The sequence below is a fragment of the Danio rerio genome, chromosome 2 (assembly GCF_049306965.1).
Source record: "Danio rerio strain Tuebingen ecotype United States chromosome 2, GRCz12tu, whole genome shotgun sequence".
NCBI lineage: Eukaryota > Metazoa > Chordata > Actinopteri > Cypriniformes > Danionidae > Danio > Danio rerio.
The window spans coordinates 22,608,057-22,752,235 of NC_133177.1; the positions used below are offsets into that span (position 1 = coordinate 22,608,057).

The following is a 144,179-nucleotide window of genomic DNA, read 5'->3' on the forward strand; positions in this document are numbered from 1 at the left end:
ATCCAATACTGAAATTATATATTTTTAGCAAAATATTATATTAATAATAATAACAACAACAACAACAAAAATAATAATAATCATTATTATCATAGGTAAATAAATAAATATATAAATGTAAATAAATAAAAGCTGGCTCGTTAACTTCGTAAAATTCGGTTTCAGATATTCTTCTAAATCGCTTCAGTAAATGTACAAATGAGTATAAATGAGCGACGTTTTTAATTATCAAAGTAATTACGTCTTTTTCGCGTCAATTAGTTGACATTGTTGAGCCATATCTGGGATAGATTGAGCATGCATTGAGCAATTAGGTCCCACTTTTTAATAAATATTAATTAGGAATAAATAATATTCCTCAAAAGGAAAATCATTGTGTTTGGCTGGTTAAAGGATAATTCTAATAAATGTATAAAATGTCTGTTGATTATTTTATTCATTATTTAATTATTTAATTAATTATTGAATTTCCACATGCGTGATTTTTCAAATTTGAGTTGCTATAGTAACGCGTGTTATTATATGACTCGATATATAAACACTGAAAGCGCTGAAAATCTTGGTTGAGAGACGAGGCGAATTCAGAGACTTGCAGAGACTTTTGTGCTGAAACTGATTCTTCAAGAAGCCCTGAGGATTTCTGAGAGGAGACTTTCTTTCCAGGACGACATCGGAGGATTTTTTCTTTGAAAAGAATATATAATTATTTTAATCGTTCAGATTACTTGTTAAGACGCTTATTTTATTGCTCTTTTGTCATTTCTGTTTTAGTTTGTGCCTTTTTTTCTACTTGTTTGTTTGACATTTCAGTTGTCTTTTATTGATTTGTCATTATATTTTCTCTTGTTTGTATTTTCTCTTGTGGTGGAGTTTTGCAGGACGGTCTTCATGGCGCAAATGGCTGAAAGAGGAAGTGAGTGTTCTTCATTTGACATTTGTTTATTATTGCTATGTTTATGTTGTGTTTTACTGTGTTTTAATAAATGAATATGAAGAAGATTGTGTAAATCAAGCCATATAATCTTAAAATATCCCCCTCTAACTAATAAATGATGTTTTATTTAATAAAGAAACAAACAGACTTATTGAGAAAGTATTTTATTCCTTGAATCAGTTGTAATGATTGTAATAATGCAGTGTGACCACTGACAGTGAGTGATGTTTTATTAATAATCAATAATCAGTGTTTGCTGTCTGTGATATTTCATCCTCAGGCCGCTCCAGATCCAGGAGTGCAGCTTTCACCCAGACAGCAGTTCAGGACACAGAGACACGGGACGCTTCTGGTGGGCTTCCTGGTTATTTGGCTCCTCTGTCCTCCCTGTTGGCCGATTCAGTGTCCACAGATCAGAGGAAGAGGAAGCAGCAAACGGCGTCCACCTCGTCTAGGAGACCTGCCAAACGCTCTCGCAGAGGTCAGCACAGGCTTATAGTGGAGACTCAGTTGTGAAATGATTGGTCATTAAAGAGACTCAACTCATGTTTTCTCTTCAACACATTTCTGCTGCTCTTCTGTGTTGCAGACCAATATGCCAAGGGCCCGTTGCTGGGACGAGGCAGATTCGGCTCTGTGTTTGCTGGGATCCGCAGGTCTGATGGACTGCCAGTAAGACTTTTCCTTCACTCCTTCATTCAGACAGGCTTTAGAAATGTTGATGACAGTAAATGTCCCGTGTCCCGATCAGGCAGGGCTGATTTACTGTGCTTTATCTGTCTACAGGTGGCCATCAAGTACGTGTCTAAAGAGCCGACGGACACCAGACTGAAAGTTGTAAGTTGAGCGTGAATCTGTTGTGTTTGATTCAGTCCTGGATGTAACGAAGCATTTGTCCTGCAGGACGGTCAGGGTCGTCTGCCACTGGAGGTGGCGTTGATGACCCGCGTCTCTTCAGCTCCTGTCTGCCCCAGTGTCCTGCAGCTGCTGGACTGGTTTGACCATCGCAGACGCTACGTCCTGATCCTGGAGCGTCCGGCTCCTTGCCAAGATCTCCAGAGTTTCTGTGAGGAGAACGGCTGTCTGGACGAGCCTCTGGCCAAGAAAGTGCTGGTGCAGCTGATCGCGGCGCTGAAACACTGCGAGAGCCGCCGCGTCCTGCACCGAGACGTCAAGCCAGAGAACCTGCTGATCTCCACAGACTCACACGACATCAAGCTGCTGGACTTCGGCTGTGGAGATCTGATGAAGGACTCGGCCTACAGATACTTTGCAGGTTGGTTTGTGTGACTGAAGGAAACGCTCTGAGGATGTTTGTGAACTTGCTGTGATTCTCCAAAGGGAGTTTGTGTGTACTGGAGCCTTTAGAGTGTGTGTTTGTGCTCTTCTTGTGTCTCTCAGGCACTCCAGCTTTTGCTCCTCCTGAGTGGTTTCGGCATCATCGCTATCATGCCTCTCCACTGACAGTCTGGTCCATCGGCGTGACTCTCTACAACATCCTGTGCGACTGTTTCCCATTCAGAGGCGCACAGAGGGTCACGTCCAAAAGCAGACTGCACTTCCCGAGGAAGCTGTCGACAGGTAAGAGATGAAGATGATGTGGTGAGCGAGCAGAAGTTTGTGCTTTTGTGGTTCTGAAGGCTGTGTTGTGTGGAACAGAGTGCCGTCAGCTGATTCGCTGGTGTCTCAGTGCAGCGCCAGCAGATCGGCCCAGTTTAGATGACATTGAGCGCCACCCCTGGTTGCAGTGAACAGGTGGCCAGTGGCATTACACTTATTTGAATGCCAGCAGTCGTGGCTTTGCATTGTTAGAGTCAGTGTAGATAAATGCTTTCAATGATTTGTAGAAGGTGAGCAGATGTAGCAGAGGAACTGCAGAGAACAGCTTCCTGATCCTGAGCTTCCTCTGCTGCGTCTGTGAGACTCTGTGTGGATGCTGGAGGAGCTGAAAATGCAGCGCCAGCTGAAACCAGAGCATCGACGACACACATCAGCCAGTCTAAAGAAGACAGATGTGGAGGATTTAGACCAGTTAGACAACAGGTCTACTATTAATGACCAGCACATTGTATATTTGCATATAGCAAAGCAGAGATTGGTACATGAAGACAGTTAAACCTGTACAAAATGATCTATTTCTTATAAATATCATGTATTTCTAACATGTCATCAATGTACAGAACACAAATAAACATTCTTTACATATTTGATGTGGCTTTGTTAGTGATTGAATAATTCATCATAGACAGAGCAGGATCACAGTGAAGAGATTCATGTCTAAGTTATTTCTACAAAAAAAGGCAAATAAAGCACTTAATCAGTTTCCAGTAGAAAACAATCGTAAAGAAAATATTTAACATTTAGTTACACTAAGAACTGTGATCAGTGTATAAGCTGTTTAGAGGTATTTAGCTTATATTAAAGTACAGTCAGTGCTGACAGAGTATGATTTTCCTCAGCTCAATTAGCTTGCTTGGGTTTTCAGACTTGAATCTGGTGGAAATATTCTGTGCAGAACATTGGAGGAGATGAGAGAGTCAGATTATTAACTTTACTTCTGCTTTCTCAGTATTACACTGTACAGTATTATTTTCTATATGGTAGGACTCAAAAATCAGGAAAGATGTAATATCTACATTTATCTTTTATAAAAGTCCAATTCTAGCATTATGGATGAGACATTTGCTGTCAAAACTTAAAACTTAAATACACAGAAAAAATTTTAACATTACATTGAAACATTTGTTTATATTTACCAAAACAACTTAACACAGAGTTCTGGAAACAGAAAAATAATAATCTGTTAACATTTTTTACATTTTAAATGAGGAAAATAAACATGTTTTATGGATGTGGCCAAAAAATTTTAGCGAGTTTACAGTATACAACATACAGTTGAGGTCAGAACTATTAGCCCCCCTTTGAATTTTTTTTCTTTTTTAAATATTTTTCAAATGATGTTTAACAGTGCAAGAAAATTTTCACAGTATGTCTGATAATATTTTTCTTCTGGAGAAAGTATTATTTGTTTTATTTAGGCTACAATAAAAGCAGTTTTTAATTTTTTATGAACCATTTTAAGGACAGAGTTATTAGCCCCTTTAGGCTATATTTCTATTCGATAGTCTACTGAACAAACCATCGTTCTACAATAACTTGCCTAATTACCCTAACCTGGCTAGTTAACCTAATTAACCTAGTTAAGTCTTTAAATGTCACTTTAAGCTGTATAGAAGTGTCTTGAAAAATATCTAGTCAAAAATAATTTACTGCCATCATGGCAAAGATAAAATAAATAAGTTATTAGAAATGACTTATGTAGTGGCAATTTTCTTTAAAGAGGCGCTCTCTGTGGTCAAGAAACAAAGTCTTACTCGGAATGTCTTTTTAAAGTTTTATTCTTTGCAAAGAAGGTCACAGTCATACAGCAACAACAGTTTCTGCAGAGTGAGACACTGAAGTCAAGTGTGTTCACCCTTTTATCTGGTTTTTACTACTTACAAGGTCAAACCCTAATACTGCCCATTCTGACGACAGTTTCTACAGAATGAGACACTTAAGCAAAGTATGTTCACTGTTCTATCTAGTTTGTACTGCTTGCAAGGTCAAATCCTAATAAGGCCCATTCTGTACGTGCATCAGGTGCTCCGCTGTTTCTGCTGTAAGTTTCCACTACACATGTTTATCTAAAATGAATTTCCATTACAATTCCTCTCTTTTTATCATTCATTGATAACTCATTATTAAATTCATTTTTCAATTGATTTCTAAAATCACAATGGTTAATCATTTAACAGGTTTCTGCTCACATCAAATACACTAGAGATGTTTAAACACTCTTCTTAATATAGTTTCCCCATTAAGAGTTACCTTTCAAAACATCCCTCTTCCCTGGGAGCCGGGCTAAACGAATAATCACTGTTATTGCGCTCCTGACCGAAATCAGACCCTCAGTCACCCCTCAGAGGTTTAAATCACAGAAATTGCCTGTTATTTTCACATTATTGATTTGTTCACACAACACAACACTCTACATCATCAATTCATCAATAACACTCACAAACATAGAAACACATTGTTGTTTCTGTACTCTTAAACATCACATTTACACTCTTCTCTCGATTTTCAAGCAAATGATCACTCTTTTAAGACTTGTTACAGAACATACCAACTCATGCGTTTTGCTGTTTTTGTTTGGAAAGACCCAAAATACATATACGTAAGCAAGCAGATAGTTATCTTAAACTTCAAAAAGTTAAGTTCATAAATATTTTCTCAATTAAGTAACAGCCTTCACCTAAATTTTGTTCTCAATTTGTTTACAGTTTTTCTTTATCCATATCCATGTAGCTGCTGCTATCGTCAAAGTCACAATAAAAATCATGACCCATGTCAACATTCATACCCTCTTTGTTAACCGCCATCTTTACCATCTGATGGGATGTTGTAGATGTAATCAGTCTGCCCACTGACCATGATACAAATCTGAATATACATGGCAGACAACGTAATATCACTAGACCCACCCCAATACAGGTAACATCACAGTAAAGGCCCAGTAGATCCAGTTTCCCACTTAAATGACAGCCAATCTAGCCATCAGTTGTTAGCGTTCTTAGGCTCTTTTACGGCCATTCTCATGTCGGCTACAATGTCAGAAATGGTTTCCTGGAATCAGGTTAATGAAAACAACAGAACACTCAGTGATAATAATAGCAATGTTACTACCCTCGAGATGAAACAAAGGCTCAAGTCGTTCTTGATTTTAACTGACATTTATTTGGACAGGAGTCTGTAGTATGTCTTGTACATTCTAGCCTTGCACTCCTTTATGTCCCAATATTGCCGTCAGAACTACGAAAAGAAATACATAAACTTCAATTAACCCTTTAAAGGTGATGTTGCACGTAATGAACAACATACATACAACCAAAAGATAAAGTGCAAATTCAACATGTAAAGAAATACACTTAATTAGTTACAGGAGAAATATTCTCAACACCAATAACCTTGGTTAACATTTATGGACCAAATTTTGATAATCCGTGCTTCTTTCAAAATGTGTTTTCTCACATCACTGATATCTCATCCACAAATTTAATTATAGGGGGAGATTTCAATTGTGTTTTAGATCCATATTTAGACAGATCGTCAACTCAGCGTGCTCCCCCATCCAAATCTAGAGAACTGCTCAAAACATATATTAAAAATTATAATATCAATGATGTGTCCAGGTTAGCAAACCCAACTGGAAGAGATTACTCCTTCCACTCACAAGTTCATAATGTTTACACCCGAATAGACTATTTTTTGGTAGATTTAAAACTAATTCCGTTCACTTTTAAGGCCACCTATCATAATATTCTGATCTCAGAACATAGCCCAATTACAATTGCCCTGAAATTGTCAGAAATTGGTAATACTCAACCATTGTGGCGGGCAGACCCCTATCTACTAAAGGATGAAAAATTTTGTGAGTATTTACAAACACAACTTAAAATATTTTTTGAAACTAATAACCAACCAAACATCTCTCCTTCACTTCTGTGGGACACTTTTAAAGCATATCTAAGAGGCTGTTTTATATCATTTAAAGGGGCAAAGAATAAGAAAAACAAAGCTACCTTAATAGATTTGGAAAAACAAATTAAACAACCTGATGAGCAGAATGCTATTACGCCTTCTTTAGATCTATATAAAGAAATATTAAATCTGAGATATCACTATAACAAATTAATATCTGAAAAGCTTTCAAATTCTATAATGTTTATGAGACAAAAATTTTTTGAGTTTGGTGATAAGCCACATAAATTGTTATCTAGACAGCTACGAAAGCTTGAAAATGACCGTGCAATACATCGAATTAAATCAAAATCTGGGACTTACGCATTATCCCCCAAAGACATTAATAATCGTTTTAAACAATATTATGAATCTCTATATTCAAGTGATTACAAGGATCCCAAGGCTGTAGAAACATTCTTAAACAGCTGTAATTTACCAACGCTAGATCAAAAGGATAGAGAATTTCTAGAAGCAGATTTTACTTTAGATGAAATAAAGAATACAATAAAGTCACTTAAAGGAGGTAAAGCCCCCGGCCCTGATGGAATCCCTTGTGAGGTATATAAATTATTAAACAATTTGTTAACGCCTTATATGCTTGATATGTTTTCCTCAGCTCTGGAGGACGGACAACTACCCCAGTCATTTAATGAAGCAGTAATTACAGTTATACCTAAAAAAGGAAAAGATCCTGAAGAGGTTGAGGGGTATAGGCCAATATCCCTCATTAATGTGGATCAAAAAATATTAGCCAAAACAATAGCCATCAGAATGAACACATTGGTAGGAAAACTAGTGAAACCTGACCAGACTGGCTTTGTCCCAGGCCGTAACTCTTTTAACAATCTACGTCGATTGTTTAATATACTATACTCCTCCCAAACAGACCGGTCTGACCTAGTGATCTTGTCCTTAGATGCCGAAAAGGCCTTTGACCGGGTAGAATGGCCTTACCTATTTGCCCTTTTACATAAATTTCAACTGGGGGAAAGATTCATTTCTTGGCTAAAAACTTTATATAAAAACTCTAGGGCACGAATACTCACAAACAGAACTTTGTCGCATCCTTTTAATTTATTTAGGGGTACACGTCAAGGCTGTCCACTCTCCCCGCTTCTTTTTGCCCTGGCCATTGAACCCCTAGCGGAAACAATTCGAACGAACGAGAGAATTCATGGACTTAACACTAAAAACACAACGAACAAAATCTCATTGTACGCTGATGATGTTCTTTTATATGTAACAAAACCTGCAAATAGTATTCCAACTTTACTAAAAGTTATTGAAGAATTTGGCTCATTCTCAGGTTATAAAATTAATTTAAATAAAAGTGAACTCATGCCAGTCGGTCTTAAGGACCTCTCACAAATCTACCCACTTCGTTTTAAATTAGCCATCGATATAATTACTTATTTAGGAATAACTGTGACAAAGAAGTTTAGCTTTTTAAAAGAAGCTAACTTTACTCCTCTCTTAGAAAAATTAAAATCAAATATTCAGTTCTGGAGGACCCTCCCCCTCTCATTAATAGGTAAAATAAATGCCATTAAGATGATTTTCCTGCCACAACTACTATATTTGTTTCAAAACATACCAGTGTTTATCCCTAAATCTTTTTTTATACAACTTGACAAAATTACTTTGCCCTTTATTTGGAATTACAAAAATCACAGAATTAAACAAGTGCACCTTTCCAAAGCTAGAAATGTGGGGGGTCTGGCCTTCCCAAACTTCCGCTGTTATTACTGGGCAGCTAATCTCAGAGTTATATCAATAATACTACATGATAACTCTAGACAGCTGGATTGGCTCGGGATAGAACAGGATGAATGTACCCCTTACGATCTTGGTGCTGTCATTCTTTCACCAATAAGATCTAAAAAAGAAATTTATAGAAACAACCCTGTTATTAACAGTGTTATTCGCACCTGGAGACAAATCCAATCTCATTTTAAGGTGGAACCACTACCTTTATCAATGCCAATAGCCGGTAACCCCTCCTTTATACCTTCTACACTAGATAAAGGCTTTTCACAATGGAAAGATGCAGGAATTTACACAGTTAGTGATCTTTACCAGAATGGTGCTTTCGCCACCTTTCAAGAAATCCAAGAAAAATATAAGCTTCACAGAAGTAATTTTTTTAGGTTCTTGCAAGTCAGGAACTATGTACACTCTTACTTGAAATCCACAACAATCAATCCTTCCTGTCTTGACATTTGTCTGAAGGACCATTTTGGTATGGAGAAAATGATTTCCCGCATATATAACACCCTTCAAACCCACCAATCGCCCACAACATCCACGATCAAAAAACTTTGGGAAGACGCGCTAGGATCAGAGATTCCTAATAAAACATGGACAGAGTGTCTGGAAGAAATACATAACTGCTCCATAAACTCCAGACACCAACTTATCCAATTCAAAATTCTACATAGATTGCACTACTCAAAAACAAAGCTTTCTAAAATTTTTCAAATCGTCTCTCAAAATGTGACAAATGCAAAATATCTGACGCATCGCTGCTTCATAGTTATGCCTTATGTTCTAGCTTACAGGACTTTTGGTGCAAAATATTTAAAGTTTTTTCTGAAATCACAGGGCAAACTATTGATCCAGATGAATTTTTAATTGTGTTTGGGGTTTCAAAGCACGAGCTTGGATTGTCCAAGTCTCAGCAACAAATAATTTCTTATGGCCTTTTAACAGCCAAAAAACTTATTCTGACATTCTGGAAAAATAAACTTCCTCTCTCTTTCAAATTATGGCTCAGTGAACTCACAAACACACTCCATTTAGAAAGAATACGGTACCATTTACAGAATAAAAAGCCAAATTTTTTTTAAATATGGGAACCTTTCATAAGGTACTTGGAAGGGAGAAATGGAACAGTTGTTTGATGGGGATATTGTTAAATCATATGGCAGCTCCCATTTTCAGTAATCTTTCTTAAGGGTGTGCACTACAGACGGAAACTGACGGGGGGGGGGGGGTATTATAGGGTTTTATTTTCGTTTGCATACTGTGATCTATTTTGTTTGAGTGCGTATATATTTTGTTTGTTTTTTCCTTCTGTAATGATAAGTTTTTTCCTCTGTCAATTCAGATAATGGTTTACATATTCATATGTAGACTCTGTAAATTGTGTTAGTAGACCAAGGGGAAAATTTGTATGTACGTGTGTATGTGTGTGTGTATATATGTGTATGTGTGTGTATATATATATATATATACGGACATGAAGTTGTAATATAATCACTTGTACCTAATAATTATAGAAGGAAATTTTTGTTTTAATATCTTTTAAATGTATTTTTATTTATTTTTTGCATAAGTAAAATGTGGAGGATCTTTTTTATATATTTGCAAACATTCTGTAATTGTACATATTCTTCCAATAAAAAAAAAGAAATACACTTAATTGGCTAATTATACATTACATACGGACACATAATCATACATGTTCACATACGTTAACACCATACGACACATACCTCATTGGCCTCTAACTCAAGAGGAATAAACTTGAAGGGTTGCAGTTTCTCTTAAACAAACTTCTTTGCACTTCTTAAACCTTAAAAACTTGTTTTAGCACAGCACCTTGTGGCTGAACTACTTGTAGTGGATCGGAAGAATATCTTCATTGCAACAATGAAATAATTCCCAAGCTAAACAAAACAAGAAAAGGTTCCCCCCTCCCCCTTATAGTTTTAGTTAAATAACTTTAAATGAATTAACATGCATTAACAACAAATATACATTACTTATTTATTCTAATGATTAATTTGAACATTTTAACTATTTATTGACTTTTTTAATGTAAAGTTTATGTTTATAGAGTGTAATATATAAGCATTGCTTCTGACGGCAGCTACAAGCAACATCAGTGTGGTTTGTCTCAATCCACACACTCCATTGCCAGTTCCAGAGCAAGGAAGATGAAGTAACATAATGTCAATGATAGCAACGTCAGCCACAGCGTGTTTTTTTTCAGCCCACACATACCTGGCACTCGGAATGGATGCCAGCGAATCTTTTCGTTCATCTTCAGATCTTTAATGCGATGGTCAATCACAGCTTATTCACCTCTCTTTTGGTCGCTTTCTCCTCCGTCTGTTTGCTGCTTGGTGTTGTATTCAGAAGTTACTGTCTCACACACACACCTCTTGACCTTGTCGTTTCTCCCCAGCTGTGACCTTGCTTCACTCAGATAGCAGCCTGCTGTTTTCTTCAGGCAGCTTCAGAGTCCCTCTTTCTCTCCTATTCCCTAGTGGAATCCTTCTCAGGTGATGGAACTTTCCTGCAGTGCCCAGCATGCACCCACGTCGCCCGCTCTGCGACCTTCACTGCTGTCTCGGTGGTCAGTAGCACTTGAAATGGACCCAACCAGAGTTTCGCTCTACAGCTCTTTCTCCTTAGGTCCCTCAACACCACGAAATCGCCAGGCCTCAGACTGTGCAGTGGTCTCTCAGCAGCCTTCCCCTGTGCAGCCTTTACCTGCACACAAACATCGGACAACACATGAGACAATTCTTTACAGTAATTCAACATGTCATTCTCACACACATCTGTTGAGGGTAGCTGCTGTTTTCCCCCATTCACACCTACACGCGGTGGTTTACCAAAGAGAATTTCAAACGGGCTCAAATTCATTTTTGATCTTTTTCTCATTCTCATGTACATCAGGACAATGGGTAGAGCTTGAACCCATGTAAGCCCTGTGTCTTCACAACATTTTGCCAATTTGTTTTTCAGGGTGCCATTTTCTCTTTCCACAGCTACACCTGAAGCCAGATGGTAACTACAATACATGTATGTTCTCAAATCAATTTCCAAATATTGGCCCACTTGTTTGATTGCTTTATTAACAAAATGAGTACCATTATCTAAACTTATTTTTCGTGGTATTCCCCAGCACAATTTCAGTCAGTAACGCTTTTGCTACCGCAGCTGAATCTTGTTTTGAGGTTGGAAAAACTTCAACCCATTTTGACCACATGTCAACCATCACCAAACAGTACCTTTTCCCATTGCATGGGGACAATTCAATGAAATCCATCATCAAATATTCAAATGGCCCTGTTGAAGGTGGATGAGATTGTGGAACTTTTATCGCTCTGGCCACATTATGTGTGTTGCAATTTACACATCGTCTACAGAAATTGTCCGCAAATGTAGTGAACCCCTTTGTTAACCACAGTTCCCTCATTTGTGCAACCATTGCTGTTTTTGACACATGATCTTTACCGTGAAGTAATTTCGCATAATATTGAAAAAATGTTTTGGTAAACACGCCTTGCCCTCAGCACACTTCCACACATTATCTTTCATCACACAGCCAGACTGTCTCCACTTGTTCTACTCTAGCCATCATCGCGAAGGTCTGCATATCCTGCAAAGAAGAACACACGTCATTGTTATCACCAACAGATAGCAAAGAACATTCAGAGTTGTCCTTGTCTTGGGACGCCGCGACTTTTGCTGCTCCATCTGCCCTAGAGTTACCTACAGAAACAGAATCTTTATTGTTAGTGTGCGCTGCGCGCATTTACAAATGGCCAGTTTGTCAGGTAGTAAAATCGCATCCAGCAGCGCTGCCACTAAAGGAGCATGAAGTATTGGTCGACCATCAGACTTTAGAAATTTTCTGTTTCCACAGAGCCCCAAAATCATGAGCTACCCCAAATGCATATATTGAGTCAGTGTAAATGGTAGCCTCTTTTTCTGCCATCAATTTACACCTCTTTCAACGTCACAAGCTCTGCGGCCTGTGCAGAATAGTGCCCTGGCAATTTCCCAGAGGTCACCACATCAAATTCAGTTGTTACAGCGTAACCAACTTTATTCTGGCCTGTTTGTGGATCTTTAAATGGTGACCCATCCACAAAGAGTACATTGTCACAATTTTCAAGTGGTTCGTCAGAAAGGTCAGGTGGTGGTGTACACACCTGTTCAAGTGCTGTTAAACAACAATGCTCTTCCCCACTGAGAGAACATTTTGTCCTCTTTCAAGTGTGCTTGCATGAGAAGCAGAAGCTCCTGTGGTTTTGTGTGTGTATGTGTGTGCGTCGGAGGTCTAAGGTCAACGTCTGGTTTCAGTCTTGCAGGCTGCTCCCCCAGTGGAAAGTCCCGCGCTATACATTTCCTCTTTATGTTGCTTGTATAGTATGCCCATATTAAGAAGTGTCTTCCTTCCGTTGTGTAACTTTTAGAGGTCAGCCCACTATGTATATCTATCCCTGCTCATCCTGTGTGTGTTAGACTGCAGAATAAACCATTCTAACAACAGTTTGGTCTCTTCTCCTGTCTCCAAGTCGACTTGCTGAACCACGCTGAATCTGGTGCCTAATTTAGGGGAATCTTACAGAATTGGGGGCTCGTCCGGGATACATCTGATCAGGTAAGAGAATTTTTATTCACACTGCCTGTTCCGGTGTATCTCAGGGGATTGTGTAAGACTTGTGTTGTTGTACCCGATTAAATTTGGGTTCCACAAGCAGCTGACGTCTGTGTTACTGGCACAGAGTATCCTGTCACTTCCTTATGCGGTAGTAAGTTGCGCAGAAGGATTTGTGTTGTCGTACCCGATTAAATTTGGGTTCCACAAATCAGGGGAATTTATTGAATTGATAATTTTTGAAGTGCACCAGCTTCAGCATCATGGGTCAGGTATATCCAAAACCAGAACCTAGTGAAACTCCAAAAGAGTGGATGGATAGATGTGGCTGGGGATTTTATACTGAACCTTGGCTGTCCAACTTAGCTGGGTGGACAGAGGGGCAATCCCAGTGGAGAGACTTCCCCAGGGAAGGAACCTTTGATCCAGGTGCTCTCCAATCAGCCTATAAATTAACATATGAAGGATATGGGGATCCTGAGTGGGATGATCAGTATATGATAAATGGATATGACACATGGTATACAATGAGCTCTATATGGAGAGATAAAAAGGGCATTTTTACACCTAAAACCATTTTGAAATCTGTCCCCAAACCCAAAAGCAGAAGCAATACTGCCCGTGAGGCAGATAAGAGGGGCTCTCTCGCAGCTGCTAAGACAACTATGATATCACCACCCCCTTACACGGGGCCTCAGCCTGCAGTTTCATGCTCTGCTGCTAGCACTCCCCCTATAATATCTTCTGTTTATCCGCCCCTGACAGAAATTATAAAAAATAAACCAGACCGTTCTAACAGCACAGAAGACGCTACTCCAGCCTCTAATGTGGCTGCCGTGTGGGTTGCTAAACCACGAGGGATAGAGATAATTCCGCCCTCACCCTCTGTTCTGAAGGATCTCATATCTCTTCTGCCCGAAGTTGATAAACCACTGCAATTTGTAGACATGTTGCTGCGCAGTTCACGCCATTGTCAGTTGGTTGGCGCAGATTATCGATTTATCCTCTAAAGCAAAATGGGTTCGTCCTATGACGATGACGAAATGACAACAAAAATACCTGCTCTTGATCCCAAGCATGATATAGTACACACAGAGACAATTAAGGAAGAAACAGATGAGGGCAAAAAGACACGCACTCGTATAAAAACACGCCTCGCGTGGAAAGATGATCAGGAGGAGCTCCTGACACATCTAAAACAGCAGCTTACTAAATACTTAGTACCATAATTACTGGTCTGAATGTGACGCCACGACTGATCCTAATGGAATAATGCTAGATGGCAAGGGCCGTTTATGCCTGCCATCATCCTGTGCACCTTTTCTCGTCCGCGAGTTTCACGGTGTTACACACCGCGGCCGAAGAGGGGTAATAGACACAATGAGTTCCTTTTTGTGCATTAATAATTTATAATTTACAACATCATGTTAATAACACCTTAGATAGATGTCTGATATGCGCTCAAAATAATATCACTAAACCTCAAGCTAAACATCAACAATTGCCCCTTCCTGAAACACTTTTTCAGGAATGGCAGGTAGATTTCACACATCTGCCAAAGAGGGGTCCTAATAAATATTTACTGGTTTTTGTGGACAAATTTTCAAAATGGGTTGAAGCCTTCCCATGCAGTAAGGAAGATGCTAATACAGTTGTCAGATGTTTGACAAGAGAAATCATTCCAAGATATGGTATACCATGTGCCATAGACTCAGATAAGGGAACCTCATTTACTGCGAAAGTAATACAAAATCTAGCTAAAGAACTCCAAATTAATTGGCAGCTACATATTCCCTACCATCCACAATCATCTGGTATAGTAGAACGAACTAATAGGACTATTAAGGATAAATTAAGAAAGGCTATGCAACATGCAGGGCACTCAAATTGGCTCGCCTTGCTACCTCTCGTTTTAGCAGACATGAGGATGTTTCCTCACAAAAGTCTTCACGGTCTCTCTCCTTATGAGACTGTGATGGGACGACCCTTTCCCTCACCATGGAGGCAAAGGGGTACCACACTGGGTGACGGTTCTTTGGATATTCATATGAGTGAATGTGCACAACAGCTACTAACAACATTGCATGCATACTGGACTAACATACATTCTGGTTCAGCCCCGATGCCGGTAGACCCAACACACCCCTTTAAGGTTGGTGACAGAGTAATGATTAGACAGTTCAATAAAATGAGCACAGAACTGGGGGACCCCAAATATGGCCCCCCGACGGATGTCGTGGCTGTAACCAGAACCGCCGTTTTAACCTCCTCTTCTCCACAGTGGATCCATGCAACCAGGATAAAACGAGCACCTATTGAATAATAAAAATGTATAAGTTTTGTACTATGATAATCTGTCTGCAGACTCTCTTTGTTTTATGATCAGGTAAGAGAATTTTTATTCACACTGCCTGTTCCGGTGTATCTCAGGGGATTGTGTAAGACTTGTGTTGTTGTACCCGATTAAATTTGGGTTCCACAAGCAGCTGACGTCTGTGTTACTGGCACAGAGTATCCTGTCACTTCCTTATGCGGTAGTAAGTTGCGCAGAAGGATTTGTGTTGTCGTACCCGATTAAATTTGGGTTCCACAAATCAGGGGAATTTATTGAATTGATAATTTTTGAAGTGCACCAGCTTCAGCATCATGGGTCAGGTATATCCAAAACCAGAACCTAGTGAAACTCCAAAAGAGTGGATGGATAGATGTGGCTGGGGATTTTATACTGAACCTTGGCTGTCCAACTTAGCTGGGTGGACAGAGGGGCAATCCCAGTGGAGAGACTTCCCCAGGGAAGGAACCTTTGATCCAGGTGCTCTCCAATCAGCCTATAAATTAACATATGAAGGATATGGGGATCCTGAGTGGGATGATCAGTATATGATAAATGGATATGACACATGGTATACAATGAGCTCTATATGGAGAGATAAAAAGGGCATTTTTACACCTAAAACCATTTTGAAATCTGTCCCCAAACCCAAAAGCAGAAGCAATACTGCCCGTGAGGCAGATAAGAGGGGCTCTCTCGCAGCTGCTAAGACAACTATGATATCACCACCCCCTTACACGGGGCCTCAGCCTGCAGTTTCATGCTCTGCTGCTAGCACTCCCCCTATAATATCTTCTGTTTATCCGCCCCTGACAGAAATTATAAAAAATAAACCAGACCGTTCTAACAGCACAGAAGACGCTACTCCAGCCTCTAATGTGGCTGCCGTGTGGGTTGCTAAACCACGAGGGATAGAGATAATTCCGCCCTCACCCTCTGTTCTGAAGGATCTCATATCTCTTCTGCCCGAAGTTGATAAACCACTGCAATTTGTAGACATGTTGCTGCGCAGTTCACGCCATTGTCAGTTGGTTGGCGCAGATTATCGATTTATCCTCTAAAGCAAAATGGGTTCGTCCTATGACGATGACGAAATGACAACAAAAATACCTGCTCTTGATCCCAAGCATGATATAGTACACACAGAGACAATTAAGGAAGAAACAGATGAGGGCAAAAAGACACGCACTCGTATAAAAACACGCCTCGCGTGGAAAGATGATCAGGAGGAGCTCCTGACACATCTAAAACAGCAGCTTACTAAATACTTAGTACCATAATTACTGGTCTGAATGTGACGCCACGACTGATCCTAATGGAATAATGCTAGATGGCAAGGGCCGTTTATGCCTGCCATCATCCTGTGCACCTTTTCTCGTCCGCGAGTTTCACGGTGTTACACACCGCGGCCGAAGAGGGGTAATAGACACAATGAGTTCCTTTTTGTGCATTAATAATTTATAATTTACAACATCATGTTAATAACACCTTAGATAGATGTCTGATATGCGCTCAAAATAATATCACTAAACCTCAAGCTAAACATCAACAATTGCCCCTTCCTGAAACACTTTTTCAGGAATGGCAGGTAGATTTCACACATCTGCCAAAGAGGGGTCCTAATAAATATTTACTGGTTTTTGTGGACAAATTTTCAAAATGGGTTGAAGCCTTCCCATGCAGTAAGGAAGATGCTAATACAGTTGTCAGATGTTTGACAAGAGAAATCATTCCAAGATATGGTATACCATGTGCCATAGACTCAGATAAGGGAACCTCATTTACTGCGAAAGTAATACAAAATCTAGCTAAAGAACTCCAAATTAATTGGCAGCTACATATTCCCTACCATCCACAATCATCTGGTATAGTAGAACGAACTAATAGGACTATTAAGGATAAATTAAGAAAGGCTATGCAACATGCAGGGCACTCAAATTGGCTCGCCTTGCTACCTCTCGTTTTAGCAGACATGAGGATGTTTCCTCACAAAAGTCTTCACGGTCTCTCTCCTTATGAGACTGTGATGGGACGACCCTTTCCCTCACCATGGAGGCAAAGGGGTACCACACTGGGTGACGGTTCTTTGGATATTCATATGAGTGAATGTGCACAACAGCTACTAACAACATTGCATGCATACTGGACTAACATACATTCTGGTTCAGCCCCGATGCCGGTAGACCCAACACACCCCTTTAAGGTTGGTGACAGAGTAATGATTAGACAGTTCAATAAAATGAGCACAGAACTGGGGGACCCCAAATATGGCCCCCCGACGGATGTCGTGGCTGTAACCAGAACCGCCGTTTTAACCTCCTCTTCTCCACAGTGGATCCATGCAACCAGGATAAAACGAGCACCTATTGAATAATAAAAATGTATAAGTTTTGTACTATGATAATCTGTCTGCAGACTCTCTTTGTTTTACAGATTTTGGGGGCCCCCTCAGCACAGACAACACCTCTACAGCTGCAATTCACCTCTACAGCAGCACAATTGCGTTTGGGAGACAGATGGGAGCTAAACACGTAGCACTGTCTACCTTAAGGCAAGGGTCAGCATGACTTCCTTTTTGCTGCGGACAATTGGACTGTTTCTCTTTCTTGTTGCTCAAGCTAATGCAGCCAGGCTGAAACGCTGGACACATGATCATGAATTCGGATGGGCAGAGGATGGGGCTGACAATCCTATTGGAACTAATATGTGGTATCAATATGTGAAAGTTTTAGCTAGGTCATATAATGTATCTGGTTGTTATGTATGTTCTGTTATGCCTCATTCAGCCAAGCAAACCCCTCTTTATGCCAAACCCATGAATAAGACCTCTGCTAAATGTTTTGCCAGTTTTGCAGGATCAGGGTACCAGAATCCATATATAATTGTCGATGACTACGATCCATACCGGATTGGCATTAGAAATGGTACATGTGATGCTCTATTTTGGGTAAAATTTGGCCACGCTAAACCCTCACCTATTAGCCACAAGGTTTTTTATTAACCATTCTATTACACACCCTGTGTGTTATAACCAGACCATGGGCTCTCATTTCATGGGAAGCACTGTTAACTGTCAACAAATTGCCTCCTCGGGAGAGGGGGCCCCAGTCGACATCTCAGGACCCTCAAATGGCACTTATGTGGTCCAGGGTGGGTGGTGGTTGTGTGGGAAAAACGCCTACATGTCACTACCGGCCAACTGGACGGGGCAGTGTGCTCCTGTGCATGTGACTGGTCACACTTTTATTGTGACAGCCCAGGTCCTGTCAGTACAGCAAAGAGTTAAACGCAGTGTCCCTGAAATTAAGCCCCATGACTCTGTATGGGGTACTGATGTGCCCGAGGATTTCAAGGTATGGACCACTGGTAACAAAGTGGTATTGGCTCTATTTCCGCAAATAGGTGTGGGAAAAGCTCTACTAAGAATCGAGACCCTGGACTATCGCATGGGCCTATTTCTGAATGCCTCAAAAAAAAAAAAAAAAAAAAAAAAATTTAATGAGGCCCAGAATAAGGAGCTGGGTAATCTACGTACCATGGTATTGCAAAATAGAATGGCTCTAGATCTCTTAACAGCATCCCAGGGGGGGGTATGTAAATGAGTACTGCTATGTCTACTCTCCAAGGGTTAAAAATTGCCATGACTTCAGATTATGTTCCCGACACAACTTGGGGTTGGATGATGGGTCTGTTCGGCTGGGTGACTCCTTTCCTTACTATGATAATTCCTGTATGTATTATTTTCCTTCTTATTTGTTGTTGTGGTCCTTTTCTCTTGCAATGTTTAATCAATCGAATCTATGCCACAATGGACAGTATGATGGGTCAACGGTATGATAAGATTCCTCTGCGTTAGGCCTTTGGCCTAAAAGAGGGGACTGAGAGAACATTTTGTCCTCTTTCAAGTGTGCTTGCATGAGAAGCAGAAGCTCCTGTGGTTTTGTGTGTGTATGTGTGTGCGTCGGAGGTCTAAGGTCAACGTCTGGTTTCAGTCTTGCAGGCTGCTCCCCCAGTGGAAAGTCCCGCGCTATACATTTCCTCTTTATGTTGCTTGTATAGTATGCCCATATTAAGAAGTGTCTTCCTTCCGTTGTGTAACTTTTAGAGGTCAGCCCACTATGTATATCTATCCCTGCTCATCCTGTGTGTGTTAGATTGCAGAATAAACCATTCTAACTACAGTTTGGTCTCTTCTCCTGTCTCCAAGTCGACTTGCTGAACCACGCTGAATCTGGTGCCTAATTTAGGGGAATCTTACACCCACCTTCCTCAGTAGGAAGAAGAGTAGCTGCATTCAAACCAGTACATTGTTTAACAGTCTACCTTCATGGTTCTGTAGGAGCAATGACGTCATGAACCCACTCCTCTGATCTACCATCTGAACAAATGGTTTTGTTGGTACAGGTAAACCCAATGCAGGGGCTTCAGCCATTTGTAATTTCATGTTTACAAATGCCTGCTCTGCCTCTGTCGTCCACCCTAGTTTGTCAGTGGATTTCATCCCCTTCCCTAGTGTTAGGGCTCTCAGGGGTTGTTCCAAAATTGCATAATTTGGAATAAATGTGCGACAATATGAGCACATACCCAAAAAAGACAACATTTGGTTTTTTTTTTGTTTTTTTGTGGTTTTGGTACATTTTTTATACCACTCACCCTTTTTTCAGACAGAGATTTGCTGTGTGGTGTAATGACGTGCCCCAAAAAAGTTACCTTTTGTTTACCAAACTGCAATTTTGTCAAACTAACCTTGTGGCCCTCCTTAGCCAAATGCTTAAGGAGAGTCACAGTGTCTTTCACACACATCTCTTCATTCTAAGCACATATCAACAGGTCATCAACATACTGTAACAAAGCAGTTCCAGCTGTCAGGGTCAAAGGTTCCAAACCTCTTAACAACGCTTCATTTTATAAAGTGAAACAGACACCTGACACAGACATGTAAAGGTGTTGCCTTTGCCATTGAAATTAAATGCAAACCAAAACTGGCTGTCTTTGTCCACTGGCAGACTGAAAAATGCATTAGCCAGATCAACCACTGAATAGAATTGTGATTTTTCAGGAATTTGTGACAAAATCGTGTACGGATTTGGAACTAATGGAGCCCTTTGTTTGACAGCTGCATTTACTGCTTGTAAATCCTGTACGAAACGCCATTCTGTAGGCATCCCATTATCCCTTATCTTTTTTACAGAAAAAATAGGGGTGCGAACCTCAGAATTGTTGCATGGTACAATAACACCCTGTTTCAGTAAACCTCAAATACGGGGGTAATGCCCTCAATGGCTTCCCTTTTCAAAGGATATTGTTGTTGACAATGTCTGTGATCAGATTATGCAGTGATTGTCACTGGATCACAACCTTTGATTAAACCAACATCATACTTGCTTTTAGCCCATAATTCACTTGGTATTTCTGCTAAAGCTGGGTGTATGTCTGCAGCGTTAAAGTCAACCATGCAAGAGTTCTTTACGCAAAGTTTGTCAGTCACAGTCACAGTTCTTAAAACAGCTGTTTCAGTTTCACTGTCCACCCTAAAGGCCTGCGAGAGAGCGCTCAGTCTTCGGCTTCAACACACTGCTTCACAAACGGGCCTAAATCAGCCCAAGACTGATGTTTACCCTTGCAAACTGATATGTGAGGCACAGCCTGTGCTGACATGAGATAGAATGAAAGCTGCTTTTCTGACAGAGACACTGAAACTGCACACAGACTATCCTTCCAGTACATTTTCTCTAAAATCAAAGTTTCATTCACATTTGCCTCAAACCAAGCCTTTTCAAACTCTGCATCCCTATCAGTTACGACATGTGACGTACAATGCAGTTCACCAGGAGACATTATATCAATGTCAAAAGGTTTTACACGTTCTTTAGCCAATTTGGAAATTGAATTAGCCCACTCATTGTTTTCAACCAGCCATTCATAAGCCCACTTCGGTGCTTGTGATTCAATTTGTAAACAACAAAATTCCTCTCCTTCAATCACTCTCACACCAGTGGAATCTGCTGTTAAAAACAACTTTTGTTTACACAAAATGTCCCTTCCGAGGATAGGAACGGGGCATTTTGGTGAACAAACAAATTCATATGTTAAAATTTTACCCCCCTCTGTCTCACAGGTCAGCGGAGCTTTAAATCGCTCAACCACTGTATGACCAGATGCAGACAGAGACTCGTGAAATTTGTTTGTTAAAGGTATTTCACACTGCAGGTCACATAGTCGTATGCAAGATATGCTAGCTCCACTATCAGCTAGAAACTCAACCAATGTATTCTCAATCAACATAGAATATTTTGGCATATTAAAAAAAATGCTTGACTATTAAAACAATGCCATTTCATCAGAAAAATGATCAACATTACTGTGATCAAAATTACAGTGGGAAATGCAAGCTTTTCCTTCATTGCAGAGAGCCAGTATGTCAGTGTATGTGAATATGTGTGTATAAAAATGTGTCTGCATTTAACATGTTAGTAAAAAAATGTTCACTTCCCTTTACTGTAGCTGTTGGCTGTTTGCCCAGACCCCCCTCCTTTCTGCTTTTCCCTCTCCGCACATCAGCTCCTCGTTGTTGGTTTGCGCCTTTCAGGTCAATCCTTGACCAAAAGTCCATCTCGGTGGCAAGCGCAGACATTTGGTTCCGTTTCTCGTCACGTGCACCACAGGCTCTGCAGGTTTCATCGCCATACGTCACATTCCAGTTTCTCCATCTTCTGGTATCTTTCTCCCCCTTGATACCTTTGTCACCTTTGAACTTGTGGTATTTTTGGTTGTCAGGTCTTGGTTGGATCTTTGGTTGGCCACTTGTACCAGAGCCATGCACAGCTCCCTTTCTGCTTTCTTCTTGTCTTGCTCTTGCTTCACTGTCAGCTTGTCTTCCGCATGTTGAGCACACAGCAGAATGTTCGTTAAATGTCCATTTCTCCAGTTCAAACAGATGTCCTCCACTCGCTTGAGGTGGGAATTTCATTGGTGCGGTCGGAGGTCTTCTGGGATAGTAGCAGTTAAGGTTTGGGTCAGTTCTCAGGGCTCGCAGCTCAGCCACGGGATAGTGATGGTACGGCAGTACATGTATGGAAACAGATGTATAGAAAGGATTAGTAGTGCTAATTACTCTTTCATTCACACGTTCACATTTTTTCATTTGCTTTTTCCTTCACTTTATCTCCTTCATTCTTTTCCCTACATGCCAGCTGCCTCTGCAGCATTTTCCTCTTTGCCTCTTATCTGCCTCCCTGAGCCAACAATCAACAGTGTCTCCACACGACACACACATGCCTTTCGCAAAGTCAACCTGCTTTTCCTTTTGCCTTCTTATCTCCTTTTTTTTATTATGTTTAACCTAGTAACACTCAACATTCCTTTTCCCTTAGAAACTTGTGATACTTTATTGTTTTCCTATCTCTTGCATGCCTTTTTCTTTTTTTTTTCTTTTTCCGTATAAATTTCCCATATTCCAAAAAACCGGTGTATCATATTTTTTTATTCTGCTTTGAGACTTCCCCAAGCTGGCAACAATCTTTCCCCTGGACTTTTTCGGTACCTATTAATCTGTCGGACGTCTCCAACAGAATTCGATTTTTCACCTAAAATCGAAAAGTTAAGCTTTCCAGCTCTAATTTTGTGGCCCCCAATTTCAACCCCCTTTTAGAAGTAAATCGCTTGGCCCCTGATTTCGACCTTATTCCGGAAGTAAATCGCACAGCCCTTGCTTTCAACCTCTTTTTGGAAGTAAATCGCACAGCCCCCTGATTTCAACCCCCTTCCGGGAGTAAATCGCAGTTAGCTAGCCAAACGTGTTAAAAAGGTCTTGATCTTAGTCAGGCGCCAGATCTCACTTGTGTAAGGTCTTGATCTTAGCTAAATGCCAGATCTCACTTGTAAAAAGGTCTCGATCCTTGCCTGATGTCAGATCTCACTTGCATTAATCACGCTGCTATCCCACAGAGACAGATCTACCAGCATGGTGATGGCCCAAATTACAGTGAAAAACCCTTTTAATTGCCTAATCAAATGCCCAAAACTGTTCAATTTTCTTTTTCTGTTAATTTCTCTCTTACCAGAGAGTTAAGATGCCACTTGAGTTCTTTTTCCCAGATGTCAGTGGGTTTTCCTTCCGAGCCCTGCGGTCGGCCCCTCAACCCTCAATCGAGCGGGGCAGGGCTGTGACACGAAGTCCCAGGATGATCAGTCACCGTCCGCAGGGTCCGGAAAAGTTCCTCCAAGACATCCCACTTCTGACACCAAATTGTAGTGGCAATTTTCTTTAAAGAGGCGCTCTCTGTGGTCAAGAAACAAAGTCTTACTCGAAATGTCTTTTTAAAGTTTTATTCTTTGCAAAGAAGGTCACAGTCATACAGCAACAACAGTTTCTGCAGAGTGAGACACTGAAGTCAAGTGTGTTCACCCTTTTATCTGGTTTTTACTACTTACAAGGTCAAACCCTAATACTGCCCATTCTGACGACAGTTTCTACAGAATGAGACACTGAAGCAAAGTATGTTCACTGTTCTATCTAGTTTGTACTGCTTGCAAGGTCAAATCCTAATAAGACCCATTCTGTACGTGCATCAGGTGCTCCGCTGTTTCTGCTGTAAGTTTCCACTACACATGTTTATCTAAAATGAATTTCCATTACACTTATTAAAACTATTATGTTTAGAAATGTGTTAAAAACATCTCTCCGTTTAACAGAAATAGGGGAAAAAATAAACAAAGGAGCGAATAGTTCAGGGGGGCTAATAATTCTGACTTCAACTGTACTTTGCAATAATGCTAATTAAAAGAATAAGAGTTGGCTCTCTATAAAACAAACATGATAGTTTTTTATTTTATTTCACATTTTTGGATGTGACAGATGTGCAAAAAATAATTGCTTGAAAACATTGGCCGAGACATTTTTGAGTATTTTACAGCACTGTAAAACACAAGCCTACACACACACAAAAACCTACAAAGGGTTTCGCTATTTTGGAGAAAACTTTTCAGGGTTGACATTTGCATGAAATTGCTCAAAATTTGGTTGCTTGAGGTGATACTTTTCCTTTCATGTTTCTTGATTTGTATAGTTTTCTATGCTGTGATGAACGGCCTCTCACTGTTTGACGATCCAGGCTCAGATCATCAGTGTGTCTGAAATGAGAAAAACAGCCAAACACCAGTCTGAATAAAAGCACTTCTTATGCTTCATGTATCAAATTCAATTCAATTCAATTCAATTACTCAGTGGAGAGAATTCTTGAGTTCCTGTAGGAAAGAGATTTTGACTGTTGACGCTTGAAATACAGTCACATCTTTACTGTTTCTGTCTAAACTGGTTTTCTCATAACCGAGACTCATGAACTCAGGCTTAAAGTTACTGACCCTTTGGTTCTTGTTGTTATTTGTTATTTAGTGTGGTTTAGTTTATTAAAGACACCAGTTTAACTAGTCATAGCAAGTCTCAAACCACAAGTTTATTGCACAATACATATCACAGAATCTTGCACAATACGTATCACAGAATATCTGCAGACTCTTACTGGAGAAGCCCATCAGCTTGACCAAGTCTGTCTGTGTTGATCTGCAGGTTCTCCAGTTTTATGTCTCGATGAAACACCCCACAATGGCAGCACAGATTGAGGGACACTGTTTCCTGCATGATACACCTTGCTGAGTCTTCATTGATGGAGCCTCAGTAAGACACCTTAAAGTCAAATAAGTCTTGTCAAGGTGAGAGACGTTCCAGGATTATGATGTACAGGTCAGGCTGTAGTAGTATCTGGATCTCTGGACAGGATTAAGACAAACTGCTAATAGAACGGGACCAGGCTAGAAGAAAGATCAGCGTTGAACCGAGGTGCTTTCGCAATAAAACTTCAGTTTATTTGCCTGTTTAAAACACAATCAACAATCAAACATGTTACAATTATGTTCCCAATGTGTCAAGTGCAATTTATATATATTATAAATATATATTGATACTGTAGCGAAATTATAATTCCTCAAAGCCATCCTTGCCAAAAGTTTGCTCCATAGATGCAGCCATATGATCCCTCACCAAAAAATGCATCTAAAGAATTAACAACAGCAGTTGACATGAGATGTGTGTAATGGCAGTGTGTTTAATGTTGAGATTATGGCTGTAAATTTACCAAAACAGACTGTACTGTGGTGGACTAGGAGGACTTCAAGACTTCTAGTTTCCTAAAGACCATAATCATCTTTTATAGAGCATGGGTTTTCAAACTGTGGGTCGCGACCCAGTAGTGGGTCGCACAGTGAACAAAGGTGGGTCGCGCAACGTCACACAGCTGCAGCTATATTTACATTGCCGTGAATCAAAACCAGTACGATTTACGGCAATAACTCAAACACCTCTTACCCTAAAAATATCTAAAGTGTGCTTCCTACAAAAAGACAAAGCTGGTTGTTTCACAGCTGTCTTTTTTTCACTCAACATTACGAGCACTGCTCCGTTTGAAGCCTGGTTTAATTCGCCCTTAAGCCCTGGCAATCTGCGTTTAGCAGTAAGGGACTCTCAGTAAGGGACCGTCGCAAAAGTGCTTATTTTATTTTTCATTGTTTTTTTTTGGTTTTTTTTGCTCCGTCCTGCGTGTTTTATTTTAAACACAACAAATTTTCTCTTAAATGAGCACAAACAGTTACTTAAGTAGTCGAATGCTTCATTATAGATCTGTGCATTCTTACATTAACACCTCTGTTATCAAACAAAACACAATGAGAGATTCCTTTGCTGCTCTTCACTAAATAACTATAGTAACTTTAATCAAAATGCAAATACTATTAAAAGTGAAATACATTGTATAGCTTTATTTAATTTCTGTATAGGCCATTAATTTTAAAAGGCTAAACTTTTTATTTTATTGTAAATATTTTTTAATGTTTGCTCTGTATTCTATCATTTGAAGCTATTTGTTGTCCCATATTTTAAAATCCCAACATTGACAGATTGCTAATCAATAAATAGCTATAGTGCTATCTGTTAGTTTTAACGTCAGCTAATGTTATGGAAGGACAAAGATGTTATGGAAAATATAGTAATGTAACTACCGTCATCATTCCTTCCTCAAGCAAATGTGTAAATATTAGATCTATTCAGCAATGACGTTAATTGCATTGGCATATTTACCTGACGTTTTCCCAGCTTGTAGTAATCGATCAAAAAGCTATTCAGTTTCTTATGACAATATACACTAGTAGTTGAATTTACTGTGATGTGACGGGGCCTGCATAATCAAGGGGCTTGATCAAAGGTTGATCATATTCTCTTCTAAAAAAAAGAAGAGTATTTTTTTTTCAACTAAAAAATGATCACAGTTACAGCCAGCGTCCCACAAAAAGCACTTCGAGCCTCATTTTGTGCATTTTTAAATCGCAAAATCCAAAAAGCCACACACCATATATTTTTGACTGCTTTGAATGGATACCTTTTTTTTTTTTTTTTTTTTTACCCATTTTTCCATATTAAAATATTATGGTGGGTCTTGAGATTGAATTACTTGCCTTGGTGGGTCCTGGAATAAAAAAGTTCTAGAGCACATGAACTGTACTGGCGAGAATCAATGAAATGCATGTTTCAGTATGATGACTATTCACAATTATACATTGCACACTCTTATTATGTTGTTTGTTCAGTACTATAATATTTCTTTAAACCATGTCTCAAAACCATATCAGATTTTTATGGTAAATTATGGAATGAATAATTGATCAAATCTTTGTATTTTGTTTAAATACAGGGAGCACAAACCCCTGATGCTGAACACCCCTTTGCTTCCCAAATGGCTCCTGTTTCTGATGCTCAGACCACCCTGTTACAGCAGTTAATAAAGGAAGTTAAAAATCAGGGTAGATACATACAGCAGTCCATGCTTAAAACTAGTACCCTTCATCTTCAACCTCCACAACAGCTTGAATCTCCTCTAAGCCATGCACCTACTACCTCATCCAGGTTGCAGTCGTGGCAGCATACGCATCCTCCCGGTCATATTGAATTCTCTGCTGCACCCCATAACCCTCTCCCAGTGGTAACACAACAGGCCTGTCAGACTACAGGTACCCATAGTGCTCCTTCTTATCAAATACGACAGTATTCTTATCCACCACCTTCAAGCCGAGCCCTTACCCAATCTGTGTCACAGCCCTTGCAGCTCACACATCCTTTTAGCCCTGGTCAGTTTCCTGTTACATATCTAGGATCAGTCTTGTATAACTCGATGTACCCACCTCCTACACTGCCAAGTCAACCACTGCCTGATGTTACATTTTCCTCTCCTCAGCCAACAAGTAATGTGCAGCCTCACCATCTGGCATTTGCACCCCCTAAAAATCAGCTAGTTCCTCCAGCTGCACCCCTGTCAAACTAAAGGAGGGTAGAAGGTCATACTTTCCCTGATCTCACTAGAGAAGATGAAGGTCAGTATTTGATGTTAAAGATGGCCCTATCCAACTTGTTGGATCCAGGAGTCAGAGAAGTATAAATATCACATCTTATTGGATTATATGAAGATGGACCAGGCTAGAAGACTTGCATTGGCTTATGTTTATGCCCCAGATCCTTATACTCAAGTTATACGTGCCCTAGATCAGTGGTTCCCAACCTGGGGTCCGCGCCCCCCTAAGGGGGGCGCCAGAGTTCACAGGGGGGGCGCGGGAGAGGATAAGTATTGAGGTAGAAAAAGGCATAAAAATGCTCCACTATTATAAAGGGCTTTGCAATTAATCGAATATCCGATTTAGATTTCGGTTTTAAACGATTATAAAAAAGCATTAATCGAGATAAATGATTATTGCATCATATTTTGCCACGTTCCAGTTGTACAAGCTCTTAAAAATGGCTCTTAAAAGCGCGAAAAAGCTTATGTGTGTGTGCAGCACGATCACGCAGTCAGAAGCATGCGGCGGGTCAGCATTCACTCTCATTCACACACTGAGACGAGCAGAGGAGCGCAGACATCTAAAGTCATCTTAACGTGAGCGCTTTAATGGTCAAATAGGTGTCAAAACGCGGTGTTTAGTGATTATGTACATTAACCCTCATTTGTGTTATAAACAAACGAGTTGAGGATCAAAAGACGTGAAAGAGAAACCATTAAAGAGACAGTGCGCTATAATCCTTCTGCCGCCTGTTTTTATCATTATTAAACAAACACGACGAGAAAACCCTCGCTGCTCTTGACTGAAGGACTGCTGTAGCTAAAGTGTTTTTCTTACAGTGAAGATGCTTAAAGCACAGTTTGTTTTATATTTTTATTCTATTGTATTTATTTCTCTTTCCTTTGCAGGGTGGAAAATAACTGTATACAGTTGAAGTCAGAATTATTAGCCCTCTTGAATATTAGCAAACCTTTTCCTGCCCAATTTCTGTTTCATGGAAAGAATATTTTATTAACTTATTTCTGAACATAATAGTTTTGATATCTCATTTCTAATTACTGATTTCTTTTTGTCTTTGCTATAATGACAGCACACATAGTATTTTACTAGATATTTTTCAAAATACAAGCATTCAGATTAAAGTGCAGTTCAAAGGCTTAATTAGAGTAATAAGGCAAGTCATTATAACGGTAGTTTATTCTGCAGACAATCAAAAATATATATTGCTTAAGGGGGCTAATAATATTGACCTTAAATTGGTTTCAAAATATTTAAACCTTTCTTTATTCTAGCTAAAATAAAACAAATAGAAGAAAAAATATTATAGGAAATACTGTTAAAATTCCTTGCTCTGTTAAACATAATTTGGGAAATATTTATTACAAAAAAAAAAATCTCAGGAGCGCTAATAATTTTGACTTTAACTGGCAATGTTTTTGAATAATCGTGATTACAATTATGACCAAAATAATCGTGATTATGATTTTTCTCAAAATCGAGCAGCCCTACTATTATATATGTATTTTTAGGTACCAAAAAAATAAATAAAAATCTAAACGCATGCTTAAAATTCCAACATAATAGTAAAAATTATTAAAATAAATAACTTTAAATAATTATTTAAATTTTGCTCACTCGCGCAATCTGCTTGTAAACGTGTCGTAAAGGCAAAATCAAAACTAAAATGGCAGACAAACGTAAATGCAGTGATTCTTCAGAGGCGAAGAAAAAGATTAGACAGTATGACAAAGCCTACCTAAATTTTGGTTTTGTTGAAGGGCAAGACAAGTTAAAACTGATTAATTAATATTTTCTATACATATTACTATATATTAATATTACACAAACACACACACACACACACACACACACATATATACATATATATATATATATATATATATATATATATATATATATATATATATATATATATATATATATATATATATTTACACACACACACACACACACACACACACAGTACATATGTATGTGCGTGCGTGTGTATTTATATGGTGGGGGGGCTCCAATGTTTGTATATGTTCATGGGGGGGGCCCCAAAGAAAAAGGTTGGGAACCACTGCCCTAGATGAGCGTTATGGTCAAACTAGACAACTTGTTATGAAGGAGCTCAGAGCTATAATGAAGATGCCTGCTATTCGCATAGGAGATGCTAGCATAGGAGACCAATTTTCACTTCGAGTTCAGGCACTTCTGGGCCTCCTTCAGTACATGGGTTCAGTACATTAGAGTCAGTCAGTCTCCTCCTAACACTTCATTTGAACGCTGTTCAGTGTGTGCCTATTGTAATTCTGCTGAGCATCATGTTAGCAAATGTGATGATTTCCTTTACCTTACCAAAGACCAGAGAATTAACTGGAATAAGGAACAGTGACGTTGTTGGCGATGTGCACGAAAGCACTATGCAACCCAATGTGGCCTGAAGGGACGCTGCAGCCAGTGTATTGGGAAACACTAAGAGATCCTATGCACCATTAACCAGAGGCAAGTGCAGAATTTTTCTCTTGATCATCCTAGTGATTGCAATAAAGTCCTAATGAAGGTAGTTGAAGTGACCCTGCAAAATGGAAACAAGTCCTTAGACACTTATGCCTTATTGGATGATGGGTCTGAAAGAACAATCCTTTTGCACCCTGCTGCCCAAGCACTTCAGTTAAAAGGAAAACCTGATAGCCTGAAGCTGAGAACTGTGAGACAAGATGTTCAGACTCTTAATGGAGCTGAGGTATCCTTCACTCTCATTCCTAAAGCGCATCCAGATAAGTCCTATGTCATTAGTCAAGTTTTTACTGCCAACCAGTTATCTTTTTCTGATCATTCTCATCCTGTAAAAGCTCTCCAGCGATGCTACCCTCACCTTTGTCAGCTTCCTCTCAAACAGCTTAATAAAGTCAGACCCCCTTTTCCTCTTAGGAGCTGATCAAACACGCCTGATTACCCCTATGCAACCATTGAAATTAGGACCTCCTGGAGCCCCTGTAGCGATCAAGACCCGGCTTGGCTAGACACTGCAGGGTCCTAGGGCTTTCACTATATCTCTCTTAAATGCCCACCTGATGACATCTACCACAATGTACAAAAGCTGTGGCAGCTGGATGCACTACCTCAAAAAAGCACTAAACTGCTGACTCGGTCTAAGCAGGATTTAATGGCAATGCAATAACTTGACACCCAAACTATCCGCACAACTGTTGATGGTATACTACGATATGCAGCACCTCTTCTACGTGTAGAACCCTGGCCCCCTTTAAAGGCCCCCAAGGAGGCAGTTATGGTCCGTCTTCGTAGCTGTGAAAGTCGGTGAAATCAGTGTCTGAATTCACAGTTACTTCCTGGCCCCATCCTTAAGCCTTCCCTCCTTGGAGTTCTACCTCATTTCAGGCAGTATGAAACGGCAAGAAGTGGAGACATCAAATCAATGTTCTACCAGGTACCTCTTCTGCGATTCCTCTGGCGTGACCTGGACTGTAAAGCACCTCCAACTGTATATGAATGGCAAGTTCTGCCCTTGGACACGACCTCAAGGCCTTGCTGTGCTATTTCCATCCTCCAAAAGATCATCGAAGATGCACAGGCAGCTGAGTGCATTAGCCATTCCATACACAATTGCTTTTATGTGGATAACTGCCTGCAAAGTCTACCCACCCCAGAGGAAGCCAAAGATCTCCTTCAGAACCTAATCACTATCCTCTCCTCTGGTGGCTTTGAAATCAGAAAATAGGCCAGTAATGATCCTAAAGTCATCAGTGACCTACCTCCTGAAGCCAGGTCAGAACAAACGGAGCTCTGGTTATCACACCATCCATCTCTTGATCCCCCAGAATCCACATAAGGCCTACTCTGGAACTGCCACAAAGACATCCTAAGATAAAGGCACAGACCCATTGAACATACTACCCCAACCATGCATCACCTTTACTGAGTTCTTGCTAGCCAATATGATCCTCTTGGCTATATCCTTCCTTTTACAACAAGAGCCAAAATTATTGTACAGCAATAATGGAGAAAGACACGAGATTGGGATGATCCAAATCTTCCTCATAATCTCCTGGAAGCTTGGCTTTCAAGTGAAGGTGAATTACCTGCCCTTTCCACCATCACTTTACCTCGCTGCTTCACACGGTCTGTAGACCCCACGTCAGCCATCCACGATCTTCACATCTTCTGTGATACATCAGAACAGTCCTACGGTGCAGTTGCTTACATGCATACAGAAGATGATGAGCAGGTAAATGTGTCTTTCCTCGTTGCAAGGTCCCGCATTGCCCCCAAGAAACGGCTATCCATTCCAAGTCTTTAATTATGTGCTGCTCTGATAGGAGCTCAGCTAGCTAATCTCCTACAAACAGAACTCACGCTCCATATCAGGAAGACTACTTTGTGGACTGACTCTATGACCGTTCTCTGTTGGCTGCTCTCTGATTCTTGCCACTAAAAGATCTTTGTTAGAACCAGGGTAGCTGAGATTCAGGAACTCACTAAGGGCCAGAAGTGGCATTATGTGAATTCACTTAGTAACCCAACGGATGACCTAACTAAAGGAAAGCTACTGACTGATCTTGGCAGGCCCTGTAGGTGGAATCAAGGACCTGCCATTCTGTCTCAACCATTTGAACTATGGCCCATTAACCCCAATGTAGATCAGCCTGATGACCCTGTAGAGCTGCACAAGGCCAGTTTCTATGGTGCAGTATCTCTCAGTCCATACCCCTTTGTCCCTGACCGCAAGTCAATTTGCCACTTTTCAAGACCTCCTTGACTGCACAGCTACCTCCCTTCAGGGGGCAGCAAATCCTCCATCAGCAGAAAACTACCATGATGCAGAGACTGCCATCCTAAGACGAGCCCAGATAGAATCATTTAAGGACGATTTGGCCTGCCTTCAAAACCAAAAGCCCCTTTTGTCTTCAAGCAGTTTACTCTCCCTTGCCTCTGAATTAGGTAATACATTAGGACTCATTGAAGAAGGCGAAAGGCTTCGTCAGAGTAGTGATCTACTTCCTGATGCCATTCACCCAATTGTCCTGGATCCAGCACATCCTATAACAAAACTCATAATAAAGGATTATGATGACCACTTACACCATCCTGGGGCAGAAAGACTTTTTGCTGAGTTAAGGAGAAGGTTCTGGATCTTGAGGGGTCGTGAGATGGTCCGTAAACATCAACATAAGTGCCCTAAATGCCAGCAGTTTCGTGCTCATCCTATTATTCCCAGAATGGCTGATCTCCCACCAGCCCGCCTACACCTTTGCAAACCTCCATTCTACTCAACTGGGGTAGATTGCTTTGGGCCCTAAACGGGAAAAATTGGCAGACGAGCTGAGAAAAGATGGGGAACAATTTTCAAATGTCTGACTACTAGATGTATACACCTTGATCTACTTTGTCACATGAGCATGGGTTCCTTCCTGATGGCACTCAGGCGTTTCGTTGTACGTAGAGGGAAACCAGCCGAGCTGCTTTCAGACAGAGGAATCAACTTTATTGGAGGTAATAAAGAGTTATTGGAAGCCTATCATTTCCTAACCAATGACCTTCAGGAAACCCTGGCCAAACAGAGAATTACTTTCAAATTTAATCTTCCACATGTATCCCACATTGGAACTTGGGAACGTAAAATATGCTCAATAAAAAATTGCCTTGGAAACCACCCTAGGTGCTCAAATGGTCAGTGAAGAAGTACTACGCACAGTCATGATTGAAATCGAGGGAATTCTAAACCAAGCCCTTGGGATATGTGTCATCTGACGTTGCTGATCCTAATCCTGACCCTGTGACCCCTAATTTGCTTCTCATGGGGCAGCACGATGCTTCCCTTCCTCTCGTAACATACTCAGACTCTGAACTGTGCAGTCGCCATCAATGGCGTCATAGTCAAATCATTTTTGAGCTTTTTTCCTCAGAAATTACCTCCCCTCGCTTCAGTCCAGACAGAAGTGGCGCACTGACAAGCCTAACTTACAACCTAACACTGTTGTTCTTATTCTTGATTCCCAACTTCCCTGATCTCAGTGGCCAGTAGGAAAGGTAATCTCCCTCCATCCCAGCAAGGATGGCCATTATAGGATTGCTGATGTCCAGGTTAAGGACTGGATCTACACAAGGCCCACTGGTTCCTCACCCGGCCTTACCTGATCTCCCTTAAACTGTCAAATTTGGGGGCCGCTGTTGAGAAGTTTTGTTCCAAAATTGCAAACTCATATTGTCACACCCCTGTTTAGATTATGGTTCACTCCAATCTCCTCTCATTCAATCTCTGGCCAATCAGGACTGCCTCAAGGGCTTTATTAACTGCACCTGTACCCACAGTTTGATATTTTCTGGCAGAACATGGCTGAACTGTGCAGAGGACTGAATTTGATTTCCTTTTGTTTTCCTGTGTGTGCGTATTTGACCATGTAAGTGGCTTTTGTGTGATTTAAACTTACTTAAGTGCTCATATGTTCCATGTTTACCATATTTTCTGTTTAGTTTTGTAATTTTTTGTTGGTAGACTGAAGCGTTGTATTTGTTACTTCCTTACTGATTACTGACACATTGTATTTGTTATTTTCTTGTAAAAAGCCACACTCACCGACACCGACACACACACACACACACACACCGACACACACACACACACACACACACACACACACACACACACACACACACACACACACACACACACACACACACACACACACACACACACGCACACACACGCCTTTCCTCCTGAGCACAAAATCCTTGTTGATGCTAATAAACACAACTAACTGGAGTAACTAGACTGGACCCCTGTTCTTACCGACAGCACCACTGGCTTCAAGCTAGCTACCTAAACATTTCCCTCCTTTTCAACAAGAAAGAAATATTGTCTTGTTTTCACAAAAAATGTCAACATTAAGGCAGTTTTTAAATAAAACAAAATATGAAAGTGAAAAAGAAAAATAAGCTTGTTTTTATATTATTTGTTTGTTTTAGGGAGAAAATCACTTAATCTTAACTTTTTTTGTAGACTGTCATTGTTATGTATGTGATATTGCCATTGTCCCCAGTGCCATTAGGTGGCACCCACATGTTACTGCTTATGTTTGTGTGCTCTTGTAAATAAAATAGTGAAGAAGTTAAGTACTCCTGTTGTAGCTGTGTTATTTAGCCTAGTGCATTCAAGAGTGTATTTTAAATGTTATGATAGTGAGAACATAACATATTTGGCGACAGTGAATCGTGAGTAGATAGGCGCACCTGAAATTTATTTTCTCTGCGTAGCAAAAGTGAGCTAGATTAGCTAGAATGGCTGCTACTATAGGCCATATGGAAGCTTTTGAGTATAGCGTGGAACCATGGACCACCTATATTGAGCGATTTGAGCACTTTGTAGAAGCAAACAGCATTAATGCTGACAAAAAAGTGCCTGTGCTGCTCAGCGTGATCTGAGGGAAAACATACGAATTGCTCCGAAGTCTGATCGCGCCGGACAAGCCGGGAGAGAAAAGTTTTAAAGAGATCACAGACACGCTACAGCAGCATTTTTCTCCGAAGCCCCTGATCATCGCGGAGCGCTTTCGATTTCACCGGCGGAATCAGGAGGAGAGCGAGACGGTGACACAGTATGTTGCAGTGCTGAGAGGATTGTCTGAGCACTGTGAATTCTGGGGTCATCTGGATGATGCACTCCGTGACAGATTCGTGTGTGGTTTGAAGAGTGAAGCCACGCAAAAGCGCTTGTTGACTGAAACTACACTGACGTTTCATAGAGCGGTAGAACTGGCGGTGTCCATGGAAACAGCGTCACGCGAAGCGCATCAACTCAGTGGATCACTGACGGTAAACGCACTGTCTTTTACAAAGATTAAGACTGTAAACAAATGTAAACGATGTGGAAAGAATAACCATAGTGATGAAGATTGTTGGTTTAAGGACAAAACTTGTAACATGTGTGGAAAAAAAGGCCATACCAGTCACATTTGTAGAAAGAGTAGCGATGACAGAAAAACAAAGAATGGAAACAGAGTAAAAGCTGCACGGTCAACAAAAGAAGCTAAGCATAAAGGCTATAGTAAAAAAGGAAATGTACACCATCTTGATGCTGATGCAGTATCCAGCGGTGATGAAACAGACAATGATTTAGCTCTGTATAAACTGTCGCAGCCAGGAGAAAATTCCAGTATCATGGTGAAACCAGAAGTTGAAGGACTGCCACTTGAAATGGAACTGGACACAGGCGCAGCAGTCTCTTTAATTTCAACAGAGACTTATAATAAAATACTGAAACATCTGCCCTTATGCTCAACTGACATTGTTCTTCAAACATACACAGGACAAGCATTACGCCCTAAAGGTGTAATTGACGTTCATGTAAAAATGGGGAAACAGGCAGCTGTTCTTCCATTGTATGTGGTGCAGGGAGATTATCCACCACTTTATGGCAGAGAATGGCTGCGTCGGATTAAACTTAACTGGAAAGAAATAAGAACAGTCAAACTGAAGACACTAGATGGTGTTCTGCAAAAACATACCGCTGTTTTCTCTAAACAATTAGGGGAAATGAAGAAAATAAAAGCTAAAATATCGCTGAAACCTGAACATAAACCAAAGTTTTGTCAGCCCAGAGTAGTCCAATATGCCCTGCGTCCAAAAGTTGAAGAGGAGTTGAACCGTCTCACTGAAATGGGAGTTTTGACACCGGTGCAGTATAGTGAATGGGCTACTCCAATAGTTCCAGTGGTGAAGAAAAATGGAGCAGTGCGCATCTGTGGGGACTTTAAAGTGACAATGAACCCTGTACTTCACACTGAACACTATCCGTTACTACGCATCGAGGACCTTTTTGCTTCATTAGCAGGAGGAAAATGTTTCAGTAAACTAGACTTGTCCCATGCTTACCTCCAAATGAAGGTGGAGGAGGAGTCCTCAAAGTTCCTCACAATTTCCACACAGAAAGGGCTATTCCAATATTCTCGTCTTCCTTTTGGGATTGCCTCCGCGCCAGCAATATTCCAAAGAGCTATGGATCAAGTATTATTAGGCCTTCCTAATGTCCATTGTTATCTGGATGACATTCTTGTTACTGGGCGAACTGAAGCTGAACACTTGGAAAACTTGGATGGAGTTCTTAGACGCCTGGAGGAGTTTGGCTTGCATGTGGAAAAAGGAAAATGTGACTTTTTTAAGGACTCACTGGAATATTTGGGTCACATAATTGACCCTGAAGGTTTGCACAAGTCGCCTGAAAAAGTGAGCGCAATTGTCAGTGCCCCACCCCCATCAAACGTCACACAGCTGAGGTCATTCCTTGGTTTGTTAAATTATTATGGGAGGTTTATACCCAATTTGGCGACTATAGCGAATCCTTTGATTTCTCTGCTGTGCAAGGGAAAGCGCTGGCTGTGGTCGGCAGAGAGCAATGCTGCATTCAAAATGGCAAAGGAACAATTAGTATCACAAAATGTCTTGACACACTACGACCCACAGAACCCAATTCGACTTGCGTGTGATGCATCACCATATGGCATTGGTGCTGTCATCTCACACATGTTACCCAGAGGTGAGGAAAAGCCTATAGCTTTTGCATCGCGCACGCTTACCAAGGCAGAACAGAATTACGCTCAGATTGAGTGCGAGGCTCTGGCAATTGTGTTTGGAGTTCGGAAATTCCATCAGTATCTCTACGGACGAAAATTCATACTCTTCACAGATCACCACCCCCTTACTACAGTCTTAGGGCCACAAAATGGAATTCCATCAATGGCGGCGGCACGTATGCAAAGGTGGGCATTGCTTTTGTCTGCACACAACTACACAATGGGCTATATGCACGCATTACTTCCGCGCTTTGTCTAAGGCCGCGGTCCAGCTTCCGGTCTAGGTGATTTTAAGCGGAGGTGAACAGTATTATGGCAGAGTTGTCAATATTTACTCGCTGTTTGCGAGTAAATTATGGTCAACGATGTGCAAATGATTGTCCGGATGTGCTCTAAAACACTGCAGAGCAAAGCTTGAGAAGGGTTTCAAGTTGTATGCATCTTCCTACCTGTGCAAATATGAAGGTAAGTTCAGCTAGCCTGAAGGCTAACTTTAGCGTTAATACTCTTACGATCCGTCCATCTGCAGCTTTATCACGTAAGTAAAAATAATCATATGTGTACATAATTCTGTCTCAAAGTGTCAGGTAAAAACAGGGCAGGAATAAGATCTCAGTGAGAGCTCATTACTACCGATAGATCTATGAAGAAATCGGAGTCTCCTCACCAGCTGAGAGTAGGACAGCATACATGTGAAATTCTGTCCCATTCATACTTTTACTGTTCTAAAGTGACCACCACTGTTCAGTTCGGATAATTACAGAAACACAGATGCTGTCTTAGCTTGTAAGCATGATTATTGAGCAAGATATATTAGGAATAAAATAATACAATGCCGTTCCATCCACAACAGACAAATAGCACTGTGTCAATGCTGAGATTTATTGCTGAAACAGTGGAGATGACAGATGCAGTGTAACAGTGTAGATAGCATGCTTTCTATTTAGTCGATAACATTGTAATTAAATGGGAGGGTGACCCAAAACAATAAGGTGTCATTAGTTAATTTCACATCAACAATTTGTCTATTTCAATATTTATTAGTTTTTTACATTAATGAACAAATGCTTATTCACTGTGCTTGTTAACTCACGATGTAATAGCTAATGTTAACAAGCATGACTTTGGATTTTTATTCATTAGTAAATTAGTTTAACAATGTTAAATATTAAATAGTTATTTTAATAGTGAGCAAATACATTAATTAATGAAACCTTATTTTAAAGTGTGACTAAAGGGAGCTACTTTTAAATTATTTAAATTAATGATTTACTGTGTAGTTTAATCTGATGATATTGCTGCAGATGCCTTTAAAAAGAAGATATTTTGAAGAAAGCTGAAAACCTGTAACCATTGACTTCCATAGTATGAAAAAGAACTACTATGAATATCAGTGGTTGCAAGTTTCCAGCTTTCTTTAAAGTATTTTTGTTTGTGTTAAACATCAGAAAGAAACTCAAACAGGTTTGGAACAAGTGAAGGATGAGGAAATAGAATTTTCAGTTTTGAGTGAACTGCCTTTAATGACTCTCTTTAAAAACCTATTAATATTCTTGTTTCTGTTTTCTAGGTAACATTATGAGATTCAGAGCTAGAAAATTTTATGTGTTACTTCATCCTGGAGTGGACATCCGTCAGAAGATCCATGCCATCGTCTGCTAGTTAATAGCTCCTGCTCTTGTGTGGCTGAGTGTGGGATATGCAAACATTTGGTTGCTTTGCTTTTCCAGACAGCCCATTACTCTGAAATGTGTAATGTGAGTTGTCACATGAACAATTGTTTGGAATGGATCAATTATGTGTTAAGTTCCATGAAACAGATGGGTGATTTATTTATTCATTTAATACGTATAAGCCCAAATACCTCTCTATGCACAAGTTACAGAAGAAGCACCTGATTCAAGAAAACAACTGATTCAATGTCATTTTTTCTGTTCATCTGAATAAAATATTTTTTTCAAAATGTTACATTTTTTTGACAATTATTTAAAATTACATACAGTGAATTATATTTTATATGTACAGTGAATAAAATAAAGGTCTTTATTCTGAATTAAAAAAAAATGCACTTAGAAAGTAGCTTAAGAAATTTTTATAAATATTAATGTTCATTTTTTTTTACTTCAAAGGCAATGAAAATAAACTATTATTTGCCATAAAAGCTCCTTTCTTTAAATGTCTGCATCCGGTTGGCACTCGAGCCTCGATCAGTTTTCTAGACTGAAATTGTCAGCTACACTCTTGTTTTTTTCTGTTTCTGTAAAATTCTCACAGATATCTTTAATATCAACAACCCACCTCTTCTGCACGACTTTGTCTTTTGGAAACGTGTGGAAACTAAGGTAAGAGTTCAATTTTTGACGCTGTGCATTGCTGAACACAGCAGTGGTATCTACAAGTACTGTTCTCACGTCTTTCAAATGATACTTTTAAACGTTTAGATGTCATATTTATGTAGCTGACATAAACATATATAAGTGGGCTATAATGGCATAAAACATTAAGGCAACTGTCCAAAACATTACTCGTTTTTATCAGTAGCGCTCCTGTTGTAGCACTGTACTGTACGATCGGCGGAAGTAGGCTCGGGGTCTTAAATTTTACCGGAAATACGTCACGCGCCGCCGTGCATAGAGCCCATTGAGTACTATAGAGCCGAACATCACGGAAATGCTGATGGTCTTTCCCGTCTGCCATTGCACGTAGAACATAGAGAAAAGAACAAAGCTGTAGAGCTGTTCTACCTCGGACAGATGGAAAAACTCCCTGTTGGTGCCACTGATATTAGAAGAGAGACTATGAGCGACTCTATTTTGGCTACAGTGGTCAAAATGGTTCTACAAGGAACTCAAGCTATCAGCCTGACAGATAATAATGAACTCTCAACTTTCATCTCCAAACACAGTGAGCTGTCTGTCCAACATGGATGTTTGATGAGGGGTATGAGAGTTGTGGTGTCACACAAACTACAGAAAAGAGTGCTGGAAGAACTGCACACTGGACATCCAGGAATTGTCAGAATGAAAGCCATTGCTCGTAGCTATGTGTGGTGGCCGCGTCTGGATGCTGACATTGAATTGCAAGTGAAAATGTGTCAGTCATGCCAACAAATACAGAAAATGCCATCACAAGCACCTCTCCATCCATGGGAATGGCCAAGTAAACCATGGGAGCGCATACATGTAGATTTTGCTGGGCCATGTGAGGGTCACATGTATCTAGTCGTGGTCGATGCGCATTCAAAGTGGCCTGAGGTGCAAGTCATGACATCAACAACAGCAGAGAAAACCATTGATGTTTTGAGGAACATTTTCAACAAACTTAAACAACTTTAACAAACTTAAATACAATTAGTGGAATTCAATACAGGTAATTTTCAAATGGGGTACCTGAAGTATCGATAAAATTCATTATTTGTCATTTGTAAAAGATGAATTTCTTATTTTCTTTCCACTCAGTTTTTTGCAAGCAGCAATTGTTGAAATAACACCATCAACGTTAAATTCAGGTTGGGCGATGTCAACCATTTGGTAACATACAATGTCTAAAGTGAAACATCGCGATGGAAGATGGCATCACACAATTCACCTGTACCGCATGTCTTTGGTATGTGGAGGAAATCAGGGCACCCGGAGGGAGAACATGCAAACTCCACACATAAACGCCAACTTACACAGCCGAGGCTCGAACCAATGACCTTCTTGCTGTAGGGCGACAGCACTACCTACTGCGCCACTGCGTCGCTTCATTTGCCAGTTTATATACAAGTTAAAACTAGTATTTGTCTCAGCAGTTCAATATTTGACTGAAATCGTGTGTGTGTGTGTGTGTGTGTGTGTGTGTGTGTGTATGACATGGCATATCTAATAACTCATAATAACATGTCAGCTACCTCTCCACAAATATTTTTGACAATACTGTCAAGGTGGTTGACCCCAACAACTCCCTGGTGATGCACATGTCGGAGAGAAATGCGTGTCAGGTAAAAAGCTCCAGCAACTTTCATTGAGTTACTATAGTTACTACTAATGTTTTAGGGTGGCAAAACTACTTAGAACTGTGATCAAAACTGACTGGACCTAACTGTGCATTCAACTATTATACTGCACACATTCCAGCCTATCGGAATGAAGAATTCATCAGACCATGGAATAAGCATAATATATATTGTATCTTCCTGAATATAAGTAGCACTTTTTCCCTTTTTATCAAAAAACAAAATAGAGACACTTTTAAAAGTGATTTACATAATGCATTTCACATCAAGTAAGCAAAACATTCATACATTAGTTAATACGTAAGTTAATTTGTGTAGCATATTTATTACTACTTTCAGATTTACTTTAAAGAAAATTAGTTTAGACTTTTGGGAAAATATACTAGAATTTTTCTGCCCGTTACATACAAGATGCACATCCATGTACTCACAATGGTCTCTTGAAATTCCTGGTTTTCATGCTGTAACCTCAGCTCCTCAATCTGCTTCAGGGTGAAAACAGGCGTCTGTCGTCGTCAGATCGGCTCATCTGGATGTGTTCGACTCTTGAAAAGTCTCAGGGTGGCGACATTGCACATGTAGTCGCAGGTTCTTCCTGTGTCGTGTCGTAAAGTGGCACATTTTACAGGAGAAGGGCTTTTCACCTGGGTAAAGACAAACAGACATGATCAGAAAACATTCCACCAATTTAACTGAGGAAAAATTGATGACAGGCATTGAATTGTTAGAAACTACTCTGCAACTTCAATAGATCAGAGTAAATTTATCCCATTTGTACTACAGTTACCACACCTAAAGACATTGTTGTATTCAAACTACTGCTGTGTCAGGGACTAGATTCTTAGCTATCTCAACCAAAGCCTATAGTTTTGCTGTGATTAAACTTTTGCCATTTGTGCTCTATGAAACAATTAAAATCATTTAGCATAGTGCCTGCCTGGAACTTCTTTGGCTGTTTGCTTCCATGAAAATAAATTTGCAGATCTGAAAATGTTCATTAGCCAATCAGAATCAAATATTGAACAGCCCTGTTTCATTAATTGTTAAAAAAAAATGCAAACTCGATTGAGCAGATCATACATTCTCATGCATATCTTGTCAGGGAGGGATGGTGTGATCTATAGTAAATCTCTGCCAAAAGCCAGAGGGCGCTTTCACAGAAACCCAAAATGCCCATGAAGAAACCCAGGAAATACCACTAGTGCTTGAATAAACAGAATATTGTACTATTTTCACTGATTCATTATGTCTAATAAACACAAGACTATGAAATACTCTTCCAGAAAGATTTATTTCAAACAATCGATTGTTATGAAGTGAGATTGGAGTAACAACATACTATGTGGTGATGTCACTGGCCCATGAACATTTCCTAGCTGTTGACAAACTATTTCATAACTGTAACAAGAAGCAATTCAATCATATATTAATGTTAAAACGGCTGCTATAACATTTATGAATATCTGGTCCTTACTGAATTTTCTGAAGCTACAAAAATTAAACATGTAAAACATGAAATAGGTTAGGACCTTAAATGGGTGATTTACATACCTTTAAATCAGTGTTTCTCAACCACATTCCTGGAGAACCACCAACACTGCATGTTTTGGATGTCTGCTTTGTCACATCCATTACAGGTCTTTCAGTCTCTGCTAATGAGCTAAAGTGACGCAAACAGCTGTCATTATTACAGAATGATTATCTCTGTTATTATTTGAGTTTGCATAGCTTATCAGTGTACAATGACTCTGTGTAGTGTGTAGTAAACGCTAATGCATCTGAAAAAATGTTTTGGATGTTTACTAGAACCAGCTTTACTGACAAAAAGTGCATGAAAATTGTCTGCTGTTAATCGCCCAGCCCTTCCTGATGTATGAACATTCCTAATAATTACCTCACTCTCCAGTGTGCTTAATGGTGATGTGGGACACCAGGAAGGCTTCTTTGCTTGTTGCATACTTGCACTCTTTACATTTGAAAGGTTTGTCGTTGGTGTGGGACAGCTGATAATTGAGCAGGTGCTTCTTGTTATTACAGGTGTAATCGCAGAACTCACACTTAAGCTGTGGTCACATTTGACTTTTCTCCCTATAGACTTCCATTCACACACGCTGATACGTCAGGGTCATGCGTTAAGTTTCGCAGTTCGCTGTGGTGCAAAGTTCAAGCTAGGTGAACTCTGACCTGCGAAATCGCATCACTTGACAATCGACGATGATAGATGACAATAGATGAGCTCATCGCTCCCATCTGGTCAATGAGCATTTAGAGGGATCGATGAGCCACCATGTAGCCCAATCCTAGAATTGAGGAGGTGGGAGAAGGGATGAATGGGTGGGGTCTTCCAAAGCGAAGATAGGGAGTAAAGTTAGGCTGGATATTTATGTTAAATTTGGAATAATACGATTGGCTAGATAATGATTACCGATAGGGACCAGCTGTCAATAATATCACACTCCTTTTGAAATGAGTTTGTGAAACTTCACTTATTTTACCTCTGTGACCCAAAAAGCTAGATTAACCCTTTACCTGAATCTGGAAGAAATTTGCGAGGAGGTCCCACCATCCTGCGAGGACATTTCCGTGAGGTAGACGTGGGACATGATGAAGAGCAGGAGGGAAGAGGAGTGAAGTGCCTGACAGCCAGTCTGGATCTGGCCTCCTCATCAGCTGGTTATAATCACTGTCACCTGTGTGTACAATTAAAATGCATTCAAATATAGGAGATGATGAAATATATAGAATGTAATCTGCACTCCACTGACCTTGATCATCAAGAGCGCTTGCATCAACAATGTCATCTTCTTGCTCTTTAGGCTGCACCTTCTTCTTGACCTCAACCACTGCTCCAGCCTTGCTTTCAGATTTTCGAGAACGTACCCGTCCACATTTCCTTTGGCATGGACCGTCATGTAAGACGGCACCTCCAGAACGAGAACCTAAAAAAAGCCTGTAGGCATCAGTGCTGATGGAAATTTAAAGGGCACATAGTTTCCCTTTTTTATGATTTAATATTAATATTATGGTTCTTCTGGGGTCACCAGTTTATATTAAGTTCAACACACAGTTCAGATGTTTTTATTATAATGTGCTAAAAAGTGTCATGTTGTGGGCGTTTACACGGTTTGCTGTTTAGGGGCGTGTTGCTTCACAGTTTCGGCTTCCCGCCCAATGTAACAAGGGGGCAGAGCCAAGAGCTCCCACGCTCTGTGTTTTCAACAGACAGGCTGACAGACAGAGGGAGAAGCTAAGCTATGCTAGGATGAGCATTTAGCCGTACATGAACGAGTCGGACACAGACCAAGCTGAGTACAAAATCATTTGTGTCTTTGTATAGTCTCGGTGTAAAGTGCCGAGCTTGTACACCGAAACTAATAACTAAACACACTTTATCAACTTAAGCTCCGCCGCGTGCACGCTGACAGAAACCCATGCAGCGGCGAGCCGCTGACCCGAAGCTCCGCTGCGTGCAGCCTGACAGAAACCCACGCAGCGCCGAGCCGCTGACCCGAAGCTCCACCGCGTGCATGCCGACAGAAACCCTTGCCCAGAACTCCAAAATGCACGGCGTCATGCAAAAGGTACAAGCAATAATTCCGATTACAGCGATAATGTGGAGAATATTGATCTTGTGTTGAGCCCAATGAGCTTTTCATCAAAAAATAGAGCAAGGGTGTTCCTTTAGCATTATCACTTTGACTCACACGCTAAAAATGGCGGACGTGCAACAAGAAACTGAGGATATGATCGTGACGCAAGGCTGTCAATCAATATTGGTGGGCGGGGGGATCGCACTCCTACGTAAAGTCAGTCTGAAAACTGCTCCAATTGGTCCACCGTTTTTTGTTGTTTAATTGATAAAAAAGGCTTGTGTGTGTTTATATCACCCGAATATAATGGTCTATACACTATACTTGCACACATGTCTGTCCAAACAGCTTGAAAAGTAGATTTTTAGAACTATTTAGTGTTAATTTAGCTCCTAACTATTTAGGAGCTGATTGAGGTCACTACAACAGACGAATTTGGATCTAAAGAGCCTTTGTGGCTACAATGGATATTTTTTCCAAGCTCTAAGTATAGACTCAAGAAGAGCCGTGTACTTTGAAACAGGACCAATAATGGAGCTGATTTTAATAATAATAAAAAAAAAATTCTAACATATTTATGAATGTGTATTTCAGTTTAATAAGCAGCAATACTACTGAACATCACTGTTCCACTGAACAAATACATTGTTCTTTCAACAACAGCGTGTGGAACTTACAAACTTCTCGCTTTATATATTTTCATGTTAACACACTGAAGAATTCAATCAAGAATACAAATTAGAACTTGTGAATCAGAATCAAATCAAATCATGACACAAAACTGAGAGCCAAAGTAGCCATACCCAACCAAAGCATCATTCTTGTGTAGCATTACACCTCAACTTTGTAACATTGAAGAAGATATGACCTCCAGGTGGCACGGTGGCTCAGTGGTTCGCACTGTCACCTCACAGCAAGAGGTTGGCTGGTTCGAGTTCCGGTTGGGCCAGTTGGCATTTCTGTGTGGAGTTTGTATGTTCTTCTTTTGTTGGCATGGGTTTCTTTCCAAAGACATGATAGTTTCAACTATAAGTAACAAGTATATACTTAAAGTTATAAAAGCATATAAGTAACAACTAAAACAAGCCAGACCAGCATGAATTAGCAGGTTGTTAGCATGTTTTTAGCATGAATTAGCATGTTGTTAGCATGTTTCTAGCATGAATTAGCATTTTGTTAGCATCATTCTGGCATAAATTAGCATGTTGTTAGCATGATTCTGGCATAAATTAGCATGTTACTAGCATGTTTTTAGCATGAATTAGCATGATTCTAGCCCGAATTAGCATGTTGTTAGCATGATTCTAGCATGAATTAGCATGTTGTTTCTGTCTTCCAATAAATCTCAAACAAGAATCAACGTTTATCCTTTTCTCATCATCCTTTTTCTCGTTGCATTATTAATTTGATTATTTGAGTCAGTTTTTACCTGTGAAATGATTTTGACTTCATAATAAAGGGAACACATTGCTTAATATAAGAATGTTCAGTGCATCTGACATCGTTGTGACAACCTTTAGCCACAACGTAGAATCCTAAACCTTTTTGCAAGGTTGGTACAACGTTGTAAGGAGGTCGCTACGTTGAGGCAACGTTGTGTGTTTGTTGGGATTCACCTTTTAAATGACTGATGATTCTGGAAGAGTTGGTTACTTATGATCAGCGCTGTGTCAGCATGTAGCATGTTCACACATAAAATCAGTACAGTTCGCAGTTAAAACCATTTTCTACCTTTTCTTGTAACTCTATAAAATCCACTGCAATTAATGTCAACAAAAATCTTCAATCTCAAGAATATTAATCATTCTTCCAACCTGGTAGCGCTTACATATATCCAGTGGTTATTTAGGCTAGAGTGGGTTAGTTTGGTGAATAAATCTGTGGTTGAAATTAATTGTCAGAGTCGATTCATTGACCTGTTCATAAATACAACCGTTGCTTAGTTACTGAATAACTGTCTTATTCACTTAAGACAGGGCATTACCGCCACCTACTGGCGGGTTTAGTTAATGCATGGATAACTTAATTTTGACTATAGTTGTATATTTTTCTTTATATTTTATTTGAAACATTATTCATGTAAAAAAGAATTCATGAAGGTAAAGAATTCACAGAAAATGTTTATTTAAATTGCAAATAAACATTCAAATAAATACAAACAAATGCTCAAATGAAGAGACTGCAGTCTAAGCGGAAGAGAGAATGTCTAGTTTTAATAACTCATTTCTAAAAACTGATTTATTGCATCTTTTTCATGATGACAGAAAATAATATTTGACTATTTATTTTTTGAAGACACTTCTATACAGCTTAAAGTGACATTTAAAGGCTTAACTTGGTTTATTATGGTAACAAGGCAGGTTTGAGTAATTAGGCAAGTTATTGTATAACGATGTTTTGTTCTGTGTAGACTATCTGAAAAAATAAAGCTTAAAGGGGCTAATAATTTGACCTTAAAATGGTGTTTAAATAATTAATAACTGATTTTATTCTAGCCAAAATAAAAACAATTAAGACTTTCTTCAGAAGAAAAAATATTATCAGACATACTGTGAAAATTTACTTGCTCTAATAAACATAATTTGCAAAATATTTAAAAAGGAAGTAAAAAATTTGAGGGGGGATAATAATTCTGACTTCAACTGTATGTTTTTCTAATGTTGTCACTAATGTTATTTAAATGAAAAGAAACAGTTTTAGATCAAATTTTAAAAGTCCAGTTACATACAAACATTACTAAATTAGTTCATTTAAATTAAAAACAAAATGAATCACTAAATACCACACATATATCTTTTAAAACTATTATTTAAAATGAGAAATTACACCGTGCCCTAACTTTAAGCGACCAGACAAGAGTCCAGCTACAATTAATTTGTTTCTGTCCACCCCAGATGCACTATGACATGACAGAAACATTGAAATGGTGGAACAAAATTTTGCATCTCTGGAACAAGTGTTATTACACACAATATTTAGCACAAGTTTTACTTCAGTGTATTAAGACTATATTCATTCAGTTACCTGCATAAAATTACCTGTGTTTGTCCATTTTTTCTTCTATTTATCTTCTCTTCTGCGTTGTTTTATTTGGTGCTTTTTTATAGGACCTATCGTAATCAAGTAAACTGTATGTAACTGTGGGGAACAATGTGTGGGATCAGTTGTTTTCAAGAGACACTTTTTTTGTTTAATATTTTAAATAAATAGTTTTGTAGTATGGGTTATACTAAATAAATAGTAAATTATTAGTAAAGTATGTTATTTAAAAAAAACTACATAATAATAATAAAAATAAAGTTAACCCCCCCACCCCACATTTCTGTTTAACGGAGGGAAGATTTTTTTCAACACATTTCTTAACATAATTGTTTTAAAAACTCATTCTTAACAACTGATTTATTTCATCTTTGCCATGATGACAGTAAATAATATTTGACTAGATACTTTTCAAGACACTTCTATACAGCTTCAAGTGACATTTAAAGGCTTAACTAGGTTAATTAGGGTAACTAGGCAGGTTAATGTAATTGAGCAAGTTATTGTATAACGATGGTTTGTTCTGCAAACCATTACATTTTTTTTTTTTGCTTAAAAAAATGCTTAAATGGGCTAATAATACTGACCTTAAAGTGGTTTTAAAAATTAAAAACTGCTTTTATTCTAGCCAAAACAAATAAGACTTAATAATAAGTAATATTTATATTATACTATAAATAATAAAACTCCAAAAAACTATGATCAGACACACAGTGAAAATTTCATTGCTCTCTTTAATAATAATTTTAGAAATATTTAATAGTGAAAATTAAAAGGTTTCCCATAGATGAGTTGCAGCTGGAAGGGCATCTGCTGTGTAAAACATATGCTGGATAAGTTGGCGGTTCATTCTACTGTGGCGACCCCAGAATAATAATGGGACTAAGTCGAAAAGAAAATGAATGAACGAATTAAAAGGGGGGCTAATAATTCTGACTTCAACTGTATATTTATATATATATTTATATAGGCCTATATATATATATATATATATATATATATATATATATATATATATATATATATATATATATATATATATATATATATATATAACTGTGTGTGTGTGTGTGTGTGTGTCTGTATAACGTGGATGTTTGAGCACTTTAAACATATATTTTTTTTTGCTAATTATCATTCAATATTTTAGACAGAAACAGTAAAGATGCGACACTATATAAAGATTCATCAGACAAAATCTCTTTTTCTCCAAGAACCAGTGAGTTCCACCTTCAGCCTGGTGTTTGGATTGTTAAACGGTTAGAGGCCGTTCATCACAACGAAGAAAACTATACAAATCAAGAAACATGAAAGGAAAAGTATCACCTGAAGCAACCAAGTTTTGAGCAAATCCATGCAAATGTCAACCTGAAAAAGTTTTCTCCAGAATAGCAAAACTCTTTGTAGGTTATTTTTATGTGTGGGCTTGTGTTTTTCAGTACTGTAAAATATTCAAAAATGTCTCTGTCAATGTTTTCAACCAATTATTTTTCATTTACCAAAGTCACACAAGTGCCAATTTCACATCTGTCACATCCACAACAGAGAGGAGTCAAATTCAAAATAAACCTTTCTCATAAATGCAAAAATATCAAATAAAATATATTATATATATTATTTATGTTCTATAGTGAGCCGACTCTGATTTTGTTTCACATTGTTTCTTTTGGGTTGTGCAGTTTAATTCACAGAATTTCTACAAAGTATGTTGTTTTCTGTAAACCCGCAAACTTATTTTTGGTCACATCCATAACGCATGATTATTTTCCTCATTTAAAATATTAAAAATGGTTACAGATTGATTTTTTTCTGATCTCATAATTCTGTGGTCAGTTGTTTTGGAAAATATAAACAGATGTTTCAGTATAATGTAAGATAATGCATAACATATGCTTTTTCTGTGATTTTAGGTTTCACGTTTTGACAGGAAATGTCACATCCACAATGCTGAAATTTCTCTATTATAACAGATGGATAATGTAGATAATACATCTTTCCTGATATTTGAGTCTTACAAAATAGACAATTAAAACTGTACAGTGTAATACTGAGACAGCAGAAGATACAGTAAGTCTCCTCTCCTCCAATGTTCTTCACAGATTCTTCTCACCAGACTCAAGAGTGAAAACTCAAGCAAGCTGATTGAGCTGAGGGAAATCATACTCTGTCAGCACTGACTGTACTTTAATATAAGCTAAATACCTCTAAACACAGCTTATAATCTGATCACAGTTCTTACTGTAACTAAATCTTGTTATTCTAAAGGTTTTCTATAGGAAAGCTGAATACAGTAAATGCTTTATTTGCCTTTTTTCTAGAAATAACTTAGACATGAATCTCTTCACTGTGATTCTGCTTTGTCTGTGATGAATTATTCAATCACTAACAAAACCACATCAAATATGTAAAGAATGTTTATTTGTGTTCTGTACATTGATGAAATGTTAAAAATACATGATATTTATAAGAAATAGATCATTCTGTACAGGTTTAACTGTCTTCATGTACCAATCTCTGCTTTGCTATATGCAAATATACAATGTGCTGGTCATTAATAGTAGACCTGTTGTCTAACTGGTCTAAATCCTCCACATCTGTCTGCTTTAGACTGGCTGATGTGTGTCGTCGATGCTCTGGTTTCAGCTGGCGCTGCATTTTCAGCTCCTCCAGCATCCACACAGAGTCTCACAGATGCAGCAGAGGAAGCTCAGGATCAGGAAGCTGTTCTCTGCAGTTCCTCTGCCATTCCTGCTCACCCTCTACAAATCATTGAAAGCATTTATCTACACTGACTCTAACAATGCAAAGTCACGACTGCTGGCATTCAGATAAGTGTAATGCCACTGGCCACCTGTTCACTGCAACCAGGGGTGGCGCTCAATGTCATCTAAACTGGGCCGATCTGCTGGCGCTGCACTGAGACACCAGCGAATCAGCTGACGGCACTCTGTTCCACACAACACAGCCTTCAGAACCACAAAAGCACAAACTTCTGCTCGCTCACCACATCATCTTCATCTCTTACCTGTCGACAGCTTCCTCGGGAAGTGCAGTCTGCTTTTGGACGTGACCCTCTGTGCGCCTCTGAAGGGGAAACAGTCGCACAGGATGTTGTAGAGAGTCACGCCGATGGACCAGACTGTCAGTGGAGAGGCATGATAGCGATGATGCCGAAACCACTCAGGAGGAGCAAAAGCTGGAGTGCCTGAGAGACACAAGAAGAGCACAAACACACACTCTAAAGGCTCCAGTACACACAAACTCCCTTTGGAGAATCACAGCAAGTTCACAAACATCCTCAGAGCGTTTCCTTCAGTCACACAAACCAACCTGCAAAGTATCTGTAGGCCGAGTCCTTCATCAGATCTCCACAGCCGAAGTCCAGCAGCTTGATGTCGTGTGAGTCTGTGGAGATCAGCAGATTCTCTGGCTTGACGTCTCGGTGCAGGACGCGGCGGCTCTCGCAGTGTTTCAGCGCCGCGATCAGCTGCACCAGCACTTTCTTGGCCAGAGGCTCGTCCAGACAGCCGTTCTCCTCACAGAAACTCTGGAGATCTTGGCAAGGAGCCGGACGCTCCAGGATCAGGACGTAGCGTCTGCGATGGTCAAACCAGTCCAGCAGCTGCAGGACACTGGGACAGACAGGAGCTGAAGAGACGCGGGTCATCAACGCCACCTCCAGTGGCAGACGACCCTGACCGTCCTGCAGGACAAATGCTTCGTTACATCCAGGACTGAATCAAACACAACAGATTCACGCTCAACTTACAACTTTCAATCTGGTGTCCGTCGGCTCTTTAGACACGTACTTGATGGCCACCTGTAGACAGATAAAGCACAGTAAATAAGCCCTGCCTGATCGGGACACGGGACATTTACTGACATCAACATTTCAAAAGCCTGTCTGAATGAAGGAGTGAAGGAAAAGTCTTACTGGCAGTCCATCAGACCTGCGGATCCCAGCAAACACAGAGCCGAATCCGCCTCGTCCCAGCAACGGGCCCTTGGCATATTGGTCTGCAACACAGAAGAGCAGCAGAAATGTGTTGAAGAGAAAACATGAGTTGAGTCTCTTTAATGACCAATCATTTCACAACTGAGTCTCCACTATAAGCCTGTGCTGACCTCTGCGAGAGCGTTTGGCAGGTCTCCTAGACGAGGTGGACGCCGTTTGCTGCTTCCTCTTCCTCTGATCTGTGGACACTGAATCGGCCAACAGGGAGGACAGAGGAGCCAAATAACCAGGAAGCCCACCAGAAGCGTCCCGTGTCTCTGTGTCCTGAACTGCTGTCTGGGTGAAAGCTGCACTCCTGGATCTGGAGCGGCCTGAGGATGAAATATCACAGACAGCAAACACTGATTATTGATTATTAATAAAACATCACTCACTGTCAGTGGTCACACTGCATTATTACAATCATTAAAACTGATTCAAGGAATAAAATACTTTCTCAATAAGTCTGTTTGTTTCTTTATTAAATAAAATAATATTTATTTGTTAGCAGGAGATATTTTAAGATTAAATGGCTTGATTTACACAATCTTCTTCATATTCATTTATTAAAACACAGTAAAACACAACATAAACATAGCAATAATAAACAAATGTCAAATGAAGAACACTCACTTCCTCTTTCAGCCATTTGCGCCATGAAGACCGTCCTGCAAAACTCCACCACAAGAGAAAATACAAACAAGAGAAAATATAATGACAAATCAATAAAAAACAACTAAAATGTCAAACACACAAGAAGAAAAAAATGCACAAACTAAAACAGAAATGACAAAAGAGCAATAAAATAAGCGTCTTAACAAGTAATCTGAACGATTAAAATAATTATATAATCTTTTCAAAGAAAAAATCCTCCGATGTCGTCCTGGAAAGAAAGTCTCCTCTCAGAAATCCTCAGGGCTTCTTGAAAAATCAGTTTCAGCACAAAAGTCTCTGCAAGTCTCTGAATTCGCCTCGTCTCTCAACCAAGATTTTCAGCGCTTTCAGTGTTTATATATCGAGTCATATAATAACACGCGTTACTATAGCAACTCAAATTTGAAAAAATCACGCATGTGGATGACGTAGCGCCTAAACACAAGGAATCAATAAATATTTTTTTCTATTTTTCATGTAATTATTGCGATTAGTAGTTAATCACCCAAAAGAAGATTTAACTCTCAGGAAATAATTTGTTAAAAAAAGAAGGTGTTAATTTTAGACATTATATAGTAGATAGCTATCTAGGTCCGTTGCTCCGATACGTCAAACGCGGCCGCCTTCTTAATCCGGTCATCAGTGCGCTATAAACAGACGCAACTGAACAGAGAAGCTGCAGTTTTATCGGATATAAAATACAATAACGCTTATATTTATGAAATAATTATAATTTTATGGTGTATAGGATTTAAATCAAACTTTGCTTATCAACACATTCATAAAACGTGTATATACACCTATAAATTACTCGCATATACACCTATACTACTGGATGTTCAAAACAACACAGATGAAACTTGTGTATAAACTTGACGCATGAATACACCCACATACACACGCACATACATATAAACTCGATCCTCACATAAACACTCACATTAACACACACGCACATACATATAAACTTGCTGCATGCAAACACAACTATACACTCTTGCATATACATATAAACTGGATTCTCGCATAAATACCCACATTTACATGCACATACATATAAACTCGCAGCATGCAAACACACCTATACATACTCGCATATAAATATAAACTCTGTCTATGCATATACACCCTCAACAACACGCGCACATACACAAACTTACTGCATGCAAACACACCTATAACATCTCGCGCAAACATACAAAAAATAAATAAATAAATAAAATTCACAAACATTTATCACAAATCTGGTTATTGCAAAGCTTATGAAATAGAAATAATGTGATTAATAGAGGGATTAAATATGTTAAATTATGAACATATGTTATATAAAATATTAGTCTATACAAATAGACTATTCAAAATAAGAAATATTTTTATTTAAAACCTTTTCATTTAATTAGGTAATTACATACACAAATATAAATGGACAGATAGAACCCTTAAAGGACGTTCAAAAAGCAACCAGAATTATAAATATAAATGTATACTCAAACTAAACTCCTCTATTCTATTGCAAATGTTAATGTAGCCTATAGTCTTCTTGTTTTGTTTTTTAAATTTTTATAATTATTTACAATGTGGGTGTCAAAATTGCAAGATTTTGGTATAATTTTGATTGTTAATTATCATATACAAAAAAAAAAAAAAAAACGCTGATTAAAAGTCTCTGCTCATCATGTTGGTCAAGTTAACCCCCATGGAAAAGCTATATATATTATCTGGACACTCCTTTTGTGTTTAATAACTACTACTTATATTTTTACAGCAGCTGGCATCCAGCATTTTGGTGCATTAGCCTGTTTATTGGTGACAGGAAAACCCACTTAAGTGCATTCCTGCCCCCTACTGGACATAAGTGTGTATCATAACCCTTGACGAATAGTGACACCAATAATAAAACAAACATAAAAAAACTAATATTAGACAAACATATTTTATTCAAAATGATTACTTAAGCAACTTTATATTTATTAAAACATAATAACATTTCCAATAATTTAATTGCATATTAAACCTTTAATTTTGCAGGAGCATTCCTTTGCATTACCTTTTTATTTATTTATTTTTTAGAATTAGGATAATCTATTTTCATAATTCAACAGATGTAATTTCTGTAATAATCACATTATTTCTGTTTCTTAAGGTTTGCAATAACCTGATTCATGACAAATAATAATCTTGCTCATTACACTCAAAGGACTTTTACGTTGAAATTAAACGACTTCCTTTTAAAGTGAAAAAAACTTCCTTTTACTGTGAAAATTCATGCATACACACATATGAAATCACTTGCATATATGTATATACACAACTAACTGTATATATGTTTGTGAATTTTATTTTGTATGTTTTCACAAGTGTCATTTGGGTGTTTATGCACACATCAAGTTTATATTCTTATGTGAGAGTTTATGGGTGTATATGCATAGATCAAGTTTATATGTATATGCAAGAGTGTATAGGTGTGTTTGCATGCAGCAAGTTTATATGTATGTGCGTGTGTTAATGTGTTTTATGTATGTGTTGATAAGCAAAGTTTGATTTAAATCCTATACGGCACCTCATACACACACACACACACACACACACACACACACACCTATCCTTATCCTTTTTAATCATTACCACTTATCTGTAATGTCAGTTTCATTCTGAAGTGGCATAGGAAATTAACAACAACAATAATAATAATAATAATAATAATAATAATAATAATAATTTATTATGGTTATCGCAAGTGATCCAATACTGAAATTATATATATTTTTAGCAAATAATATATTATTATTATTATTATTATTATTATTATTACTTCTATAGGTAAATAAATAAATATATAAAATGTAAATAAACAAAATGCTGGCTATATCGTAAAATTCGGTTTCAGATATTCCCTTCTTCTAAAACGCTTCAAATGTACAAATGAGTATAAATGAGCGACGCTTTTGATTATCAAAGTAATTAGGCTACGTCTTTTTTGCGTCAATTAGTTGACATTATTCATAGATATATATATATATATATATATATATATATATATATATATATATATATATATATATATATATATATATATATATATATATATATATATATATATATATATATATTGAGCCATCTGGGATAGATTGAGCATGGCTGTAATTAGCACTGCCAGACGGAATCTGCGGACGTTTTTTGCTGTTTCTGCTGAGAATTTTGGTAAAAATCTGCGGATTTTATGCGAAATTATTTTGGGAGTATCCAGCTGCTCATAACTAAAACCCTAATATATATATATAAAAAAGTAATAAATTACTGAATAAAAACTTAATAAATTCTGATTTACACATTTACTCAAGTAAATAAACAGAATTAATAATGGGCTAAAGATCTGCAGAAATCTGCGAAATTCTGCGGAAAATCTGCGGAAAATCTGCGCAATTCTGCGTCCGCAGATTCCGTGTGGGCCTAAATTAGATACCATTTTTAATAAATTATCATTCCTCAAAAGGAAAATCTTTGTGTTTGGCTGGTTAAAGGATAATTCTAATAAATGTATAAAATATCTGTTGATTATTTTATTCTTTATTTAATTTTGCTCAGGCGTGACGTCAGATTTCCACATGCGTGATTTTTCAAATTTGAGTTGCTATAGTAACGCGTGTTATTATATGACTCGATATAAAAACACTGAAAGCGCTGAAAATCTTGGTTGAGAGACGAGGCGAATTCAGAGACTTGCAGAGACTTTTGAGCTGAAACTGATTCTTCAAGAAGCCCTGAGGATTTCTGAGAGGAGACTTTCTTTCCAGGACGACATCGGAGGATATTTTCTTTGAAAAGAATATATAATTATTTTAATCGTTCAGATTACTTGTTAAGACGCTTATTTTATTGCTCTTTTGTCATTTCTGTTTTAGTTTGTGTATTTTTCTACTTGTTTGTTTGACATTTCAGTTGTCTTTTATTGATTTGTCATTATATTTTCTCTTGTTTGTATTTTCTCTTGTGGTGGAGTTTTGCAGGACGGTCTTCATGGCGCAAATGGCTGAAAGAGGAAGTGAGTGTTCTTCATTTGACATTTGTTTATTTTTGCTATGTTTATGTTGTGTTTTACTGTGTTTTAATAAATGAATATGAAGAAGATTGTGTAAATCAAGCCATATAATCTTAAAATATCCCCCTCTAACTAATAAATGATGTTTTATTTAATGAAGAAACAAACAGACTTATTGAGAAAGTATTTTATTCCTTGAATCAGTTGTAATGATTGTAATAATGCAGTGTGACCACTGACAGTGAGTGATGTTTTATTAATAATCAATAATCAGTGTTTGCTGTCTGTGATATTTCATCCTCAGGCCGCTCCAGATCCAGGAGTGCAGCTTTCACCCAGACAGCAGTTCAGGACACAGAGACACGGGACGCTTCTGGTGGGCTTCCTGGTTATTTGGCTCCTCTGTCCTCCCTGTTGGCCGATTCAGTGTCCACAGATCAGAGGAAGAGGAAGCAGCAAACGGCGTCCACCTCGTCTAGGAGACCTGCCAAACGCTCTCGCAGAGGTCAGCACAGGCTTATAGTGGAGACTCAGTTGTGAAATGATTGGTCATTAAAGAGACTCAACTCATGTTTTCTCTTCAACACATTTCTGCTGCTCTTCTGTGTTGCAGACCAATATGCCAAGGGCCCGTTGCTGGGACGAGGCGGATTCGGCTCTGTGTTTGCTGGGATCCGCAGGTCTGATGGACTGCCAGTAAGACTTTTCCTTCACTCCTTCATTCAGACAGGCTTTTGAAATGTTGATGTCAGTAAATGTCCCGTGTCCCGATCAGGCAGGGCTTATTTACTGTGCTTTATCTGTCTACAGGTGGCCATCAAGTACGTGTCTAAAGAGCCGACGGACACCAGACTGAAAGTTGTAAGTTGAGCGTGAATCTGTTGTGTTTGATTCAGTCCTGGATGTAACGAAGCATTTGTCCTGCAGGACGGTCAGGGTCGTCTGCCGCTGGAAGTGGCGTTGATGACCCGCGTCTCTTCAGCTCCTGTCTGCCCCAGTGTCCTGCAGCTGCTGGACTGGTTTGACCATCGCAGACGCTACGTCCTGATCCTGGAGCGTCCAGCTCCTTGCCAAGATCTCCAGAGTTTCTGTGAGGAGAACGGCTGTCTGGACGAGCCTCTGGCCAAGAAAGTGCTGGTGCAGCTGATCGCGGCGCTGAAACACTGCGAGAGCCGCCGCGTCCTGCACCGAGACGTCAAGCCAGAGAACCTGCTGATCTCCACAGACTCACACGACATCAAGCTGCTGGACTTCGGCTGTGGAGATCTGATGAAGGACTCGGCCTACAGATACTTTGCAGGTTGGTTTGTGTGACTGAAGGAAACGCTCTGAGGATGTTTGTGAACTTGCTGTGATTCTCCAAAAGGAGTTTGTGTGTACTGGAGCCTTTAGAGTGTGTGTTTGTGCTCTTCTTGTGTCTCTCAGGCACTCCAGCTTTTGCTCCTCCTGAGTGGTTTCGGCATCATCGCTATCATGCCTCTCCACTGACAGTCTGGTCCATCGGCGTGACTCTCTACAACATCCTGTGCGACTGTTTCCCCTTCAGAGGCGCACAGAGGGTCACGTCCAAAAGCAGACTACACTTCCCGAGGAAGCTGTCGACAGGTAAGAGATGAAGATGATGTGGTGAGCGAGCAGAAGTTTGTGCTTTTGTGGTTCTGAAGGCTGTGTTGTGTGGAACAGAGTGCCGTCAGCTGATTCGCTGGTGTCTCAGTGCAGCGCCAGCAGATCGGCCCAGTTTAGATGAGATTGAGCGCCACCCCTGGTTGCAGTGAACAGGTGGCCAGTGCCATTACACTTATTTGAATACCAGCAGTCGTGACTTTGCATTGTTAGAGTCAGTGTAGATAAATGCTTTCAATGATTTGTAGAGGGTGAGCAGGAGTGGCAGAGGAACTGCAGAGAACAGCTTCCTGATCCTGAGCTTCCTCTGCTGCGTCTGTGAGACTCTGTGTGGATGCTGGAGGAGCTGAAAATGCAGCGCCAGCTGAAACCAGAGCATCGACGACACACATCAGCCAGTCTAAAGCAGACAGATGTGGAGGATTTAGACCAGTTAGACAACAGGTCTACTATTAATGACCAGCACATTGTATATTTGCATATAGCAAAGCAGAGATTGGTACATGAAGACAGTTAAACCTGTACAGAATGATCTATTTCTTATAAATATCATGTATTTCTAACATGTCATCAATGTACAGAACACAAATAAACATTCTTTACATATTTGATGTGGCTTTGTTAGTAATTGAATAATTCATCACAGACAAAGCAGAATCACAGTGAAGAGATTCATCTCCAAGTTGTTTCTACAAAAAAGGCAAATAAAGCACTTAATCAGTTTCCAGTAGAAAACAATCATAAAGAAAATATTTAACATTTAGTTACACTAAGAACTGTGATCAGTGTATAAGCTGTTTAGAGGTATTTAGCTTATATTAAAGTACAGTCAGTGCTAACAGAGTATGATTTTCCTCAGCTCAATCAGCTTGCTTGGGTTTTCAGAATTGAATCTGGTGGAAATATTCTGTGTAGATCATTGGAGGAGATGAGAGAGTCAGATTATTAACTTTACTTCTGCTGTCTCAATATTACACTGTACAGTTTTATTTTATATGTGGTATGCCTAAAATATCAGGAAAGATTTAATATCTACATTTATCTTTTATAAGTGCAATTCCAGCATTGTGGATGTGACATTTGCTGTCAAAACTTAAAACATAAATACACAGAAAAAAAGTTAACATTACATTGAAACATTTATATTTTATTAAATATTTAATATTTGTTTATATTTATATTAACATTTTTAACATTTTAAATGAGGAAAATAAACATGTTTTATGGATGTGACCAAAAAGTTTGCGAGTTTACAGTATACAACTTACAGTTGAGGTCAGAATTATTAGCCCTCTTCTTTTCGTTTTGTAAATATTTTCCAAATTATGTTTAACAGAGTAGGGAAATTTTCACAGTATGTCTGATAATATTTTTTCTTCTGGAGAAAGTTTTATTTGTTTTATTTTGGCTAGAATAAAAGCAGTTTCTAATTTTTTATGAACTATTTTAAGGACAAAGCTATTAGCCCCTTTAAGCTATATATTTATTCGAAAGTTTACAGAACAAACCAGCATTATACAATAACTTGCTTAATTACTCTAACCTGCCTAATTAACCAAGTTAAGCCTTTAAATGTCACTTTAAGCTGTATAGAAGTGTCTTGAAAAGTTTCTAGTCAAATATTATTTACTGTCATCATGGTTAATATAAAATAAATCAGTTAATAAATAACAATAATAATAAAATGAGTTAATAAAACTATTATGTTTAGAAATGTTTTGAAAACATCTTCTCTCCATTTAACAGAAAAAGGGCTAATAATTCTGACTTCAATTGTACAGTGCAATAATGCTAATCAAAAGAATAAGAGTTGGCTCTTTATAGAACAAACATGATAGACATTTTTGAGTATTTTACAGCACTGTAAATCACAAGCCTACACAAAAAGGGTTTCGCTATTTTGGAGAAAACTTTTTTAGGGCAAGGTTGACATTTGCATGAAATTGCTCAAAATTTGGTTCCTTCAGATGATACTTTTAATTTTTCTTGATTTGTATAGTTTTCTATGCTGTGATGAACGGCCTCTTACGGTTTGAAAATCCAGGCTCAGATCATCAGTGTGTCTGAAATTAGAAAAAACAGCCAAACACCAGTCTGAATAAAAGCCCTTCTTGTGATTCATGTAGTACTCAATTCAATTCAATTAAATTCACTTTAATTACTCAGGTGGAGAGAATTCTTGAGTTCCTGAAAGAAAGAGATTTTGTATGATGAATCTTGATATGGAGTCACATCTTTACTGTTTCTGTCCAAAATGGTATTCTCATAACCTAGACTCATGAACTCAGGCTTGAAGTTGCTGACTCTTTGGTTCTTGTTGTTATTTGTTATTAGGTGTGGTTTAGTTTATTAAGGACACCAGTTTAACTAGTAATATCAAGTCTCAAACCACAAGTTTATTGCAAATATCACAGAATCTTGCACAATACATATCACAGAATATCTGCAGACTCTTACTGGAGAAGCCCATCAGCTTGACCAAGTCTGTCTGTGTTGATCTGCAGGTTCTCCAGTTTTATGTCTCGATGAAACACCCCACAATGGCAGCACAGATTGAGGGACACTGTTTCCTGCATGATACAACGTGCTCAGTTTTCCTTGATGGAGCCTCAGTGAGACACCTTAAAGTCAAATAAGTCTTGTCAAGGTGAGAGACGTTCAGGATTATGATGTACAGGTCAAGTTGCTCCAGTCAGTCCAGCAGCTGAGTAATATCTGTATCTCTAGGCAGGATTAAGACAAACTGCTAATGGAACGGGACCAGGCTAGAAGAAAGATCAGCGTTGGACCGAGGTGCTTTCGCAATAAAACTTGTTTATTTGCCTGTTTAAAACAAAGGAAAATGTATTAAACAATTGACAATAAGCAATCAAACATGTTACAATTATGTTCTCAATTTGTCAAGAGCAAATATATATATATATATATATATATATATATATATATATATATATATATATATATATATATATATATATATATATATATATATATATATATATAATGTAGAAAAATTAGAATTCCTCAAAGCCATCCTTCCCAAGAGTTTGCTTCATAGATGCAGCCATATAATCCCTCACCAAAGAATTTAAAAGCAGTTGACATGAGATGTGTGTAATGGCAGTGTGTTTAATGTTGAGGTTATGGCTGTAAACTCACCATAACAGACTGTACTGTGGTGGACCAGGAGGACTTCAAGACCTCTAGAGAGTTTCCTGAAGACCATGATCGTCTTCTAGAGCACATGAACTGTACTGGTGAGAATCAATGAAAAGCATGTTTCAGTCTGATGACTATTCACAATTATACATTGCACACTCTTATTATGTTGTTTGTTCAGTACTATAATATTTCTTTAAATGTTTTAAAACCATATCAGATTTTTATGGTATATTATGGAATGAAATATTGGTCAAATCTTTTTATTTTGTTTAAAATGTATATATGTTTTATTGATTGTGTTCGAATGAAAGGATACTTAGATAAAACTGAAAATGATGTAGGCTTTATTATGACATATCATACCATGCAGATCTACAGTAAATGTATCATTCAATAACAAATAGTCAATTTAAAAAACATTTCAGATCACAAACTGTCAGGTTTTATAAGAAAATGTATTTTCAAGATGATGTTTTATATTAAACATTATTTTTTTAGGCTATTATATGTATACAAATCTGAAATCTGAAATCCTTTGAGTCAACATACATGACAATTTCAAATTAATATCTGTTACTTATGTCCAAATCTCCACATTCAACCCTCATAAAATATTTTTGTTTCAGAAGAGTTCTTAATTTATGAAACATGTTTTTTTAAAGTTCCTCTTAAATAAGAAAACTCATGCTTGCTCATCATCATTTTCTCTCATCCTTCTGCAGTTTTAGCAAACAGGTGTTCCTACACTGCCTCCTGCTGGCAGGTATATAGTACAGCATATTCAGAACAAGCTTTTTTTAAACAAAAAATAAATAAACAAACAGATAAACAGCCTCAGGAACACACATATATATATATATATATATATATAGTCTTTTTTCTATAGTCTATATATAGTCTCTATAAGGCAAACATTGTAAAATAAAAATAATGTAAAATAAAAAACTGAACAAAAATATTTAGAAGATTAGTTTTAAACCACTTTTTTATTTCAATTTTAATTTTAGTTTAGTTTTTAGTTTAGTTTAGTTTTAGTTTAATTTTTGTTCAACATGTTTTGCTTTAAAGTAGTTTAAAATGTAAATATCATTTTCTCATCATTCACTCAGATTTAAATTAAAACTAAGAAAAACTGATTGAATAAATTTACAACTACTAAATTACAAACACAATTCAAGTTAAGTTCAAGATCAGGTTTGATTTATTTTAAGAGCACACTTAAGCACAGAACAGGGGCACAAATTGGTGAGAAAGTCATAATAAGAGATGAATGTTTCACAATTTGTAGGGTACATGTTCTGACTGCTTTTTCTTAATAAAGTGAAATTGTACTCAAATATTTGTAAAATTCATTCATTCAATTTCTTTTCCGCTTAGTCCCTTTATTAATCTGGGGTGGTGACAAGGGACTGAACCACCAACCTATCCAGCATACATTTTATGCAGTAGATGCCTTTCCAGCTGCAACCCATCTCTGGGAAACATCTATACACACTTTTTTTTAAATTACCCAATTCATCTGTACCACATGTTTTTGGACTTCTCGGGGAGACCGGAGCTCCCACACCAACACACGGAGAACGAGCAAACTCCTCACAGAATTGCCAACTGACCCAGCCTGGGCTCGAATCAGCAACCTTCATGCTGTGAGGCAATTGTGCTATCCACTGCACCACCGTGCAGCCCTGTAAAATTCCCAGTTATGAAAATACAATCTACAGAGAAAAAGAATTAGATTTAGAACAAAGCAGGCGTTTAAATCAGCTTAAATAATAATAATAATAATAATAATAATAATAGTGATAATAATAATAATAGCCTTTTTATGTTATATTTCGAAAGAAATTCTGTATTCCTAAAAAGTAGGTCTTGATTGTTGAAGAACGGGCTAACATTAAATATAAAAACCAGTCATCATACTGTAAATTAGAGATTTATTCTTAAATAAAATAATACTGTTCTCATATATAAGCTTAATAAATTAAAAAAGAATAAACGCAGAGAGACAAACAAATTCAGTACACTTAATCTTACTCAAAAGTAATACAAATATAACATTAAAACAGTAATCATTTAGTCCTATTTTATCATCTCAGCAACCCAATAAGATGTCATAACTCCGCTGCCCTGCACAGTTTATTTCTAAATCAACTTACCTGTAGATTTTAAACAAGCCTGAAGGACTTAATTATTTTGATCAGGTGTGTTTAATTTGAAACTAAACTCTGCAGAGCTGCGGCTCTCCAATAAGTGAGTTTGACGTGAAAATATACGTGAACACTGCAGTTGTTATTTTAAGGCGGAACTATTTTACCGAACTCTTGTTTCTACTCGAAATATATGACCGTGTCGTTCAATAACAAACCGGTGATATGTGGACGTTAGTATGAGAGCAAGTTAACGAATAACCCCACAGGGTAGTGTATGCAGCCCGGTGTTATTTAACATTATGATTAATGATATATTTGAAACGGTTGGACAAGATATAGGCAAGTCTTTATATGCAGATGACGGTGCTTTGTGGAAAAGGGGAAGAAACGTAGAGTATGTTAAAGAAAAAATGCAAAAAGCAGTTAATGAAGTGGAAAATTGGGTAAATAAATGGAGCTTTAAATTGTCTGTAGAAAAAAACAAAGTGATGTGTTTCTCAAAAAAAAGGAAATCCCCAAATATCACAATAAATCTATATGGGCAAGAGTTAGAGCAGGTTCAAGAAATCAGGTTCCTAGGAGTATGGATAGACTCAAAACTTACATTTACAACCCATATAAAGAAAATACAAGATAAATGCAAAAAACGATTAAATATTCTAAGATGTTTGGCAGGAGTAGAGTGGGGTGCTACCAGAAATGCATTAAAAAGAATATACTGTGCTATGATAAGGCCAATTTTAGATTATGGCAGTATAGTATATTGCTCAGCATCTAAATCTCAGCTACAAAAAATTAGTGTTATTCAAAATCAAGCATTAAGAATAGGAAGTGGAGCATTTCGAACATCGCCCATTCCAGCGATTCTGGAAATGGCAGAACAACCAATAAAGTATAGAACACTTAAGCTGAAAATGGCATATTGGAGCACTATAAGAGGGCATGCAGATACACACCCAGTAAAAGCAATAATCAAAAACTGTTGGGAACATGAATATAGCAAGAACAGGAGTTTCGGGTGGAATGCAGAATTGGAGGCCAGGAAATTAGGATTGGATCAAATAAAAATAGGACCTACATTAACTATACCAGATACACCTCATTGGATGTTTCAAGTGCCACAAGTTGATTTACAGATACACAGTATAATTAAGGATAAGAACAGGAGTCTGTCTAAAGATAATCTAGTAAGACGATATCTAAAACAAAAATATTTAAATTATACACAAATATATACAGATGGGTCTAAAAATCCAGACAATGGTTATACAGCAGCAGCTCTATATATTCCTAACAATAAACAAAATGTTTCAGTGAGGTTAAGTAATCATATATCAGTTTTCTCAACAGAATTAATGGCAATATCAATGGCAATACAGTGGGTGGAACAAAATCAGCTATCAAGAGTAGTGGTGTGCTCTGATTCATACTCAGCACTACATTGTTTGAATATGGGGACCTCAGAAACACGACAGGATCTACTAAATGAAATATTTCAAAACATAAATAAAATAAACCAAATAGGAGTAACAGTAGAATTTTTATGGATCCCTGCTCATGTAGGAGTAGAAGGAAATGAAATAGTAGATAAGATGGCAAAAACAGCATTGGGGAAAGATGAGGTGGATATTGAGATCCCGCTATCTAAAACAGAAATAAAATATATTATAAATAAATCAGTAAATAATCTTTGGCAAGAGGACTGGGATTCAGAATCAAAAGGAAGACATCTGTATAATATACAAAATAAAGTGGGGAAAGAAAGGAAAGTATATGGGAACAGGAAGGAAGACACAGTCATATCCAGACTTCGTATAGGTCATTCCAATTTAAACAGTTCACTATTCAAGATAGGGAAAAGGGAAACAGAATGCTGCAGACATTGTGGACAGATCGAAACCATAGAACATGTATTAATCAAGTGCACAAAATATAGAAGAGAGAGGGACCAGTTTAAAATAAAACTAAGAGATTTGGACATGACAGACATTACAATCACTAACATTTTTAAAAATGCTCAGAAAGAAACTAAGGTATATGATTATCTGCTAAAATTCTTGAGGAGTACAGGGTTGTTTTACAGGATTTAATCGGAAAGAATTATATTTTGGTTATTTAGTTAGTTTTATTTAGATTTTTATTATGAATATTGTTTATTATTATTAATATACTATGAAAGGGTTTAAAAAAGGTGTTTTTTTTTTTTTTTTTTTTTTTTTTAGAGAATGTAGTAAGCCTTCCACTCATTGAAGTCTCACACTCCAACACAGTAGGTGGCGGTAATGCACCTCAAGCTGGTTTGCCACCCGCCATTAAACGAAAAAGAAGAAGAAGAAGAAGAAGAAGTTAACGAATAATGATACCTTTTACAGGAGGAAAATGTCAAAGGAAGCTTTTGATGAATTGTCTGTTTTATCCGCCATATATTGCGAGCAAGGCGAATTCGAAGTGCTGGAAGAGTCACGTGAGTTCAGCTTTATAAGTTTCTTATTAACGTTGAGTTTAACGTTACGCTTCTTAAACTATTTGCCACGATAAACAATATTTCCTGCGAAATACCACAGTTAATATGTATGTGTTGTTTTATATTTTCCATTGTTATTAAACAGTAATTCGTGTTAATAATTAACCATAACAAAAGTTTTACAGATGTAACGTTAATGTAATAACAAATGAACTGTAATTTGTAGCCCAAATTTACATAATTGTGAATTTTAAACCACTTTTACATAAAGCTACGTATTTGTAATATTTTAGATAAATTCCACAAAAAGCAAACATACTCACTTTTACATTGTAGTCGTTGTTTTGCTCAGTGTGAGTCTCTGATTGTAGTTTTTTTTATGTTATTTTTTTTTTTACAAATGTTTTCTGCACATATTACATATCACAGATTGTTTTAATATTCATGAGAATAAGGTGTTGTGGCGAGAATTGCACCTCTGCTGTAAAATGCATCCCCTCTGAAATGTGCATATTTTAACCTAAATTAATTGTAAAATTAATAATTAAGTTATGACAACTAATGACAGTGACTCTGTGTGGTGAGTTCCATGAATGAAGCCTTCACTTACTAAAGATATATATTTAAATAAATAAATACATAGTTTTAATATGAATACAATACTGATGAAATTAAGTAAAGTGAATTGTTTAATGTGTGGTTTAGTTGAAAACGACGACTATTTTATGTTTTTTGTTTGTTTAAAACCCACCAAAAAGCCTAATATTAGACTAACAAGATTATTACACTCATTACATCAGTATACTATATTTTATTTTGCATTCATTTGTAAACCTAGTGCATTTCACCCCTTGTTCTTGCTTTAACCATCAAAATAATAATCATATTAGGCTACATTTTAATCAGTTAAAGCCTTTGATTTTTGTTTTAAATGTAGACTGAGAATGCTAATGAAAGTCTATGAAACTGCATTTTACGGCAGAAGTGCACAGCAAAGGTCTTGATAACAGCATATACTGTATCTCTCATTTATATTACTTAACTATAAATCAGTTCTATTTACTTTCAAATGATAAGTCTTCTCACTAATTCTTGAAGCATGAGAAAAACATGTCCCATTGCTTGTCATTTAAAATAAGCTTGAAAATTAAAATGTTTTCAACTGTAAAAGTTATGAGGGTTTAATAATGGAATTAGGGTTGCACAATACTGGAAAAATCCGATATTTTGATATTTTTCTGCGATAAGTCTTGCAATTTAAATACAGTTTCATGAGTTTGAATAGCTCTATTTGATGGTTTTCTGGGGAGTCTGACAGTATTCAGCTACAGAAATTAAAGAATCGCAATAAATAATTTGTTGTCTTGCTTCTAGTCATAATATCTTCAAATTCTTATATATTGTACAAATATTGTTTTGTTTTTAATTTCAGAAGAAATACGTGAAAATTAAGCGTTTTGCCTTAAAACAAGCTATATTATCTGCAAGTGGAATAAGTAAAATAATCTTGTTTTTGCTTTAAAATGTAGATATTTGGACTAGAAACAAGACAAAACTTTTTGCATAAAATGTATATATTCCGCATAAATAAAAGAATTAAATACAATTCTGTGACTCCTTGTCAACTGTAATTCAGACTTAACATAACATATCTTGCGATGTGCTGTGACTATTGCGGATGCACACATTGTTATATCAATGCTAAAAGAAATGCAGAAGTTTAAATTCCATTAGACAACATTTTTATAAGGAGAGTACTTTGATGGACATTTTTAAAAACGTACCACCTGGAAGAGTTAAAATTTTTTTTAACAAAAATAGAGCTGAAAAATCATATTTAACTTTAAATACATTTTTGTGTGAATTCTATCTATTTCTATTTTATACATCTTTCTAAGTAACTTTTTTAGTGTAATACGAATTAGTTTTTTTTATCATGTATTATTTAATGTTTATCCACGAAATAGCCATAAGTTGCTGATGTGGCAATAAATATGTAATAAATAAAATATCAATGCTAAAACAACCTGTCTGTCTGTCTGTCTGTCTGTCTGTCTTTCTATCCTATGGCACTTTCCATCTTCATCAGTGTGTTCACAGATAGGGATTCAGTTTTTCTTATGCAATTAAAGGACACAAATATTACTTTAACAACGAAAAAAAAAAACTAATGTTGTTTTCAATTGGCATTTGCATGTTTTATAAGATTTCAAAGTTGTTCCCTTTTTTGTCAACACTGTCAGACATTTATTAAAAAATATTAAATAATCCAAAGCCAAGGGCAGCTGTTACATCAATGTAAGAAAGCTTCTACTAAGTTTTATAGAATAATTTAAATACAGATGATCATGTGTGACTCTCTGTATATAATCCTCAGTATTTAAAATGTTATTGTTTCACAAATGTATTTAAATTATATTTATATTTATTTAATTATATAAATGTAATAATCCGTTTACATTTATTTGTAGATCATAGTCTGTTCATCTGGATACACAGAATCGTTTTAACCCAATAATGGATGTTCCTGATCTGTTTAAATCTCCTATCTTGTTATGTTTTAATGCAGCTGAAAAAGGAGTTGTGTTCCGCGTACACACGCTAATAGACAACAACGAGAAGACATCGCTAGACATCATTTTCCACATCTCTCCTGAATACCCCAACACTCCTCCAGATATCAGCATCAGTTCCAACCACTTATCAAGGAGACAGTGTCATGACCTGAGACGCAGTTTACTGGACACAGCACAGTCACTTCCAGCAGAACCCATGGTCCATGGTTTAATGCTGTGGCTTCAGGAAAATTTCTCTGACTTAATCAAAACATCAAGCTGCCATTCAGCCGAGGTCAGACCAGAGACTACGGAGGAAACCTGGACCGCTTTACTACATTTAGATCCAACATGATCACATGAGATCCAAAGCAAAGTACATCAAACTGATCGAAAAATGGACTTTAGAGCTGCGCCTCACCGGGAGACTCTTCACAGGGAAGCTGATATTGATTCTGCTGCAGGGAACAAAGGAAAATATTAAAGTACGAGTCTAATATCATATGGAACATCTGTGTGAGAAATATGTGAAGTCCATACACTACAAATTCTTTACATCCATCCAATTAAAAAAATAGGAGAATGGTTAGCATGCCAATTTTATCACTTGATCCAATGAAAATAAATAACTTGCATTAAATAATCTTTTCTAAGTATATGTAAACAATTTTATATAACTTCTTGAACAAACCATGTGTCTTGTTGAAGAAAGTCAGTAAATTATGTTTTTGATCTAAACAAAAAGATATAAATATAATCAAAACTAAAAATATTATGTAAATGGTCGAGGCAGTGGCGCAGTAGGTAGTGCTGTCGCCTCACAGCAAGAAGGTCGCCGGTTCTTGCCTCGGTTTAGTTGGCGTTTCTGTGTGGAGTTTGCATGTTCTCTCTGCCCTCGAGTGAGTTTCCTCTGGGTGCTCCGGTTTCCACCACAGTCCAAAGACATGTGGTACAGGTGAATAGGGTAAGCTAAATTGTCTGTTGTGTGTGTGTGTGTGTGTGTGTGTGTGTGTGTGTGTGTGGATGTTTCCCAGAGATGGGTTGCGGCTGGAAGGGCATACGCTGCCTAAAAACTTGCTGGATAAGTTGGCGGTTCATTCCACTGTGGCGACCCTGGATTAATAAAGGGATTAAGCCTACAAGAAAATGAATGAATATATGTAAATATTATCCAAAGGATGTTTAACAGAGCAAGGAATTTTTCACAGTATGTCTGATAATATTTTTTCTTCTGGAGAAAGTTTTTTTTGTTTTATTTTGGCTAGAATAAAAGCAGTTTTTAATTTCTTAAACATCATTTTAAGGTCAATCTTATTAGCCTCTTTAAGCTTTGTATTTTTTCAATAATCTACAGAATAAATCATCATTATACAATAACTTGCCTAATTCCCCTAACCTGCCTAGTTAACCTAATTAACCTAGTTAAGCCTTTAAATGTCACTTTAAGCTGTAAGTGTCTTGAAAAAAATCTAGTCACATATTAATTACTGGCAAAGATAAAAGAAATCAGTTATTAGACATGAGTTATTAAAACTATTATGTTAAGAAACGTTTTAAAAAAACCTGCTCTCCGTTAAACAGAAATTGATGAAAAAAACAAACAGGGGGCTAATAATTCAGGGAGCCTAATAATTCTGACTTCAACTGTATATGTTATATTAATTTTTTTTCAGGTCTTGAAAGCTATTGTAACAGACATTGAAAGCTTTATTAAGCTCTATATGTGTAAAAAACACAAATACAGTACAGCACACGCCAGATAGGCAGTTTAATGTTTTTATTGATGCCAACTTGTAGCAAAAACAACAGGACTCAAACAAGTTATTTGCTGAAAACGTCAATAGATGACAATTGATACTGAACATGGATAAATGAAACAAAACAAAACAAAAAACAGAAACAGTTACAATAAAGATGAAGGCCCTTCACTGTCCCTTATGGTGCCTTTCATGAGTTCACACTTACCGATCTTTGACTGAATAGAATATGCATATTTGGCGTGTTGTCTGGGGAAAGGACTCCATGCTTGGAAAGACACCCTAAATCATGTTGTTCCTCTTGTCAGGATAAAGAGAGAGATCAGAGTGAAGTATCTAGCCCAATTTAACCTCCAATTTATGTAGGAATCGGGTTTAAAGGTGTGAAGTTGGGTTGGTGGATGGAGGAATAATGAGTTAGCCTTGTCAAAAATGTCCCCAAAATTTGTTGATAAAATATCACTTACGACAACTGCCATTTTCTCGCTGCAGATGATGAGGTTATTAGATTGCACAGCATTTAAAAACAAAGTTACTATGTTATGTAAAATTAAATTACATTTTTTTACTCTCACATGTTTATGTAAAATGTTTTAGCAAATATAGACTGAATGGGATAGTTATTGCAAATTTTTTAGTTGAATCAAATTAACTTTTGTACTCATCTACTTACACCAATCAAACCAACTAACATATTAAGTTAAAACCTTATTAACTTATTAAAGGAAGTTATAGCAACGTAAAAATAGTAGTTGTCTTGAGTTTTTGTCATTATATATTTTTTTATAGTGCGTGTTAAATAAGAATAAGTGAAATATAATTTTTAGTTTCATTTATGTATGCAAGAACACTCATGCTAAACCTGCTCTTTATAGCAATATATCCACCTTCTGAAGAGTGTGAAAGTGGATGTGGATTCTTCTGGGAAGCGCTGTAAGGAGAAGATGATGAGTGTCCTGTGTGAGATTCCAAAACCAGAGGACAAGATAATGTAAGCAAATACTGTGCAAGCTTTCAATAGCTCTTTTTTACCTTTAATGATGCATTCTGTAATACAGTATGTTCACTCTACTACACATTTCACAGCTAGCCCTGTCATTTTCCTTATCTTCTTTTAGGATGACTACGTTTGAAGTAAAAGACATTTTATCGCTTGATGACCTCAGAAGGGAGTTTGATCTCATTGGACTAAATGAGCTTTATCATCAGTTTGTGTCTTCACTCACCTGATTGGACAGCTGCTGTTTAAATCCCTCTCCCCTCCTCTGAAGTACTGTTCACAACTTTTTTAACTGCAAATAGAAAACATAAAATGCAATTTAATTAAAGGGGTGTTCCACACTGTATTTTTAAGGGTTGGTTGTGTTTATAAGATGCAACGCAGTGTGTGCTTATGCTTCATTTGTAGAAAATCACGATATTTGTTCATTTATCTTACTTTAATTATATACAGCCACTCAGCTATCATGAAAACCACTGTCATATTTCCTAGTTCCTCCGAAAGGCCCGCCCTAAAAAGGCTCTGATTGGTCAGCTAACATAATGTGCTGTGATTCGCGGATCGGCTTCACATCACCAAGAAAAGTGTCACGCGCCTACAAGCAGATCAGCATGTCACAATAAGTTTGATATCCACTGACATGTATTGTCAAATAACTGAATATTATTTATTGTGGCAATACATACTAAAGGTATAACTACGAATAAATAAAATAAATGCTTTTAATTTAAAGTGGAGTAGTCCAGCATATAAAGTAACTTGCGATGCAATAAATCATGTTAACAGCTGCATAATGATTAAATATTGTTTGCGTGTGTTGATTAGAGTCATTAAGCCCCGCGACACAGGTCACTACACATATCACTATGGAGTGACACATGACGGTGAAAACTGCACATGCTGTTGCACTGTTACATCCGCAAAGATGACAAATAATGTACTAGAAGTTTTTTATACTTTTATTGTTGTCCTTCACTGTCCTGTTCCACAACTCTTACATTAATTGTATAATGAACACATTACTCTAATTAAACTTAAGATAATGATCAACTAAATATGCAACAGTCAATACACTCAGTGGCATTTGTACGTCAGATGCTGTGTCACTTCATGTTAAAACTGCTGCTGCTTTTGCACTGTGTAAACATTTTGTCAGAGTAGCTGTTAACCGTATTAGAGCCTGCGTCAGACAGAAAATGAAGAGCACAGAGCTGAACCTCAGTCTGCTCTCTAAAATAAAGTCTGACAAGTCTTTCACAAATATTCTGGTTATAAGCATGTGTAAGTAATGTGAAACGTTCACAGATCTTTTGTAAGTTTATTATTTGAGATGTAAAAGTGCAGGGAAAGCGTCTGCATAGAGAGACACTGCAGCGCTGCTGAAGATTGTGGGTGTTTACAGCGGCTTGACACATAAATATGAATTTGTAGCTAAATTGTTAGCGGTGCTAAACAGCATTTTTCCTTGTTTACTGTAATAAAGTTTACGGCCCTTTGGCCGCCGGGAAGAAGGAGGCGGAGAACCGACGTAGTTTAAAATATTTATTTATAATAAACCAAAACAAACGGACGGCAGAACTGAAAGCAAAAGTAAAATACCCGGGCCTGGTCCTCTCTCGTCTTCCTCTGCCATAGTTCCTCCTTTTATGGTCCAGAGCTCCTTCCGTGGGATCCGAGGCAGGTGCCACCGCAGGTGTATCCACTTATGTGGTGGCCTCACTCCGTTCCAACGGCTCTCGGCCACGCCTCCTCGCCACATTTACATCCTGTTTAAATCCACGCTACAACATACTGTTAATGCTAGACACTGTGCATGTTGTTGATCAATTTTAACAAAGAAAAACACTTGCAGGTTGTGACTCACAATCCACAGCTTCTTCTTTTATGGTTGAAGCTGCTGCTTCTGTGAGGTGTTTTTAACCAAATCCAGTACTGAACTGGGAGAGATTCTGGAAGCTGTTCTTTGTCAAATGCTAGCTATATCTTTTTTATTATTCTCCGAAACATAATTAAAAGGAAATTTTAAGCATTTCTCTCTTTGTGTCGTGCCCTTTGGAATCCCAAAAACAGAAACCGAACAAGCTCTGTGGAAAGAGCAGCGTTTGGACAGCATTTTAGCTTTCTCTGCTATAACATTACAGCGCATCTGGCCACACAGGGTGTGTGCATGTGGTGAATGCGCATAACCTGAAGCCTCTGTGATCTTACTTGCCCAGATGTATTTTTTTGTAGTCCCCAAATTTCGTTTGCTGTCGGCTTTGCTAAGCTAACTCTGTAAATGCCAATGTCTCTCTTTGCTTTGAACTTTGAGCGTATTACATTCAGAGATGTTGTTTATGTTCACACAGCAAAATTACACATCAACTAAAGTTTAAAATAGGATATCGTAGTGGACCACCACTTTAAAACAAGATATCTCTGTCCTAGATCTAAAATACAGGACATTACTTCATAAAATCTCTAGGAGTCTCAAGGAGTATATTTGATGCAGTTTTTTAGTAATCTATTTTTAATTTTAGTAATTTGAACAAATTAAAAAGAATGTGCTCTGAATTTGTAAACATAAAATCAAAAAAGTTTTGAAATCAACTGTACGATAAAACTATTGTCATCTCCTAAGTTTAGCACAATCGCATTAGTAGTAGAAGCGAGATGGGCCAGTTGGCATGTCTCTGTGGATTGCATGTTCTCTCCGTGTTGTCGTGGGTTTCTTCTGGGTGCTCCGGTTTCCCCCACAGTCCAAAGACATGCGGTACAGGTGAATGGAATAAGCTAGAAGTGTTGTATGTGTGTGAATGTGTGGGTTCATTCGGCTGTGGCAACACCTGATGAATAAAGGGACTAAGCTAAAGGAAAATGAATGAAGTTCTACACAGCTGCTACACCCTAATTCATTCATTAATTTTCTTTCGGCTTAGTCCCTTTATTTATCAGGGGTTGTCACAGCGCAATGAACCGCTAACTTATCCAACATGTGTTTTACACAGCGGGTGTCTTTCCAGCTGTAACCCAGCACTGGGAAACATCCATACCCACTTAATACCCACACACATACACTATGGCCAATTTTGTTTATTCAGCTTGGACTGTGGGGGAAACCAGAGTACTCGAAGAAAACTGAACACGAACATGGGGAGAACATGCAAACTCCACACAGAAATGTTAACTGACCCAGCCGGGACTCAAACCATCGACCTTCTTGCTGTGAGGCAACAGTGCTAACTACTGCTAAATCACATTATTTATTTGACAGCTAATTTTATGATCCAATACTACATCAAGAAACTTAATTGGATATACTCTTTCTATTACTTCATTATCAATTTTTAAATCTATATTAAGACTACTTTTTAATTTCCCAAATAACATAACCTTTGTTTTACTTATATTTAATGACAGTTTGTTTACGTCAAACCACAATTTAAATTTATTAATTTCTGTTTTAATCAACTCTATAAGTGTTGGTAAATTATCCCCAGAGCAAAAGATACTTGTATCATCCGCAAATAATATAAACTTAAACAACTCTGATATTTTACACGTATCATTCATGCAATTTATAAACTATTATATACTATTTTGGCAGTTGTTGTAATCCATGAATTTTGGATAAGCTACAAGCTAATCCAGCTAAAATAGTAGTTAAAATGTCACTAAAATACAGTATTTAAATCTCATAGTTTAATCTCATAGAAAATGAGGCATATAACTGCAGAAAGGTCCACTTTTTGAGAAAGCTCTATCACCAGGCTGGCTAAAGGCTTGTATATGTATGGTGGTCTCAGATTTTAGAGGGTGATTTTACTTGCAATGACAGACTCAAAGCTCTAGAGGGCAAAAACAAGCCATGGTTACTGCTAAAAATCAATGATCTTACCTGCTCCTCGCTAAGAACAAACAGTTTTCCTCTTTCTGAGAACAGAACTCAGTTTGTTTCCTTAATGCAATTAAAATAAAGTAAATCTGGCTGAGCTCTTGATGTGAAGATGCTCTTTAAATTAAACTTGTAAATTTTATTTGGCACTCACGCTGACCTTAAAGACATCTTTTCTACTTCAAACAAATTAAGACTCCTTTTTAAAATCCACGGTTATTTATTTTTTTTTGCAGGTTATTAAACACTTTGTTTTATATAAGGTTTTTTTCTCGACATCAACTTTAATTAGGCGAAAGGTATGAAGCAGTTCTGTTTTTAGCTCAGTGTTTCATACACCCACATGCACACGTTGTATAGCTGGCTGTCATCTTCTGTTTATCTTATACACATCGCGGAGACAGCTGCTGCCTAGGCGGGTCCAGGAGCAATTGACATGAAATTACTTTTTTTAAACATAATTAACAAGGCTTAATGAAAATCACCTCCTCGCCCTTTACAATGATCCACTCTGAACTATAAATTCACCTTGCCTGACCTTTTCCCTGACATGTTCTTACAAAACAACACTGCTTGTTAAATGTCATCCACTCAGTGGCATTTACTTGTATAAAACAGGGCTTTGATCCAGAGGAGAAGCACACTTTCCTACCTTTCCTGGGCCACCCCGGCGACCCCATGCGCCTGTTACCTGTTGAATATTTTAATTACGGCCCATTAAAATGTACAAAGGTTACGTTGAACTTAAAATTTATTGGCCAAATGACATTTTAATTTGCCAAATTAACGCTACATCTATGACTTTTGTTCCTAGCTTTTTCTGATCCCACTAAAAGCATCAATTTGGAATTCTATCCGACTGCTAATGATTGGTTACATCAATGCAGAAGCACGACTAATGTGAACCGCTGCAGCCCACTGTGTCCAACTCTATCCAGGTCAGTATTGTATGAACTCTTTCACAAGAAACCCGATGCCACCAAAACCTTACAATTAACCTAAAAAGTGGAGCAACAGAATTGTGAGAAATTCACTTTTATAAGATGTTTGAACAAAGATGTGGGTGTAAACCATCAGCCCATAATGATGAAAGTCTTTCTAAACAGACGGTTTCAGATTTTCCCTTTACTTTTTTGTAAGAGTATACTTTGAAATGCAAAATCTGTTACTTGAGAAGTACATTATTGTACATATTAGTACCAAAAGAATCCCATTTGTACCTTGAAAGAAAATAATAGGAGCTAAAGAGTCTATAATGTACCTTATAAGCAGGGGCAGAGTGGGACTAAAAATCAGCCCTGGCACTGTAGCCACACTAGCCCACATTACCACACCGACACAGCCCCATCCACCGACACGCACATTCACTACTTATATTGGTGTACAGATGGTGAAATATTTTAAGCAGTACCATATTTTACACAGCGGATGTCCTCCAAGCTGCTACCCATCATTGGGATACCCCTATACACACAGATTCAAATACATGCACTACAGACAATTAGGCCTACCCAATTCACCTAGAGAACATGTGTTTGGACTTGTGAGGGAAACCGGGAGGAAACCCACATGAACATCCAAACTCCACACAGAAACACCAACTGACCCAGCCGAGGTTTGAACCATCGACCTTCTTGCTGTCGACATTGTCCTTTCGAGACTATTTCAGTTAATTTTATGCATTTGGCAGGGTTTGAAAGCAATTTTTGTCTTTCTCTGGGGTCTTCGGCACCGCCTTTCCTTTTTTTACGGTCCATCTCTGACAATTAGCTTGTGTTGCACTTACTGTTTGTTTGACGTTCTTGCCAGATTTTGATTACGTCCATGTAACCTCTGATTGGGTCGGCCCATCTCGAAACCAGTCGGCCATTGCAGATTGGGCCAATGCTTAACATTTATTATTATTATTATTACTATCATCATCATCATCATCATCATCATAATATTCACATCTTGCAAGAGATAAAAGCTTCCTGCATGTAAAAACAATACATATAAATAAATGTTATTTAAAAAAAATAGGATACTGGCCCACTTTAAAAAATGGTCCGGCCCTTCTGGCATTTGCCAGAATTTCCAGATGGCCAGTCCGCCCCTGCTTATAAGTACATATCAGTACCTAAAAAGTACAAAAATTAACCCTTTGAAAGCATAGGGAGACTGATGAAGAAAAGAAGACATTGAAACAGAGCAGCAAACATGCTATTTGAATTTACTCCACAACAGTTACTATATATACACTCACCGGCCATTCATTAAGAACACCTGTCCAGCTTGTTAATGCAAATTTCTAATCAGCCAATCACATGGCAGCAACTCAATGCATTTAGGCATGTAGACATGTTCAAGACTCGGGGTATCCAAACTCGTTCTTGGAGGTCCGGTGTCCTGCTGAGTTTAGCTCGAACTTGCTTCAACAGGAAGTTTCTAGTATGTCTAATAAGCTTGATTAGCTGGTTCAGGTGTGCTTGATTAGGGTTGGAGCTAAACTCTCCAAGACACTGGCCCTCCAGGAGTTTGGACACCACTGGTTAAGATGATCTGCTGCAAACTGAGCCTGAATGGAGAAGAAAGATGATTTAAGTGACTTTGAACTTGGCATGGTTGTTTGGTGCCAGACGGGCTGGTCTGAGTATTTCAAAGACTGCTGATCTACTGGGATTTTCACGCACGACCATCTCAGGGTTTAAAGAGAAGTATCCAAAAAAGAGAAAATATCCAGTGAGTAGCAGTTCTGTGGGTGCAAATGTTTTGTTGATGCCAAAGGTCAGAGGAGAATGGCCTGACTGGTTCAAGCTGATAGAAAGGCAACAGTGACAGTAAAACAGTAAGAAAAATGTTGCCTGGTCTGATGAGCCTCGATTTCTGCTGCGACATTCGGATGGTAGGGTCAGAAGTTGACAAAAACAACATAAAAGCATAGATCCAGCCTGCCTTGTATCAATGGTTCAGGCTGGTGGTGGTGGTGTAATGGTGTGGGGGATATTTTCTTTGCACACTTTGGGCCCAGTAGTGCCAATTGAGCATTGTGTCAATGCCACCGCCTACCTGAGTATTGTTGTTGACCTGAGTATTGTATTGTTGTTATTTATAGTTTTTTTTCTGCTTCCCAGTGATGGGTTGCAGCTGAAAGGGCATCTGCTACATTAAAAATATGCTAGATAATTTGGTGGTTCATTTCGCTGTGGTGACTCCTGATTAATAAAGGGACTAAGCCGAAAAGAAAATGAATGAACTTTGACTTTATTTCAGTACAATTAAAAACAAATACTTTTACTGAATGTTTTTGCTCCTTACAAATGTATTTGGTGAATAAATCATTCACTTCACAGTCAAAAAGATTACTTCATTCTATTTTCCCTTGCTACAAAGCAATTGAATTGTGCTGATGCCCACTTTAATTTGAACGTTATTTATACTGAAAGTACAAATATTGAATCTAATTTCTGAAGTGTCCTTCTGAAAGGAAAGCAGTGTGTGACACCAAACAACTTCCCAACGCAAAGGATTATAGAGCTGAGAATATTGTCATCAGTTATACTATTCAAAATCCTTCATTTTAAATAAATTGAGCTGATGTATGCATTTATATGTTACAAGCTTCTTTCCTTTGTTTTAAAGATCAGATGTAATATATATCTGTTTCAGGTTGAGGAGACAAGTAGATGCAGCGCAGTAAAACTGGCAAAACGATGAGAATTTGAAGTGAGGATGTTGGATGACATTGTTTGTGCTACTGGAATGAGAATTTTGCGATAATATTTCATTCACTGAAGAAGCTATATTCTTCAAAAACAGTTGCTTGTTTTACACATACTACATTATTACGCTATTTATATCATTGAACATGCATGTCTTTTTCACTTTAGGTCAAATTGAGGAGTTTACTTGTCTACATTTCTAAATTACATTATCTAAATTTAATTTAGACTGATCTCAGTCAGAATAATTAAGGGGTTTACATGATGGTTTTTAGGTGTGATTCATCCTTTATTCTGTTTACTAAAGGATTATGTGGTTGCATCATAGTTCAAGACTTATATTTCAAGACCATAGTTTTCAAGATCTTTGACATGCTGGTGTTGAAACATACCTTTAATAGTTATAACAGTTTATGTCAAAAGAAGCTTCTCAGAAATAAATTTCCAAATTTTACATTTAATTTATTTATTGTTTTACAATGTATGCGGCACGGTGGCTTAGTGGTTAGCACTGTCGCCTCACAGCAAGAAGGTTGCTGGTTCAAGTCCCAGCTGGGCCAGTTGGTGTTTCTGTGTGGAGTTTGCATATTCTCCAAATTTGCTATAGGTGAATTGAATAAACTAAATTGTGCGTAGTGTATGAGTGCGTGTTTGTGAGTGTATGGGTGTTTCCCAGTACTGGGTTGTTGGCTGGAAGGGCATCTGCTATGTAAATGATATACATAGCAGATGGAATAGTTGGCGGTTCATTCCATTGTGCACTCTCGAAAATAAAGGTATAAAACCTGTCACTGGGGTGGTGCCTTTTCAAAAGATAAACATTTGTACTTAAAGGGTCCATATTGGTACTTCAAAAGCTTATATTTGTACCTAAAAAATTTAAGAGGTACACTTTTGTACTTTTTATGTACTAATATATACCCTTGTGTTGTCTATAGGGACCCTTTAGGTAAAAAAGGACCCTTTTAGGTTTTTGAAAAGGTACCACCCCAGTGACAGCTCTCGTACCTTTATTTCTGAGAGTGTGGCTACCCCTGAAATATAGGATAGAAAATGAATTAATGTTGAACAATGTTCCCATATATGCAAATACTCACCTGAAAATAGCAATATACTAAAAAGGTCTAGATGTTTATTCATTGGCGAAGCAGTGGCGCAGTAGGTAGTACTGTTGCCTCACAGAAGGTCGCAGGGTCGTTGGTTCAAGCCTTGGCTCAGTCGGCGTTTCTGTGTGGAGTTTGCATGTTCTCCCTGCGTTCGCGTGGGTTTCCTCCAGGTGCTCCGGTTTCCCCCACAGTCCAAAGACATGCGGTACAGGTGAATTGGGAGGACTAAATTGTCCATAGTGTGTGTGAATGTGTGTGTGGATGTTTCCCAGAGATGCGTTGCGGCTGGAAGGGCATCCGCTGCGTAAAAACCTGCTGGATAAACTGGCGGTTCATTCCGCTGTGGCGACCCCGGATTAATAAAGGGACTAAGCCGACAAGAAAATGAATGAATGAATGTTTATTCATATTCTTTCTTGTTTTTCAAACAGATGTTTCCTTGAGAACATTGTCATGACCCCTGTTTCTCTTTACATCCTATTCACTTTCTTTATCATACTATTTTTCCCATATCATTAATTCATTCAATGATTCATTTTCTTTCAGCTTTCAGCTTCCTGATTTATCATAGGTCGTTATAGTGGAATAAACCACCAACTTATCCAGCATATGTTTCACACAGTGGATGCCCTTCCAGCTGCAACGGAACACTAGAAAACACTCATTCACTAAGGCCAATTTAGTTTATTTAATTCACATATAATTCACTTTGCACGGTGGCATGGTTGCACCCTTATAGATAGGGCGAGGAGCTCTGTCGGCCGGGAAGAGCTCAGAGTAGAGGTGCTGCTCCTCCACATCGAGAGAAGCAAGTTGAGGTGGCTCGGGTATCTGTTTCGGATGCCTACTGGATGCTTACCTAGTGTTCCAGGCATGTTCCATTGGGAAGAGGCCTCGGGGAAGACCCAGGACATGCTGGAGGGACTATGTCTCCCAGCTGGCCTGGGAACGCCTTGGGATCCCCCTGGAAGAGCTGAAAGTAGTGTCTGAGGAAAGAGAAGTCTGGGACTGCTGCCCCTGCGACCTGGCCGAGGAAAAGCAGATGAAAATGAATGAATCAATGAATCAATAACACACCTATAGCACATGACTCAGGCAGGGCTTGAACCAGTGCGCTAACCTCTGTGCCACCGTGCTGCCTATTTTGACATGTATTTTACTATAAAAACAAACAAAAATCTAGCTTTTAAAAGGATAATGAACATTCTGTCATTGTTTACTCATCATCAATTGCTTGTTTCAAGTCTTTGTTTCTTTTTCATTTATTCATTCTTCATTCATAGTCCCTTTATTAATCCGGGGTCGGATTAATCCAATTTATCAGCAAGTTTTTTAATCAGCGGATGCCCTTCCATCTGCAACCCATCTCTGGGAAACATCCACACACACATTTACATACACACTCATACACTACGGACAATTTAGCCTACCCAATTCACCTGGACTACATGTCTTTGGACTGTGGGGGAAACTGGAGCACCCAGAGAAAACCCACGCGAAGGCAGGGAGAACATGCAAACTCCACACAGAAACGCCAACTGAGCCGAGGTTCGAACTAGCGACACAGCTACCTTCTTGCTGTGAGGCAACAGCACTACCTACTGCGCCACTGCCTCGCCCTTTTTGTTTCTTTTTAAGTTAGAAAAAAAAGAAAGAATAAGGAACATTAAATTTAAAGGAATTAGAAAATTTTTGAAGTCTCAAATGATCTTATATAAGCTATAGGCCTATCTGACAGAGCCTAAGTGATTCATTTTAGCTCTTTATTTAACCCTTTTACGTTTATAAATGCATCGAAAAAAATCTGTCATTTTAAAACCTAAATGACCAGATATTTCTAATCTCCTTTAAAAGAAACATTTCTTTAAACGTCACTGAGCCAGTAACAGGGCTGAAACGGTAGCCATGACAGGAATGACCCGTTATAGCACACATTATAAAAGACAAATAAACGCATGAGGCTTAATACAATTCTCTCTTGGATAATGATTTTTGACTCGTGTTAATGCTCTGATCCCATCTGGTTGCAGAGGTGCGCATCTGTCTTTACCAGGCATTAGCCTTGGATTCTCCATTATTGAGCTCATATTCCCAATTATCATAATGGCTGAGATGCACTGGCTTGTTTGCATGCAGAGACACACTCCTGAATAATGTGGCGCGTGAATGCAAGCCCCCCTTTTAATTAAACTGGAGTACTGAGGATGTTTTTTAGGTGAGAGATAAACCTCCTGTTAATTAAGTTAAAAATGGAGACAGAAATGAAAGTGCAAACACTCGGGGATGCAAAACGCAGGGTAATTTGAGGAGTCTTAAAAGTCAGATTTGGACTGCGTTTTGGGTAAATATTTAAATGTTGAATGTATCGAGAGAAGTCATTATTTAATGACATGTTATTTTATTGGGTTTTGTCTCTAGACAGTTTGCTCGTGTTGTTTTGGGATTTAGAGTAATACAGGTGTAAAAATATCAATTTGGTCTTGTGTACGGTGCGCGTGATCAGCAGAGGGCGCTGTTGTGCTGTCGTGAGCGCGCACATCTCGTGCTTGATTCGACTCACGGATTTCTCGACATAACAAGCATTTGACATGGTGACAGACAGCTGGATTATATTTAACACTCCTGAAGTTCAAGCGTAATAAAATTACCGACGAGCGTTTAAAGAGATAGTTCACTCTTAAATGGAAATTTGCTGTAAATGAACTCTCCCACAGGCCGTCCAAAATGACGTCTTCTCTTCATTCAAGAAGATAGGTAGGCCTTTTTAGTGGCACTTTATTTTACACACAAGTTTTGCGTTTACATATGCGTTAATTATAGTCATTATATTAATTGGTTAATAACAAGGTACTATAAACCTACCCCTGAACCTAACCCTAACCCATGTATCTTATTTTGTGTCCTTTTACAGTCGTTGTGTACACATTTGGAACACTATGTGCAACCAGACTTTTTGTTTTGTTTATCTTTTTTAGCTGAAACCATTATTTCAAAAGTTATATGGTCTTATGAAGCAAAATTATTATTCTGTTTTTATCATATTTATTTAACCTTGTCATGTTTTTAGTGACGGTTTAGTTGATTGTTTTTTATTTTGTTTTATTCAATGAGAGCTTAACACATTTTGACCATGTTGCAATGATTACAGGCCTATAGCCAGGGGGGTTCAGGTGGTTCAAAAAGCCCACCCCTCACTGACAAAGGTCCAGACCAGAATTTGTCCCATACATGCCCTCATTTGTCCTATTTTGACTGCTATTCCATAATAAATTGTGAAAATAACCTATTGAAATAGGTTTTCAAGGTATACCGTGGTTTGTTGAAGCCAAGGTTTTAAAACTGTCAAAATTTTCTTCAATAAGGTATGTGTAAGTTTTTTTTGTTTGTGTTTTAGGACAATAGGGTATATGCCGAGCTAGTGCTGTTCCCATGCTGATACACTTCCGGTGAGCTGTTATTGTGAACTTTTTACCATTTTATACGGTTCCTTATACAGCATCGATGTTGTAATGTCATTAAAATACATTCAGTTAAATAAACTTTAGCATTTATTTAGTTGCTCAAGCGTAAAACGAGACAAAAAGCTGTTTACTCGCACGCGCCCGTCAGAATTGGCAGGCTAACGCAGAAGCTCCATTGAATATAATGGGGTAAAATAAATGCTCATATTATAAAGATATGGCGGGGGAAATGTAATTGAATGCAGTGCTTTTAGTACAATCTGAGACCCACTTTAAATAAGATATCACTCAGCTAGTGGAGATCACTGATTTTTAAAGAAAACAGACCTTAAACGCACCGGATTTTGCATTGGCATTCAATTCGCCGGAAGCGTTTAACCCAGGTTACAGGCAAATTAAAAGTCCTATTAGCATGCTTCGGCATACCCATACACTCTCAGAAAAAATGCGAGCTGTCACTGGTGTGGTACCTTTTCATAAGGTACAAATTTGTTCCTAAAAGATGCATATTAATACCTCTAGGGTACATATTTGTACCTTAAAAGTAAAGGTTTCCTCTTAAAATTTTTAGGTACAAAAATATTTATTTTTGATTTCGATATACACCCTTTAAGAACAAATGTGTACCTTTTGAAACCTTTTGAAAAAGTGACAGCTTGCTGCCTTTATTTCTGAGAGTGCAGTATCTCCAGCAGAAAAATGCCATTTTAAATTGTAAAAAAATCTGTTTTTGGAACAAATGAAGAAAGCAGATGTCAATGATTCATGTAGCCTGACACGTTTACTGTTCCAAAATATTTTAAAGGTTTCTGAAAATAAAATATATTGTGTTCAAATGGGAAAAAGGTTTTTGCTTTTTTATCCAGACATGTAAAAAGAATATATTGTAGAGCAGTAATCACAATACCGTGAAACCATGATGTTTTTATCCAAGGTTATCATACCCCTAAAATCTTATATCGGCCCATGCATACTGTCGGTACAGAATTGGGACTTGAATGACATGACTTCACGTTCTGAAGTTACACCACGCTAAATTCGGCATCCCAAATTCTGACTGCTGGCCAGTTTGTTGTGCTAATAAATGACATTAGGCTAAATTTTTTTCAATTGAAAACTTTAACAGAGTCCTATTTTTTATAATGATATGAGGTAATTTAGCGCTGTCGCCTTACAGCAAGAAGATCACTGGTTCGAGCCCCGGCTGGGTCAGTTGGCATTTCTTTGTGGAGTTTGCATGTACTCCCCATGTAGGTGTGGGTTTCCTCCGGGTGCTCTGGTTTCATTAGGCTGGCTACAGGCCTGGAGTGTTATTATTTGGCTTCAAATTATTTGAATTCTTGAGTACTTATTTATTATTTAATCATCATTTAAATGATCTACATTATGAAAACTGGTAAAACAAGAAACTTCTCCAAATTTAAAACAATGGAACTATTAATGGCAATCACATTAATTCCAAATAACTTTTTTTTTCTACTAAAACAACAACAAAAAGACTGCATCACCACCAAGCAATTGCTTGAGAGCAATATTCAGTAAACAATATAATCAAGATCATGTTTGGATTCATTACAGTTCATCGCTGAAAAGCTTTGATTGCATTTTTTTTTGTGGCTGCAAACCACACAAGTGGCTCTCAAAGGAACACAGACAGATATTTAAGCAGAATGAAAGCAATGAAGATAACTAAACTCCACCTCACTTGTTTGTTGTTGCACTCTAGAGTGAGCTTAGGTTTATTTTTCACCAGATTGTAAAAGTAAAACTCCTGGCAGAAAATATATATCTTTTTTTCCAAATATAACAGAAAAGGTGTGATTGGGGACTATAGAAATCTGCAACAGGAATACAGAATATTTTGTACAAAAGTGTAAATATTTTGGAATTTATTCATTCATTCATTCATTTTCCTTAAGCTTAGTCCCTTTAATTCATCAGGGGTTGCCACAGTGGAATGAACTGCCAACTTATCGAGCATATGTTTTACACAGTGAATGCCCTTCCAGCTGAAACCCAGTACTGGGAAACATCCATACACACTCATTCACACACATACACTACGGCAAATTTAGTTCATTTAATTCACCTATCCTGCATGTATTTGGACTGTGGTGAAAACAGCAGCAACGTAAAGTGATATAAACACAAAAACTCTCTTCTTTAAAAATAGTTTGAGGCTCACCACAATAGGAATGCGGTATTCCTCGCCCACCAAAATGGATTGACAAGCCTGTATTTACATGTCTTCAAAGTAACGCAAATAAACCAAGCGGCAACCTCCCGCTCTCCCTCGGAAAGCCAATATGGAAGTAACTGAAACTGCAATTCATCAAAATTCCACTAATCCTGGCTCCATAATATAGCTAATTTCAATTAAGCCCACTGTGACAATGGCTGACTTTACAGCAGGAAAAAAGGTGTTTACAGCCTGGTACAAAGAACATTTTTGGTTCATACAGCTAATATTACCCTTCATGACAACTGTGACGGGGGTGAATTTTTATTATAACATCCTTTATATTAGGCTATTTAAGTTTACATAATTAAGGGCATGGCCACTTGAGTGACAGCTAGGTCTTGCTGGTCGCGTCACTTTACCTCAGCTAAATCTGGCAGATTAGCCGCTGAACCTGGCATATACATCGTATTTTTGTTTTGTTTTATGTGGCTTTACACAGTCAGTTCCCTTGTACACTTATTTCGTACAAGAAGTAATGATGATATGGGATGCTGTGTGCACTTAATTGTGCTCACAAACCATTTACGTGGCCTCTGTTTCCCATGTGAGTAAATTTATATCCTTATCATATAAATTCAATATAAATTATCATATAAAATCAAACACACCTGAACAAGCTAATTAAGGTCTTACTAGGTATACTTAAAATATCCAGGCAGGTGTGGTGAGGCAAGTTGGAGCTAAATTCTGCAGGGACACCGGCCCTCCAGGTCCCAGATTAGTGACCCCTGGTCTAAACACTTTATTGATATATTGTAAAGCCAAGCTCATGTGGTCAGAACACAAACGAGTCGCAGGTAATAAAGTATTAAGCGTTTTCCCTAAGTAAAGTCTCTTTAACCCAGGTCCAAGCAAAATGCCAGCAGGGGTCTGTATCTCCGCACACGCTCTGCTTCTTTGCCCTTGTTTGGTATTTCGCCGTGGGTGCGATGACGCGTGAACAAAATGGCGATAGTTGGCCGCGCCTACTTGTGGCTTCTTTTGCAGTGTTCAGAAACCTATGGGTGACATCACGTATATTGCGTCCATATATTTTACAGTCTATGGAATAAGCATGTCCACAGAACAGGATTTCTAAAGAAAGTGAGATTAAAAGATCTGTTCCAACTTCCAACTGTCTGTGATCATCCGCACCTCAAGAATGAATATCTAAGTTTAAATTGCCACAGTCATATCACCCTGCAGCCCAAGACTGGTTATTCACTGAAGCTAAGCAGGGCGGGGCCAATCACCCATATCCACCGAATTGGCCCTATTACCGTCTTTTCACTCCACCAATAGCTGGGGTGTGGTGAGCGCACTGGTGCCGTTGTCCTGTGGCACCCGTCGCATTATCCAAGTGGATGCTGCAAACTGGTGGTAGTGTGGAGAGACCCTCCTCATAATTGTTAAACGCTTTGGGTGAATGGCCATACATGATAAATGTGCTATATAAAAACACAATACATTGCATAACATAAAATAAAATAAAATGTTTTTAAAACATTGCATGTTTGTAATAAAGAAAAGACGCTGTTAATACAACAGTTGCTAACAACTAACATGGCTTACACAATACAAAATAAAAGTGTGAGCTAAAACAGCATTAAAAAGTTGCCTTTGCTCAAAAAACTGTAATCTCAGCAGTTTGTATTTCATCTTTACTGTGAGTGCATTTACATTTTCCAAAATGGCAAAGAGGGGTCAACAAGACTGCTGTTTATGCCTTGCAGTAGAAACAGATGTGCAAGTAGGAACAGTAGGTGGGGAGAAGCAACTTATTTGCATTTAAAGGCGCAGGCTTGTTTTGAGACAAAAATAGGCATTTTTCCATTGTATAATAAATAATCTGATGGGTGTTTTGAGCTGAAACTTTACAGACACATTCTACACACTAAAGACACCAAAGACACTTGTTTTTTTTTATTTCGGCTAGAATAAAAGCAGTTTTAATTTTTTTAAAAAAGTTTTTAAGGTCAAAATTCAAAGGTCTACAAAACAAATCATCATTATACAATAACTTGCCTAATTCCCCTAACCTGCCAAGTTAACCTAATTAACCTAGTTAAGCCTTTAAATGTCACTTTAAGCTGTATAGAAGTGTGTTGAAAAAGATCTAGTCAAATACTATTTACTGTTATCATGGCAAAAATAAAATAAAAAAGTTACTAGAAATTAGTTATTAAAACTATTATGTTTAGAAATGTGGTAAAAAAAAATCTGCTCTCCGTTAAACAGAAAATAGACCTTTTTCACAGCGGAACTGAACACCGGAAGTGCCATTCGAAGCAATGTATCGCTATTTCCGTTTTCGCTAGGAGTCGCAGAGACATGACAGCCTGAGGACAGCGGATGACTTTCTCTCTGTTAACTTTGCCATAATTTGGACAGAAAGACGTTATTCGGTGAATGTGTAAAACTACCTGAATGAAACAGCATTTAAAAGATGATTCCGATTTGCAGAATTTGTGCAGAAAACGTGTCTTACACACAGCATTTGCAACGTCAGGTTCCAGTAAGGTGCACAGCCAACAGCATAAGATCTGCTCATTCAAGCCATTCGTAAGCAAGATTAACTAGGCTATTTAACATCCAGCAGGATTAGTTTTATGTCAGTAGTCCCGTCTATAAACTGTGCTAACCCCTCCTTCCTTTTTATTCCGAGTCAGATATAGTGAATGGCGAGGTAGTTGTACAGGTGAGTTGTTATCGGTCAATGCAGGAGCCCCATACGTTACAGGTTGTTTAATGGTCGTAAGGTTTTCTCAAGTCTGGAAACACGTTAGCTCCTACTCGTGGAAAAAATAAATTTTATTATTTATTTGAAGAACAGCAAATAACATTTTACAATACAAAAATATACATGCCAGGGGTAATTGTAAATCAAATATAAAATATACAAAATGTAATATAACATATGTAATAATGAAATACATTGTAAAGTTCACACATTTTTAAAGTGGGTCGAGCTTTCTTGTTTTTTTCTTGTTTTCCCTCTAGGATAATCATGTAAAGCCCATATGTACATGTTTCTATAATGATGAAAGAGGTTTTGAACTCAAAAGAATTGTTATTAATACATTTTTGCTCCTCACCCCATAAGCTGACTATGTAAAAAGCCAAAATAAGTGTAAAACCGTCTCCTCATATTTATTACAAAAATACAATTTACATCAATCCCAATTTTAAATTTTAGCAAATAATGTTTTGCTGGATAAAACCTGGTCATAAGTTTATAGGACATTTCTTTAATTCTATTTCTAACATGATATTTCTGTGGTAACAGCCATACTTTTCTTCAATTCACCCTTTAATAAAGACACCTAATAAAATTGGATATAAGGTACAGTAATGATTTCTGTTTGGAAAAGAGTATGAATAGCTCTATAGTTACTCTTGGTATTTACTGTAAAACAAAATTTGCCAACATAACATTTAGTAATATCAAAAGATGATGCATCAGAAGGATGGTCTTATTAATACCTCTAAATAGCATGAATGAATAACATGCCTCTGAGGGAGTTGAACCAATAACAGCTGAAAACTTGCTGGGTTATTGAGATTTTGTAATGAGAAAGGACTTCATTGTAAGAAAAGTATACCATCTTTATTATATAACTGACTAAACAAATAATTTTGTTGTCAAACCAATTAAAAAAAGAGATTTGTGTTTGTATGAATTGTATATTATTCCAAAATAAACAACGATGTAAGGAGAAATCATGCTTATAGATTAATGACCATGATGAGCCCTTGTTTGTGGAAGGCAGATAGCTTAACTGGAGTTTTGTCTATATTATAATTACTCATCAAAATTAAGCATAGACCACCAGTCTTTGATAAAACATGATAATCTCCGCTTTGAAGTGCATACACCATACGAACGTACTCCTGCATATAACTTGAAACGACATTCAAGCCCTCTAATAATTTCATTTATGATTTTCTCTGTCCTTCGTCTTTCGGGAAATCGTGGTGATTAAAGTAAGGGTGTCTTTTTTTGAGTTGGAGCAGCCGAGAACGCTGCAATTACAGCGATGAGGTGACCCTGCCATTCTTTCTTACTCCGTCATATTGAAACCGGATGTTGTAAGACGCCGGAACCAGGAAGTGTGAAAAAGGTCTATTGAAGACAAAATAAACAGAGGGGCGGATAATTCAGGGGGGTTAATAATTCTGACTTCAACTTCAAGACCATAATGTATTTTCTGAAGTCATGGGTATTAATTTTTAACATCACCTGCATTGCAAAAAAAGCTTTTCTTACTTTATTTCTAGTCCAAGTATCTACATTTTTTTTTCTAGTTTTCTAGACAAGTAAAATATTGATATTTTTTCAGAAATAATATGTTATGAATTAACTGTTTTTTTTTGCTCCTAAACCAACAAAATCATTTTATTTTAAACTAAAAACATAATCTGTCAATAGGTTAAGTAAAATCTTATTCAAAAACCTGAAACGATTATTTTATTCCTTTGGCAGATTACTTTGCTTGCTTGAAAAATACAATAATTATACAGTTTAAGTCAGAATTATTAGCCCCCCTTTAATTTTTTTTTCATTTTTAAATATTTTCCAAAGGATGTTTAATAGAGCGAGGAAATTTTCACAGTATGTCTGATAATATTTTTTTCTTCTGGAGAAAGTCTTAATTGTTTTATTTCGGCTAAAATAAAAGCAGTTTTTAATTTTTAAACACCATTTTAAGGACAAAAATATTTGCCCCTTTAAGCTATATATTTTTTCGATAGTCTACACAACAAACCATCGTTATGCAATAGCTTGCCTAATTACCCTAACCTGCCTAGTTCACCTAATTAACCTAGTTAAGCCTTTAAATGTCACTTTAAGCTGTATAGAAGTGTCTTGAAAAATATGTAGATATTATTTTCTGTCATCGTGGCAAAGATAAAATAAATCAGTTATTAGAAATGAGTTATTAAAACTATTATGTTTAGAAATGTGTTAAAAAAAATCTTACCGTTAAACAGAAATTGAGAAAAAAATAAACATGGGGGCGAAGAATTCAAGGGGGCTAATAGAAATTTAAAATTTTGAAATAGAAACAAGACAAAACTTTGTTTAGTTGAAAATCATTGTTTTGTAGCTTGCATTTTTGACTCTCAAAGTGCCAATGACTATTAACTAATTGCGTATGAATATTAATTTTACATTTTCAGAATCACACTGACATTTTATGAATACTCAAAGACTGCACTTAAAAATCTTCTTTAAAAGCTCCACTGAAGAAAAAAAATCTTACCTACATCCTAAATTGCATAAGGGTGAGTAAATTAACAGCAAATTGTTGGGTGAACTGTCTCTTTATATATGTGCAACGAGACACAGATCCTGCGTCTGCCCATGCAAGTGTGGAAAATCGTAAAGGTGCACATGTCAGCGTATCTGTTTTTTTTTTTTTTGTCAGATGTCTCCTTGCTCTTGTGATTCACTGCTAACCTTCTCAAATGCAGTGACGTGTGTGGAAATCACAGAGTCCTGACAAGCCATGCAGTTGAGAGCTCCAGATGGGCCCCGAGCAAACGTCCCCTTTGGGCTCCGGTGGCGCACCTATGTCTGTGTGTGCTAGGTGAAATCTCATTTGATTGAAAACTGCTTGTTAGGTTTTCGTTATACAGGTTTACTGTGAATCTGACAGGACCCGCTGAAGCACTGTAATGTGTTTGACTGAAAGGTCTGTTCTCCGCTTGTCATTCAGCAGTTCTTTTTTTCTGTTCAAACCAGCTTCCTGTGCTCTAATTTCTTAGTAGACGTGCGAATGATCTTTGGGTTAAGAGCTTCGCTTGAGGTCACGGTGGAGATCAGAATAGAGGTTTCTATCAATAATTCTGTGGTTCACAGGTCAGCTCTACCTGTTGTTGAATCTGTGATCAGACTTCAATCAAAGCTTTAATATAACACCAGCAGTTGTCACCCTCATCAGATCTTCAATTTAGATGTACAGTGACCACTTGCAGTTTATTTTCACGTGCCATGTAGGGGTGAAGAAGGTTCATAAAAGAATCAGTTCATGTGTATTTTAATTAGTAAGTAAATAAGTATGTAATCACATGTATAGTATTACCATACACCCAAAAGGCTTTAAAGTCATATGAGGGGGATTGATCCACACTATTACCAGTACATTTTGCAAAAAAGATTAACAGAATTTTTGCAGAACTATAGTAGATTACTATCTACTCACTAACTGGATTAAAATACATTACAAAATACATACAAAACACATTATAAAATAAAAAAATACCTCTAATATTAAAATAGAAATCAGTTATTTTTAATTATAACTGTTTTATTGCTTTTTTGTGATTAGAATATCTGCAAAAACATGAAGTACGTTATTTCAAACTGAGAGAAAAAACAACTAATCGGGAATTTGAAAATTGCGAAACACATCCATACATGGTTTAAAATAAATCTAAAAATCTACACACCAAATCTATACAATAGACAGACAGACAGACAGACAGACAGACAGACAGAGAGATAGATAGATAGATAGATAGATAGATAGATAGATAGATAGATAGATAGATAGATAGATAGATAAATAGATAGATAGATAGATAGATAGATAGATAGATAGATAGATAGATAGATAGATAGATAGATAGATAGATAGATAGATAGATAGATAGATAGATAGATAGATAGATAGTGTTGGGCAAAGTCACTTTTGAAAGAAATGCATTACAATATTGAGCTTCTCTCCTAAAGTAGTTGCAATACTTACTTTATTTTAGTAAGTAATGTGTTACGTCACTTTTGCATCAATTTTTATTACCTGGCTGATCTCTTTCAGAACTTTTTTTCTTTCTTTCTTTTTTCATAGAGGAGTTCTGTAATTAACAACACACTGTATAACCTACACCTACAGTACATTTACCTATAAACACATAAAAAAAAAAATATTTTCGAGAACTTTCTGACCCCAGAGCTATACGTGACATATTTACAGATCAGGGGTGGCCAACCCTGTTCCTGGAGAGCCACCTTCCTGCAGATTTCAGTTGCTACCCATATCAAAACATATTAAACACACCTGAACCAATTAATTAGGACCTGAACACCATGTGATAATTACAGGCAGGTGTGTTTGATATGGGTAGCAACTGAAATCTGCAGAAAGGTGGCTCTCCAGGAACAGGGTTGGCCACCCCTGTTACAAATAACTTTAAGTTTAAAGCAATGTGCTTGCTACTTTTGTACTATTTGTCACTGTCCTTTGAGGCAATGCCCATTTCCTTAGCTTCGATGCGTTCAAAATAATGAAAACTTTCTCTCATTGACTGCACGATTCATTGTGACTACTTAAATTTTTAATCCAGCAATTTATTTTTTAAAACTAATTATTTCAACTTTTTTTTAAAAATCTTTACATTTTTTTAAAGTATAACTTTAAAATTAAATTTAAAGGAAATTTAAATTTAAAAGTTACTTTGTTACTTGTTACTTAGAAAAGTAATATTATTATGTAACTTGCGTTCCCTTGTTATGCGTTACCCCCAGCACTGGAATAAACTCTATCTATAAATGAATGTACATTGTACATACCTTTTCTTTTAAAGGGTTGATAATAGAAACCAAAAACGTTTTTTTTTTTTTTTTTTTTTTTTGCAATGCAGTTCCTAGAGAAACGGAATATCAAATTAAGTGGGTGTGGCTTGTTTTTTCTAATGAAAGCTAAATAAATGTAGTAAAGTAGACATTTCATTAAAAATAAATAAATAAATTGGAAAAAAGTTTTGGAGAGTTTTTACAACCTAACAGACACCTCCTCCTCACCATTTTTAGACAGTTGGAGGGTCATGGTTAAGTATGTTAGCCACACCCATTACCCCAAAATCACACATTATGAGAAGTTAATTAAAAAAATAAAAAATAAAAACAGGAAGTGCGTTTTCAAGTTTAATTTTAGATTACAAGGGCAAATAATTTTAACGACATGCACAGAACTGTGTGTAGGCATAGTGTGTCCGCAGTCATTGGTGTAATAGAAACACAATAAGTCTCTCTTTTTAAATCTTTCAATGTTAAAAATAGGATCTAAATGCCTTTCATTTTGAGGCTCCCTGCAACGTGACGTAGAAGTGCAGTTTCAATGCCCATTTAGGTGACTGACAGCCGCAGATAATCATATCAACAAGACAAGACTTGCGCAGATCAATTGATACTAAAAGATACTTTGAGCTCACTGTGATAGTCAATCATCATCAAATGTGATCAAGAATGAGTTTTACAAGTTTAAGACATTTTAAAACAGTGCTTGCTTGTAAAAAAGACAGTAAAATTGCTACGTAATTTCTAACCACAGCTGTGTGTCAGCACAATTATAAAAGAAGACGATTCAATCCCGGTTCATATATTTAAATCAGGTTTATTTTGTACATTAACATAATAGATATCCATACAGCAGTGAATATTAAAATGTATCCTGCTACATTTGTTGTGCCATAACAGTGCAAAGCTAAACGCATGTGTGTGCATGTGCATGCACTTTATAATGACGTTGTGTGACTCATCGTTGCAGAAAGGCTTGAATTAACTCCACAAAAAATACATCAAATAAAAGTTGGGAAAATTCTTACTGTAGTAAGGGAGACCTGCTTCATTCTTGTCTGTCGCTGTGCTGTTTATCTGGAGCGAGACATAACAAGAGAGGCTACGCGAACAGTGTTGGGAGTAATGCGTTACAAAAGTAATGTATTACAGTAATGTATTACATTTTCCTGTAACGCAGAAGTGTAAGGCATTACTAATACATTTTCAGTAATATTTTACTCGGTACATGTTCAGTAACGCGTGCGTTACAACAGACTTTTCGGCCGCAAGACATTAACAAATGAAAAATACCGCAGTTCTATTTCCTGTTCGTGGATAGAGAATATATGCGCGTGCTGTCATTAATCTCCCTCTGGCTATGGGACCTTTTTACTTTGAACGCGGAATGATTTCAGCTTCTGAGCTCAAGGTCCGGCGATATTGGCTCAGCCCGGTTCGCAGTACGCGCAGCGGAAAAGCGGCAAATAGATGAAAATGGCAGAAGACAGTGCATTTGCGAGACGGACGTAAGTGCATATAGCGTTATTTCACTGACAAATGTCGTAAGCTCATTCATGTAATACGAGCGAGTGAACGTGCCGGTTTCCTCTGTGGACAAAACTCCTCGCGTTCACTCAACACTGGCTGGGCTGCTCACGTACTAACGACCTGCTCTCGCTCCGTCAGATGATGCAGACTCACAGTCTATGCCGTGTGTTTCCTCTTCCTTTCGTTCTGTTGCTCTCCAGAGATCCTCCTATTTAATTGTTATCCCAAGAATGTTTATATGGTTTATATATTGCTACACTATTTACTTATAGGTTAAGATAAATTCTATGATAAATACTAGTGTTTTTGAGTGTAAGGTATACTGCCTATGTTTTAGGCTAAAGTATTTACAATGAATGCTTAAGCATAACGTTACTGTCGTATTAAGAATAGTGAACTCATAAAATTAAATATAAAGTGTAGTTTTACTACAGTTAAGTGTGGTGAATTGTAGTACAATCTACCCCATATTGTAAAAAAACTACAGCACTAGATCATTTGTTTATATTACACTTCTTGTGTTACCATAGCAACTATAGTATTACCACAACAAAATAATTACAGTACTTAATGACAATATGTGTGTTCAGGGGCCCTGTGGAACAGCTTCTTTTCAAAATGAAGATGATGGCAGGGAAAAAGTCCTCCACAATCTCATCAACAATGTGGAAGACAACAGACACTAGTTCACTTTATTTTAGTTGCCATAAAAAATCTGATTGATAATAAGATTAATTTGAAGAGTGAATAGTACAGTAGGCTATAATACCTTATCAAGTTTTTCTATTAGTTACATTTCTGCTTGCGTTAGTTTTTATTTTTGTCTAAATGTTTTTTTTATTTGAAATATCTCATCATATAACATACAGCCAACAATGTTATGGTTTATTAGATTAAAAATTATAAGTCTATTTTAGTATTTTGGTTATTGTTAATAAATAGTGTACTAATGTAATTCATATCAAAAAGCTTGAAAGGAAGAGGGAACACAAGACAGGAATTGTGAGTCTGCATATAATCTCACTGAGAGAGCAGTGTACTTAGAGCACGCAAGAAAACTTGTGCGTGAGCAGTGCGTATTTGAGTTATCGTGAGAATTTGTGCGCGAGCAGCATATGTGAGAGCTCGCAGGCAGTTTTGTCCACAAACAGGAAATCGGTGCACAAACATTATACTGAGAAAACTGTTCATCATGCTCACTTTGTGCAGGACGGTTTTGTGTTGAAAACCACTTGAATGTAAAGTAAATACAATAATGGCAACAATAAGAAAAGAAACAAAATCTGCATTTTGTCATGGCATTGGAGTTTACATATCGGCCTGTTGTGTCTAATATGAAAATAGCCAAGCCATTCACAGATATTGCCAGATAATCAATTTACCTCTACCATACTTTTAACAGATCATTTGTAATTCTGGCTGTCATCCTTTCTTGCATTGTCTTGAGCCTTCACATTTCCAATTATATACTATATTGTTAGTAGCCTGGAGAGGTCACAGTCATTCTGCTAGATCAAATCACTTTCTACTGGATGTAAAATGCTCATTATAGAACATTATAGAATTTTATAATGTTAAGTTCTAATTCTGTAGTTTTTTTGGTGAAAGTAACTAAAAAGTAATATAAGAGTAATGTAACATATTACAATTCTGAGACAGTAATATTGTAAGGTAAGGGATTACATTTAAATAACAATAATAAGTAATCTGTAATGTATTACAGTTTGGAAGTAACTTGCACAACACTGTACGTGAATCAGTGATCTCAATGGCTCTGACACACACAGTGGGCAGGGAGAACCAGCTCATTTGCAATAAAGAAAACAGCTAATGTCATAACAGCTCAAATTTCCAGTATACAGAAATGTATAATAAATAATCCGATGGGTATTTTTCAGCTGAAACTTTACAAACACATTCTGGAGACACATAAGACTTATAAGACATAAGACATCAAATCCTAAAAAAGGGTAAAATGGTGATCTTTAGATAATTACCAATATTTCAAAGTATTACAATTACCATTTTACAGTATATTCAGTGCAGCTTTCAACATCATTTATCATAAAGTATTTGATCACTGGTCTAGTTGGTAAAATAAGCAATTGGTATATTTTTGTTACATCAGTCTCTTCCATCAGATTTTATGTACCAGCAATTAAGTTGTAAACACAGCTTCATTTCTGACTGCTGGAAACTGCATAAAGTTAACCAACTAAAAAAAAAACCTACAGAATTTAGGACAGTTTTTGACAGTTTTGTTGGTAACATGACTCAGATGGCCAGTAAACAGGCTGTGGGCGGTTCATGGGCAGTACAGTCTGAGACTGTAATGCACCTGAAAGAGTTACTATTTAGCCTCCATCTGTCCAACTGTGCTGTACTGAAGGATCCAGTCATTTTAAGTAGTGTCCTGTACCTCCAACACTGATGAGGATCTGGACGCTCTGCTGGACAGTGCAGATGGTCACATCTGAAGCCTGTGGCTCTACACATCACGCCTGCTGGGTGATTATTGGCTTTACGGTGGAGGTCAAAGCCAGGATGAGCTGTCGAAAAAGCCCAGGTTATGAAGTCAATTACAGTGCAATCAAGACAGATCATTTTACCTTTGGCCCACATCTCTGTGGGCCTTCCCGCTCGATAGAGACTTTTTCATGCCTCATATTTAGTGCCACTTTTTCTTTATGCATATTTCTCAAGAGAGGTGTTCATATATTAATGTAAGGGTCCAAATTTAAGGTGCCTGAAGGGAAAGCCGGGTATACTCTCTTCGATATTTACTTATGATTGTCACAATTCTCCCTCTTGTGGTGATACAGAGGTCATGAAGCTGCAGTTACCTTCTGCTTACTTACTATGGTATGATTAATTATTTTAATGAATATAATGAATGTATGTTGCTTTATTGCAATTGCACCAGCTTACACCGAAAAGACAAAGATTGGTGTTTATTTGTGTCTGAACCCAATATACAAAAATTGTCTAATTGTCTAAGTTCTACTATGGGATGCGAATGGCCAAGATATTCTTAAAAATAAAAATGAATACCTTCTCCTTTTAAGGCCTGTGCACACAGAGTCGTATTTTGCTCATCTTTTCAGTTGACGTTTAACGCCTTGTAACTAAATAAAGGGCGCTAATGTGATCGTAGACGCCAACGCGCAAAATGCCAGGCGAAAAATCACCATTTAAAAAAAAAACCCGGCGTATGCTTGTTTTTTTGTTTTGACGCACCCTGTCAAAACCTTCTCCACCTATCAGGTTGGCTCTTTTGCTCATGTGCACGAAGCTGCTGAAGTTACAGTAAACAGCCCTTAGAGCGCTCAAGCGCAAAACTGTCAATGCGAGTGCACATTGAAGAAGATGGCCAGAGGCCATATGAACGTGGAGCTGCTTATTGCACTGGTGAACAATAATCATTTCATTGTTAGAGCTGGGGTCCGTTCTTTGTACGTGGATTACTCTGTTAGCTGGATTTGGATATTGACGATTTGACACGATCCAAGATTGTTTCGTTCTTCAAAGCTGATCCGAGAGTTGTTGTCATGGCAACAGTTCTGATAGATCAAACCTGATCGGGAGCAGGTTCAATTTATATAAACAGGATTAAGCCTGATTTATACTTCTGCGTCAAGTGACCGGCGTAACCCACGGCGCATGCAACGTGCGTGGCTGTGCATTTATACTTCTGCGCGCTGTCTCTATTGGTCTGCATTAACACTTCCGAAACGCTAGCTGGCAGTGAGGTGTAAATGTTCCTCTGTGTCGAGTTTCTTCTCTGCTTTTTTGCTTTTCCTGAACACTTCCGGGATGTACAAGTGGTTCGAACTCGCTCATTTTGAGGCAGCAACCGTCGGACGTGCAGCAACTTTAACTATGAGGTAAACACAAAACAAAACTTTCCATCCGGAGCTCCTTCACGGAACTCCACACTTGTAAACAATCGCTCGCGCCATTCGCGCGGCTCTCGGTCCCGCCCATACTCGTCAGAGCTACCAAGCCGACCAATCACAGAGCTTACGCTACGCGTCGTTGCGACGTGAAGTTACATTTTTTGAGAGGTGCACGTCAGTGATGGCGATGGCCATGGCGAAGGGCTATGCGTCAGCGCCGTAGCATACGCCGGCGTTTGACGCAGAAGTATAAATTAGCCTTTAGATCGGCTTAGTTCAAGCAAAGATAATAGAGAAAGTTTGTGAATTCTGATATTTTCTTACAGTAGTAGTTATATACACTTGGGAAAATGGTAAATATTTTTAAACTATGTATATAGAGTTATAGTTATTAATAAAATAAATAAAGTTATACTTATTTATAAAACTTATGCAATCTGCACCCTCGAAATGAAAGTACAAAGATTGCCACCTGGTGGTGCAAAGAGAAAACTTATTGATATGAACTTTTTAGATCGCTTTAGTACAAATTGTGTATAATAAAAATGCACAATATGTGACTTTTTTTAAAAAGCAATAATACATTAATGCAGTCATAAACATGTTTTGACAGTTTATATGCCAGTGATTATGCTTCACAAAAGTTGCAGACGCCTTTAGCAATATCAAAATGCTTTTGTAAACATCCGATTAAAAAACGGCTACTATAATAAAGAACATATTTTCTAAATGTAGAACTAAATACATTGATTTGCATTGAAATACATGATGAATACTCTTGACACATGAAAGTGTAAAGCCTGCAGCTCACAACAAATGTGGAAGGTTATTGCGTGTCATATTTAACAAACCGTTTACTGCTCATTTGATGTAATTTTGCTCACATGGATAATTGAATATTAATCAGATGATGTCATTACGCTGATGTGCCGTCAGCCAATCGTTGCATTGCTGATCATGATTTCGAGAATCAATAGATCTGTCCTTCACAACACACGCAGCGATCTCAGATCAGTTCATCCAGACATTCTAATCTGATTCGCAAACTTGTTTGAAGAAACAAATTAGCGAAAGATCAGTTATCAAGATTAAAAGATCCAGGATCTGCCAAATCATCTTAGATCATTTAAGCGAGGTACGAAGAACGGACCCCTGGAGCTGCTGCTTGAACCAATCATAACATCCAGCTTGTCAACTTTATCTTCTTCTTCTGTGTTACAAGCGGGTGTCTGAAGCTGAAAGTTGTGTGGCGCCATCTAACGTCAAGGAGTGATTTTGCATACTCTTCTGCTTGACGCTAGTAAAAAGTGCTTGGGTTTGAATCTGGAAAAATGTCTCGTAAAAAGCTGACGATAAACGAACAAAAAAGGCGTCCCGGTGTGTACAAGCCTTAACACTGCAAAGGAAAGTGGGCACATCCATGCTGTGAGTTTGGATATAGTCCTGTTGAATCTTTTAGGTGAGAGTGTAATTAGGAAACTTTCAAGGGAAATAGAGGCAAATCAGTCTTCTAAAAAGTACTTTTACTTGTTCATGAATCAAGTAATGGCCTAGAGGACTGCATTAAGTTGTTTATATGTTTATTGAATATAAACTTTTTAGACCTTTCAGATTATAAAATCAATTAAAAATACCAAGGGTTGACTTAAAGGTCAGTCACTATGTACTACGCCTGCCAACATCTGTTTAAATATAAATATTTATTTTTATTATTTGCCATTTTATTTGTTACACTTGTTTTGTTATTATTTTAGGATTTTTAAATATCCTATCATATGTAAAGCACATTATCATTGCGTATGAAATGTACTATTCAACTAAGCTTGCCTTGCATTCTTGACATTACTCCTTACTCTAGCATGGCGATCTTGCACCAGAATTGAAACAACTAAGAAGTAAATGGAGGAAGGCCTCAGGGGCAGGAGGAAGCAATGAAGACCTGGAATCCAGCTAGGACAGCAGCCCACGGTGGAGTTGATGGGATGAGGAGCCATGATTTAGATGGGAATGTCAACACCAGGGTGCTGAACAATAGCGACAGAGGGGATGGAAGTAGAGCCTAAGGGCTGGGACACGCCGTGCCAATGCCAAACAACTAGCACCAACAAAACACAATTTTGTTTCATTGGATTGCAGCTGGGCCAAAAAACTGCACTTGAACACACCAAACTGACACAAAGAGCCGCATTATATGCCTGCGCAAGTAGGTGTGAATTTCTGCTGGGGCTAGTGATCTGTTTTATTGTTCCACATAAGAAAACCAAACTTCCGACTCACACAGAGAAAATGTAAAGAAAGCAGAATTTAGTACCATTATGACAGTAATTATTACCACAGAGGGATTCACTTATGAAAATATGTCTGATAATCCATATCGTTTGCAAATATATAAGAAATGTAGTAAAATTATGGTTGGCCTCTTTGTGTTCCCTTTTGGCTTCACTTCACAACATCACACTCGCACTCTGATTTGTTGCTGAATAACCAGTTAGAGTGCTCTGTTCAGCTGACGAATCGAAGCCAATTCAATGCTAAATTGGGCCAACAAATTTCGATGTTAACCTATTTAGAGGTAACATAGGGAACACACCAAAACAGCTAGCCTAAACGATGGACCAACAAAGTAAAATGGCTGACCCCAAGACTGAGATAAAGAGCTGCAGAACCAGAGTGATGCCTATAGGATTCAAATGCCCATGGCAGAGCTGATGGCTCGAGTCACCATCACATAAGAAGGGTTCTGGTAGACCACAGTGGAGCTGGTGTGACTAAGGTAGAGCCGAAGGGAAGGAGGAGCCCAAAGAAGACAGAGGGGAAAAGTGTAGCCAGAGGAATGTTGTCTGAAGGGGAAGGTATGAGGATGATTGACCAAGGTGCAGACAGAAAGATGAGGACGATGAGGTGGGACAAAAGGGCACAGTTGAGACAAAGGACAATAGAGCCAAGGTGGAAACAATGGGTTGAAGGGCTGAGGAGATCTTTGCAGCTTAGAAACTGAAGGCAGACATCTGCCAACACAGAAGAGCTGGTACCTGGAAGACACATGGTGAGCTGAGGGACTGGCCTTAGTCTGGAGAGAATTCTGGAGAAGGTTTTTGGGCAGGGACACAAACTGTTCAGGGAGTTCAGTCACCAGAATGGTATAATCAGTTCCAGATTCAAACTGTTTTTTTGGTTTAGGAGTATCAAACAGTTAAACCAGTTTCACAGAGTCAAAAATAGTAAAACAGATTTCAAATAGGTTAATTAGTTGCAGAGAATAAAACAGTTCTTTCAGTTCAGAAGATTCAAACAGTTAGATTTATTCAGGGGTTTCAAACAGTTCAATCAATTCATTTCTCAGACCAGAGGCAGCACCTAACCACTGTGCCACAATACACAGCCTTTTGGAGAACACTCCATGTGATAGCATGCACTCAACAATAAAACACTTTTTATTAAGCACTTTTTTCCATAGGTTATCTCATCTATAGATAAATAAACATTAATGCCTCATTCATGGCTCTTTCTATAGGCTGTTTTATGTAAACCATCTGACATGTGACAACCATCTGGAATGGTGAAGAGCAAGTTGCAATAGACTTCAGTTTTGCAAAACTAACACAATACAAAATAAAAGTGTGAGCTAACACAGCATTAAAAGTTACCTTTGCTTAGTTGTTTAATCAGCTTTACTGTGAATGCTATTTAAAAGTTTTCAAAATGGCAAATGATGGTAAACTGTTTTCGAGTAATTTTCTGGAGAAAATCAATTCTGTAAATCAGGGGTGTCCAAACTCGGTCCTGGAGGGCGGGTATCCTGCTAAGTTTAGCTCCAACTTGCCTTAACACACCTGCCAGGAAGTCTCTAGTAGGCTGAGCACCTCCGCAAATTGATAGAAAATAATCAGAACAATCCTAGATTTTTATTTAACACTATTGATAAATTAACAAATAATCTGTCATCTTTGGAACAAAATGTTCCACCGCAAATTAGTAGTGATGACTTCATGAATTTTTTCAGTGATAAAATAGAACGCTTTAGACAGAAAATAGGAGATGTTAAACTTTTTGCACAAGCTTATACTCCAAATCCTGTAAATATTTCACTGAATCATAATAACCTACAGTGCTTCAAAATCATAGAACAGGAAGAGCTAGATAAATTATAAATAGCTGTTAACCAGCTATGTGTATGCTGGACTCAATTCCAATAAAATTACTGAAACAATTGCTACCTGCTATAGGAGAACCTCTTCTTAATGTTATCAACTCTTCTTTATCTTTAGGCCATGTTCCAAACTCTTACAAGCTAGCTGTTATTAAGCCTATTATTAAGAAACCGAAAATGGACCCCAACAACCTAGCTAATTATAGGTCTATTTTAAATATTCCATTTATGTCTAAAATATTAGAAAAAGTTGTTTCTACTCAATTATGCTCCTTTCTGCAGACCAACAATATTTTTGAAGTCTTTCAGTCAGGTTTCAGCGCTCATCACAGTACAAAAACCGCATTAGTGAAAATAACCAATGATTTACTCTTAGCTGCTGACCAAGGGTGTATCTCACTATTAGTTCTACTCGATCTTAGTGCAGCATTTGACACCATTGACCACAATATCCTCATAAATCGCTTAAAGTCTACAGGTGTCCAGGGACAGGCTCGACAATGATTTAAGTCATACTTAACTGACCGTTACCAGTTTGTTAATATTAATGGACAGCCTTCACAAGTCAACCCAGTAAAGTATGGGGTGCTTCAAGGATCAGTTTTAGGCCCTTTGCTGTTTACAATTTACATGCTACCCCTGGGAGACCTTATTAGAACACATGGGATCAGCTTTCACTGCTATGCAGGTGATACTCAATTATATATTTCAACTAAACCTGATGAGATGTCTGAACTGTCTAAGCTAACATAGTGTATTAAGGATGTTAAAGACTGGATGACCAACAATTTTCTTCTCTTAAACTAATTACTAATTACGAAGTATGCTATCCATCTCTGATGCAGAAAAGCTAGTCCATGCTTTTATGACTTCTAGGCTGGATTACTGTAATGCTCTATTTGCATCCACTATTAACAACCAGGCCGTATCCTGAGCTGCTGCTGCACTGGTGGTTATGGGGGAGTGGAGAGCATGAGGCTGATTCCAGTGATGCTCCAGGGACAGATGAGTTTTCTCTGAGGCCAGCTTTCATCCTCCACCGCTGAAACTGCAGCTCTGCACAAGACTTGGTCAGCGGAGAAATTAAAATGGTTGTGCCGAACTGAGTCTGGTTTCTCTCAATTTTTTTTTTCTTCACTCTCCTATCAGTGAAGTTTTTTTTCCCTCTCCGCTGTCACCACTGGCTTGCATGGTTCAGGATCGGTAGAGCTACGCATAGATGAATTTGCTCTTCAGTGTTTGGACTCTCAGTAATGATTTTAAATCACACTGAACTGAGCTAAACTGAACTGAACTTAAACACTAAAAACTGAACTACCCTGATCCAGTTACTATGACCATTTATATGAAGCTGCTTTGACACAATCGACATTGTAAAAGCGCTATACAAATAAAGCTGAATTGAATTGAACTGAATGGCAAACATTTTACCTCAGAGTCTACATGTGTTGGTCTTCTCAAAAGCAAAGATTTACATAAGCTAAATTAAAATGGTATATAAATAACAGTTAAGGTTTACTTAAAGGATTGCCAAGATAACAGTTTCGAGAGACAAACAGTCATTTTATATCAATGTAAAGGAGAGACATTAGAACTGTAACATCATTAGAAGTTGATATCTTTTTGATTTTTAGCTTGGATGTTGGACATTGATGTGAACCCGACAACAAAATGTGTCCCCATGACTTTGGGGTACAATGACAATCTGATGTCATGTTGACTTCTTGTGCTTGCCGGATGTTTAAGGCCATATCGGTCATCATACAATAAACATACGTCATCTTCTCATCAGTGACATGCATCTTAACAGTCTATGGGTCATTGCATGTGATGATTTTGAACATCTACAGTACTTGGACACTTTTAATGCTTCCAAACAGTTTGCAGCAATTATACATTGCCCATGTCTTGAGGTAGTTCGTTATAATGTGATTTTACTTCTACGTGCGATTTGATTGGACAGGAGTCACAGGACTGATTTTTCTAATCCCAATTGACAAAAAAAAGGAAGTAGTGACTGCAGGTTGAAGGAAAGTGGAGTAAAAGTACCAATACTGCACTATAAAGGGACTCAAAGGAAAGTAAAAGTGCACATTACTACACAATTACAGTAGTTTGAGTATTTGTAATTAGTTACTTTACACCCCTGGTAAAACATTGAATTAATTTATATATGTATTTTTTAGCAAACTGAATCATTTAATCCTAAAACAATTTGAACATAGGACAAATGTCACAAGTGACCATTCTTCGATACATCTTTTTTTTTGGAAGGCTCAATACTGATTGCTATTCGCCTTTTTCAAATTCCCCTATTGTGGTTCAATAAAGAAAGAAGTGTACACAGCATTGGAGACAAGACCAGGCAGACTTTTATATGAACTATCCCTTTAACAACTCAATGGGTTGTGGTCTCAGCACTGAAGAGTGTGTTTATATCACTGCACATTTCCAAGTCATGAGCGCCAATGACAGAACGCGACCTTCTCTCTATGTTCGGATGAGACAGTTCATCATTGTGGATCTCAGACACATTTCAAAACACAGTTTTTTTTTCTCCTTCCACGTCTCCATGTACAGCCCCTCTCGGGTCGGCGTATGTGTCTCACAATAACACATCATTAAATCAGACGGGCTTGGTTTACTTGTGCACCCCTCTCCTAAAATGCTGTTTGTTAGATCTGCATGGTGTGCGGGGGATGGTATGAACGTTTTCCTTCTGCCAAGTGCAAATAGGCAGTTTTGTCCGATATTTGCTGTTGGCAGGGTGTAAACAAAAAGCTGGTCCACACTCCACAAGTTGTTAGGGGTGAGCGCCGGAAGTTTGTAGTTTTGTAAAATGTCATTCTCCGGCTTGGAAACAATTGGGTAAAATTATGCTGGCTGCGGCTGACTCATCCTCCTGGAAAACAAGTGAGAAAACATATTTGCCGATGCCCTTGAAGATGACGATGTGTGCTGCCTAATTGCTGGGAAGAGGATAATTGAGCCACCTGCCAGCTTAATGGCACATTTTCACATGTGTCACCTCGTCTCTTTGAGATGCTCAAATACACACAAATTTGTCAGCATGCTGAAATTGCATAGCAGGCAGAACTTAAATAACTGCGTACTGCGATCTGAAACAATTACTTTTCGTTCCTGTGCCAGGGTCATTGTGGTAATGCGACGACTTTGATTCCTTTCTGTCTGACAGAAGTTTGGGGGTTTGATTTAACGGGAATACGCCCTGCCTCGCGAATGATTAGCACTAAGATAGTACTCAAATCATCATTGGCCTTGTTTACGCTGGGTATTAAGATGCATTTACGTCAATCTGATCACAGGTAGACGAGGGAGATGAATTCCAATTTACACTTTATGTGGGGGTGAGCGCATAGGTGTTTTCTGATGTTTCATCTAATTTAGAAAACAATTTACATGTGGAAGTAAAAGGGGATATTGAAATATATGGAAAACTGTAGATGTTGTTTCTGCATTGATAATTCTAAAAACCATGGGTTATTATTATTTCTGTAGCACTTTACTGTATACTGTGCCCACTGACCGATTCGCGAATGCCTGTGTACTGTCTTTTGCATATTATTGAGACATAGGAGATGTCACCATAAACAGGGTCACATTTGCATATGCTAAAAAAAGTTTTTTGTTAAAGTGCTGGTTCCCCCAAAGGTAAGGGGGTTGCAAACCCAATAGTGTCTGGCTGCAGACTTGCACTCTCAAGCTGTATTTATTCTTTCGCCTGGTGTCGCTTCGTGCATCTATGCAGACTTCATGCACACCTTACGAATTGGACAAGGCTTTTATATTTGTTGCATTCGCTGTTGTGATATTCTCTAAAATGGCGGGCGGTCAAAAGAAACTGACAGTAAAGTCAGACCAATAAACAAAGAAGTAGGAAGTTTCTGGAACTATGTCATATCATTAATAGTGATGGGTCGTTCATGAACGATTCGTTCATTTTGAACGAATCTTCAATATGACTCGGGAACTACGAGTCCTCTAAAGGAGTGATTCGTTCATCCACGCGTGCGCACATTTGTGCAGGTAGTATCGTTAATTTCAAGTCTTCATCACATTGGCAGAAGCCAATTATATGCGTTTAGAGCCGGAAAAAGAATTGATCCTCTCACCTCTCGAATCCTCTATCGGGTCTGAGTAATTCGTTCATCACGGGCCAATCAAACGCGTTTAGAGCTGGAAAAAGAATTGATCCACTCACCTCTCGAGTCCTCAATCGGGTCAGTAAAATGATCCGAACCATTAATATCATTCAGTATTTTTAAACTAATTAATGGGGTTTGCCTTAGGCAAAAATCCCATAGACTTAACATTGAGCCGAACTTTGACGAATCACAGCGCCGAGTGTGAATTTCATAGAAATATGGGATTCACAGCATCTGTAGGGGGTTGCAGCCTAAGTGAGAACATACCCCGCAAGGGGTTATAAGTTGCACCCCTGGGGCTCTAGGACGTCCCAAAGTGGTCCCCATTGACTTACATGGGCCCCATTGACTCCCATTCATTTTCTAGACACTCGTAAGATACTATTCCCAGAAATCGCCGTAGCGCCAACAGTGAATATCGTAGAGACATGGGATTCGCGACATCTCGAGAGGGTTATAGGAGGCTTCAAACCACACCCCGAAAGGCAGTAAATGTTGTACCCATGGTGAGCTAGGACGTCCCAAAGTCTCCATTGACTTAACATGGAGCCGAACTTTAACCAATCACTGCGTCCATTGTGAATTTCATAGAAATATGGGATTCACAACATCTGTAGGGGGTTGCAGCCTAAGTGAGAACATACCCCGAAAGGGGGTATAGGATGTTCCCCTGGGGTGCCAGGATGTCCCAAAGTGGTCCCCATTGACTTTACATTGCCCATTGACTCCCATTCATTACATTGACTCCCATTATAAATGTCATATGTCAATCACAGTACATAGCAGAGTCATACTGACTTGGGGGTTGGCTTATTTGTCTCAGGCAACCAATCAGCATCTCATTATGATATTTGAGCTAACAAGCCACGCCCCCCCAAACCACTTAAAGACCCTTAATAACTGCCCCATTGACTTAACATGGGGTGGGACGTCCCATTGCACATCCCATTGACTTCCATTATAAAGGTCACACATCTATAACATTACATAGGAGTGTCATAGAGACATGGGGGTGGGCTCATTTGACTCAGGCAACCAATCAGCATCACAATATGATAATAAAGCTCACAAGCCACGCCCCCAAATTGGTCCCATAGACTTCTATTATAATAGGGTTAGATGCATATCGTTGCATAGCAGTGTCATACAGACTTGGGGGTCGACTCATTAGACTCACACAACCAATCAGCTTTTCAATATGATAATGAAGCTCATAAGCCACGCCCCCAAATCCATTTAAATACCCTTGATAAGTCTTCCATTCACTGCCATTTTAACTGGTCTACATGCATAACTTTGCATAACAGTGTCCTATAGACTTAAAGGTTGGCTCATCTGACTCAGACAACCAATCAGCATCTCAATATGATAATGAACCTCACAAGCCACGCCCCCAAACTGATCCCATAGACTGCCATTTTTACTGGCCTACATGCATATCTTTGCTTAGCAGTGTCCAATTGACTTGGGGGTTGGCTCATCTGACTCAGACAACCAATGAGCATCTCAATATGATAATGAAGCTCACAAGCCACGCCCCCAAACTGGTCCCGTAGACTGTCATTATAACTGCCCTAGATGCATATCTTTAGATAGCAGTGTCATAGAGACATGGGGCTTGGTTAATTTGACTTAGACAGCCAACCACATTCAAGTTCACTCTGTAACCTCACCCATAGCAACAAAACAGAGTACCCTAGCAACCGTTCATCAACAGCTATATCTCAGCATCGGAACATCGTAGAGACTTGGGGATTGAATCGTTTGACTCATGCTAGCAAATGGAACTTCCTATATGCTACACATGCTAGCAGTGACTAGCTACATGCTAATATTGACTAGCCATGTACTGTAACTTGCTAGAAATGCTTACTAAGTATAAATATTTCATCAGGCAAGTATGTGAGGCTTGCCTAGTAACCACCCGGGGTACATTAGCAACTGCATAGCAACCACCCAAATTACCCTAGCAACCGCCTAGCAACCACCTAGCAACCGCCTAGTAACACCTTAGTAAGGGCCTAGCGACCACTCAGGACACCCTAGCAACCACCTAGCAACACCTTAGCAACCACCTAGCAACCACTCAGGACACCCTAGCAACCACCTAGCAACACCTTAGCAACCACCTAGCAACCACTTAGGACACCCTAGCAACGCCTTAGCAACCACTTAGAATACCCTAGCAACCACCTAGCAACACCTTAGCAACCACCTAGCAACCACTTAGGACACCCTAGCGACCGCCTAGAATCACCTTAGCAACCACCTAGCAACCACTTAGAACACCCTAGCAACTGCCTAGCAACACCTTAGCAACCACCTAGCAACCACTCAGGACACCCTAGCAACCACCTAGCAACACCTTAACAACCACCTAGCAACCACTCAGGACACCCTAGCAACCACCTAGCAACACCTTAGCAACCGCCTAGCAACCAATCAGAACACCCTAGCAACCATTTACATTACCCTAGCAACCACATAAACACATGAATTTAACCATTTCTCCACATTTACTGCTATTTTGCCCAGTTTAGTACCATTTTGTACCCCATCGATTTGCCACGCAAACCCCATTCACATTTCCTTTAGGAAATGTACAATTCTAGTTATTTTTATTATTTTTATAAATTGTTTTAATGACTATAAGGATTTTTATAACCATTCAAGATTTGTTTTTAATCAAACTATGATGCATCACTTGCTTTTGTACATATCTCAGACAGTTTTACCTTTTAAAGTTCATTCAAAAATTAATGACAACAGAACATGGGTTGCTCTACAAATATATATTTTTTATTGTGGCAAGAATAAAAGCAAAACGAATGTAAACTTACTAAAAATACAAATGTTTTTTGGATTTAGCCAGCTCCACAATTCACACATTTGTCTGGCTAGTTTCTGTCCTCCTCTTATGCTAAAAAGGCAGTAATGGTCCAATATTTCTGAACATTATCACCAATAAAGCCTAGAAAAACAGAGCATCATTTGTAAACCGATAGGTTTAAATATTCCATACCAGTTAATATGTTATGAGTTCATGATGGTTGAATTAAGCATAAACTAATGTGGTAATTAATACAATAATTTACAAACAAGCATGCACAAGCATCAAGTAATTAGGGTAGCCGTTAATCACACATAAACTCATGTGACTCATGTTGTAGTTAAAGTTAGTTTATGATTAGCGCATACATTAACTCATTATTAGTCCATAATAAAATAATGTTTAGTTTGTATATTAATACACCATTATTCATGTACTGTTATTGTAAAGTTATCTCATTATTATGAATTATTATTGATCATGTGGCAGTGTTAGCTACTCTTCACTTCTGAGTCCATCACTGCTATACAGTTTGCTTTTTAAAAAGTCTTATTTACTACATACAGTATTTGCTTTTGGGTATTCTGTTTCTGCTTAGAGCTCTAGAGTTCACTTTAAGGAATAAATGTTTACAACCTCTTAGAATGTGAGATCCAACAGGGAAACACCATTAAGTTTGCTGCATTCCACTCTTTTGTGTAGTTTTTCAATTGCTCTCTGAAGCCACGATCGGCTTAAAATTAGGTATGCGGGTAGGCCTGGGACACCAGTGTATTGCTCTTCTTCATCATAACTGCAAGTAATCACAATGACATATACTCAGTTTTAATCAAGTTAAACTATTTTGAACTTTGACCGCAAGCTCAGATTTACGTTTGTGTTTGCACTCTGGTCAGCATGTCTCAATCCATTGAAATGAACAACGCATACATATTTTGCAGAAAACATGGGGCCAAGCGTGTGATTTGAAGGAAGAAAAAGTAAGCCAAATAAACCGGGTACCCACAAAGTTCCTGTCAAGTTCTGAAAAAGCTCTAGCCCAGACTTTGGTATTGATTCTTCCAATAACAAATGGCTGGCAAATCCCACATTGTAGCAGCCATTGGGAAATGGCAAGAAATCAGGTTAGGGCTGTACTGTGTTACTGTTATGAAAAGGAAGTTTAAATACATTGATTAGCTTTGTCTTTAGACACACACACACACACACACACACACACACACACACACACACACACACACACACACACACACACACACACACACACACACACACACAAAGATTTTCCCTCAGACTGCATAGTGTCTTTGCGAAATGATGCAATCTGATCTCCAGGAATCTGCTACAGCCTTTAAGGCAGTAGTCTCAAACTCAATTCATGGAGGGTCACAGCTCTGCATAGTTTAGCTTTAACCACCTCCAACTCACACCTGCCTAAAAATCTCTAGCAGTGGCTCTCTAAGTGGGGGTTGCGGGACAATGAGTGGGGGTCGCTTGGTGATTTCCAAAAATCAAATTCATTTTACTAAACTATTAGATTTATCATTCTTTATCCATAACCCACAGAAGAAGAAAAAATAATAGTTAATAGTTATAGTAGTAAATTAAAGTAGTCCTTAATTGTATGCGACCCCTGCGGTGATTACGTTATATTAAAGACACAGCATATTGATTTTATGGCACCTTCTAACACTTTTATGGCCCTCGTGTATATCAACAATAAATACAGGCCACAACTGAACATGGAGGATGGTCTCTGAGTGGCATTCCTCAAAATTAAATGATGAATAGACGTGGGCCTATTGGTATGTGTGGTGTGTAAGGTTTATATTCATAACTACCTCAAATGATATTGGGGGCCGTGAGTCACTGGCATTGTATTTTTGGGGGTTGCTGGTTGAAAGGTTTGGGAACCCCGGGTTTCTAGCAGTCTTGAACATCTTGTTTAGTTGGATTAGCTGTGTTTAATTAGGGTTGGAGCAAAACTGTGCAGAGCTGCGGCCCTCAAGGAATTGAGTTTGAGACTTATGCTTTAAGGGAAGGGGTTCAAGTTTTCCCAGGCTGTGCATGCAACGTTGTGACAAAATGGCTTAAGTTCCATTTGGAGGAGGAATCTTATTAATGACTCTGAGTCAACTGCTTAAATGTCGATAACTTTAGACACTTTCAGAGTTATAACCAGGGCCAGACGGAATCTGCTGAAGTTTTTGGCTATTCCTCTGAGAATTTTGGTAAAAATCTGCGGATATCTGCAAATTATTTTGGGAGTATCATAACTAAAACCTTAATATGTTAAATAAAAAGTGATACCGTTTAAACTATTATTTAATGTTTGAATTGCAAATCCAATTAGATGCACTTTATTTGGTAAACAAAGCAAGTCTCTCATATAATATATCTACTAATAGATTTTCCGCAGAATTCCGCAGATTTCTGCAGATTTTTAGCCCATCATTAATTCTGTTTATTTACTTGAGTAAATGTGTGTAAATCTATATGTATTCAGTTTTTTTAATTAATTACAGCAATATTATTGACCAATATGAAAATGTACATTTGATTTATGCACAATGCAGTTTTTACAGTAATATTTTCTGTCCACCTCTCCCAGTAAAAGAGATAGACTCGGATGAAGCTAAAATAAGGTCACTAGTCAAAAACACCAAGTGAGTGTATTTGGTATATTTATGGTGGAGTTTATTCAAGCCTTTCTGAAATGATGAGTCCCACACAAATGCCATTTGCAGTACTTACACGCACAAATTAGCATTTACTGACACCATGCGACCACTAATTATTTTTATTATTAATAAATTGTTTTAATGACTGTAAGGATTTTTATAACCATTCAAGATTTGTTTTTAATCAAACTATGATGCATCACTTGCTTTTGTACATATCTCAGACAGTTTTACCTTTTAAAGTTCATTCAAAAATGAATGACAACAGAACATGGGTTGCTCTACAAATATATATTTTTATTGTGGCAAGAATAAAAGCAAAACGAATGTAAACGTACATAACCACCATGCGACCATGGTGGTTATAGTGGTTAAGAATTAGCGACTTTACTTTCTTTGTTACAAACATGCTCTGTTTTAAAAATGTTTTAAACTGATAGAGCTTAAAAAAATTACAGAGTTGGAACAGATATTTTAATTCCAGCTTTGTTCATTCATGTTCTGTAGACATGTGTATACATGTTCTTATAGAGACATGGCACCAGTCAATCAATCCGTGGGTGAGGAAAACTACAATCCTATGTCAAATTGCGGTGGGCCTCAAAATCAGTAGGATTTGTGTCCTATTTTAATGTCAGGAAATTTAAAAAAAGAGCCTTGTTGGGTTTATATCACTCCAATACGACTGTGGACACACTATACCAGGGCCGGAGTGGGACTCTTTTTCAGCCCTGGAGTTTCAAGCCTTAGACCGGCCCACCTCAGTTCACCACTGACTATATTAAAATAAGGTTATTTCCAATTCAGTTTCTAGTTACACTATCACGTCTATTTTTGAGAAAACAGCACTTTTAGAACTTCAAATGTTCAACAACCTTTACAGTATTATGTCTTAACAATAAAAATGAAAAAAAAAAAAAAAAAAAATTGTTACTCAGACAAGGACCGAACCCAGGTTGGCCGCGTCATAATCTAACGTACTAACCACTGTACCACAACAGCTGTACGTTGAATGGTGACTTATCTAGTTATATCATCATTAACCTGCATCCTGCTCACGAGGCTACGAGAAAATAGATAAAAAGAGCAGAGCTGCGGTAAAATAATGAATAAGAAGGCTGTGGTCAAGTAAATAAATAAATTATTTTAAAAAAGTGTGACTGCTGAGAGCAACCGATTCTGGAACTAGGGACACCGGCCTTCGCGGCCAAAAAACGGACCGGCCCACCGGGAATTCTCCCGGTCCTCCCGATTAGCCAATCCGGGCCTGCACTATACAGTACATATAGACAGTTCTGTCCAAACAGCTTACAACAGATGATTTTCATCATAGATGCCCTTTAAGACTAAAATGACCCTTTGAGAAGCTTGGTAAATGCAGTCCAATATTGACAAAAGCAAGTGTGAACATGCCTTCTGTCTGGATAAGAACCAGCAGTCACACAACATCATATGATGAAGGTATTTGGTTATATTTTGGTTGCGATGTTCGGGCAGGGGAGCAAAATCCATTGTCAGTTTAATGTCAAATTATGTCATAATATGATATTCATACAACATTAGTAGACGTTGATCTACGGTATATTTTAGGTTGGGAAATTAACTAACCAAAATCCAACATCATCTTAACGTCATAATGTGACGTCCACACAACGCTAAAGTGTAACATTGGTAGACGTTGATCTTTGGTTAATTTTAGGTTGTGGAATTAACCAACCAAAGTCCAACATCATTTTAATGTCATTATGTGACGTCCATGCACCATCAAAGTGTAACATCGGTAGACAGTGATCTTTGGTTGGTTTAAATTTTTTGGCATTAACTAACCAAAATCCAATATCATATTAACGTCATAATGTGATGTCCACAAAACGCCATGTGTAGCATTAGTAGACATTGATCTTTCATCGGTTTTAGATTGTGGAATTAACCAACCAAAGTCCAACGTCTGTAATGTTGACGTCCTCTACATGCAGGGGATTAAGCCATCCAGCACAGATGTACATGACGTAGTGTATTTTTTTCTGTTATTCAGAAAAATGCTGTTTACAATGCTGTTGCTTTTTACATTAAAAAAGTAAAAGAAAGCTATTTATTATTATTACTAGCTTTTTTAAAATATTTGAAAGCATGTTTTTTCATAGCAGTATGTAAGATGACGCTATTTTTAAGAGTCCTCCACTGTAGTTCATTAGGATGTAAGATTTGAACCTTTGGGGAAAAGAAACTGTTGACTTTTTGAATAAGACCACTTCCTCCGTAGAGACGTGTAATATATTAAATGCAAATACCACATGAAGGTGACTCACTGAAAGTAAATTTCACAGGTGGCAATTTCAAAAAAAGCACCATTTTCATGTTTCCACAGAGCTCCTCATATAAAATAATCCTCTCAAACTTTTTTCTTATACAAGTTTCTTGTGTGCCTTGGATGCCTGAACTCACTTCCGTGATTGAAATGACATGACATCACTGTAATTACACCAACAATGGCTTTTACAGACATACCTGGCATCTGCTCATTGCACACCAGCCCTTTACGGACAGGCCCAAAACACAGCACTTTGGATGACAGAGCTGCATTGTATACACGCAATGCAAATGCTGTTTTCTCATTACTCATAATGAGCTGTACCTCATGACCTCTGCGTCATTTGAATATTGAATATCCCGCAACAGACTGCAGTGTCCATTAATGCTGGATCTGGCTCGTACTGTAGGTGACAGAGCGCACATGTAGATTTGAATAACAGACGATCTAAGCGAGTAACAGATGATGCTCTTTCACTTTCTGGTGTGCTCAGGAGTTTTTTTGGCCGACTGGGAGAAGCGAGTTTGAATCCGAAAACAGGTAGCACAGACGTCTGGAGGCGTTAACCACATGTTTGACTAAAGCGCTGATGCATGCCTAAATTTTAATCATCAGCTACAAACAGCCCCCTACATTTAATTCCGTCTTTATAAAGAGAAAACCTAAGTGATTAACTGGTTTATTCAAGGACTGCATAAACAAGGTAAATTATGCCAGCCATCGTCTTTCTGTACACATGATGTGCTGCCAGATTGTTTTAGTTTGATTGTTTTGCAGATTTGCAGACTTGCTGTATAGTTTTATTCTTAAGAACAAGCAGAGACACTAAAAACAACAATAAATGGATTATTTGAAAATGAGATGTGCTAATTGTGAGATTTGCTACTGTTTGGAGATAAAAGACAAATTTGCATTTTAAATAGAAGTGTCTTTATTATGTAAAATAAAATATCTTTGTGGTCTGTGTTGTCTTATCAAACTCAAAACCCTGTCAATTACTCATGCTGCTTGTTCCAAACCTGTTTGAGTTAAAAAAAAAAAAAAAAAAAATATTTTTTTTATTGAACACAAACAAGATTTATTAACTGTTGGAATAAGCTGTTTCCCCAATGTTTTTCACCAACATTACTCAGAATATCCTATAATAATAATAATAATAATAATAATAATAATAATAATTCCTTACATTTATATAGCACTTTTCTAGACACTCAAAGCGCTTTACACATTGGGGGGAATCTCCTCAACCACCACTAGTGTACAGCATCCACCTATATTGTGTGACGGCAGCCATATTGCACCAGATGGCACACCACAGACCAGCTGATTGGTAGAGAGGAGACAGAGTGGTGAAGCCAATTATGATATGGGGATGGTAGGAGGCCATGATGGAGGAGGCCAGTGGGCAAATTTGCCTAGGATGCCGGGGTTAAACCCCTACACTGTAAAACCCAGTAGTCAACTTGATCAAATGAAATGAGAGTAGTTAACTTGAATTTGACTGAAAGGTAATTCTAGTTATTTGAAAAGAGTTTTAAAAAGTTTTAAATAGGTTAATTAAATACCTCATTACTTCAACTTAAATAGAGTAAGTTCACAGTACTCCTATAGATGGTTTGTTACAATTGGTTTCCTCAAACGGTTTGAGTTGCCTTAAATTTTACAGTTTTACAGTACTCAGTTGGTTTGAGTTATCTTCATTTATTGGGGTTTACTGTGCTCAAATTGCTTCATTTACTCAAATGGATTAAATTCACAGTACTCATTAGGATTAGTTTTTGAACTTAAATGGTTTGTTGAAATCGGTTTCCGATAAATGGTTTGAGTTACCTTAACTTTTTGGGTTTTACAGTATACTCTTTTCAAAGGACAACCTAGGATTTTTAATGACCACAGAGAGTCATCTGGAAGACAGCACTCCTTGAGCAGTATATAGTCCCTTTCACAATACTGGGGCATTAGGACTCAGACTGCAGGTTGAGCACCCCTGCTGGTCTCACTAACACCACTTCCGGCAGCAACCTAGCTTCCCCTTGTGGTCTTCCATCCAGGTACTGACCAGGCACAGCGCTGCTTCGCTTCAATGGACGACCATGTGAGAGTTGCAGCGAGCTAGCTGCTGGTTTTCAGGTGCTGGTATTTTGTTTTGGGTTCAACAGAAAAAAAAGAAAGTCATATCTCGAACCACTTGTGGATGAAGAAATGTAATATTTTTTTATGAAATATCCCAGTTTTCTTTGGCAAGCTGGATAAAAAAGCAGCTCAAATGGAGTTGTTTTACTGGTAAATATCTGGCCTTCTATCACCAGCGCTTTTAATCTGAAATAAGGGTGAAATAAGCGCATTACTAAGATTACAACCATGCCGTATCTCTATTGTGACTCTGAGGGATGCACTTAACCTCAGAGGTTCCTCTGAGGGGACTGTCCCTGCAATTAGTGTGCTGTTACTTCAGATGAAAGCATCTGCTAAATGGCAAGTGTTTTGCTGTGACCAGGTCATAACTGTAACACAGCCTTGCCCCCTCTTGTTTCCCTGAAAAGCACCTGTTTCAACAATACACGCTTTCTTTCAACAACACCAATTTGTGGACGGCTGAGTCGACATTGTCTGTTTGAAAAGATGTTTCTTTTCCTTTTTTTTCAGCTGCTAGGCTCTGACAACTCTTTAGACAGAAAGACAGACATAGATAGAGAAGATTGACACAGAGAAACAAATAAAGAAAGACAGAGTATATATATATATATATATATATATATATATATATATATATATATATATATATATATATATATATATATATATATATATATATATATATATATATATACTAGCGCTGTCAAAATTAACTTAGACTTAGACTTAGACTTAGAAAACTTTATTGATCCCGCAGGAAATTGCTTATGTAATGACTGCCATAACACACAAAACACAGAAACACAAAACCACAAGACAAAATAAATAAATTAAATAAGTGAAATAAGTCACTTAAATCCAACCAATCTATAAAAGAAAACAGCCACAATACATAAGCATACAAACTATTATATAAGATATTACACTTCAAAGAATCAGTGGTAACTAATACTATTAAGTCATATATCAAGTAATGAAGATAATATTAACCAAAACCAATAATATTCCACATAAAACAATGTTTAACATTGTATATATTGATACAATGTCTCAAAAAAAAAAAAAAACAGGCAATAATATATCCTACAAAAATAAGACTGCTTATCGTACTACAAGAATAAGAATGACTAAATTTCAAACAGAAATAAGTGCAATCTGTGCATTAGAATAACCCTTTTATTTACGATGACGTAATGGTGTGTTTATTTTTAGCTGCGTTAGACTTAAATACAAATGGTGTTTTCGAATGAAGAGTATTTGATCAAAGGGTTACGGGAACTGAAAGGCTACAGTGCTTCACGTTTTCTTTGTAAATTTCTGACTAAAAGCTGAACAAAAGGAGGATTGGATTACATAATCACACTGGATCAGAATGTTATGTGGCAAGGAGTGGTCGCATAGGCACAAACTTAGTAAAAAAAAAAATTATTAATTTGCGGGATCATGTGGATTATATATATATATATATATATATATATATATATATATATATATATATATATATATATATATATATATATATATATATATAAGTAGATAGATAGATAGATAGATAGATGGATTGATGGCTGAAAGACAGACAGATAGACGTTTATCATATGTTCATTACTCACTGACCAGCACATCTTCACAGCACAGGTCAGTCTATACATGTGAAAGTGAGACACTGATCTCCGTGGTTAATGAAATCTGTGCATTGAGAGTTAATTAGCTGAGCTGACCCTTAATTCATGTCACCACTGCAACACTCACATCTCACGGAAAGTGTTATGTTTTGTCACTAAAAATACCACTGTGCGTGGTGAGCGTTCCCAAAGATGCTGCCTGCTCATATTCAATGAGATTAATCTAAGGAAAGCACGCCCACAAAAATTAATTAGTCATAATAAGACTGACGTGACCTATGATCACGCACAACGAGCCCAATTTAAAGGTACAGTGACATTAGTGTAATTTTACAGGCGAAAAGGTCAATTGTCTATTGTTGTGTTTCATACATGTGCTATATATTTCCTAGTTCCCACTTCTGAAGGGGTAATTATGAGTTTGTCACGCTCAAGTGCTCATTTGTCAAAAAGAATTAGGCATCACGGTGGATGCCAGGTTCATTGCTGAATTTATTCTTACTCAAATGTGTAACATCCTGTTACACATTTGTTCTACTGTATAGTTTAAGCATGCCAGTCCTGGCTCATTGGAAATACATGCCTCAGTCTACAGATTTTTTTTTTTTTTGTCAAACATGTTGCTCCGGGTACGTTTTGTTGGATGTTTCAGATGACAAATCCATTAGAGGGTGCTGTGAATCTGAAATACGTTATTTAGGATGTGTTTTGTTGCACGTTTCAGATTTACGTCCCTTTTCTACATGTAAAGAAAGAAGACGTGGCTTGTTATACAGATCATCTATAGCAAACCACTGACCTAAATTCATCCCTATACCCAACCAAAGTGTTTTCAAAAGAAAAGGTAAGGGAGAAAAAAACCCCACCACAACCACATAATTTTACCTTGATTTTACACTGCTGTTATCTTTTTCGTGGAACTGTGAGCTACCTAAACTGAGCACAGGGGGAAAGTTGTCCAATCATATATATGATTATAAATCTAAGACACTGTTAAGTTGTTTTGTGGTATTAAATTTCTGTTTTTGTGAAGAATTGCACAAAAATAATCTTTTTTTTGTGATTAATAAGTCCCTTTAAATATTATTAGTGTGAAAAGGAGCTAAATGTTTTGGCGTCATACCGCCTCGTAGCATTCATTTTACCTAGAAGCTGCAGTCAAACGCATAGTAAAGTATGTTTTGGGGTTTCAGAAAAAAATTATCTCAATCTATCTCAGTCTATCCCAAAAATAACAACAAAAAATATTGTCAGGCATATTTAGAATAAAATTCATAGGACTCACATGCCGCCCTAAAATGCTAATATATTGTCTTTTTAAGTCTTTATACTTTGCCATTTCTCTTCAAACCTTTGACCAGTTTGCCAGTGATTTACATCTAATTACATGTGATTTTAACATGTTTTCTCATCTGAAATTTCGCACCTGAACATGTGTGAAATAGTATGCTATTAATATATATATAGTCAGTATATGCCTGTTGTACGTGCCTAGCAACTGGGTTGCATTGTAGTTTTTTTTTTGTAAATGTAATTAACATGCCCTTACAGTGTTCCTTTTAAAGAAAGTATTGGGTTATATTAGCTATAACTACATGGGTCAAGGGGTAGAGTTAGGGATAATACATAGTTTATTTAATGACTACACTATTAAAGGCGATTAGTTACTTTCTACTTTAAACAGCAGGTAAAATAAGTATTAAACACATGACCATTTTTATCAGATAACATATTTCTAAAGGTGCTGTTGCTGTTGGTAACAACCAATTTAATCCATGCATACAAAGAAAAACAAAACAATTAGTTTAGATGCATAATCATATTAAAAGGCTTTAAGAAACATATGCTTATTTGTCCAAACTGCATAACTAGGTCCAATCTTCAATCCATCTTTTACATAGACTGCGTACACATTTCACATCATCAGTAAGATACATATAGGTAGTTGACAAATTTTGAAGAAAAGGAAGATATATTTATGCAGTTTGAAGTCTGATGTTTGATCAGGTCACTAATTTTATCAATTCTCAGTCACATCTCTTTGACTCAATCCCTGCTTCATCATAGCGGAATGAATCAGCTTTTTCAATCCTTTTTAAAACAGATTTTTTTTTCTTTACATTTTGATAAAATACACCTTAAATACGTCATATGGTGTAACATCAAAAATGAATAAAGACAACTTTTAATAACATACAAATAGCGTAGGAGGTATTTATCTTCACTGCTGGACACTTATCTTAACCCCTTCAGATACCCCTTATGTTTCAAGTTTCCGAAAAGTGTAAAAACATGTTTCCTCAAAACAGTAAAAATATAAAAACACTTTATATAACAAGAGGTGAATGTACAAAGAAACGTTGAACCACAATGTTAAATGTTTCATAAATAAAGGTTAAACAAACTGAAAAAAAATGAAAACACTTAAACTATATATATATATATATATATATATATATATATATATATATATATATATATATATATATATATATATATATATATATATATATATATATATATATACATACATACAAACTGTATATATAAGTCTTATTTGTTTTATTTCAGCTCGAATAAAAGCCGTTTTTAATGTTTTTGAAAACATTTTAAAGTCAAAATGAATGGCCCCTTTAAGCTATATATTTTTTTCGATAGTCTACAGAACAAACCATGGACATTCAATAACTTGCCTTATTACCCTAACCTGCCTAGTTAACCTAGTTAAGCCTTTAAATGTCACTTTAAGCTGTAAAGAGTTGTCTTGAAAAATATATAGTCAAATATTATTTACAATCATCATGGCAAAGATAAAATAAATCCATTATCAAAGATGAGCTATTATGTTTAGAAATGTGTTGAAAAAATCTTCTCTCTGTTAAACAGAAATTGGGGAAAAATAAACAGGGTTCAAATAATTTAGGGGGGCTAAAAATTCTGACTTTAACTGTATATATATATATATATATATATATATATATATATATATATATATATAGAGAGAGAGAGAGAGAGAGAGAGAGAGAGAGAAAGAGAGAGAGAGAGAGAGAGAGACAATTCTCATTCATATCTCATATCTCATTATATATTTCTGACAAGAAAGTCGTATGCATGATAGTTCTGCTAGTAAATGATAACATAATTTACTTTCAATCCAATCAGATCTGTTTTCAAAAATTTTATGTAAATTCAGATCATGCGAATTCTTTCAAAAAATGACTAGATTTCGTCAATGAAAATTCTCAGAGCAGCGGTAAGCGAGCACACCTTACAATAATTTCATTATTCAGACATATTTTCTGAAGTAATGGCTTTTGTGTGATATAATAGTCGTTGTTTATGGTCGCATGATGAGAAGCCGGTGTCTCCTGTTGGGGGTCTGGAGCACTGAATCATGCACGTGGTCTCCTTGGGGTAAACACAGGATTTTATTCCATCACTCTCCTTTTCTTCCTCTTTGTCTTGCCCCAGCTTTACAGTCAAAGTGAGACCCGCCGTAATTATTCCAGTCCATCACGGGCCTGTGATAGCTGATCTTTTTTTATAGGCTTAATATAATTTACAGGCTTTAAAGCACACCCACAGGTGGCATATGTTAGATCTTGACTGTTGCAATCAAGCAGCGTGACATGTTGTGATTTAACAAGCTGTGGGAGGCTTGCAGGGCAAAGAGACAGAGAGGGAGGAAGAAATAAAAATGGATGTGAAAAATGGTGAGAAACGGTTGCTGTCAGCCGCCTTTGAAGAGCCGTTTGTTGGGGGATTGTACTCGACTCTGATGCATCTGTCTTCATGATCATATACTTCGGTAATTTCATTTTGACTTTGTGTGGTTTTGTTGCAATCATTAGGGTTTTATTGGTTATTTCTCATTAAAATAGAGAACCCCTTGTTCTTGTCACATTTTACATAAACATTTTGCTTTATTAGGCATTTCTTTATTTTTATTTCTGTGCAGACAGAACTATAGCATTAAAGAACATGTACTGAATAGCACTTCAATATAATGAGTGAACAACTGAAGAGTGTTCAAACAACACTGCTAATTCAACATGTTGTCACATAAAAATATTTATTTTTATATTTTCAAATAAAATGAAGAGTACAAACACAAACATTTATACTTGTATTAATATATATATATATATCATTTGCTCTGTTCTGTTTAATGGCTTTTTTTGCAAACTTTAAAAGTAGAACAATTCTGATTAAGAAGTCACCATTACTAAATTATATATGAAAAGAAAACTGACATTTGTGAAAAATAAAACTTTCTATTTGTTTATTACACAAGGACAGCATTGTATTGTAAAGCAGAATTTATATATTTACACCCCCTTTTGTTTGTCTCATGAGTTCCATCTGTGTCTCTCCCCTGTTTGTAATTAGTCCTATTATTTCCTGTGTATTTAAGTCCTGTGTTATGTTCAGTCCAACGTCAGGTATTATAGTACATTGTCTTCACCCTATGATTCCTGTGTGTTGATTGTCCAGTGGTTAAAATGCCAATATTCAGCTTAAAGCCCATTGTAAATGCATAACTAGGTTAATTAGGCAAGTCATTAGGAAAATAATTATAAAAACAAAATGTTTTTAAAAACTTGCTGTGTTGATATAAATTACAAATTTTGTTTAAAAACAAATTATAAATGTTGTCAAAAAGAATTTAAATTTCACAGGTGGAGTAATTATTTTGTCTTCAACTCTATAACATTTTTTACAAATAATATACTAAATAAAAAACAATGCTAACAAAGTACTCCTTGTGTAACAATACTCTCTCTGTAAATTTAAGTTGTTGCAGGAGTGTTTTTTTTTCCTCAATATGTTTTTCACCTAATTAAATGTTGAAAATGTTCTATTAACATTGTTTTATTGCTTACATTGAGGGTGAAAATGTGTATCAATTCTAATAACATTTAGTGTTTTTTCATTATTGATATGATTACAAACATCTATATTATAGGCTTAAGAAAGCATTTGCATAAATCCTAATAATTGTCTGTAAAAGAAAACCACGTTTTATTTTTAAGTTCTACCAAACAACTTTTTCTAAAAACATTTTATGTCCTATTTATGTTATTCAAGAGCTTAAATGCATTCGCACATCTGTACATACCTTGATTTTAACAACCTCTTGTACGTCTTGTCACAACTTCAATTGCTGAACACAAAAGCCAGAGTAGTTCTGTGCCTGATATTGTGTGCTTGTGTAGAAGTTTTATCCACAGCAGCGAGTGCTTTCATATTCGGTGTGGAAAATGTTATTTTTGATGTTTGTATGGTGTTTGTACAATAACATTTTATTAGTAACTTTCAGAGAGCCACATTGTTTTGTGAATATCTGTCAAATCCTAATTTTAAATGATGAATAAAATTAAGTTTTAACATTGAAAAAAAATTGATAGAACTTTGTCAATCCAAATCATGTTAAAAAAAAGAAAATAAATGATTTCACTACTATTATTAAAAGAACTTTTACGTAATGTTTTGAAAACACTTACCAGTCATGATAAGCATTCGAAATATAAAATGTTAACTTAATGTTTCGAGAACTTTTCACAATGTAGAGAACTTTTCACAATGTTTTGAATGTTTATCATCTTGATAACAATCTAACCAATTAATAAAACAGTTAACAATGTAAATAGTTAACATTATTTTATTTGTAGCTTTTTCAGAATGTTTTGAGTGTCATAATAATAATGTTTCAGTTGTAGAGAATGTTCTTTTAATGTGAGCATGCCAAATTTTATTTGAGAAAACATTTACAGATTGTTCTGAGAACGTTTACTAATCCTAATAACTACTTACACATACTGTACCTGAAGGTATACTCAGGTGAACTCAAAACAACCTCTCATACATTATGGGCTGTCACAACTTGAATTTCTTATATAGACAGAGTAGTGTCTATATAATAAAATAACATTGTGTCCACATTATTCGGAAACAGAAGGTCACTCACTCTTATCTACCACAGTGAGTGGTTTGACATTCTGTGTGGAAAATGTTCTTTTTCACTTTAGTGTGAGAATGTTTTATTTGTTTTTATTTGATTTGTTTTATAAGGTTTTTAGAGCTGGGCAAAGATTAATCACAATTAGTCGCATCCAAAACAAAAGTTTGTAAAAGAATAAAAGATATGGGTGTGAATTATATACTGTACATTTGTACACTTGTAATGTGATACACACACTTACATAAAAAAATATACAAAACAGTTCTGTTACCTAGATTTGTATATATCCTCATGTAATATTATTGCAATAATGCTTTAATTTGTTACTTTAGGGCAATATTTCAGAATATTTTGAGAGTATTTATCATTTTTTAAGTTTTTAGAAATAAATGTTCTGATGTTTTTCAAAAAGTTTTATTTGTAACTTTCAAAAAATTTTACTGACTGTTTTACAGTGTAACTATTCATGTAACTACTGATTAAAATTTGTTCATTACATGCACTTACTACATCCTTCTGAGACCCTCCCCCATTGACCTATTTCCTCTGTAGTGGACATTGTGTTTTCATTAATTTTCTTTGAACTTGCTTATCCATTTAGTACCATTTGGTACGATTTACTCATTTGCTCATCCGACTGAACTCGTACGAATTCGGACGAATTGGCCACAAAACTAGCAAATGTAAAATACTTACGTTTTCTCGTGAGATCAGGCTGGTTGTACTGTTCAGAGAACATCCTGGGCTTTTTAGAGATATGTCATTTGATTGGCTGGCATACTAGGAACCACTTCTTACACTGCATCCACAATGGCCGACAAACAAAAAAGCACATTTTATGGGAAGGAGAAAAGTATGTCAAACTTAGCATTTTAAATGTTTTTTTTTTTTTTTATATACTATTTTTGTTACATATATACTTGTTTATTAAAGTGTCAGGAACAATACATTTAGCTTTCAAAGCTGTTAACTTGTTTTTGTTTCAAAATATAATTCTTTTAAAATGTCCACTATAGTGGATGCCAGGACCATCATAATGTGATTAATGACTGCATGTTGTAGGGGGCAGAACTGAAGCAGAGAGGATTCTTTATAGGATAGTTGAGGAAGACTCTGACTTAGAGTCTGAGGCCGTACTCACACTAGGTACAGTTGCCTCTAACCGGGCCAAAGCACGCTTGTCCCCCCTCCGTCTCCCCTGACGGCCCGCACTCACACCACAATCGGGCCTTGGCACGCTTACGTCATGGCTGCTGTGCTGTTCAGTGAGAAGCGCTCTCACTCAGCAGAACAGTGGAGATTTCTCTAGTTATATTGTTTCAGTCGTTTTGATATGCAGTGTCATGCTGTCATATATTTTGCCAAACAGTCCTTAGGGATGCGGTGACACACAGTCAGATATTTTGCCGAACAGATCCGCCACTTTTGACGCTCATAATCATAAAGCCCTCGTGCTGCAGGAATGAGGAGGTCTGCTGAAAGCGCGTCTTTAATAAACTACGACAGTTTGCGTTCACTGACCAGTAAGAATGATTAATAAATCCATATGAAACAGTCCCTTAAAAATCACGTCTCGCTTTTAGTTTGGGGCTTTGGCGCGTTTTGCACTCACACTACAAACGTACCGCGCCAAAGCCCAAGTGAACCGCGCTCAGGCCCACCTCTTCCAACCGGGCCAGGGCCGGCCAAGTGAACCGTGCTTGAGCCCGATTCAGCGCACCCACACTTCTCAAACGATCCGGGAAACGGGCCTGGGCATGTTACGGATAGCATAGTGTGAGTAGGCCCTGACAATCGGATAACTAGAGAATTAGAGACAATTAGAAAATGACAAACAGTTTTAAATAGCTTTTATGTTAAATTTGGTTTGGATTAACATCACTTCTTTAGATTAACATCATTTTTTTTTCTCTCTTTCAGACTAAACTGTTTCAGGCATTCCAATACAAAAGGAAAAAAATATTTTGTTTTGTTTGTGTTACATTAATATTACATTAATATCCTTTTACAGCCATATCCTGTACAGTTTTGTTGTCTGACTGGGGTTTGTTTCAAACTAAAATGGTCCTGTCTAAAATTAAAAATAAAAACAAAATGTAAAAACTCTAAATTGTAGATTTTTTTAACCCAAAGTATGTAGGAAATCACAGAAAAAAGCAAAAAATAAAAGAAAAATATTTGTGTCTCAGGAGGATATGAAGAATAGGTTTAGGGTTACTTGAATGCACTCATACATAATTAGCTATAATTACAACAAAAATACATGTATATAATGTACAGAGGTGGTAAAATATACAAAAAAAAATCATACTTAGGTAAAAGTACTATTACTTTCCCAAAATGTAGTGCAAGTAGAGTAAAAGTATCTGTTGTAAATATTACTCAAAGTATGAGTAGAAAGTAGACCTTTCAAAAGTACTCAAGCGTAGTGAGTATTACGCTGTAAAAGCTGATGCATTTACATGTAATTTATGGATGTGTGTAAACGTAACATTCTGTAGTGCATTTAGCGTTAACACAACATCACAAGATGTTAATATTAGGTTAGATTTGGATCGTGATGTCAGATGTCCAAAATTCAATGTCTAGCCAGTGTCTAAGGACAATCTTATTTTAATGTCCATTAAAGACGTCAAATGACATTGATGTTTGGTTGATTTAAGTGTTAGAAAGTGACGAAAATCTAAAGTTGAGCCAACATCTTAAACCAACATCATATTGACATCAAATACTGACGTTTATTCGTTAGGTCTGGCAATCAAAATGCAACATCTGATAAACGTCATATTGGTAACATCCACACAACACCAAACTGTAACATCATTAGACGTTGATATTTGGTTGATTTGAGACGTTGAGATTTGGTTGGTTAGACGTTGGACACTGACGTCAGCCTCACATTGAGTTCTGACGTCAACAGAATTTTCATTTCCAAACAAAATGCAACATACCCACAACATTGGAGAACAAATTTGTGATGATTTTGGGCATCTTCTTGAACACTTTTAATGCTTCCAAACAGTTTGCTGCAATTATAAATCGCCTATGTCTTTGGGTAGTTCATTATGATGCGATTTACCTTCTGTGTGTGATTTAATTGGACGGGAATCGTAGGACAAATTTTTCTACTCCACATAGACAAGAAAAAATAAAGTAGTGACAGCGGGTTGAAGGAAAGTAGTAGAGTAAAAGTACCAATGCAGCACTAAAAATGCAGTCAAGGGAAAGTAAAAGCACATATTTTTAATACTACTTAGTAAATTACAAATCCTAAGAAAAACTACTCACAGTAATTCAATTCAATTCAGCTTTATTTGTATAGCACTTTTACAATGTAGATTGTGTCAAAGCAGCTTCACATAAATGGTCATAGTAACTGGAACAGTGTAGTTCAGTTTTTAGTGTTTAAGTTCAGTTCAGTTCAATTTAGCTCAGTTCAGTGTGATTTAAAATCATTACTGAGAGTTCAAACTTTGAAGAGCAAATTCATCGATGCGTAGCTCTACCAATCCTGAACCATGCGAGCCAGTGGCGACAGTATGGTTTGAGTATTTGTAATTTGTTACTTTACGTCACTGCATATGTAACAAGGACACCGTAAAATAAAGTATTCACCCCCCAAAAAATGTTTGACAGATGTTTTTAGAATGTTTATCATTCCTAATTATGTCATTTGAAAGAATGTTGTAATAATGTTTTCACACATATATTTTATTAATATCTTTGAGTGAATTTGAACACATTTAGAAAATCGTTATCACCTTTTAATAATAACAACATAATATAATAACATCCAGCATGGTAAGTGTTTTGTTTACATTACACTGTAAAAAAAAAAAAAAAAAAAAAAGTTGGGTTCCACACAATTCCTTCATGTTGACCCAAAACAAATCATTTAAGTTAACTTAAATCATTTTTATAAATCGAAGTAGATTGAACATAAAACAATTAAGTTGTCCCTCAAAACCCTTCATAATTGGGTTGTTTCAACTCATTTTAAATAAGTAGTTTGGACAAGCAGCAAAAAGTCATTTTTTGATTGTATCAATTCTTATAACCTAAATAAAAGTTTCAAAAGTGTTCAGAGAACATTTACAAAACATTCATCTAATGTTCGTCAATTCCAATCAAATTATACATGGCATTTACTCTATGAATGTGGTTTTAATAGCCTATTTATCACAAATCTGTACATGTGTTTTGTAAGATAAATCTCAGATGATTCCAAGAAAACCTCTAGTACGTCTTGTCACAACTTTAATTGCTGAACACAAAGGCCTGAGCAGTTCTGTGCCTGATATTGTGTGCTCGTGTAGTAGTTTTGTCCGTATAATTCAGAAATAGAAGGTCACTTGCTCCCGTCTACCGCGGCGAGCGCTTTGACATTGTGTACCGCTGGGCAGAAGTGCCTCAGTCTGATGATGACACAGCCAGCAATAGAGCCCATAGACTAGAGAGAATGAATGCCGGTGTGAGCCCAGGTGTCAGCCATGGTAAAGAGACCTTGAGCTCTTTGAGCCATTTGACTCTAAACTGTCGCACTCTCTCTTGTCAGTCCAGACAAACATATTGATTGAGAGTGGTGTGTTTGGGAGGGAAAGATCATTAGATACGGCTTTCAGGAAAGTGGAGAGTTGGAGGGCCCTTTCCACCCCCCCTCCGCAGTTTAGCCTCTCTGTAAACTTGCTGCTAGGAATAGTGTCAATTAGAGTCAAAACAGTTGATTGTGACAAGAAGACTGTGTAAATGTAGTACCATTGAGAGCCATGTGGTCAATAAAAGCAGATCGATGCTGTTGTGGAAAAGCAGCAAACTTCACTTTCATCCTAGTTCTATGGCTTGAATTTTAATGAAATGTTGTTTATGAAAACAACGGCCATTTTGTTTTTTTGAGGGGGAATGGGGGTTTGCTCATCTCAGTGGCAGAGAGCGTCCGCTTGATTGGCATCCGCAGTTAGTTGAGACATGCCTACAGATCCGGCCTGAGCGAAGGAGACAAGGAAAAAGCTGTCGGCTAAAAAAACAACACACAAACACACACACACACACACACACACACACACACACACACACACACACACACACACACACACACACACACACACACACAAAAAGAGTATAAATGTTGTCTGCACACTGTGAGGCTCTTAACTAGAGCTGGCATTGTCTGGAATGAGAGTAAGAGGGAAAGGATAGTGTTGACATCTGATGGAAACACTTGTGCCACATCCTCTAGAGTTCATACTACGGCCAGTGGGTCTTGAACTCTTTGTGTTGCACTACTTAATTTTTTTCCACACATCACCAGTCTCCCTATCATATGTAGAGTGGTGTAAATTAATGTTTGCCCACTTTCTGATTTCTTTCTTTTGTTTTTAAATGTTTGTCACTTTAACGTTTCAGATCACTAAAAACGTTAATATTTGTCAAAGATCACACAAGTAAACACATCATTTAGTTTTGAAATGAATGTTTTAATCATTAAGGGAAAATAAAATGCAATACTACATAGCCCTGTGTAAAAAAATGCTTGCCTTTGGTTGATTTTTGGCCCACTCCTTTGAAGAATTGTTTTAATTCAGCCACATGGAAGGGCTTTTGAGCTGCCTTTTAAGGTCACGCCACAGCATCTTAATTGGATTCAATCAGGACATTGATTAGGCCACTCAAAAGTCTTCATTTAGTTTTTTTTTTTGAAGGGGACATAATCACATTTTGATCACTTTTTTACACAGGACTATGTAGTTGTTTTACGTAGTTTTCTCTTAATAATAAACACCTTCAGTTAAACTGCATGCTTTTTTAGTTGTGTTACCTTTGACTAATATTTGTTTGATGATCTGAAACCTTTAAGTATGACAAACTTGCAAAAAAATTTAAATTGTATGTATGTGTGTGTATATACATATGCACAGTTGAGTTCAGAATTATTAGCCTTCCTGTGAAATTTGAATTGAAGACATTTTTCGGTATTAGTTTATTTACTTATTTTGGAGAAAGTCTTATTTCTTTTAATTAGGCTGGAATAAAATACTATTATTTCCCTTAATATTTTTTAATGAATAAATTTTTTGGGTTATGGTTGGGGTTAGGTATATTTTTTTGAATACAGAACAAATCACTGTTGTGCAATGACTTATAAACTAATTAACCTCTTTAGCCTTCAGATAGCACTTTAAACAGAATACCAGTATTTTGCAAACTACCTAGTAGAATATCCTTTACTGTCATCATGGCTAAGACAAAATAATTTTAATTTGTTTTTAAGCCTATATTATGTTTAAAAATGTGGAGAGAAAATATTCTATTAAAATCCCTACAGAAAAATATTGACAAAAGAATAACAACTTCAAAGGACTATAATTTTTCCTTCAACGGCAAATATATATATATATATATATATATATATATATATATATATATATATATATATATATATATATATATATATATATATATATATATTTATATATTTATATATTATATTATTTATATATGCTTGTGTAATTCCTTTAAAATCTCTTGTCTCTTGTTTTCTCCAACCATGATCACTTTAGTGCTGCTATGCTGTTATTATGATATTACTGTAAATATATTTTAGGGTTCTATTATAAGGCTGCTTTGTGCACTCTAATAAAACATACAGCATATTAAAACATCTTGGTGTTTCCCTGTTTTTAATAAAACCAAAGATATCAAGGGTTTATGACATCATTATTATGACAATACATGACAGTCTTTGTCACAACTTAAAATTTCTTATTTTTCTTGATTTGAACATTCTTCAAGACATTTATGAGTATGTAAGTACACATGAGTTAGTAAAATATATAGCACTGTTCAAGAGTTTAGTTTTTTTTTTGTGGTAATTTAATGGTAACACTTTACAATAAGGTTCATTAGTTAATGCATTTACTAACATGAACTAATCATGGACAACACTTGTACAGCATTTATTAATGATAGTTGAACATTTACTAATGCATTCCTCCTTCCCTCCGGTCGTAGGTTTCTAGTATTAAGCTGTAAAACAAACGATACAAAAATAGTTTTATACCAGCAGCCATTAGACATTTAAATAAGACCTAAGCAGAGATGTTTCAGTGACCTGTATATTTTAAATCATTTTAAATATTTACTTGGGGGAGGGGGGTGGACACTTAAAGTGATTATTTATTTATTCTTTATGTTTATGTTTTATGTCCTAATGTGCATTTGTTGTTGTTACTGTGTGAGTTGCTTTGTGTGGCACTGTTGTAAGATGAGGACTCTTGACTGCACATCAATCTACCTTCGGGTATAAATAAAGTAACCTTACCTAACCTAACCTATTATTAACATCGAAACCCATGTTTGTTAACATACATGGTGCATAGTTAATGCACCATGTGTTAACATAACCTCACAATGAACAACTGTATTTCATTAACTAACGTTAGCTAACATGAATAAATACAGTAGTAAATGTATTGTTCATTGTTTGTTCATGTTAGTAAATGCATTAAGTAACATTAACTAATGAACCTTATTATAAAGTGTGACCAAGATGGTATATATTGTGCCTTTAAAATAATTTGACAGAATGTTTTGAGAATGTTTTTCACCCAGACAACATTCAGTGGCCTTAACACTCATGGCCCAGCCCAGAGTTTAAACCATGGCCAGCGGGTCTTAAACTCTTAGTTTACCATTTGTTTATTGTCACACTCGCTGAAAATTATCATAAATGCTGGCATAAAAGATTCTGCTCCAGGACGTTGTTTCTCCACGCTGCATATTTAACCCCAACAATGTTGAGATTTTCTTTTTTTACACAAGCTTAAAAGCAAAAAAAAAGAAAAAAGAAAGAAAAAAAATCAATTATTCATCTTAAGATTTGCACTCCCTTCATCATTCCAGACTGGACGAGCTAATAATTCAGGATTTGACTTAGCCTGCAAATCACATTTTCATGGATTGTCAAAGTGGATTTAGGGGAGCGCCACACTCACAGTCTGCATGAATTCTAAATAGATTCTTCCCGGTCCAACATGAAAATCCTACACGGGAGAGGGGGATATGTTTATCTTCTTACATAACTCCACAGACAAGAGAGGCATGATCTCACACTTAATGCTTTTTATAAGCTTTAAGCTTCACATGAGTTGGGCAGACCCTCCTTGAATGAAAACCATTCATAGCTTTCTTAAGACAAGTCAGCTGTTGTTCGGCTACTGTTGCCTTTATTCATTTGTAAATCATCTCTAAATGAAATGTTCTTGATTAATATGTCACATTTTTATATGTTTATTTATCCATTTTTCCTTTGGATAAGTCATTTTATTAATCAGGGGTCACCACAGCAGAATGAACCGCCAACTTATCCAGTATATGTTTTACACAGCAAATGCCCTTGCCCACTACTGTGAAACACCCATACATACTCATACACACACATACACTGAGGCCAATTCAGTTTATTCAATTCACCTATATAGCGCATGTCTTTGGACTGTGAGGGAAACTGAAGCACCTGGAGGAAACCCACGCGAACACAAGAACAATATACACAAACAAACTCCACAAACAAACGCCAACTGACCCAGCCAGGACTTGAACCAGCGACCTTCTTGCTATGAGACGACAGTGTTAGCACTGAGACAACTTTTTCCTAACTATTGGTTTAAATTTTAATATTGTAATCATTTTGTATTAATCATGCAAAATACTATAGGACAATTTTTTTTTTAATTAAGACAAATATTGTCCCTTTTTTGTAAGAAGAAAAGCCACATGCTAATTTGTTGAAGTCAACATTTAATGAAAATCAAATGCTGTAAAACAAATAATGTGTACAAAACATTTTATATAATTAAAATGATTGTTTTATTGATTTATTTATACTGTATAATCACAATGTCTGAGTGAAATTATCCAGCACTATTCAATCACAATTTTAAAATGATTATTTATGTTATTTTTTATAGCACAGCAAGCAGAATAGTATTCCACATGCAATTTAACAATTCAAAATCTGTAAAAAAATAGAAATATGAAATAATAATAATAATAATAATAATAAAGAGAGGGTACATACATTTTATATAATATGTATAATGTTTTTACATTTTACATATGACACAAACACACACATTTTTTACAGTATTTAATATTTATAATTATATATATATAATATACATTATTTCTATAATTTATACATAAATAATATAAATTAATATATTATTGATCATACAGAAGAAAAGATCAGTATAATGTCTATGCTGTTTCCACTACAAAATGGATTACCAAAAAATGTCAGAAAATAATTGTGTAAAATGTGTCCAAACAGAACACTCCAATCTGCCCTTCATCACTCACATCACTGCTTGAGTCCAGTATCCCAATTACATGCTGCCTTACCATGACAAAAATTCATGAGTACATTTGTCATTCATTCTGAATATGTGTAAACATTTCCATTTGATGGAGACAAGCTGGAATTCTTTGTCGTGGATGAAGGAGATCTGCTTCACCTCTTCTTTTCGATGCTCCCTGCCAGCTCCCCTCTGAGAAAAGCTCTTTTCCCCTTGATGGAGAGAGTGTATCACACCAACGCTCTCCATGGCCCTCCTCTCCTGCCAGTTTCACATTCACAGCTCCTGAGGAGCCCATCAGCCTCTCGCTGAGACTTAAGGCCCCTTAGCTAGTGTGACTTCACTTTGATCTGACGCAAAGGCAGACTTACAGAAGCTGCTCTGTTTGTCCTGCCTGTCCCCCCAAAAAGTCAAACCTCGTGTTTTGTTTGGGGTCAACCACTGATCTTTATTTACAGTTAAGATCAAAATTAGAAAACAATTCATAAACACTTGAGTTCTTTTCCGGTAATGATGTAGTCTACATTGTTCAAATTGTCAAGGAATTTTAGTTGTTGCTAAAGCTGGTTCCAGGTAGCAAAGAATTCTAGCCCAGATTTGGCATAAAGCTGGCACAGCAGGCACTGGCATACATTATGTGGGCCAAACATGGACTGGGATTGGCAGAGGTGACACAGAAGTCTTTAAGGTGACATAGAAGACTTGGGCCAGGTGTCAAATATGTAGTATTTGGACTAGATGTAAAAAAATTGATATGTGGGCCAAGTAAGTCTATCATGACCCACTGTTAAAATACATTTAAATTATTTTTGAGTAAAAAAAGAATTCTACCAATTGGGTCGCTTTGAGAAAAAGCACATCCATAGCGCACCTAAATGAAATGCTTTATGGGTTATATATCTGACTCAGACACTCAGACGCCACTTCCGGGGTGTGGTACATTCCCTTTCCCTAAGGAATCTGTAATTGTAAATTTGTTTCGGGATTTGTAAAAGTGTTTTGCGTCTTGTTAATTTGTTTACTAAAATGTAAATTTGTTTAGTCCTTTGTAAAATTTTTTTCCTATGTAATTGTGTCTGATGATAAGTAAAAATGTTTTTCAAAATGTAAATTTGTCTCGAGCTTTGTAAAAGTGTTTTAAACTTTGTACTGTTGTTTTGCACTTCCCGGCCACCGTACGCATGAGCTAGTCTGAAAAGCAAGTTTAGGCACATTGGTGACGTGTTCCTATTTTGAGGTAACTTAAATATCGTCTAAATGCTGGTCAATGTCAGAGGTTTTTACTTTGTTGTTGTTAATTAAAGAGTGTGTTAATAATAGGCAGGTGTAATAGGCATTATGCCTACACATTGCTTTTTACATACACAGGGATGCACAGCAGAACACATATATCTATAAATATGAAAAAATAAAGCATTGAAATGAATTCCAACCCTGCTTCAACACACTTACCTCATTGTTTCGAACAAGCCTAAAGGCCTCAATTATTTTGATCATGTTTGTTTAATTTGAATTAAAGCTAAACTTTTTAGAGCAGCGACCCTTTCGCAATGTCAGAGTTTGACAGATAGATATGAAAACCGCTACCTCCTCCCACATCCTCTTCATCTCAGATGACTTTGGTGGAATATTTCTCGTCTCGTAGATCTAGTGGAGAGAGGCACACCAGGGAGGAGCAGGAGGGACAACCCAGGGAGGATTGGCCTGGGACAGCAAGGCAGGGAGTCTGTGGGGAGCTGGCTGGGATGAAGACCTGCGGGAAGCCGGCTGGACTGGAGGCGGCTGAACAGGAGGCCTGAGGGGAGCCGGCTGAACTGGAGACTTGTGGGGAGCCGGCAGGGCTGGAGGCCTGTGGGGAGCCAGCAGGGCTGGAGGCGGCTGGGCTGAAGGCTTGAGGGAAGCCAGCAGGGCTGAAGGCCTGTGGGGAGCCTGCTGAACTGGAGACTTGTGGGGAGCCAGCAAGGCTGGAGGCCTGTGGGGAGCCGGCAGGGCTAGAAGCGGCTGGGCTGAAGCCGGCTGGACTGAAGGCCTGAGGGGAGCCGGCAGGGTTGGAAGTGGCTGGGCTGAAGCCGGCTGAACTGAAGGCCTGAGGGGAGCCGGCAGGGCTGGAGGCCATTGGGGAGCCAGCAGGGCTGGAGGCGGCTGGGCTGAAGCTGGCTGGGCTGAAGGCCTGAGGCCTATGGGGAGCCGGCAGGGCAAGACGTCTGGGTGGTGCCGGCAGGGCAAGGAGCCGGGCTGGGGCCGGCAGGGCAAGACGTCTGGGTGGTGCCGGCAGGGCAAGGAGCCAGGCTGGTGCCGGCAGGGCAAGACACAGAGAGACAACACAAGTCATGCGCCCACATAAAACGAGACTACAACACGCAGCCAATGAGAACTCACGCACAGAGACACACAATGACAGAAACAGGACAAGACAGAGCTAGTGTCCGAGCTCTGCCACCAAAACAAGAATTTACAAGACCAGAGTGGCAGAACCCTGACATAATCACCCCAGGGGTCACAACACATGCATGTTGTTGTTTTTTTATATAAATTTTAACTATTTTTTTTTTCCAATACTCAAGACTGCAAGAACGTAGGATGAGGGAAACTTCCAGAATGAGTTCTTGATATCGAGGATGCATGGATGCAGACTTGATCAACGAACTCGCTCTAGAAGTCCCCGAAGTCATTGCGTCAGGAGGTGGTTTTATATATGAAAAGTTAATATAAAGTTCAGAAAAATAACTTATTAAACATTACCATGAAAGCCTTAATAAAGGATAAACACATTAAGGGTGTTTTTATTTGCTGAAATTTGTATTAAAATCAGTTTTATTTATATTGTGCAATGTATATTTAAAATGTTTTTATGCATAATATATGTTTTGAAAAGGCAAAAAACAATAAATCGCTGTATGACTGCTTTATTCATTCATTTTCTTGTCGGCTTAGTCCCTTTATTAATCCAGGGTCACCACAGCAGAATGAACCGCCAACCTATCCAGCAAGCTTTTACGCAGCAGATGCCCTTCCAGCCACAACCCACCTCTGGAAAACATCCACACACACACTCTCATACACTACAGACAATTTAGCCAACCCAATTCACCTGTACCACATGTCTTTGGACTGTGGGGGAAACCAGAGCACCCAGAGGAAACCCAGACGAAGGGAGGGAGAACATGCAAACTCCACACAGAAACACCAACTGAGCCGAGGTTCGAACCAGCAACCCAGCGACCTTCTTGCTGTGAGGCGAACGTACGACCCACTGTGCCACTGCCTCGCCTGACTGCTTTATGTTCAAACTATTTTCCAATTAAACACATGAAGATCATGTGACCACGAGGAAGAACGCAGCTTCTCAATTCACAGAGGATGCGTTCTCTGTTCTTAACTCGTGGTCTCCCAAGTTCAGTCTTCCGAGGTGACCTGGCAAGACCGGTTTTCACAAGCCCCCGGATAACTCATAATAAAGATAGACAATAGCAATGAAGTTAAAGGAGAAAGCAGAGTTTTGCTTCTCTGAGAAGAGAAGGGACTGAATTCACAACGCCTCTATTGCTGCTTCTGGAGGACATACTTAGACATCATCCTGTTGATCAAACTATAGAACTAATAAGAATCAACAACTTATTTGTTCTTTACATCCTTTGAATAAAGTTGTGTCAGATCACGCTGGTCTCCTGAGGTAATTCACAATTTAATCTTGTTACACATCTTTTACCATAATGATAGTTATCTTCTTGTTAACAGGTTTGTGGGCGTTAACATGTTCCTGACATTTTGTGTTTGAATGCCGGAGGCAGGATGTCATTAAAGGTAATGAGAAAAGATCGGAAAGACCTTACATTCATTTCATATAGATTACAAAACCAGAGAACATTTGTTGGCTCTTTTAGTAGTAAAGATTTCAAGCATTATGTACAGTAGGGCTGTGCAATTTGGGAAAAATATGTGATTTTTTCTGACAGATATTGCGATTGCGATTTGATTTGCAATTTAACTTTGTAGTATAACTTCAGCTCAAAAATCTGTAAGCAGTGGCAACAATTCTGCGACAGCTCTTAAAAATGAACTGTTTTTTTTTGGTGTCTGTGACTTTGAAACCAAAATATTCCCACATTACTGATGCTCTGTTTTTCTTTGATATTATTTGTCTAATAATGCTTCTGAAGCAGCAGACGCCATTATCCCAATTGTCCACACTTTCCTGTTTGTTTTATTTCGGTTGTGTATTTCTGATTGGGGAGAATGAAAGTTTGCTCATTCAATTGGCTAGTATGACTTTCCTACACAGACGCCAGTCCTGCATTTGCGCTGGGCGAAGATAATTAAATAATACACAAACCGTATATTTCATATCCGCCTCTTGCGATTAGCTAATCACAATGCTTCAAATTGCGTTTGCGATTCGATTTTGATTAATTGTACAGCCCTAATGTACAGTAGATACAATTTCTTGTCTGTGAGGCTAGGATTCACTGAGATTCAGCTCTTTTTTTGTAGGATTTGTAAGATTAATGATTGGTTCCTTTTTTTTTTTAGAAGGTGGGGCTTCCTTTGTTAGAGTGGCTATATTGACTTCTGTATTGTTTCCTATGTGAGTGAAATGTCTTGGGTATTTTATAGTCTTTGAATGTACACTTTGCTATGACACAACCCATGACATCCACACAATGTAGATTTTAAGGCTACATTTAACACAAAATGTAGCCAAAAATGAGAAAAAATTGACTTGCGTTAAAAAAAAAATCTTTATTTTCAAAACTATCTGTATTTACACATGCAGGTAAATGGCCAAAAATTGTGTCTTACATATGCCAAAAATCACGATTAATTTAAATTTGTTAGTAAAAAGTACCTGTAGGAAAGTGATGATGTGTCTCCACTATTGGTTACAATGTGAAGTAAATCCACACTTTGCTGATCGATTGTTAACAAACTCTTGAGCAACAACAACACAACCACATTCTTCACCATATTTGTGTGTTTGTTTGCACTTGGTTTTAATGTGACCAATTTCAGCTGCAGTGTGTGTCCTCTTGTGACTCTTGTATGTCTGTTTTGTGGACAACTAGCCTTTTTGGGGGACTTGAATGAGTTAGTGACATTGTAAAGATGCACTACACTACATTTGAAACAACTTATTTCTCTTGCTATAAATGAGAGACTCATGACATTTTTTAGATTTTAAACTTCAAACGGAAGTGTGGATCGAAATACAGAACATGGGTGCTCATTCTTTTCATAATGCAGTTTCACAGACCCTAAAAAGACCACCTACTGTAAACTTTTATCTGCTTAATCCTCATGAGGATGCAAATTCACAGTGACCTGTGTTTCCTTGGCCCATTTTTTTCAGTGATCTGCAGGATATCTTTACCACATCTGGAGCCAGACAGGAGAAGTAAAGGTTGTGTCCATTAAGGTGAGAGAGAGAAAGCAAGCGAAGGCCTGAATCTAATAGAGGCAGAAGCAGGCAGCACAGAGCCATCTGCCTCCCTGGACTCGCCTGTCAAAGCCATCACGCGGCCGCATGCATGTACTACCTGCTCTGTAACGCGCTGTGGCGTTTCTAAGCCAGCTGATGCGTTTTGCACAGTGCATTTGAGAGGTAATAATGACATTAAAGCCATCGGGGAGCCGATCTATTTCAGCAGGCAGGGCAGGCTCCACTGTCATCTCCTATTTTCTGCCCAATTGACGGCAGAATCTCCAGGACCGGTTTCTATTTTGGGCTGCTGTCAGTCCTGCTGGCAGGAGACAGTTATGACCTAAACCAAAGCAATAGTGAGACTCTGACTGACTCCAAACCAGCACGAGGGAGCTGATCTGAGGATCAACAGGACAATGAGCTCTCTCAGAGACAGAGTGAAGATGAGTCCTATTCACCCACAGATGCCCAATACTGATACAATCCACTTATCTGCCTGAGGTGCTTTTCCTTCTACATTTTTTTTTTTGGTAGGACGCTGGAATAGGAATGAGAATAAGAGGAGCAAATGATGCATGACATGGATTATTTTGTAAATATTAAATATCAAGCTATCTTTTTAATTTGCTGCACACATTTGCATGTTGCATTTTATATTTTGATATTACTACAAACATATATTACAACAAACAACAACATTTCTTTACAGCACTGTAACAGACTCATTGCAAGTTGTTGAAAATGCTTGATGGCAGTTGTTGCTGCTAAAGGTGTCCCAACTGGTAACATTTAGGGGGCAAACACTTTTTCACACAGGGCTATGTAGTTATGCATTTTTTTCCCTTTAATAGTTATGAAAACCTTTTTTTAAAAACCTCATGAAGTGTTTACTTTTGTTATGTTTGAGTATTATTTAAATTTGTGTAATGATATGAAACATTAAAGCGAGAATAAGGGAGCAAACAGTTTTGCACACCCCTGTGTACGTATGTACAGTTGAGGTCAGAATTATTAGCCCACCTTTGAATTTTTTCTTTTTTAAAGATTACCCAAATGAAGGTTGACAGAGCAAGGAAATTTTCACAATATGTCTTATAATAGTTTTTCTTCTAGAGAAAGTCTTATTTGTTTTATTTAGGCAAAAATAAAATTAGTTTTAAATTTTTAAAAAACCTTTTAAGATCAAAATTATTAGCCCCTTAAAGCTATATATATTTTTTATTTGCCTAATTACAGTAACCTGCCTAGTTAACCCAATTAACCTAGTTAAGCCTTTAAATGTCACTTTAAGCTGTATAGAAGTGTCCTGAAAAAGATCTTGTTAAATATTATGTACCGTCATCATGGCAGAGATAAAATAAATTAGTCATTAAAAATTAGTTATTAAAACTATTGTGTTTATAAATGTGTTGAAAAAATCTTCTCTGCGTTAAACGGAAATTACGAAAAAATAAACGGTTGTCTAATAATTCAGGGGGACTAATAATTTTTACTTCAACTGTATATAAATAATTACAAATAAATTTATTATTAATAGTATTTATGCTTTTGTTCTTAAAGGTGTAATAATTTGTGTGCTATTTCTTCACAAAATGGATATTAATAATAGTAGTAGTAATTATAATAATAATAATAGTGTGTGTGAGTGTGTGTGTATATTACTTTAAATATATAATTTTTGTACTTGTCATTTCATTGTGTTAGTTTGTGAAACTGAAATTTGTAAGTGAAATACAAAACCTAAAATTTTGCAATATATTGTGATTGCAGTTGTCTAACATTTTAAAGGGGTAGTTCAGAGTGTATTTTTAAGGCTTGGTTGTGTTTATAAGATGCAAAGCAGTGTGTGCTCATGCTTCATTTGCAGAAAATCACGATACTTGTTTATATATCCTACTTTGATTATAAACAGCCACTCAGCCATCATGAAAATGACTGTCATATTTCCTAGTTCTTCTGAAAGGTCCACCCTCAAAAGTCTCTGATTGGTCCGCCAACATAATGTGGTGTGATTCACGTATCGGCTCCACATTACCAGGAAAGTTTCACGTCTCTACAAGCATGTGAATTTTGTACTGTGTAAATACTGTCAGTCAAAGTAGCTGTTAGCCATATCAGTGTTAGCCTGAATTAGACAGGAAATGACACAGAGGACACAGCTGAACCCCACGTCTGCTCTCGAAAATAAAATTTGACTGATAGATTATAAGCAAGTGAAGGTAATATGAAATGTTCACATATCTTTTGTGAATTAGTTATTTGAGATGTAGAACGTATGGAAAGAGGCCGCATAGAGAGACACTGCAGCGCTGGTGAAGATTGACGGATAAATATGAATTTGTAGCTAAATTGTTAACAGTGCCAAACAGCGTTTCTATTGTTTTACATCCTTGTTTACGTCCTTGCTACAACATACCATTAATGCTAGAAAATGTGCATACATAGTTTAATTTGAACAAATAAAAATACTTACAGGTTGTGGCTCACAATCCACAGCTTCTTCTATAATGGTTGCAGTTGCTGCTTTGTTGAGGAGTTTTTCGAAACCTAACACTAATCCAGCACTAAACTGAGAGAGATTCTGAAAGCTGTCCTTTGTCAAATGCTAGCTATATATTTTTTAAATATTTCCCTGGAACATAATTAAACTTTAATTGTAAGCACTTCTCTCTTTGTGTCATGTCCTTTGGAAGCCCAAATACAGAAACAGAACATGCTCTGTGGAAAGTGTTTAGATAGCATTTTAGCTTTCTCTGCTAAAACATTACAGTGCCTCTGGCCATGTCCCTTCGCTGCGCGGAGTGTATGCTGGTGATCTGAAGCATTTGTGATCTCACTACCCCTGAGGTATTTTTTGTTGTCCCCAAACTTTGTTTGCTTTAGGCTTTGCTAAGCTAACTCAAAAGCCAAAGTCTCCCTTTGCATTGAATTTTGAGCGTATGACATTCAGAGATGCTGTTTATGTTCACACAGCTGCACAGGGCTTAATTTGTGCCTGGAACACGCCAGATCTGGCTCCTCATTTTACAAATCCCCCTCCTCCTCCATCCACTTTCACTTTCTTCCGTGACTCTCCAACCCTCTTCACTTTCGACTGTGACATTCCCCGCTCTTTACTTTCATCTGCAACACCCCTTCGCCTCCCATCCGGCTCTTCACTTTCGTCCGGGACAACACCCCCTCCGCCACCCCCATGACACCTCTACATCCTCAGGTAACATACCGGATCCGTGACCCCGATCTGTTCCGGGACCTCGCAATTCACAAATTGAGCACTGCAGCTACAATACACATCAACTGAAGTTTCAAATATAATACAATAGTGGACCCCCTCTTTAAGAAATAGTTAGGTTTAGGAATTTGAGAGGGATGATAGACACCAAATACTTTTTAATGCTATATTGTTGCTAAATATGTTAAACAATGGTGGTCTTTTAGGAATTTGCTCTTGGATTATATCTAAGCATATTCTTAACAACATCTAAGCACACAGACAATGCAAAACACTAGTTTTCACCATAGGTAGTTTTTGGTAACACTTTATTTTCATGGTCCATTTGAGTAGACTGTCTGCTTAATATCTGCTGATACTGCTCCTTCAACAGACATTTAACTGACTATAAGAAACTTTGCGAGAACATGTCTTACACTAACCCTAACCCCAACCCCAACCATAACCCCAACCTAACAGTCTAATTATGATCTAATGAGAATTAGTTGGCATGTGGATGCAATGTAACTTAAATTCAACAAATGGACCATCAAGATAAGGTGTGAACGAGTATTTAAATGGGATGTATATATAACGTTACCTTGTTAGCTAAACATAATTATTTTCAGGAAAATCTAGAGCAGTCTGAAAAAAAAATATTAAGTCTGATTATATCTTTAATCGACAATATAATGTTTTAAACAAATGTCTAGTAAGCAGCATTTTTTTCAGCATCCTTTGAAAGCCTAGCCTACATTCATTGTCTTCACAGTAAAAAATTGAAATAACACCTCGTTTTATGAATCAATTTGATAAAAATTGCCTCAAAGGAGTTGATTCAGCTGAGAGGGTAGAGGAGACACTTTTACTGAGCTTTCACAGGGAGACATTCAATACATTTTGACAAGTAATCTGCAGAAATTTAACCTCAACACTGACAGATGCTCCCTTGAAATTTAAAAATAATTGTCTCAGGAACAGGTTTTTACATTGAAACAACACTTTGCTCAATTGCCATTGACAAGTTGCTCTCAAATTATCGAGCCTTTAGAAAACTGTCTTCCCAGTACCTTGGGACTTCTTTCAAAAGTTGTAGTTAAAGAAGGATGGAGCGAGACACAGAGGAAAAAGACTGTTGTGTGGGTCAACCTACATAAAGGTAGAGCTGAGTGGAAAATCGGAGATGACGTGCACCTGCGGTATACCTTGTGGAGCTTCAGCTTAGATCAGTGTCTGTGTGGCATGAGCTCTTTGACCTTTCCTGTGGTTTTGGGGAATGCACTGGGGCTCTGTCAGTGTCATTCACCGACACTGTCGTCCACAACACTCTAAAAGAGTAGAAATGTGTTTGGTAATCTATAAACATATGGCAAAATTTGACCAAATTTTAACAGCTGGGTTATTTCTGTTCCTTTTACGTGTAATTGCAAACAGAAACTTTTTGCTCTGCATTTTTATTAAAATGGACACCATGAACACCAATAATCCAATTTTAATAAGATTAAGACAATACTCTGATTAAGAGTCAACCATGTAAACAGCAATTTTTGATTAATTTAATTTGATTAAGGTCTTAATCGAACTAAACAGAAATGTAATTAAGACATGTGGAGTATGCTGATTTTAGTCACATTATTGAAGTGCAATTCAGACATGTAAACACCTTAATCAAAATGTTACCGTCATGTAGGATTTTCGTCACATTTTGCGACAGGGTAGTCCATGGGTGTAAATCTGATCTAAC

The 144,179-nt window shown here is 37.5% G+C and overlaps 4 protein-coding genes and 1 long non-coding RNA gene across 16 annotated transcripts; 4 read left to right on the top strand and 1 right to left on the bottom strand.

The window, feature by feature from the left end:
• Positions 1 to 494: 494 nt before the first annotated feature.
• Positions 495 to 39,165, top strand: pimr50 (Pim proto-oncogene, serine/threonine kinase, related 50). 5 transcript variants are annotated; one of them, XM_068222413.2, is made up of 8 exons: positions 495 to 913; positions 1,215 to 1,415; positions 1,524 to 1,606; positions 1,721 to 1,771; positions 1,838 to 2,210; positions 2,336 to 2,515; positions 2,594 to 2,689; positions 2,782 to 3,143. In XM_068222413.2, exons 1-7 carry the CDS (start codon positions 889 to 891, stop codon positions 2,683 to 2,685), a joined length of 1,005 nt encoding a protein of 334 aa, XP_068078514.1. In that variant the 5' UTR covers positions 495 to 888; the 3' UTR covers positions 2,686 to 2,689; positions 2,782 to 3,143. The 5 variants fall into 5 exon arrangements, 3 of the variants coding, with proteins under 3 accessions (XP_068078514.1, XP_017212812.1, NP_001119951.1); XR_012383894.1 differs by lacking the exons at positions 2,594 to 2,689; positions 2,782 to 3,143 and adding exons at positions 24,797 to 24,939; positions 38,770 to 39,165 and having other exon boundaries at positions 503 to 913; XR_012383895.1 differs by lacking the exons at positions 2,594 to 2,689; positions 2,782 to 3,143 and adding exons at positions 24,797 to 24,904; positions 38,770 to 39,165 and having other exon boundaries at positions 503 to 913.
• Positions 39,166 to 50,222: 11,057 nt separating this feature from the next.
• Positions 50,223 to 52,886, bottom strand: pimr53 (Pim proto-oncogene, serine/threonine kinase, related 53). The gene is made up of 8 exons (XM_021467106.3): positions 52,453 to 52,886; positions 51,951 to 52,151; positions 51,760 to 51,842; positions 51,595 to 51,645; positions 51,156 to 51,528; positions 50,851 to 51,030; positions 50,677 to 50,772; positions 50,223 to 50,584 (listed from the first exon to the last, which is right to left on the bottom strand). The coding sequence occupies exons 1-7, from the start codon at positions 52,475 to 52,477 to the stop codon at positions 50,681 to 50,683; spliced, it is 1,005 nt and encodes a 334-aa protein (XP_021322781.1). The 5' UTR covers positions 52,478 to 52,886; the 3' UTR covers positions 50,223 to 50,584; positions 50,677 to 50,680.
• Positions 52,887 to 56,072: 3,186 nt separating this feature from the next.
• pimr54 (Pim proto-oncogene, serine/threonine kinase, related 54) lies at positions 56,073 to 65,766 on the top strand. 8 transcript variants are annotated; one of them, XR_012391360.1, is made up of 12 exons: positions 56,099 to 56,515; positions 56,817 to 57,017; positions 57,126 to 57,208; positions 57,323 to 57,373; positions 57,440 to 57,812; positions 57,938 to 58,117; positions 58,196 to 58,291; positions 58,384 to 58,579; positions 60,640 to 60,782; positions 60,863 to 60,928; positions 61,276 to 61,392; positions 62,675 to 62,948. XR_012391360.1 is itself a non-coding variant. In XM_068213142.2 (8 exons), the coding sequence occupies exons 1-7, from the start codon at positions 56,491 to 56,493 to the stop codon at positions 58,285 to 58,287; spliced, it is 1,005 nt and encodes a 334-aa protein (XP_068069243.1). In that variant the 5' UTR covers positions 56,073 to 56,490; the 3' UTR covers positions 58,288 to 58,291; positions 58,384 to 58,745. The 8 variants fall into 8 exon arrangements, 1 of the variants encoding a protein (XP_068069243.1); XR_012391361.1 differs by having other exon boundaries at positions 61,323 to 61,392; positions 62,675 to 62,943; XR_012391362.1 differs by lacking the exon at positions 62,675 to 62,948 and having other exon boundaries at positions 61,303 to 61,392.
• On the top strand, positions 63,660 to 72,038 carry rwdd3 (RWD domain containing 3). The gene is given in 6 exon segments (NM_200756.1): positions 63,660 to 63,694; positions 65,794 to 65,911; positions 68,481 to 68,822; positions 68,824 to 68,951; positions 71,099 to 71,214; positions 71,342 to 72,038. Coding segments are annotated over 5 exon segments (783 nt in total). The 5' UTR covers positions 63,660 to 63,694; positions 65,794 to 65,826; the 3' UTR covers positions 71,454 to 72,038.
• A 10,357-nt stretch (positions 72,039 to 82,395) lies between these two features.
• Positions 82,396 to 104,149, top strand: LOC141378038 (uncharacterized). The gene is made up of 3 exons (XR_012391370.1): positions 82,396 to 82,658; positions 83,299 to 83,350; positions 100,450 to 104,149. It is a non-coding gene; the product is annotated as an uncharacterized lncRNA (long non-coding RNA).
• The last annotated feature ends 40,030 nt before the right edge of the window (positions 104,150 to 144,179 follow it).

What these genes read in the sequence shown, in the direction of transcription:
- pimr54 (XM_068213142.2), top strand. Translation starts at nt 56,491, where the DNA reads ATGGCGCAAATGGCTGAAAGAGGAA. An exon ending in TGCCAAACGCTCTCGCAGAG is followed by an intron (nt 57,018 to 57,125) that starts GTCAGCACAGGC and finishes TCTGTGTTGCAG; the next exon opens with ACCAATATGCCAAGGGCCCG. An exon ending in CCCGAGGAAGCTGTCGACAG is followed by an intron (nt 58,118 to 58,195) that starts GTAAGAGATGAA and finishes TGTGTGGAACAG; the next exon opens with AGTGCCGTCAGCTGATTCGC.
- pimr53 (XM_021467106.3), bottom strand. Translation starts at nt 52,477, where the DNA reads ATGGCGCAAATGGCTGAAAGAGGAA. An exon ending in CGGACACCAGATTGAAAGTT is followed by an intron (nt 51,529 to 51,594) that starts GTAAGTTGAGCG and finishes TTTGTCCTGCAG; the next exon opens with GACGGTCAGGGTCGTCTGCC. An exon ending in CCCGAGGAAGCTGTCGACAG is followed by an intron (nt 50,773 to 50,850) that starts GTAAGAGATGAA and finishes TGTGTGGAACAG; the next exon opens with AGTGCCGTCAGCTGATTCGC.
- pimr50 (XM_068222413.2), top strand. Translation starts at nt 889, where the DNA reads ATGGCGCAAATGGCTGAAAGAGGAA. An exon ending in GCAAATGGCTGAAAGAGGAA is followed by an intron (nt 914 to 1,214) that starts GTGAGTGTTCTT and finishes TTTCATCCTCAG; the next exon opens with GCCGCTCCAGATCCAGGAGT. An exon ending in CCCGAGGAAGCTGTCGACAG is followed by an intron (nt 2,516 to 2,593) that starts GTAAGAGATGAA and finishes TGTGTGGAACAG; the next exon opens with AGTGCCGTCAGCTGATTCGC.